We start from the raw sequence: 137,176 nt of genomic DNA on the forward strand, positions 1-137,176 counted from the left end.
ACGTATCAGGTCTAGGGCCTTGATTCACAAAACCTAACATAGCCGGATTAAGAATAAAATATTAGTGTTAAGGTTTACTTAATTTGCCTTTCATTACATTAATTTTGTACTTATCTTTACGCTACAATTTCTTTAAAAAAATAAAAATAAAAATAAAAAACTCTGCCAAACAAACCCTAACCTCATGAACGTGGTGTGCTCGAACCAATTAAGTAAGTAGAAGGAGCCTTCCAACCAATTCTACAAAAGGATCAACTTTAACGTTAGGTTGTTTAATATGGTATGAAGCTTATATATATTGAATGCGGAAATAAAAATTGAAATCTTGCCAAGCACTTTGTACTCACAGCCTTACACCTTTGTGACTTTTCTTAAGAGACGGTCACAGAATCAAACTTTGTTGGTAAGTATTAACTTTATGATCCAATTAAAATATCTTCTTGTTCCATATATTGGATATATGTGCTACAATATTCACATTTATGTTTAAGGGTTTTGTATGTCATGAGATCGATATATTACAAATTTAACAATTAGATATTTGACATTAGTTTGTATAATTGGGAATATTAAATATATTGTTGACTATAGTGGCATTGGTTAAATTAATTTGTCTAATGACAAAAAAAAAATGTCTTATTTGAAAAAAAAAAAAAAAACATTTTGACAATAGAAGTCACATTGGTCAAATTAATAATTAATAGTGTAATCACTATTAATGTTATCGTGATACTATATTTAAACACTAGCAACCGCGAAAAATTTACATATAATTATATATATTAGGCATGTTTTTATTAGTTAAATTTGTAAAAAATATTATAAAATAATTTTTAGAGGTGACGTGTAACTACCGGGTATAACTTGGACATGTGACGGATGGAGGACAAGAATTGAAAATTGGATTTTTTTTTTCTTTTGGTGACGTGTTACTACCGTTCACAAATTGGATGTAGTTGACGGAGAACAAAAATTTGATCAATTTAACCTCGTCAAATTAATTGAGATTTTTTTTTTGTGATGTGAGATGCGGTCAATTGCGGATGATTTAGCTCTCGCACAAAGCCCGGTTCATGAGGAGGACCTGGTGGTGCATATATTCACTCAGCTCGGTGATGAGTTTAATTCCATTGTAGCTGCTCTTCGTGTGCGAACAGGTAGTATCTCGTTTGGGGAACTGCATGATGTTCTCACAGATTATGAAAGGCTGTTGCACGACAATGACACTTCCACTCAGGTGCATGTCCCTACGGCAAACTGGACACATCGGCGATCAAACAATTCGGGTGAGTCAAATTTTCAACCCAGTAATCGCCGCGGTAGAGGCGGTATGAATGGAAGGCAAGGTCAAGGGCGTTTTAATGGTAATCGCCCAACTCGGCACTGCAACTTTTGTGATTATCCCGGACATGAAGCGAAGTACTGTCGCAAACTCGCGAAATTTCTGAAAGAGAACAATATTGCTGTTCTCGACTCTCATAGTCAAGGCCAGCAGTTTCCCGTGGCAAATTCCACCGCGACCAGTCCGGCACAGTCCAAGTCTTGGCTCGTGGACTCAGGAGCATCACATCACACGGTCACTGATCCTATGTCCCTACAGTCGTTTTCAGATTACGCAGGTCCGGATGAGATTGTTCTGGGTGATGGTAAGAGTCTCCACATTTCACACACAGGGTCTGTTTCACTCCCTCTTAATAATCGCTCCCTTTCCCTAACTGAAGTGTTGTGTGTTCCAACTCTTCAGAAAAATTTGATTTCTGTTTCCAAGCTATGCAAAACTAACTCCGTGTCTGTTGAATTTTTTGACACTTATTTCCTTGTTAAGGATCGACTGTCGGGAACAACCCTGGTGCGCGGTCCGGTCGTGAATGATGTTTACACCCTTCCCGCTCGTCATCATCAAATCAATGTTGGTGTCAAGTCTTCAGTTCCCGGGTTGCACCATAGATATGGGCATTCAAACCACAAAGTCCTTTCGAGTATCTTGCGCAGTAATAATGTTTCATATAATCGCCACGCTCTTGAGATGTTTTCATGTACTTCATGCAGTATAAATAAAAGCTACAAACTACCCTTTTCTTTTAATAATATGTCGAGCACCAAGCCTTTAGAACTCATTTACACTGATGTGTGGTGTTCGCCAGTTGTCTCAGTTGATGGGTTTAAGTATTATGTTAGTTTCGTAGATCATTACACAAAATATATTTGGTTATTTCCGATCATTCTCAAATCAGATGTCTATAGGGTGTTTTTTCAGTTTAAAATCATGGTTGAGAATTATTTTGGGCATAAAATAGTTTCTGTGTTTTCAGATAACGGTGGGGAGTATACGAAGCTGATTCCAATGTTCAATAAGCTTGGGATTTCACATTTTACGTCCCCACCTCACACCCCGGAACACAACGGTTCTGTCGAGCGGCGTCACCGACATATTGTGGAGAGTGGCATGACATTGCTACATTTTGCATACATGCCATCTTCATACTGGTCATACGCTTTTCAAACGGCAGTGTATTTAATCAACCGCATGCCTACCCCTATACTCCAACACTACTCACCTTTTGAAATGTTGTTTCATAAGAAGCCCAACTTCTATAAAATCCATCCCTTTGGTTGTCTATGTTTCCCTTGGTTGAAGCCATACTTCCCTGGTAAGCTAAACCCCAAGTCTCGGGCATGTGTCTTTTTGGGTTATTCTCTGAATCAGTCCGCGTATAAGTGTCTGGACCCGTCAACTGGTGGTGTATATTTGTCTCGTCATGTCTCATTTGTGTCTGAGGAGTTTCCGTTTCTTAAACTACGGAATGTGTCACAAACTGCCTCTACGTGTGTTGAACTAACTCCTCCAGCACTACTAGTTTCTGCTATGGATCCTTTGCCTGTTTTGTCTCTTCCTAGTGCAGGTCAGAGTCTCTCGTCATCCAGATCAACCAATTCCGGACAGCCAGTGTATGAACCGACTGGTGGCTCAGTATCGGCAGCGCAGCCCAGCACAGCGACTCCGGTCAGTGGGTCTGAATCGTCGGCGTCGACACCTGTGACGTCGGCGTCAGCTCCTGAGGGCTCGGACCCAGACTCAATGCCTGCAGCTCCCGTTCCTTTAGCCGTGAGTCCGACACTGGAGGTTAGTGGCTCACAAGTTGCAGGGTCTGTCTCGGCCGCATCTCAGCAAGCAGTGCTCGCCCATCCCCATGAGAATCGTCGACCACCACGCCAACGCCGTCCGAATCCGAAATACTTCAACGACAAAATGGTGAACATTTGATGGACAAATTAATTAAGTCCTCGCAAGTGCACGAGTCAGTGTAGTAATAGGGTGCAAAAGCAAGGGTCGAACCCACAACGAATTGATACACTGCAATTTAATTACAACTTAAGAAATAATTGACTGGATATTGTAAAGTACGAGAATCAAATGCCAAAGATAACGATCAATTAAACTCATAAATTTAAACAATAAAATTAAACCAAGAAGCAGAATAATAAATAGATTAAACTAAACGATAATTAACATGGATTAAACTAAATGAAAACACAGACAAAAATAAAGGCAGGAAAAACAAGTGAATAACCTCAAAATGAAATAGTAAGAGATCGAATAAATACTAAGAACATAAACCAATTGATGGACAATTTAATAACTTGAAATTAAAATAACTAAACAATTTAAAAACTCCAAGCTAATTAAGAATCAAATGCAAAATAAAACATAAATCAATATAGAATTTTCATAGTAACTTCATTAAATTCTTAGAACAAGAGGATTAGCAAATCATTGCAGTGAAGAAATTGTAATTAGCATGTCATTAACTCTAAGTACAATAATTAGCACAATAACCATGCTTAAGTAGCAACACAGTTCTCAATTTAGCCGAATTGATCAAATGAAAGAGGGACAGGGATTACAAACACACACTAACTTTCTTGCTGCTAACAATTACGAAACCAAAATGCCCAAATTAAGGAAAATAAAATAAAGTAAGAACCAGAAATTGTTGGAATTTGTTGCGCAGCTACCACCGGATGGAATCGCCGCCGCCGAACACACTGCACCTCCGCCGAACCGAAATTGGTCTGGGAGTAAACTGATCTTTGCTTTTATCGCCTCCGGAATTGATCCGGGGTGAATTGATTCTTCTTTCCTTGAATTCACCATCTATTTATATTGCTTTCTTAACCAAATTCTTCTGTAATTTCTCTCTAAAATTGCTTGATCATCGGAAACTCTACTGTTCACCGCATCACTCGGATCGTAGCCATTGACGGAGAAGAAGTCTGCGATTCTTAATATAATAATAATAATAATAATAATAATAATAATAACCTTATTAAAGACCCTATATAACAAATCTACATTTATTAAACTCCTACTGAACATGTACTACTAAAGTTAATAATATTATTAATAAATTAAGACCAAAGAATTATTAGACGGACAAAATTCAAATACTAAACAAATTTAATAAAACTATTCTAAAATTGAACAAAATTAATAAAGCTATTAAAAATAATAATAAATAAAAATATATATTATTTAATTAATTAATTATTAATTATTGCAAATAAACTATAAAAAGATTATATAAATAACACTAAAAATAATGTTTATCAAATTTTCCCACACTTATTTATTTGCTTGTCCTCAAGCAAAAGCATTATTCAAAAGAAACAAAAGAAATTAAAAATAAAACCAAACATTAAACTGAGCTTTACCCAAATCACCTTTCAAATTTATTTGTCTCATCAATGCAAAGTTAGTGCCAACTCAAAGAATGTGTAAAACATTTGACTAGAAATTAAAAACTTTAACAACTAAAATAAATATAAAACGTGTGCTCGTGTGCTGACACCCCTTATATGAACTATACAAAAACTCAATAGAAAAATATAAAAATTTCACCAAATTCAACCTAAACCAAATTCAGAAATATTCTATCACAGTGCAGGTGCAAAACATGAAGGAAATAAGGATCAAGGCATTTATTAAAATTGAAATGCAATTGCTTGTCTTTTCCAAAGTTCACTCATTATTTTTCTATTTTGACTTTTTCCAAAGAGAATTTCCCCAAAAACCTCGCCATTTTACGCTAGACTTGTTTGGGTTTTCAATTTTGTGTGTACTCATAAACCAGACCACAATACTTATTGATTTATTTATTATACATGTGTATAAGTGGCTGATTCAGCGGAGTAGAATCTCTGAAATTATTGCAAATGAAATAAATAAATAAAACACTCATTTTTATTTAATATATATATTTTTATCTTTTATTTTTTTTATTTCACCTCACTTATGCCAAAAAAATGATCCTTGAACCAACACCACAATTTATAGCACTCAAGAATTGTTAAAGAGTTTGAAAAAGGTAATATAAAGTGAGACCAACATATAAACTATTTAAGCAATTGCATAAAACATATAAGGGTATTTGTGATTTTCAAATTCTATTTATGTATTTTTTTGGTTTTTGATTTTTTTTTGGCAAACTTATTCAAAATATTAAAATAAAGAAATTAATAACTAGCCGCATGCAATATACACACTAAGCGTTGACAAAAGCATGCATTATTTTCATTACCGAATATTTAAAAGACTTATGGATAGAGCTCAACTAATGCTAGAATTTTAAAATAAAAAGGTTTAAGAAAATGAACATAAGAAAATTAAAAAGTTTAAAATTTTTCAATTTTTTGTGATTTGTGGGTAAAATCCCTTCCCCACACTTATTTTCAACATTGTCCCCAATGTTGTGAGAGGAAAGAAAAGAAAACAAAGAGAGTCCTCCTTTATTAGGTTTTTTATTTGTGGAATTATCCTTTAGCCCTGCAGTTTGAAAATAACAAAAAGAAACTAATTTATCAATGTCATTCAAAAGATTTTCTTTTTGGAGTTTATCGAAACCCAACTTACCATCCTCTGCAAAATTCAACCCCTTAACTGCAAAACACTGGTTAGCTCTATCAAACAAATTCATAAACATAAAAATTTGAAACTGAATAGTTTCATCAAGCACATTTTTGGTCAATTTATCGTTTTGAACATCAAAAGAGATTGTGGGCAATTTTTGTCGTAGCACTGCACTTACAGGCACACAACTTTTGAGCCTATTTGGAAATAGAGTCGGGGGCATATAAGGCTTGGGTGGTACATAAGGCTCTTCTCCCTCAAAATCTTCATTTTGTATAGGGGTGGTTTCAAAGCTTTCATCAACAAGGATTGGGGGCACATAAAGCTTGGGGGGGCACATAAGGATTATCAGATTTATGCAATTGAGGCTCATCATTTTCTACAATAATATCATCAACAACATTATGCAATTTTTCAATTATTTTAGTTTGTTTAGAAATGATATTATCTTCTGACTTGTTTTCATTGATATCACCAGCCTTAGTCTCTTCAGGTTGACTAGGTAACTTACCTGGCACATGCTCTTGCAAAGCTTCGACGATTTGCCCCACTTGTATTTCTAGTTTTCTCAAAGAAGCTTCAAGTTGTTGGAATCGTTGCTCATCTGCTTCGTGCTGCCCATTGCAAACCTGTATGAAATTTTGTAAAGTATCCTCCAAAGATGGTTTTTCAGGTTGGGATGGGTCAACTGGTTGAAAATCATTTTGATTATTATTATCCCAATAAAAATTAGGAGGACTTGATTGAAAATCATTTTGATTATCAACCCAAGAGGGTGGAGGAAATGCATTTATGGTTGTAGTTGTTTCTTGCGGTTCAAAAATTGGGTTTTCAAAAAGTAATATGTCTTGCGGTTCAAAAATTGGGTTTTCAAAAAAATAATATATCAATATGATCGTCTAAAGGGAACAGTTTAGGATATAAACAACGACGACCCTCCATCAAATAAATAAACAGATAAATAAACAAGATAATCACTAAAGAGTAAAAGGGAAATGGGGAATATTAAACAATTATTAAGTACTTCTTTACTTAGTAAATAAAGTGGGAAAAAAAATCTTAAATGCAAATTTAAAGTGCTAAAAAAATGAAAAAAAAAAAGTTGTAGCAACAATAGTAAAGAGAACAAAAACAAGGAATTGATAATAAAGGGAAAAAATAAATAAAGGGAATAGGGAAAGCAAAGACAAATATAGAGAAAATTTTAAATGGATGAATGACTTAAATAAAATGCAAGATTACAAATGAAAAAAGATGACAATAATAAAAGGATAGTGAAAAAAAAAATCAAGCAATTAACAAAAGAAAAAAAAAACTGAAAATTAAATTGCAAAATAAACAACTCCCCGGCAACGGCGCCAAAAATTGATGGACAATTTTTGATAAGTCCTCGCAAGTGCACGAGTCAGTGTAGTAATAGGGTGCAAAAGCAAGGGTCGAACCCACAACGAATTGATACACTGCAATTTAATTACAACTTAAGAAATAATTGACTGGATATTGTAAAGTACGAGAATCAAATGCCAAAGATAACGATCAATTAAACTCATAAATTTAAACAATAAAATTAAACCAAGAAGCAGAATAATAAATAGATTAAACTAAACGATAATTAACATGGATTAAACTAAATGAAAACACAGACAAAAATAAAGGCAGGAAAAACAAGTGAATAACCTCAAAATGAAATAGTAAGAGATCGAATAAATACTAAGAACATAAACCAATTGATGGACAATTTAATAACTTGAAATTAAAATAACTAAACAATTTAAAAACTCCAAGCTAATTAAGAATCAAATGCAAAATAAAACATAAATCAATATAGAATTTTCATAGTAACTTCATTAAATTCTTAGAACAAGAGGATTAGCAAATCATTGCAGTGAAGAAATTGTAATTAGCATGTCATTAACTCTAAGTACAGTAATTAGCACAATAACCATGCTTAAGTAGCAACACAGTTCTCAATTTAGCCGAATTGATCAATTGAAAGAGGGACAGGGATTACAAACACACACTAACTTTCTTGCTGCTAACAATTACGAAACCAAAATGCCCAAATTAAGGAAAATAAAATAAAGTAAGAACCAGAAATTGTTGGAATTTGTTGCGCAGCTACCACCGGATGGAATCGCCGCCGCCGAACACACTGCACCTCCGCCGAACCGAAATTGGTCTGGGAGTAAACTGATCTTTGCTTTTATCGCCTCCGGAATTGATCCGGGGTGAATTGATTCTTCTTTCCTTGAATTCACCATCTATTTATATTGCTTTCTTAACCAAATTCTTCCGTAATTTCTCTCTAAAATTGCTTGATCATCGGAAACTCTACTGCTCACCGCATCACTCGGATCGTAGCCATTGACGGAGAAGAAGTCTGCGATTCTTAATATAATAATAATAATAATAATAATAATAATAATAATAATAATAATAATAATAATAATAATAATAATAATAATAATAATAACCTTATTAAAGACCCTATATAACAAATCTACATTTATTAAACTCCTACTGAACATGTACTACTAAAGTTAATATTATTATTAATAAATTAAGACCAAAGAATTATTAGACTGACAAAATTCAAATACTAAACAAATTTAATAAAACTATTCTAAAATTGAACAAAATTAATAAAGCTATTAAAAATAATAATAAATAAAAATATATATTAATTAATTAATTAATTATTAATTATTGCAAATAAACTATAAAAAGATTATATAAATAACACTAAAAATAATGTTTATCAACATTGCTACCGTTCATCCCGTGGCATTGTCGGTTGAACCTCGTTCAGTGGCGCAGGCGTTGAAAAGTGCAGACTGGGTGGCTGCCATGACTGCTGAGTTTGATGCCTTGGTACGGAATGAGACTTGGGACTTAGTGCCGCGACCTGGTCATGCTGTGGTCGGTTGTAAGTGGATTTTCCGGGTGAAGCGTAAAGCGGATGGCTCGATTGATAGGTTTAAGGCCCGTTTGGTGGCAAAAGGGTTTTCGCAGGAGGCAGGTCGTGATTATTTTGAGACGTTTAGTCCAGTTGTAAAACCGGTGACTATCCGGGTCATCCTCACAATTTCTTTGTCCAAAGGGTGGTCGTTACGTCAGTTGGACGTAAACAATGCTTTCTTAAATGGCACATTGTTTGAAGAAGTGTATATGGAGCAGCCGACTGGTTTTGTCGATCCACACCTCCCGGGTTATGTCTGCAAACTGCGAAAGGCGATCTATGGCCTGAAACAAGCTCCGCGGGCTTGGTATTTGGAGTTGTCGAAGTTTCTTGTGTCTTTTGGTTTTAAGAAATCTATAGCAGATTCATCTTTGTTTGTTTATTGTACGCGGGATGTAATTGTGTATTTTTTAGTTTACATTGACGATATCATTCTAACAGGGAATAATGATGGGTTCATTGACGCGTTTGTGCGTAGTCTTGGCCATCGCTTTGCGCTGAAAGAATTGGGTTCGCTTCATCACTTCCTGGGTGTTGAGGTGGTTCCTTCTGCTGGTGGCTTGTTTCTTTCGCAATCCCAGTATGTAGCTGATACTCTAGATCAATTTGGTATGGCGGGGACGAAAGAAGTAGCAACACCAATGAACATGACTTTGGCCTTGCATGCTGCAACCTCTCCTGCGTTTGATGCTACTATTTATCGGCAGGCGATTGGTCGGTTACAGTACTTGGCTATCACCAGGCCAGAAATTTCGTTCGCTGTTAATCGTTTGGCTCAGTATATGGCTGCACCTACTGAGCTACATTGGCAGTCTGTGAAGCGCGTTCTCCGCTACTTAAAGGGGACCCTACATTATGGTTTGCACTTTCATGGGGGTCATTCGTTGTCCCTTGTGGCCTACTCTGATTCAGATTGGGGAGGCGCTCGAGATGGGGGTCACTCAACCACGGCCTATGTTGTTTATTTTGGGCCGAATGTTGTATCCTGGAGGTCTGCGAAGCAACGTTGCGTGTCTCGGTCTTCCACGGAGGCCGAGTTTCGTGCTCTTGCTAATGCTGCTGCTGAGGTTATGTGGATTCAGAATTTATTGCGTGAACTTGGGATCCGGTTGCCATCTTCCCCGGCCTTGGTCACTGATAATATGAGTGCTACTTATGTCTGCAAAAATCCCGTCTTTCACTCACGGATGAAGCATTTGGCGCTGGATTATTTTTTTGTTCGTGAGCAGGTTGTGTCTGGCTCGCTGCGAGTGCGTTATGTGCGGTCGTCAGAACAAGTGGCTGATCTATTAACGAAGCCGCTTGGTCGACACTTATTTTCTATTTTCAGGTCCAAGATTGGTCTCACCGATGGTGCGCCTATCTTGCGGGGGCGTGTTGAGGCTTAGACTGAGTATGAGTTTGTTAGTCTGTTACCTAGTCATTTGGTCTTAGGTGTTGGTTCCTTCTTCTGTGGGTTCACTCCCTATTTATTCTTTCTGTTCTTTCTCAATAACATTCATTCAATTCACTCTCCCACATAACAACCATGCACAATTTGGACATGCGAGGAAAGAAGAACAAGAATTGGGTTCATTTGACCTCATCAACTATTTAATCAAGGCCGAATAATCGATTCTATCCAACGTATCAAGCCCTACAAGAGCAAGACAAACCCTAACCCTAACCCTAACGCCCACCATAACGAGTTTGGACCACCTTCATTACATTTCTTTTGTACCCGGCCATATAGGAAATCCAATATATTAAATAATGTCCCCCCAAATCCCATATAAATATGCTGTCATACGTATCCTACCCGAAGAACATCAACCTCCTAGATCAGATCCCTAAAAATTCCGGCCACCATGCATTTTCTGTAGTGTGTCGCTTTTTTCATAGCGGTTGCATCGCTAATTGGCTCAGGTTGAGGAATTTAATGTTTGTCCTCTCATCTGTGTCGTGTCAACTGAAGATGATGACATGATGATTAAGTCAACCTAGTACTAGGTATAGGTTGGTTCAATTCGGTTCAGTGTTACGTTGTAACCGTTACTAGTGTTGCCTTTATCTTAATATGTTTATCCCTGGAGTTGGCAAATGTTGTTTATTTGTATTATTTTTTTAAAACAAATTTATATTGATAATCTTTAAATATAATTAATATTGAAAATGTGTCTTTTCGTACAATAAAGTTTTTACTAATGCACCTTAAGAATATAATACTTTGGACTATATATTAGCCCGAAAATTGTGCATTACATCGATCGTGCTGCCCACAACTCGTCAACACTAATTCTTATAGCAGTGAAGGCAAGCAATTATTGGTCCACACAAGTTATGTGAATTATATTTTATGTACTGTAAAATAATGTACATTCAGTATAAAAATAATATATATTCAGTACAAAAATAATGTATATTTAGTATATTAAAAATATACTTTTTATTATGGTGCACATAATAGTGTAGAAGATGGTCCACACAATGCCGAAGTCAAGTACGTTGGACTACTACATGGGCCCGAGCCTTATTTGTATGGATCATATCAGCCCACAACACTAATTCTTAGTGTTGAAGTCAAGTAATGAGTTTTTACCCAAAATGGTCCCTTGACTATTGCTCATTCTCAATTTTGTATTTCTACTTTCAATTGCACCCAATGTGGTCACTTGACTTTAAAAAATTACCTCAAATTGGTCCTCCGTTACCTTTTCCGTCAACTAGGCGTTAAGTGGGGGATATTTTAGTCAATTCACAGTAAATGAGGTGGTCCTTCGTTACGACTCTCTTAACGCCACCATCGAAATCAGCGCTGCATTCTTTCCACATCACATTAGCTCTAGCTGCTGTTCACCATCCTCCGGCTCACCCTTTCGGGGAAGGCTTCTCATATATGCTAGGGTTCCACTAGAACCCTCACTTCTTAACGCCGAACCAGATCGCAGACACAATTTCCAGCGGCGGAGATGACGGCGGAGGTAAAGGACAAGACACGACTGAGAATTACTTGGGAAAAAGATATAGAGAAGATTTGTTCAAGGACGAACGCTCAAGTAATCCCCAAGGAGAACCTTCCGATGCTAGAGGATCCGATTTGTCGTCGAATAAGAAATTCAAAGTCGCCAGTATGCAACTGCCGGTGAGCGCCATCCCCAGCACATCCGGATTCGAATCAGGTCAGATGTGGGCTTTCCAAGCTAGCGGCGAAAACACCCTTCAAGCTGCCGAGTCCGACCAATCAAACGGAGAAACCACCTGGAGGTGTCTGGTTTTCTTAACCTGCGAAAATTTTGATGGAATACACCATCCTAGGGCTGCAATTAGCTCACCGAGGCTGTGACGATGTTCAGAAGTTCAAATCCAATCCTCACAACGACAGTAGCTATGCTGATGATTGCATGCACTTTGCTGAGACGTAGAGGGATTTGGTGGTGGTGATGGCCGGCCGAAATATCCGTCTGATCTCTGTCACTCTAAGATTTTACATCTCTGAAGGTGGCATGGCTTCCGATAATTTCAACGACAAAAACGCTGTATTTCGGAGGCTGCGTGCCAAATCCGAAACCAAGGTTCATCTCTTGAACTTCAAAGTTTAATCTAGGAACAATCGTTTTTTTTTTTTTTTGGTGAATTTTCAGTGCGAAACCTCGAGATTAGAGTTGATGTTTCAAAACAAAAAGTTTCTTAGGGTATTCTGACTTTAAAAACAGGGATTTTAGAGTGAATCATAAATCATAAATATGAGGAATCAACAGGTTTTGGGTCAGAAAATAGTGATCTTGCGAGATATTTTGCTCGTATTGAGCTTTCTCTGGAGGTTGATGCTGCTAGAATGAGGAAAAAAAGTGGAGGGGAGGTGACCCGTTCTGTCGCCGGACAAAATGGGTGCATTGCCGGTGGGAGCTAGAAAGGGAAGTGACAAATTTATTGTGAATTGACGGAAATACCCCCAATCTTAACGCCCTGTTGACGAAAAAGGTAACGGAAGATTAATTTGGGGTAATTTTTTAAAGTCAAGAGACCACATTGGGTTCAATTGAAAGTCGAAATGCAAAATTGAGAATGAGCAATAGTCAAGGGACCATTTTGGGTAAAAACTCTCAAGTAATTAAGTTGGACTATTACAAGGGCCCGGGAGTTATGTGCATGGGCCTTACTAAACCACAACGCTATGTTTTTCTTAAGCCCTCAATAATACTTCAGATCAGCCCATATTTTAAGCTCAATATTCTAGATTTATCGGTCCAATTAAAAATGAAGCCCAATATATAGAAAAGGGCAATTTATATCCTACACCACGGCGCGCGTTGCACTATGCGCCCAGATGCAAAACGACGTCATTTTAATTTTTTTTTTTTTTTTTGAAATTTCCCGCCCCAGTGAATGGCAGTAGTTTTTTCTTTAAAAAAAACCCGCTGTTCAAGAATATACATAATGTTATACTAGAATACACATAATTGTATACATGAATGTACATAATTATATAACAAAATATACATACTCTTTTTAAAAGATAATACACATAATCTAACATAATACATAATAAACATAAACTTTTAACATAATACACATCAACTATTAACATAATACACACAAATTTTCTGATTCGGATGTACATAATTGTATAAAAAGAATGTACATAATTGTATAAAAAATGTACATAACTGTATGAACCAATACACATAACTGTATGAACAAATACACATAACTGTGTGAACAAATACACATAATCCCAGCAACTTCCTACCGCGCCTCCCAAAATGACCCCAAAACGACGTCGTTTTGGGAGGCGCGCGGCGCACAATGCTATGTGCGCCGTGGTATAGGGTATAACGATTGATAAAAAAGGGACCCCTCTAGCTCAATTGATCAAATTAAACAATTAGTTTGGTAGGGTTGATAATAATAAGATTTGAAGTTTGACTCGACCATGCCAAGTATCTTGTGGTCTAATGGCACCAAATTGGATTGTGAAAAAAATGTTGTGCATATACTTTCTTATAGATTAAAGTTAAAGAGTTAATTTTATGTTTGGTCATAGATTTATAGGTGTCGATATATAGTTGTGACTTTTCCACTACTCTTGTCCTCTTCATGGCTCTTCAGCTCAAATTATCAGCAAAGCTAAACTGGATGATCAGATCGAGAGATAGCTGCTGGCCGGAAAGCTTGCAAAGGCTACCTAGCTAACACATATTTAGACTAGTTCTCGTTGTTAAAACCGGCGAGTTTCCGTGAAGCTTTCCGGGATAACTGTAACGTTTAAAGTATGATAATGGCGTGAAAAAACGAGGTAAGCAATACACAGTGTCTATCTTGCATGCATCATATGATCTTCATATTGAATACGTCATCATGAAAAAAGTAAGGGATTTGCTAACGATGTTTGTCTAATTGCCTCACTCCTATGTTGTTGTCTCTTGCTATGGGTTGAATCGCATGCATGGTGTAATAAAAGTAAACAAAGCAAAGACACGGGAAATGCACGGTAAGTACACGCAACATGCACGGAAGGATTACAAAGGCGGAGAATGAAGTTAAAGCAGGTTGATGAAAATGGGGTTTTTGGTATAAGTTGCAGCCATGAATATAATATTGATTGCAATATTCTCAGAATCAAAGGTAGCATATATTCACAATTCAACCAACCACAACAAATGTACACAAAACTCACACGCAAATTAAAGAAAGAAAGGATTACAAATTTATTGATTAGAAAAGATATTAAATAAAAAATTTAAAAAAAAAAAAAAACAACAACAACATGCGATTCACATACAATGTTTAAATAGATCGGGCCTCGGAAACGACCGCTAACCGGTGGAATGGCAACCGCAGGCAGCGCACGTGAGAGCGGCGGGGTGCCTTCTTCTCCGCTGGCCATGAACTCACGGCAGCCGTCCAGAACATGCACGCCGGTGGTTGCCGCCGGTTTCTTTGACATTCGGCGGCGGCGTATCATCTAACGATGGTTGTCAGCTCAAAAGTTTCGCCGACAGTGTTCCTCACTAGTTCTCGTTGCTAAAACTAGCGAGTTCCCATGATGTTTTTTCGGGATAACTATAAATTTTAACGTATGATAATGCTGTGAAGAAATAAGGTAAGCAAGACCCAATGTCTAGTAAAAATCTTATTAATATTTAATACAGTGATTCTAGTTAAAGAAAACGATTTTCAATATAAAATACATTCAAGACTATTATGGAAATTAATCGGGACCTATTATGCGGCATTTCATAACATACCAAATCGGCGGCGACAAATATAGCATGTATTTTTACCCCATTTCACACAAATCCATTATAAATTCGCCCATTTCACCACTCTCAGATCACTCACAACTTGAATTATTATATTGTTTTCATTTCATCTATCATATCAGGTCTCTATGGTTTCACTTTCAGTTTTTCTGAAGCACGAATGCGACGTTTCTGTCCGGCAAGGCATCATGGGGGGCTTCCCAAACGTCTCCTTGAGAGGCTTCTATTTTCAATTCGTTGTGAGTCAAAGAAGAATGCTCTACTATTTCTCCGGCGCCACCTACGACTGGGTGCACCACTGCGACGTGGACGGCGAGCAACTTGCGTGCTGGAGGTTTGTGGTTAATGTGGAGGACATGACCCAGGGCGAGCACAGAGCGGTTCATGTGATAATGGCAATGCTGAGAACCATCAACATTCCCCAGACGGAGCAGCCGGAGATGGTATGGAAAATCTATTCCACGGTGCGTTCCTTGGGCCGACAGGCGGAGGATATTTCGGACGTGAGGATCCCGGTTATGGTGGATATTGTTCGGGTGTTCCAGGAGGCTGTTCCGAATCTCGTTATGGTGCGGGCGACCCCGCTTCCCGATCCTATGTTGAACCAGCTGACCTTCCAGTTCCAGGAATGGCGGCTGCACGCGCCCGAGGAAGAGGAAGATGCGGAGGACATGGACGAGGACGAGGAAGATGCGGAGGACATGGACGAGGACAAGCCAGTCCCGGCGGCCAGGTCGTCAGTGGCAGCGTTAGAGAAGTTGAAGCTTAAACCAAAAGAGACGTGCTCGATATGCTTGGGAGGATTGATAAAGGCGACTCGCATGCTGTGTAGCCATGTGTTCCATGAACGGTGCATTGTTAGATGGTTGAAGAGGAGGAATGATTGCCCTCTCTGCCGTTTCGAGTTGCCCACTGATATCTAATCTAGGCCGGTCGTCCATTATTATTAGGTTAATTTAAGGTACTTCACTTTCTTTGCATTTTCAAGTCTGCATGCATATATGATTCATTTCTTTCTTCAATTCTGAAGGGAACGAGGTGCCCTGACCTTTTGGCTTTTGTAATACCTTTCATTTTCTTCAATACAAATTTACATTTGTTATTCATCTATTCCTCTCTCAATATCCATTAATCCCACAAACATTCTTGTTGGTTTTTATTGGAATGCACGTACGTGCAGCCCTTGTGCGATACAATAATTTTAACCACTACAATAACTTTTATCATTTTATGCAAAATCAAGTTCTCCTCACAAACGCTTTAATTTGTTTCAAATCTTTGTGTTGAATAAAATATATTAGACTCTACAATATAAAATTTGGTACTTCCGAGTTTAATTTTGTTAATTATTGACATGTTTTTATATTTTATTTGACAAAATAATAATGTTTAAACTTAAAATGTATAAAATAAATTAATATTAAAAATAGAAAAAAAATCGATTTTTAGATTAGAAAAATCTAAAGACAATGAATTTATAAAATATGTTTAAAGGTGACCTATGTAATCCCTCCACAAAAGGATAACTTTAACGTTGGTCATTTAATATGGTATGGAGCTTATATATTAAATGCGCAAATAAAAGTAACAATCATTAATTCCAGTTTAGTTTAATTTAAAACCAAATTTGGAAAATTTTGTTACAATGTCTTAATATTAAGATCCAATTCACGTTCATGACGTTTATAATGTTAGGGTTTGTCTGGCAAAGTTTTTAAATTTTTATTTTTATTAAAGAAATTACCGCGTAAAGATAAGTACAAAATTAATGTAATGAAAGGCGAATTAAGTAAACCTTGACACTAATATTTTATTCTTAATTTTCAAACCGGCTATGTTGGGTTTTGTGAATCGAGGCCCTAGACCTGATACGTTTCATAGAACCATTGCATTTTTTTTTTTGGTAATTACACTATTATTTATTAATTTAACCAATGTCACTATAGTCAACTATTTAATATTCCCAATTATACAAACTAATCTCAATAACCTAATTTTAATTAATGAGGATTTGTTTTTTGAGACAAAATTTAGGACAAAAAGTTATATATATATATATATATATATATATATATATATATATATATATATATACACACACACACACACTACATTTTTCATATTTATATTTAAGGGTTCCATACGTCATGAGATTGATATTTTTATTATAACAATTACATTTTATTTTTACTATATTCATCAGTAGAAATAATTGCAATCTTTGTCCTAAGTTTTGTCTTTAAAAAAAATCCTCATTAAAATTAGGTTATTGAGATTAATTTGTATAATTGGGAATATTAATAGTTGACTATAGTGACATTAGTTAAATTAATAAATAATAATGTAATTACCAAAAAAAAAAATTAAAAGTGGTTCTATGGAATGCATACAATGTAGTCGGTGGCCCTACACGAAACCCAAAGAACCAATAATGCCTCCACAGAGGCTCGAACTCACAACCTTCCAAATAAAAATCCTATCCGGGTACCATTAGACCACATAGTCTTAGTAGTGTTAAGGTTTACTTAATTCGCCTTTCATTATATTAATTTTGTACTTATCTTTACGCTGCAATTTCTTTAACAAAAATAAAAATAAAAATAAAAAACTCTGACAGACAAACCCTAACATCATAAACATCATGAACGTGCTGTGCTCGAACCAATTAAGTAGAAGGAGCCTTCATGCCAATTCTACAATAGGATCAACTTTAACGTTAGGTCGTTTAATATGGTATGAAGCTTATATATACTGAATGCGGAAATAAAAATGGGAATCTTGCCATGCACCTTGTGCTCACAGCCTTACACCTCTGTGACTTTTCTTAAGAGAAGGTCACATAATCAAACTTTGTTGGTGAATATTAACTTTATGATCCAATTAAAATATCTTCTTGTTCCATATATTGGATATATATGCTACAATTAATATTCACATTTATGTTTAAGGGTTTCGTATTTCATGAAATCGATATATTACAAATTTAACAATTAGATATTTGACATTAGGTTGTATAATTGGGAATATTAAATATATAATATAGTGGCATTGGTTAAATTAATTAGTAAATATATTTAACCTAATTTCACATAATAATTAGTTACATATAAAAATAAATCCAACTATATGTATGCTATATATATATATATATATATATATATATGAATTATTGACATGAATAACTATAAATTTCAAAATCTATGCTTAAATATATGGCATGTCTTCCAATCCATAATATTTAACCTACAAGAGTCGACTCTCCAATCTTTGCATAAGGGAAAAAATAAATTGGATATTTGAATTCTTCTATTTCGATAACAAATTTTGAATTATGAATTAAAAACGAGGATTGAGGGTGTAATTCTTTTGAAATTAAAACTAGCTTAATTTTCACTTATCAATTTGAGACCGTTAGTAAGCCGATTGTAAGTGTAAGACCAAAGTCAATTTGATGTACCCGATGAAAATCAAAACTAATCTTACTGTAGTAGGAATAGAGATATATAACTAAAATGATGTCGGTATGAGTCAACGTACCATCCTTTATAAAAATTAATATAGACTTTTTAATATTTGTTATTAATATTTAATACAGTGATTCTAGTTAAAGAAAACGATTTTCAATATAAAATACATTCAAGACTATTATGGAAATTAATCTGGACCTATTATGCGGCATTTCATAACATACCAAATAGGCGGCGACAAATATAGCATGTATTTTTACCCCATTTCACACAAATCCATTATAAATTCGCCTATTTCACCACTCTCAGATCACTCACAACTTGAATTATTATATTGTTTTCATTTCATCTATCATATCAGGTCTCTATGGTTTCACTTCCAGTCTTTCTGAAGCACGAATGCGACGTTTCTGTCCAGCAAGGCATCATGGGGGGCTTCCCAAACGTCTCCTTGAGAGGCTTCTATTTTCAATTCCTTGTGAGTCAAAGAAGAATGCTCTACTATTTCTCCGGCGCTACCTACGACTGGGTGCATCACTACGACGTGGTCGGCGAGCAACTTGCGTGCGGGAGGTTTGTGGTTAAGGTGGAGGACATGACCCAGTGCGAGCACAGAGCGGTTCATGTGATAATGGCAATGCTGAGAACCATCAACATTCCCCAGACAGCGCAGCCAGAGATGGTCTGGAAAATCTATTCCACGGTGCGTTCATTGGGCCGACAGGCGGAGGATATTTCGGACGTGAGGATCCCGGTTATGGTGGATATCGTTCGGGTGTTCCAGGAGGCTGTTCCGAATCCCGTTATCGTGCGGGCGACCCCGCCTCCCAATCCTATGCTGAACCAGCTGACCTTCCAGTTCCAGGAATGGCGGCTGCACTCGCCCGAGGACGAGGACGAGTACGAGGAAGATGCGGAGGACGTGGACGAGGACGAGGAAGATGCGGAGGACATGGACGAGGACAAGGAAGATGCGGAGGACATGGACGAGGACGAGGAATATGTGGTAGACGAGGATAAGCCAGTCCCGGCGGCTAGGTCGTCGGTGGCATCACTAGAGAAGGTGAAGCTTAAACCAAAAGAGACGTGCTTGATATGTTTGGGAGGATTGATAAAGGCGACTCGCATGCCGTGCAGCCATGTGTTCCATGAACGATGCATTGTTAGATGGTTGAAGAGGAGCAATGATTGTCCTCTTTGCCGTTTCCAGTTGCCCACTGATATCTAACCTAGGCCGATCATCTATTATTATTAAGTTAATTTAAGGTCGGTTCTTCACTTTCTCTGCATTTTCAATCATGTTTGTATATATATATATATATATATATATATATATATATATATATATATATATATATATATATATATATATATGATTCATTTCTTTCTTCAATTCTCAAGGGAACGAACGAGTTGCCCTGACCTTTTGTAATACCATTCATTAATTTTCTTCAACACAAATTTACATTATTTGTTATTAATCTATTCCTCTCTCAATATCCATTAATCCCACAAACATTCTTGTTGGTTTTTATTTGAATGCACGTAAGTGCAGCCCTTGTGCGACTCTGGATCTACAATATAAAATTTGGTCTTTTGAAGAATTTTTTAGTGCGGGCCTGTCTTAGGGACTCAAAGATCTCAAGATTAGTACTCTTCTCGTGACTAGGCCTCTAGCATCCTTCTTCAAAAGGATCCCATCCATTCTAGGGTTGCTCATTAGAAGTTTAATTTTATTAATTATTGACATTTTTTTAATATTTTAATTATTTGACAAATTAATAGAAAAAAATCGATTGTTAGATTAGAAAAATCTAAAGACAATTAAACTTTAAGATTGGCAATTTAATATGGTATGGAGCTTATATATTAAATGCGCAAATATAAAAAAAATAACAATCATTAAAATCCAATTTAGTTTAATTTAAAACCAAATTTGGAAAGTTTTGTTACTATTTCTTAATATTATGATCCAATTTAAATATCTCAATTGTTCTGTATATAGTATGGATATATAGGTATACTACATTATTCATATTTATATTTAAGGGTTTCACGTCATGAGATCGATATTTTTATTGTAATTAAAATTTTAACAATTATGTTTTATTTTTTACTATATTCATCAGTAGAAATAATTACAATTTTTATCGTAATCTTTATCTCAAAAAAATCCTCATTAAAATTAAGTTATTGAGATTAATTTGTATAATTAGGAATATTAAATAGTTGACTATAGTGAAAATTAATAATTAATAGTGTAACTACAAAAAAAAAAAAAAAAAAAAAAAAAGTTATTCTATCCAACGGATCAGGTCCATAGGGCCTCGATTCACGAAGCCCAACAAAGTCGGTTTGGAGATTACGAATAAAATATTAGTGTTAAGGGTCCAGCCATGGCATAACAATTGGAAAGTATGTTAGTCTACTACATTGGCCCATATTTTAAGCTCAATATTCTAGAATTCGGGGTCCAATAATTAAAAAAAAAAAATACAATTTCGATGATCGTACCAAACATTTTAAATGATTGTTCTAAGTGATATTACGTCATTTTCCTGGTGGCAACCGCAGGTGGGAGCGGCGGGACTCGGGAGTGCCTTCTTCTCCGCTGGCCATGAACGCACGGCAGCCGTCCAGAACGTGCACTGCACGTCGATGGTGGCCGCGTATATCTAACGATGGTTGTCACTCCAGAAGTTCCATCCTCTTCGCATATCCGACCTTTCCACCACTCTTGTCCTCTTCTGCTCTTCATGGCTCTTCAGCTCAAGTTATCAGCAAAGCTAAACTTTAACTTCTCCGCTGGCCTGGAAGATCTGATCGACACATATTTATACTACTTCTCGTTGCTAAAACCGGCGAGTTTCTGTGAAACTTTCGGGGATAACTGTAACGATGCCTTGAAAAAACCAGCTAAGCAAGACACAATATAATGTCTATCTTGCATAGTTGCATGCATGATATAATCTTCATATTGAATACGTCATCATGAGAAAAGTAAGGGTTTTGCTGATGATGTTTGTCTAATTGTCTCACTCCTACGTTGTTGTATTTTAGTTTTAGGGGTTGGGGGCATTTTTAACGTACAAATACGGTGTGAAACTTAGGAGGTAATTTAACATTCAAAATCCAAGTACAAAGCAAAGACACGGGAAATGCACGGTAAGTACACGCAACATGCACGGAAGGATTACAAGGGCACCGGTGAATGAAGTTGAAGCGGCAGGGTGCCATCTTCTCTACTGGCCATGAACTCGTGCACGCTAGTGGTGGCGGCGTAGTTTCTTTGACATTCGGCGTATCTGACGATGGCTGTCAGCCCAGAAGTTCCGCCGGCGGTGTTTCTCACTAGTTCTCGTTGCTAAAACCAGCGAGTTTCCGTGATGCTTTTCCGTATGATAATGGCGTGAAGAAATGAGGTAAGCAATTAAGACACAAATGTCTATCTTGAATTGCATGCATATTGCATGATGTGATCTTCATGTTGAATACGTTGTCATGAAAAGGGTAATTGTAAGTTTTGCATGCTAAATGATAGATGTTTGTCTAAGCCAATTGTCTTCCTTCCTACGTTGTTGTCTCTCGCTATAGGCTGAATCAAATGAATTGTCTAATAAAAGTAAATTGCTTGGCTTCCATTCTTGCTTATTTCCAGCGGTTACAAAGGTTGCTTATTTAATTAATTTCCAATGGATAGGGATAGACAAGAGTCAATATACCATTACTTATAAAATTATTACATACTTTTTAATATCGTTACATCCTCACATCCATACAGTGATTTTAGTCTAGAAAATAATTTTCAATATAAAATACATAGGAAAGGCTATTATGGAAATTTGAACCCAATATGTAGCATTTCATACTATATATACCAAATATGGGAACGACAAATATAGAAATTATTTACTCCATGTCGCACAAATCCATTATAAATTCATCTTCATCATCATCCATTCCACCACTCATACCCTCACTCATAACTTGTTTTCGATCATTTCATCGATCAATTCGCCATGGATTCACTTTCCAATTCAGTCCTTTTCAAGCACGAATGCAATGTGTCTGTCCGGCACAACATCTGCACAGCAGTTGCCCAGAATATGCACGCCAGTGGTGGCCGCGTAGTTTCTTTGACACTCGGAGTACTTGACGATGGTTGTCACCCCAAAAGTTCACCGGCAGTGTTCATCCTTGTTCTATCCGTCATTTCCACCACTCTTGTCCTATTCATGGCTCTTCAGCTCAAATTATCAGCAAAGCTAAACTGTAACTTCTTCGGTGGCCTTGAAGATCAGATTGAAAGATAGCTAGCTTGCAAATTAAAGACTACCTAGCTAACACATATTTATACTAGGTCTCGTTGCTAAAACCGACGAGTTTCCGTGAAGCGTTTCAGGATAACCGTAACTTTTAACGTATGATAATGGAGTGAAAAAAAGAGGTAAGCAAGACAGAAATGGGTCATAAGACATTTATTTTGCTAGGTTAATAAAGTTCTTATTTTGCTAAAAAGAAAATATAATAAAATTTTTATATTAGTAATAGGCACGGATATTGCACATGTTTTGCACATGAAAATAGCCAACCCATCAAAGATCATTTTATGTGTATAAAGTTCAAGCAATTCATATACAATATTTAAGTAGATCGAGACTCGGAAACAATGACTTGTCGATAGAAATTTCGGTGGCAACCGCAAGCAGCGCAAGTGAGGGCGACGAGAGTCCCTTCTTCCCTGCTCGCCATGAACTCACGGCAGCCGCGCCGTCGAGGACTCGCGGCAACTATAGTTATCTTATATAACTTGAACTAAACACCCCCTTGGTATATTAAAAATGTATCTTTCCACGGAATAATGATTGAAGTGTAAAGGGGTTGGCCAGGGCATAAATGTATAATTTATGCAGGCTTCTTTAATTTGTTTGGTTTGGGCTAAATTCATGGTACCCTTTTGGTTTCAAAAGCCCAAATCTAAATCAAGACAAGGCCAGCCCAATAGGCTCAAAATTACAACTAGCCCATCAATACTTTAACTTCAAGTGAACATTAAGTTCGTTCGCATCACAAATAAACAAGATATTAGTGTCGTTCAATTTGATTTTGTATAATAATCTTATAACTAAAAACACCCAAGCCAATGCAACTTTCAATCTTGTCAATAATAAGTAAAATTTTCTCTCTAAAGGTCGAATCCCAATCCAATGGTCCACACATCTTGCCCCGATAAAATATTTGGAAGGATATAAATCACGATGACTCACTGGTCGTCGATGCGCACAATTAATCTGCCCAGTTTAGGCGTAATCCCTCTAGTGTTGTTGCCGAGGTTCGCACCTTGATCTATTCTCTAAATAAATAAAATCTTCTCCCAAAATAAATATTCTATAATAAATAAAATCTTATTTATGTAACAAGATATCAGTATCATTCAATAATAAATAATAAATAAAATTTTATTTATGTAACAAGATATCAATATCGTTCAATAATAAATAATAAATAAAATCTTATTTATATAACAAGATATCAGTATCGTTCAATAATAAATATAAATAAATAAATCTTATCTAGCTCCACATACAATCGTTGGCAATTGGAAAAATTATTAATGACAACGTGGATTAGCACAAGGCACTGAGTGTCAGCGGAGCCGCCAGGTTTGATTCATATCCAGCTGTTCTTGTCTAATCCTGCAAACATATTTGGTCAACAAACAACGTTAGCCATTTCAAAATGTTCGCATCATTTTTCTATCCGCATGGACCAAATCGGTTTTGTCCATTGTGACTTCCCAATTTGTTTGCAATATTAAACATCTCCAATCTAAAATACCAAATTCTGCACCAAATTTTACATCAAAACAAACATTTCTAACATATTTTTACACTAATTTTTTTCAACTCCAACTCATTTACACCAAATTTTATTTATACACTAAAATAATTTATATTTTTATAATTTAAAAATTTATTTTTATACTGTTACTATTTTAATATAACATATAGTCGTAATTTAATGTAATTTAATAAATTAAACTTTAATTATGTTTTATGTAATTTAATTTTTAATTAAATTAAATTCAATATTAGTTGCTAATGACCTTGTAGTCTAGCGGCACGAAATGACTTTTCCATATGAAAGGTTATGGATTTGAGCTTCGGTGGAAGATGAATAGTGCAGTGCCAAATATAACCTGCTACGCGATCTTTCCCTCCAAATTAGTGCTTATACAAAAAGGAAAAAAGAAAAATTCTACCCTATATGTAAAAATCTTTTCCTCCAAATTAGTGCTTATACAAGAAGCAAAAAAAGGAGAAAAAATATTCTACCCGATATGTAAAAATATAAAAATTTACAAATATTACTATACTCGAAAGTCATTATATTCTTATCCATAAATGACAAAACTTTATCTGTTTTTCGCTATTTCCAAGATTAAGTGTTATTTTCTTCCAAGTCCATGTGAATACATTATATACAGTCATACAGACATTGAATGTGATATATAGAGATCGAAGGGAGTGCATTGTATTTGCTGATCTGAATTGATGGCTGCATTATATCGATTGTTGTCTTTCTTGGTTTTGGGTGTTTTCTTAACAGGGAGCTTCTGTGATGCAAGTGAACAAGTGGGTATATATGAGATCAAGAGAGGCAGCTTCTCTGTGAAGATCACAAACTATGGAGCAACTGTTATCTCTGTCATCCTCCCTGATAAAAATGGTTTTTCTCCTTAAAATCTTGAGTTTTCCCTGGTAGATCTTATCTTCTTGATTGCTTTAACTGATTTTAGTTTTCTTTAATATAATGTTTGGATAGGAAAATTGGGAGATGTAGTTCTTGGATTCGATTCTGTTGATGACTACAAGGTTAGTTTATGGCTATGGTTGTTAGTTGAATTGTCTCTTAGTGAGGTGTTGGGGACATCATTAAATGAGTGTTTTTTTTTTTGTTTTTTGTTTTTTTGACATGTTTACAGAATGACACAGCCTATTTTGGTGCTATAGTTGGGCGTGTTGCTAACAGGATTGGGGGAGCAAGCTTCAAGCTTAATGGTGTGGAGTACAAATTGCCTGCAAATGATCATGGAAACACTCTCCATGGTTAGTTTTTCAATCTTTTTGAGTGACGAGGGAAACCTGCAGCCACTACTCGAGGGTGTGCACTGGGTAACCCGAGTTTTTCAATCTTATGGCTAAAAGCCTAAGCTGATAGTCCCATCTTATTGCTAAAAACCTAAACTGATAGTCCCTCAAGTGTGTGGGCTTACTATTTATTTATGGGTTTTAAGCAACACGTGGACCATAGCCTCTTGGTTTTGATTCCAAATTGAAGCACGTGCTAATCTCAACTAAAAGTTTAAGCTGATAGTTGAACTGTACATTTATGTTTATATATTATATATGCTCAACAATATTAACATTTGATTTGAATAATGATAACAATGTGATGTTGTCATCTAAATCCAGGGGGTATCAAAGGATTCAGTGATGTGATATGGACTGTGGAAGATTACAAGAAAGACAGCCATCTGACTCTCTCATACAACAGCTATGATGGAGAACAAGGTACGGTATAAGATGCAAACGTGTAGTCTCACTATCAGTTTAAACTTTTAATTTAGACGGAGCAATACTAGGAGGTTCCCGAGTAGTTTATGATTCAGGAATTGATGTTTGAATGTGTGTAGGATTTCCTGGGAATCTGTCTGTTACTGTGACTTACCTGTTCATTGGCAAAAACAAGCTGGGAATAAGAATGAAAGCCAAAGCTCTGAACAAGGCTACACCAGTGAATCTAGCCTCACATACCTACTGGAATCTTGGTGGCCATGACAGTGGTGATATCTTGTCGCATACTATCCAGCTCTTCTGTTCCAAGATCACTCCTGTGGATGAAAAGCTCATCCCCACTGGTGCCATTTCACCGGTGAAAGGGACAGCGTTTGATTTCCTGCAGGCACGGGCTATAGGGAGCGAGTTGAATGAGCTTCCGGGTGGATATGATATAAACTATGTTTTGGACAGCCATGGTTTGAAGCATCTGGGCAAGGCTGCTGTGGTGGTAGACAGCAAGTCGGGTAGAAAAATGGAGCTGTGGACTAACAAGCCTGGTGTTCAGTTTTACACGAGTAATATGTTGACAGATACAAAGGGGAAAGGCGGATATGTTTACAAAAAACACGCTGCATTGTGCTTGGAGACGCAAGGCTTTCCAGATTCTGTGAACTTCCCGAATTTCCCTTCCCAGATTGTGAATCCGGGTGAGACTTATGACCATGTTATGGTTTACCGGTTCACTACTCATGATGCCTCCCACACCGGCTACTGATAGGGATCCAACGCAATATAAAACCTACGCAAGTTAGTTTTTGTCGGGTAATTATGATCTAGGGACAGAGGCAATAGTACTTCATCTAAATTCAGCTTTCTTGGGTCCTTTTGTTAGTGGGAAAGGGTGAAGCAAATTGCTTTGTTGTGTGTATCCAATAAAAGTGTAGGGTCAAGCAATTTGCCATAATAAAAGTCTGTTTCATTACATATGAATATTACTACATAATACATATGAGTTAATGGACATTGGCAAAGTAACACAGAAGAGAAGAGATAACAGTCGAGCTCCCGATGACCCTGGAAGGAAGTAGAAATGTAGGTTTTATTGCTTATGAGTGGCGAGCTCTAGTGGTGCTGTCTTCTTAAAATCGATTTTGTCAACCTTTACCTCACCATCAATCAGTTCGTAAACATACACCACAACTCGTAGGCTATCGATGTCCATGAGAACAAAACTGGGGTTAACATCATAGGTAACACTGCTGTGAGCGCCAGTAGCAGATCCTGGGTTTATAACAACGCCTGCTTCGTGCTTATATGCAGTGAACTGGTGGGTGTGACCAGTGACTAATATGTCTACCTCCAACTGTCTCTGAAGCATGGCCAATGAGTCCAAGTCTCCCCATGGAATAACCTTCAGTTTCATAACAACCAGGAAGAACCGACAATTAAAACTGGGTATAAGGTGATTGATTTTACTCTGGCAGCAAAAGTTTTAAACAGTTTTGGGATTTTCAAGTAAAAATTGGTATTAGGGTAGAAAAGAGTCATGAATCTGACCTGATGACCATGGCACACTCCAACCTTAAACTGGCCAATGGTTAATGTTTTTGTCTCTGGGTAACGTATCTCTTCATCGTATTCTCCCCGTGTAATATGCAGGTCTGCACAAAGAGTTCTCAAGTAGTCCTGAACTTCCTAGATATGATGAATGAAACTTTGTTGATGAGTAATTATCAAAGACTAACAATCAGGAACCTTGAAGGTAAAATAATTTATACGACCAATAGGAATATGCACTGATTCTTAAGAACAAATAAAGAACCAGACTGAGACATCATGTAACTCATTCATCAGGTATGCATTAAATGAATTATACTCTAGAAAGTGAATATCAAACAGAGAAAACATAGTATTCTAAAGAGTCGCAATCCTCTATCTCTATCTTCTCCAATAATCTTAAGTGAATCATCTGATCTTCTCTTCAATAATATCCCTCCATCAATGGCATACTAAGAAAAGGAAAGGCTCCCAATTTGTTATAAAGCTCTGAGTTTATCATGCTTCCATGCATTCTTTTCCTAACCACCAAAATCAGGAAAAATACAATCTTTCCATTATAGCTTAATCTATCATTCATCTTGAAACAGAAACAAGATCAACCATTAAGATTTCAAGCTTCATCAGCGTCTATTATCTTTTCCTCTGCTCTACCAAACAGATATTGCTATTTTACCACACTCTGAGATATGATATTCTTACATAAAGGTTCAGGCTTTTCAGCAATTATATAAAATTGATCCATAAATATCAGTGGTCAACAATGGTAGAATGATATGTTGTACAACAAACCTTCACTTCATTTCCTTTCAACAGAATCATAAAGCCTAATATGGCTCCTACTAATTGGGATTTAAACCTCATTAGCATACTAGGACAATCACTTATCAAAAAATTCCCAATCTTTACATACAAATAAAGTATTAAACAAAACCCAAAGCACAAAAAGATAGAATTAAAAAGGAGCTAACTTTGATACAGAGATTTCCAGTGCAGATGATATGTTGGATCTTGCCAGGAACAAGCATAGACTTGAACTTTGCAGGCAGATCAGGCGCCCTGTGAGGTATATGAAGATCGCCCAATGCCAGTACCAGCACCATCCTCACCTCCTCCTTTCAACGGGTCGGATTCTTATCGATTTTTCTTTCTTTTCGGATTTCAAACAGGACCCAGATTCTGAAATGCCCAAAAGATCAAGTAATCACTCTGTCAGCAATAATCTCAAGAAGCAATTAGATCAAGCTAAACATCTCCATATGCATACATCTTATAGAGTTATATGAATGTTGTTCGAACCTGAGAATCTGTAGAAATCATAGACCCGCCATAACCCCTTCTCTGAATGAGCTATGAATTCCGATTGTCCTCCGCGCTGGAGTGGTTAGTTTACTTGTGAGCTGGTTTTGCTTTGGCGGCGTCGTTTACTTCTTAAAAAGAGCATGCGATTAAAATACTCCAAAATAAAAATATGCCAATGCTCTTACTAAATTTAACCTTTTTAAATAGGAAAATGATATTTTCTACTCCCAAATTATATACTCTCAACTTTTATTCCTATCAAATGTTTAATTTTTATTGAAGGAAGAAAAAGAAATGATAGAAAAATAATGGTCATTCCTTTTTTTTTTTATTAGGCAATCAAAACATGACACGTGGTATGTAATAAAAAAATAAAGTATGAAATGAAAGTCTATATAATATAACTCTTTTAAATAATGTAACCTTACAAGACTTTATTATTACGAGATTAATTGAAATTTATAGCAACCTCACTGGTGTAAGATTTCTGGTGATTTTTTTTTCTGTGCCAAGTAAGAAAGAGGGAAAAGAGAGAAGAAAAATGAGGGGGAAAAACATGGAAAAAAAAATTATGACAATTTTTTTTTAAAGAAAGGTACATTTACGCGCCCCTGCATATCTTGTTCAAATCTTTTCCATTCAATAAGACACAAAATTGTTGATTTTGCAGGAGAAAATTTTGACAAAAAACCCCACCACCCATCAATCCAAAAACCCACCTCCAAAATTTTCTTATGAAAAAAACCTCCAAAAACCCATACTGCGGATGCTTGAACACTCGCGTTCACATTTAGTCCAAAGGCTGCATCAGTTGAAACTTTAGTATTATGAAACTAATCTGAATTTAGAGTAAACCTGTAAAGACTTTAGTATTATAGAACTAATTCGAAGATAATTTAATAAGCACCTGCAAAGACTTTGAGGCACCTTATAATTTTTGAACAAATATATTCCGCAAAATTAAAATTGATATTTTTGAACCACATTCTAACTTTTCATATTATTATATACTCATAATAATAAAACACTTCTACCTCATGTCTTAACCAGCTAACCCAAAACACTATACAACTACATGATTGTCACAACAAAGGTATTATCATTAATGATATCCATTCCAAAAAATGGCATTCTTTTCTTCCTGAGATTTCTCTAGCTCTGGGGGGAAATGGAGGGAATAGTGGTTCTTTCTCTATCCTTACAGCTTGAAAAGGAATGATATACAATATTAATCTTGGGAATGCACAACCAATACCCACACGGGCAGTTCAGTTGGTTTTTAGGCGGTAGATTGTCGGCACGGAATGCACAAACCGTTAGCATTCGTTCACTTATCCCGCTCTGCATCTGCATCTGGACAATCCACAACACGAGAGGTGTGGGAGACCCTCACATGGCCAGGCTTGGCAGACTTCTGAGACGAGCCATTCAGCTGCTGCGATAGGTCGCTTTGTCTGGAGGGATGGCGGTGATGATGATGATGTGCAGACGAATGGTGGGCTATTTGCTTTGGTGCCGATTGGAGCTGTTCCAAGATTCCCAGCACGTAAGCCATGTCGGGTCGCCTTTTGGTCTCAGGACGCGTGCATTGGAATGCAAGATTGGCTGCAAAATAAGCTGCATTTCTGTGGTACTGTCCCTCTAACCGGGTGTCGATGATTCTAGCCACACTGCGCTTCTCGTGCAAATGAGGCTTCACCCAGTCCATCAGCGTTTGGCCTTGGCCGAGAGATTTGTCCATCACCCTTCGACCTGTAAGCAGCTCAAGCAACACGACCCCAAAGCTATATACATCAGATTTGGCAGACAGCCTACCTGTTAAGAAACAAACCACATAACATTAGACGCACCATAACAAACATGACAATATGTAAATAATACCAGCAGACATTTTAGTCATAAGAAGGCAGTAAAGTTGTATAAGAGAAAATCCAGGAAGAAGTGATAGTTTTTCAAAGAGAAAACAAAGAAATCAAGCAGTGACTTTACACATCAAACTCAAATCTTTCGATGTAACCCATAAGCAATGAAGTTTGAACCTGTAGTCATATATTCAGGGCAAGTATATCCTTGCGTTCCCATAACCTGAGTGGATACATGTGAATTATCACCGGTTGGACCAAGCTTGGCCAGGCCAAAGTCTGAAAGCTTTACATTAAATTCCTGCATCAAGAGAATCAGAACGATTAATGGCAAAGCATTAGAAAATTGATGATCATACGGTTGCTAGATCAAAACAATGAATTCATCTATAGTCCAAGAAGAGTTATGTCACAAATTAGAAGAAGAAGAAGAAGAAGATAAATTGTCAAGCATACCGCATCTAGGAGGATGTTTGAAGCTTTAAAGTCACGATATATAACTTGAGGATTAGAATCATGTAAAAAGGAGAGTCCACGAGCAGCACCCACAGCAACCTTCATCCTCGTCTCCCACGTAAAAGGTGATGTTCCTGCATGCCCTGCAAAATAACATAGCTTGGGATCAACAAACCTAACAGGAACTGCATTAAAGGCTACAAAGATCTCCATTGTTCTAGATGTTCATGATATAATCCATTTTCTTTCTATAACATCAATGAATTTCAAACGACAATTGAAGTATGACTACAAAGCTGTAAACTTACTTCTGAACAAATGGTTTTCTAAGGTGCCGCTGGGCATGAACTCATACACTAGTAGCCGATGTTCACCTTCCAAGCAGAATCCAGTAAGTTTGACCAAATTTGGGTGACGAAGCTGGCCAAGGAATTTCACTTCTGACTATAATATGACACTCATCAATATACACGCAAAAAGAAAAAGAGAGAAATATTCGATCTCAACTATAAGGCTAAGCTGATAGTTGGACTACAAATTTATTATTTATGTATAGAATGCTAGACAAAGAGCTCACCAACCACTCTTTATGACCTTGAAAACCTCTAAGTCTTAGTCTCTTTACTGCAACTGGCATTCCTTCTCCAGATTTTGAAGCATTTAAGGTATCCTTATCTAACCATCCCTTGTAAACCTCACCAAAGCCTCCTTCACCAAGAAGATTATAGAAGTTGCTGGTTGCCTCCACAAGTACACTGAGCAGAAAGGACTTTAGGTCTGGAGATGATAATATTTCAATTTCAGACTTTGGAGATTGAACACTCCCCCCTCTGCTCTGTATAGAAGAACACTTTTCTGAGCTGGTTGGAACAGGCAAAGGATGGCATTCATGTTCTCTGTTTTCTGAATTGCAAAAATGTGAGATTGACAACAAATTAAATTAGCCCCAGAGACAGTAAATCATTATATCTGATCGATGATATATACCAGCAATATAATACATCATGCTTGACAAATGAATAAGACAATAGAGACAGACAATGTTGAATGTGAAACAAGAAAAGATGAAAACTTTGAAATGAATATCAAACTTATGATCCATATATACAAGGATTTCATCATTCTAAGGATCACCCAGATTGCATAATCCATGAAATCATAATCAAACAAAAAAAAACACAGAATTTACCACTAGATGTAGTGCGAGTGGGTGTTGAGGTTTCCCTAGAGGTAGAAGCGGGGTAGGGAATGCTTCCAGCTTTTGGGATTTCCTTAATACGCTGTGGCCTTCGGAAGCAATTCCCCATTCCGGGAAATTGCGTCGGAAATCAAAATTGCCCTCAAAATTGCCGGAAGAATTCACGAAAATTGGTTCTTCATGCTCAGCTCCTCCTCCTCCATCTACTGCGTTCATAGAGAAGAAGGAAGGGGGAAACTAAACACAGCATAGAGACGGAGAATTCAGTTTTTGCAGAAAATAAAAACAACAAAAAAGTTTTCATATGAATCAGAGGAGACGAGGGATTACGTGAACGAGACAATTATGGAGGTGCTACGGTGGAGGGAAGTTCTGTCAACTCAGTCATTCTAAATTACTTCCCTACCCTCACTTCCAGGACCCAACATGGGTACACAATTGGGTTTTGTTGTAAATTCCTTCTTTGTTTTCAGTAGTTTGCTGTTAAAATGTTAATCAGTGTTGTTGTCTTTTTGTATTAAATTAAATATAATTATTAGGTAGTATGAAAACATTATTCACATAATACTTGTTTGATGTAAAAGATAACCCATTACCAATGTTCATTTGCAAAATTGTATAAATAATCTACTTACAAATCGTCCAGATTATAATAATATAATGTTCTTTTTTTTAATATATAGAGCAATGAATATGAACTTTTTTACCTTCCCAATAGAGTTATTTAAGTAATTTGAAAATCTTGACATTTGAATATTGAAAATTAGAATTGAATTATTACTATATTCAGAAAAGGAAAATTATTATGTTAACGTAGCCATTAATTTTTCATTTGCAAAACTCAATGTTAATGAAGTAATTTTTGATAGAAACTCCTCCTCTAAATTATTAAAGATTTTAGAACAAAGCATTATATCATAATTTACTTAAGTATGTACAGCTTTTGAGTCGGGTAAAACTCTTGAAATAACATATTCAAGTTCAAGGTAGAAGACAACAATAGATTGAACTAAACTAGTAAGTAATAACAATAATGGTCATTAATCCTGCATATAAGTAATTAATAATTTGTTGGGAAAGAAAATTTTCTTAGGTAAATGGAATATATATTTTAAAGGTAAAAATGTTCATTTAATATATTATGGAGAAATCGTCACTTTTAAAATAATTGATGGGATTAACGTGAATACATGAATAATTCAAAAAAAAAAAAAAAAGATACTATAAACATATAAGTCATAGGAAATTAAAGTGTCATTTCCCTACCATTTTAAAACTAAATCCCGAACTGTCACAATGCCCTTATTTATTACTGATTTAAATATTATAGTCGAGATCGAAGTTAAAGATGCTACAATACCTACTAGTGGTTAAATATATTGTTTTATTAAATACAATACTTAACTAAGCAAAGACTTGAGTAGAGGATATGATATGATTGAACTTTGTAGGCAACAAATTAAAGACGGGGATGGAAACTCTATGAAAATGCTAATAAATTAAAACAAAAATTATACAAATTCATTCATTGCATAAGTAAGCTTCTAATGAGGGCAGCTTGGTTGGTATCAGTAGTAGCCAATAGCTCAGATAAGCGTTCACTCAAATCATCAACTTCTCTATGCAAACTTCTTATGTAGTTACATGTGTCTTGCAACACCCTCGCTGCTGAAACCTGCATTTATAAACAATAATCGTTAGTCAAGTTTTCGGGTGCTATTATTGAGTACGTTCTCTCTTCAATTTATGAAAAAGTCCTTAGTTGTTATTAAAAGTCCTTAATTTGTTTTCATATGGAAGATTGATACATATTGCGTTGACTCGTATGAGAATAACCAACTTAAGTAGTTGTAAAAAAAAAAAACCCTAGTTGCTTCAAAAGGTGGCCAAGTAATTGGAGTATGAGTTTCGTGCTAAAAGGTCATGGGTTCAGTTCTTGCTAACACTCTCTTGATTGAGTCTATCGCACAAGATCTTCTTAGATTATTACACAAAAAACTAAGTTTACATAACAAACTATTATACAAAAATATAGGATTTGCCTAATACACGTGTGAAATATTGAAGAAACCCTAATTAACCCATTAATTAAGGTAGGTAGCTTAATTAGTCCACATACAGGCCAACCTACAGAAACTGAGGAACAAAGAAGCAACATCTATCATAGAATACTATGTATACATACATACCTTGTCTGAGGATGTATTGCGAAGTTCAGGAAGAAGCTGCTGCAACTTGGAAACCAGATCGTTGATTTGGTCGTCGGATATTCTTGAAGCTCCTCCTGTGTTTCTGGATCTTGATCTTCGACTAGACATGATGGATAATGGTTTTTATAATTGAAGAAAGTGAAATGAAATCTAATGGAGATCGATCAGATGAAGCTGCAATATGCATGCAATGAAGGAGAAAGCTTCCTCTTTAAATAGTAGGGAAACCATATACTATCTTCCTTCCTTCCTTCTGGGTTTTAATTAAATAATCTGCAGATTTCATCTCTCTCTGGCTGTGTGTGAGTGTGAGCTTGTCAGGACCTTATCTTATTTTATTGCACCTATATATGTGTTTATAGTAGAAGCCACTAATATACTAATCAAATTAACTTCTTTTTTTTTTTTTTTTTAACGATGAAGAAAAACAAATAGAAACTATATATATGAACTGCAGTCTCAAAACTTGCAAGTTGCAAAGCCCTAAATCAAACAAAAGTAGTATAGTCGGTATAAAAGAGGAATGAATAGGGTTTTGACCAGTCAAATGCATGATGACGATGATGTTCTTTCCCAAAAAGGAAACCCCAACAAGTTGACACGTAAACTCCGCGATAACAAACCAACAAGTAGCCTTGCACCGACCCATTCGCTCCTGCATGCTTCAATCCACGACTGATCATCGTTTAGCTGATTACGAGATTTTTTTTTGCTTCCTTTTTATCACTGTTTTTATATGCTGTCTGTCTGATCTGTGTTTTTTTTTCCTTTTTCTTTTTAAATGTTGCAGTGAGGTCAGTGATGAGCGATTATGGTGGACTGAATCCCATGTTGATGATCTTATCTTTCTCTTCATAATTTACTTATCCAGTGGTTCCGATCTGATTTCAAGTGTTGAATTGGACGAAGACTTAAAGGATTAAGTAGATCAGAACGCTGACTACTACGTAAATATAAAAAATAAAATTATTGTTATAAATTATAAATTTTTTTATAAAATAATAAGTGTTTGATCTTAACCATGAATATTAAAACAAGTAATGCTTTGATATGATAGATTGTTTTGCCTGTTATCATTGGATTCCTACACAAAACAGATTATTATATTCATGGGCGGGTAGAGAATATATATGATCTCGAAAATTGAAATCTTGGTTCCAGTCTGAAGTGGTCATAGAGTTGATCTGAACATTACTAAAACCAATTCTAGTTAGGTTATGCAGTGTAATCTTTCTTCGTAGGTATGTAGTTATATATCTCTTTAAACATATATATACTATCTAGGATGCTATAATTTGTTGTAGTAGTGGACATATTCATTAAATACAATAGATGTATTCATTAGTGATTCTGATTGTGTAGTATAATATATTTTAGGCGGACAAAAATTTGTATACAATGATTTCTCATTAATTCAAGATAAAAATATAATACTTATACTGAAAAAATATATATAAATATGTGGGTGGGTAGCACAGACCTATAGTACAATCCTAAGTTGGCATATTAACGTGGTCTGTCTGTTTTGTTAGTAAATTCAATCTCTGATGATTTCTGATACTTAGTACACCAAAAAAATTAGTAATTTCTAGACATGATTTTGCATTTACACATGCAATGCTTGCAAAGCATCCAATATAATGGTTTGGGTTTTATTAGATTCTACCGTAATTCCAAATGACTTAGGCAGATAATTAGTTTAATAATCATAAAATTCTAAGTTCAACTTTATGTGAGTTATCTATTGATTCTCTCTATTTAAGTCGATTAGTTATGAACAAACTAAATTTTTTGTGATATTTTACCTGTTAAAGTCACATGCCGTTACCATTAAATAACAACTATGAATTTTCTCGTAAATTAAAAATAAAGTGTTTTTATTAGATTCCCTCGACACCAAAATTATTCTCTCTCTCTTTTTTTTTTTTTTTTAAATAAAATTCTGAAAGGTGTTAATAGTATGCGGCTTGCAGTGCTTCGAGCAAGATTGATACATTATCTGATACCTAACCTTCCCCACTCCCTTGGGACGCCAAACAGTAATTTTAAAAATATTTGAATTTATCAAAACAAAATTTCAAGATTTTATATATTAGTCTTGACATTTAAAGTATACACACACATAAATATATATATATATATATATATATATATATATATATATATATACACACACACACACTAGAGAAAATATAAATAATACAATTTTTAATAAGCGTTACTGTTGTTTATATTTGTTATTTATTTATAAACGCGTTGTTTATTACAAATTAATCAAATAAAATTAAGTCAAGTCGTATAATCACTACTGGAAATTATGGAATTTCCGACCACCTGAAAGTGATCTTAAATCAAATTGAAAGCCTTGTTTCGATCACTTTTGGTATTCGGAAAAAACCTTTGTTGCTATTTTCGACCACTTTTTACTTTCGATATGATTTAAGATTACTTTCAGGTGGTCAGAAATTTTATAATTTTCAGTAGTGAATGCACCTTATATAAAAATATTAATGTTTGTTGATTTTTACAGTATAATTTAATTATTTGTTAGTTAATTTAAAGAGAGTTAATAGTTTTATTTCAAATTAGTAAATGAAACATGCAAGATTTAATTTAGAATAGGGATAGACGAAAGTGTCGGAATTAAGATTTAATTTTGTTTTATTATTATTAAAGGAGTGGGATGGATGATAGTATATATTGAATTAATAAAATGCTTCAAAAAAATGAATTAATATAAATGAAGTGCTCGGCGTGCTTCTCGGGGCACGTGACTTTGATCCAATAGACAGCGAGGACTCCAATCAAAGTCACGAGGGAAGACAATTTTGCTTCAATTAAATTATCCTTAAATATTAAAAACCTATGGGCTGTTTGGTTTTTTGAGACTCCAAGAAAGATAAACTAACTTCTAACCATATCCTCACTGCACCATCGTATCCCCAACTTCTTCATCATTCCACCGTCCATTGTGATTATACTGTAAATATAATCACATAGCTAATTAAATCAGTGAATCGAAGCATGATTTTTATATTTAAAGAGTTAATTTAATTATTATTAACACTTTCTTAGGCTTTGCTGGTGTGATTTATCTCTCATTTATGATCTGTAAACTATTACATAAGAATGAGTTTAGTCAGTATATAAATCCTCACATAATAACTGCAAGTTTTCATCATCACCCAATTTATTCGCATAATTATAATTTAATTTCACATTATGTAGGTATACAGTAGTTAATTTCCTGGCGTCATAAGTGTATTAACAGCTAATTTATCCACTATTATCCTAGGCCATTAGATTCATTTTTGAAGTAGTCCTTAACTGTCATTATAAACCACCAACACCGACAAAACAGTAGTTAATTAGTTTTAATCAAATGGTTGTGTGTTTAACAAAAGAAATTAAAGCCAAAAACATTATGGTCAAAGGAAATAAATTATAAAAAGAAATTAAGAAAAGCAGTGCACGTGCAATGGGGCTACAATTAGCATCTATCTTCTCTTATATCCATGCATGGAGGGAATTGATTAATTGAAGACAAAAGAGGTGCAGTAATTTTTGGATGGGAGTGAAAGTAAAATAATAAGCCATGATTAAATGGACAAATCCTTCTTTTGCGGACTGAAAAGATACATAAAAAATATATACCCCATACTTTGAAGTGGTTAATACAAACATCGGAAGAATTGAATCAACTTTTGTTAGCAAAATGCATGTCAAACCGTCCTTTTAATAAGAGTTAAATTATGCTGCATAATTCGATTTGAGTCAATTCAATTTTTTCTTGAGTAAAAATACTTCTGTAGAGATGTATCATGTAGATCGAGTTCAGGGTCAAACACTCCATCAAATTTTGAATAAATTCTTTTTTTTTTTTTGAGTAAGAGTTAAACTATGTGTGCTACATGCATGAATTAAATCAGGATTAGTCTCATATATCATATACTACATGAAAAATAGAGGTAAAATAATATATGCTTGCAAATAGTGAATAATTCAATAGCCTATTAGGTATGTTTATGGTGGCGGGGGTTAAATTGATTTAATGGCAATGGTAATTATATATACATAGAAACATTTGAGATTCTATTATTCTATGTACATAGACATGCAGACCAAGTCAAAGGAGCCTAGCTAGTAGTAATTAATCCATCCTTGTGTGGGTATTAGTGTCTTCCTGTTCATTTTAGGCGTGGTACAAATAATTTAATGAAATTTGGGTTGGAGAATTGTTAGGTGTATGTTAGTGTTTTCAGGATCAAATAGATTACTATGTTAAAAGTTATAATTAGCGGTATTATTAATCTTGGATTAATTTAACATTTCAAATATCAATCCAACAATCTCAACCCCTTTCAGTACCTACCGGTCTTAATTACACAGTATGTTCATGCTTTACTAATTGTTAGGATCAAGTACTTATCACTATGTCAAAAGTTATAGCTAGTATATAGGAAAGACACAATGTTATTTCCTTATATTTGCATAGTTGTGAGACAATCAACAACGACCCTGTTTGGTAAATAGCTGTTAGCTGTTAGCTGATAGTTGTTAGCTATTAGCTGATTGAGCTAATTAGAGGGTATAACTAATTGATAACATTAGTTGATTGTAGAAAGATGTTTAGTAAATTAACTGTTAGCTGATAGCTGTTTGGTATAATTTTTTTTTCTCAAAAGGTTAATTAAAAAAACTGTTTTGAGTAGCTTTTTAAATTTTAGCATTTTGAAGTACACAAAGCTAATGAACCAAATACTTGTATTGATTTTTAAACCAAATCAAACAACTAATAGTGGTCAAATAAACTAAAATTGACCTATAGGCTAACTATTTTACGAAATAGGGCCAACATATTTTAATGGCAAAATGTTATTCTCTACTCTTCAAACCTCTAGCCAACATGTTTGTAATTAATAAGGGACCAAATTAATTTAAATGTAGAGATACCTTCAATTCGGATTTGCTCGCACAATGGCTGCTCAACTAAATATGAACCAGGTTCACTGCTCACTGTGCCACAAGGAACCCCCCTCACTTTGAGAGGTTGCTTCCACACTGTCGCCGGTGAAACTCGATCCCTAGTCATTTTTTCAAAGTTTTACCTCTGTGACCAGTTGAGATGCCCATGCGAGTGCTTCGCACAATTTCATTAAATGATGAGATGAGTTTCCTTATTTGAGAAATATTTTTAATTACGAGTAGCTATTTTCTAGTGATCCCCTCCCATCAATCAAAATAAATAAATAAAAATAAAGGGAGAAGAATTTGTACTAAAATAAAGGGAGAAGAATTTTTAATTACGAGTAGCTTAAAAATTTTAATAGCTACTCGTAATTAAAAATATAGGGAGAAGAAATAAATAAATAAATAATAAGGGATCTTTTTTTTTTTTGAATGAAATAATAAGGGATCTAATTTTTATAAATATATACTGAATTAGCTACAGTAGGGACGTCGAGGATCATATGAGCAAAAGGAATTAAACTTTCAAAATATAAAATAAAACTGTTAATTTAATCAAGCTAATAACAACATGACATCATTGTCTGGAATATAGGATTAACAAAGCTACCACTAAAACAAAATTAGCAACTTGCATTTTGGATCGTTAATAATTTTATGCCTGACACAACAATCATATTGGTTCTTTTAAATCTGGCACAGTCAAATCCTTAATTATCTTATAAACTAAACAAATTATGGATGAATCAAACTTATATGTAGAATAGTTAACTAAATTAGTAACCAAAACAATTAAAGGATGACTTTTTTTGCAAACACATTCTTCGTCGAGTCTGTTTATATAGATTTTCTAATGCTATTTATCTCTCATGTATGACTTGCAGGCTATTACACAAAAATAAAGTTTACTCAATTATACACTCTCAAGTAGTGATTATATATAGTATGTAAATTTCACTGTTATTATATATATATATATATATATATATATATATATATATATATATATATATATATATATATATATATATAGAGAGAGAGAGAGAGGGGGAAGGGATCAGGTGCATTTGTGGCTTCCTGTGCGGTTGTGTGGTGGATTAATGTGCGTGAGGTTTATACTTAATGCGCGTGAGTGTTGTGCTTAATGTGCCTGAGATTTGTACTTAATGTGCGTAATGTTAATATGCGTGAGTTTTGTACTTAATGTGCCTGAGTATTGTGCTTAATATGCGTGATATTTGTGCTTAATGTGCGTGAGTAGTTCAGAATTATATAGATGATGCACGCACGCACCTCAGACGAAGGAAGCAGAACAGAAAACTCACGCACATTAACGCCCAAGCTTCTTGTTACTTCTTCCTTCAATTTGGCCATGGATTCTGGATTATCAGCTACCTTCAGTGCAGTTGAATGTTTATATAGATGACGCACGCACAGCAAAATTTGCATAGCAGCTAAGTGTGGATTTCTGTTGTATTATTCCCATAATTCTTAACCACCATAGCCCGCATCCGCATCCGCATCCGCATCATCATCATCAGGGAGGGGGCAATGGCTACTGGGGATGGGGAAGAAGCTGACATCCATATTTTCTGTTGCATTTTACACATTCACGCACATTAAGTAAAAATCTCAGGCACATTAAGCAAAACACTCATGCGTACAAATCTCACGCACATTAATCAACCGCACGGAAGCATTCAATCGCACAGGAACCTTTCACTATATATATATATATATATATATATATATATATATATATATATATATATATAGACTTGCGTTCAAATGAGGACAAGTATATTATAGAGGACTGTGAGGATTGATGTAGTGTGTGCCATTAGTCTGTATGTCGTGTGCATGGCCGAATATAGTCGTGTGCCACGGTTTATATGTCGCGTGCATACATTTGTTAATTAATAGAGCCTAGGTTCGAAACCTGATGTTTACATTTGTTTACATTATTCTTGTGTGCCATTATGTATTAAATTGTGTGCCTGATAATAATTTGTTGTGTGCCCATTATTTGTCCTCACAGTCCTCTATATATTGTTGTCATCATTTGAACTCAACCCTATATATATATATATATATATATATATATATATATATATATATATATATATATATATAGAAGAGCGCTCATATGCGGCAGGGTCTTACCGTGCGGCAGTGCGGTCAAATTCCAGAATACACCAACAGTGTTAACAATATGCACCAACAGTGTAATAAAAACACACCACAATGAAATGCAATAAAACATCACAAAATACACAACAGACTCAAAAAAATACATCATATAACTCACCACCCCCAATGGTGTATTTCCGAACAGTGTATGTTGTTTTTACTCACACCTAATGGTGTGTGTTTGGTGATGCAGGGCTCTGTTTACTATATATATATATATATATATATATATATATATATATATATAGCATGCAAATGGATGCAGAAGTTTCATGAAGAAATCTCATGTCAGAAAATTGGAAACATTATTAATGACTATATTCTTTCATAGTCCCAATTCGATATTAATCTTAATTAATTAAGCTCAACTTGTCTATTTATTTAAGTTCATAATTTCAGGCGCCTTTTCAAGTTCAAGATGGACATCAAGATCTTGTGCAATTATCTATCTATTTTATGTATATGTTCAAAAAAGTAATATTTGCATGTTAAGACAATTATTATTTATCAACCTTTTCAAATTTGATAATCGTACCAAGATTTGTTTACTTTGATGCAAAGAACACCTTTCCCATTTGAAATGTAAATAGTTCAACATTGATTCTACTATCAAAATGTAACGATGTTGGTCTTTATATAAATATATAAAGAAATAAATTGAAATTAGGCATTCGCTATTAATTAATTTAGTTAAAATTTTAATTTTACAAGAAAGTCCACAGTCGATACCTGAATCTATAATCGGGGCCGTCGGTAAAACCTGTCTTGTGATCTTAGTCGATTAAAGGTCTCAAGAAAGTAAACTAGTATAGATTACTCAGCTCAAACATGACCGGTTCAAATCAAGAACATCAATAAATAGTTCTTATAGGAAGTTAAATTCGTAACATTATTTTACTAAGCTAATCGTTGAACCAACCTTGTATATATTAGAACAAATCATGATTGTTTGATCTGGCCTAACAGGTAACATAGAATAGAATCCTTAATTTTAATCAAGATCATGGAAGCATGACATCATTGTCTGGAATCTAGGATTAACAAACGGTTAGTACTAAAAGCAAAGTAGCAACTTGCATTTTCGTTATTCTTTATGAAAGTGTATTATTAATTAACAAGCGGTTAGCGATCTAATAAGGAACTTGCAAATTGCTTCGAGTAAAGATATTAGCTAGATCTGTAATGATTGAATTTCACCCTAGTGGATCAAAGCCTACTTCCGGATGCACCTATATGGCTGTATGTATATATATATATATATATATATATAGTAGTGTAATATTTATTTACATTAAATTTGCCAAAAACCTTGTAGTCTAGTGACACCAAGTAGTTTTGAGCCTCAGTGCATGCAATATTGACTCTTTGTGCTTTAGTAGGTTAAGAAAATAGTTATGAACAGATACTACATTTATTATAACAATAGTACTCAAAAAATGTATATTAAATTTTATTTTTATAAATGTATATTATATTGAATGAACATTATGATGTATAATACATGTATTTTAGTGTTTATATGTACATTAAAATTTAAACCTAAATTCTCTTACGTTGGTAGTGGGCATAGACATTTGGTGGACTCCATGGTGATGTTTCATGGTAGGAGCCATGTTTTGTACAACGTTAGAATATACAAATAGAACTTGTCAAAGTCAAAGTCTTTGCAGAAAATTAAAGTGTGTAGAGAGAAAAAAGAAGCCAAATTGTGATAGTTTGGCAGAAGAATTATTATCTACCCACTCACTCATTTCTTTCTGGGTAATTGAAGTTTCTTTTTATTGACTTATTGAGTGAGTTATTTGAGTTCCTAGCTCAATAAGTACACAACAGTACAGTTAACATAAGATATAAGCATTAATGTTAATATAATTAGCTATACCTAGCTAATATAAACTGGATGGATAATCAACATACACACCATAATATAACTAAGCATTAATGTTATCATTAGTTATGTATGTATATACGGAGTACTATATAGGCAATATAGGTATGGTGACAAACATAATATATACTAGTGGAGTGGAGTACGTCACCACAAACGCAGCAGAATGCAAAACAGCACCACCAAAAACAAATATTGCGAGCCAAATACAAACACAGTTAAGGCGCTATTCCACCCCGCCAGAAAAGATGCCAACGTTGATTTAATCGTCGGATTCAACGTCTCCGATATCATATTCGCGCGCCTCAGGATCCTTAAGCTGCTGCTCGCGTACCTCGTAGACTTCCGCGAGTACTTCTTCGCGGACCGAAAGCTTTCGATTCCAGTTTCGGTTAGCCAATATTCTAACCAATTCAAGCACGTCAAACTCTCCGTCGTCAGATTCCCCACGCCCGCACCGGGGTCAACGCCCAAGGTCGTCGAGGCGGCGGTGAGTTGACTCAGTGTCTCGTTGAACGCAGTCTCGCAGCTTCTCAGAGTTGAGTTGGTCTCCGGATCGGTGGAGTCGGGGAGAGGGGTGAGTTCAGTGATGGCGTCTATGGCGGAACGGACAGCGAGGGTGAAAATCTGGGTGGGATTGATTTGGGAGGAGGTGCGAAGCGGAGATAAGATGCTATAGCAGTTGGCGTCCGGGTAATAGCTGGAGAGAGAGCAGACGGATCGGATAGCGAGGGCGGGGTTTTTGGCGGGTGATTCGGAGTCGATGTGGTGCTTGAGAACCGCTAGAACGGAGATGATAGCCGCGAGGATGAGGGTGAAACAGAGAACCAAAACGGCGATGAATTGTCGCTTTTTACGGCGAGTTGATGAGGAGGAGGAGGAATTATGGTCGTCGTTGTCGTTGGGAGTGGGCATAGAGATTTTCGTCAACTCCATGATACCTTGGTTTCTGGGTAATAAAGAAATGTTTTTCTTCTGGCTAGAAATGAAAATTTAATACCACTAAAACGAGAGTAGACAAGTATAACTTTGTCAACAAAGACGTCTTAAATCTTAACGGTCAGGGAAAAGAACGTAAAGATTGGAGATGCGGGGTATCGATCCCCGTACCTCTCGCATGCTAAGCGAGCGCTCTACCATTTGAGCTACATCCCCATACGACAATGTTCTCATCGGATAATCTTTTCACAGTGAAACATTACCAGTTACCATTATTTGTATAGAGCCAAAATGATACACCTACTTTAAATACAACAAAGTATACTTGATCCAAAAATACCATTCTTTCCGTGAGATATTCAACAAGAAAAAAAGAAGTGGAAAAAGCTAAGGAGCACAATAGGCAAACTCATTACATTGGTTAAGGTTACAAAAAAACAAAAAAAAACAAAAAACAAAAAACAAAAAAACAAAAAAACAAAAAAACTGTACCTCGCTCGTATCATGATTTACACTTGCATCTTCTCTTCCTAGTGCTACACATTATATACGAAGTTGAATGCATGCTGTCTGCTCAGAACTACAGACTAAGTACTGTCTTAACATAGTCAAATAGAGTTGAACATGGCTCTTGCGTCCCCGGGAGATCGAAAAGGATGGAGAAGCCAAACATTCCCCAACCTTAAAATGCACTGCAAACCTAGGAATACATATAAATATCACCACAATGTAATTGGAAACATGTCTAGATCCAATAAAGTACGTCAATTTCTTTCTGTTTTGTGTAATTGAATGTCAAGTTTCTGTTTTCTTTTAGAATGCACTCAAACTAGTAGTATAAATGCAGTTCTTAAAATGTCCATGTATCTCTGGTCCAGGTGAAATGAATTCAAGATTACTGCCCTCTAAGAATAACAAATTTGTTTCTGTAAAATATTTCAAGCATTTTTTTTTTATTATCAATTTTCTTCTCCTGAATCACAATATTACCAAATATATGCAGAAGCATGAAAAGTGAAAAATACCTGAATTGTGTACCCATTCATATGAAACAAAAGCCAAATATGCCTACTTTGACAATTTACTCCACCAAGGAGAGATGCACGGTGTGTTTAAGGTGTCATCAATGGATGGATCCAAATTTCTGCAGGAGGAAGTATCACGAGGCAATCTTGCAGCCAAGTCCTTCAACTATAGAATAAAAAACAATACATCAATCACAAAAATTTTACTGTTAGTTCTATGGAACACCAGGCACAGTGTGAATACAAGTTAAAGATTAACTTTTCCACTGAGATCTTTTTTGTTGAACCTAACTTGTGATCGAATATACACTCTACACGTGGACTATCGAATGGAATGTTAACATTTTGTGTGTGTCCAAATGATCAATCAAATACCAAAATGAATCCAGAGTGGATACCAGATACAGGCATGAGACTCATATATAGTCTCACATGGGTATGATCAGCATGCTAGGAACCAAAAGCAGATTATGCCAATTTTCGGAAGGTTTTTGATACGCACCCAAAGGAATGGGTAGTTTACTCATGCAATAAAAGGAATGAATGCAAGAATGGAAATTAGGCAAAAAAAAGAAGGAATGAATGCAAGAATGGAAATTAGGCAAAAAAAAGAAGGAATGAATGCAAGAATGGAAATTAGGCAAAAAAGAAAAGAAGGAATGAATGCAAGAATTGTACTCCGTATTTCATAAAGGAGAAAAAATGAGTTTTAAGGCATTCTAGAACCAAAACTTCTAGCACAAGCTCCTTCCCAAGGAAAACTTCAGTCTACAAGTTATAGGTTAATGGTAAATGGCATGAACTAGTGAACACAGAGTACAACCAAATTTTCATTTAAAATCAAATTTACCTAAACTTTTATTTACTTTGACATTATTTAAGAGTATGATAAATCCTGCGAGGATAACTAAGGACCAGAAGACAAATTGAACAGAAAAATCCCACCTGTGTCACCAGACATCTTATTACTTCCTTCGCAGCAATGTTTTTCCTGGTTTCAACTCTGGCTACTTCATGTGACTCCAACAACTGCTTTAGTGTTGTTTTAAGTTCTACTTCTAAGAAATGTGATCTACTGGTGAGAGTTTCCACCTGCAAGGCATACTGCTGTCTCAGGTATGATAAGAATGTTTTGCAATGAACATGCTTCTATTGCTGCAGCTTTTGGAATTAAAAAAATTATGAATTTGAAAGGGGAAGCATGTACTGGAAGGAATATGATGCGAATCCAGTATATCTGGAACCAAATATCTCATTTTTCCTAACTTAGTAACTCTCTATTAGTGTTTCTGCTATTAAAACACAGACAGGTCTATTTAGTCTCTGCAAAAATCTTTTAGCGAACTGCTTTAATACCCTTCATTCTATTTATTCTCTTGATTTAATTGCTTTATAAATGCTTTTAGTTCAATCTTCTTTGAGATCCCGGAGATCATGTTTACCCCTTTTCCATGTAATAAGCAAGCTGCCCTTTTTTTGTTTTTAATCTCATCTTTGCTAAAACTTTCTTGAAAGGTGTAGAGTAGCATTCTCTTTGACAAAGAACTTCTACAGTGACATACGACTTGGTGCCTTAGTCCAAAAATAGTATCTGTCCAGTCTACTAGTTCAACTTGAGCAAAGAACCAATATTTACCATCTTACCCCCTAATCTAATTTGATGTTATTTACCCACTTTACTCCCTTATTTCCATTTTTCGCAGTAGTGTTATAGATTCTATTATGAATAACCTCAATAAGAATATGCCTCCTTTCTACTTCCTGCAACTATGAATAATAGTATGTAATTATAATACAAGCCTACAAGGATATCAGGAAAAAGAAAAAGAAAAAGAAAGCTTTGTCACTTTTTCCAAATCAAGATGTATTACCTGCTCTCTTAAAATTGATAGTTCTTTTGTGAGATCTTCGCTTGTATCCCTTGCATTAGAAAGAACTTGAGGGCTTTCCATCAGAGAAAAATTACATGGAACTGAAAATGAATGAGAATGATTTGGCTTTCTAGATACAGGAGAACCTGATAGAGAACCTGATTGAGAACCTGATAGAGAATGATTTGGTGTTCCAGGAATGAGAAATGGTGTTTTGTCAGAATAATCACGCATAGATGGACATGACTGAGGACTTCCATTAGGGGTATGGCTGAAGCTTGAATCGTGTTTCTGGTTCTTTTTGGAATGCCAAGTTTCAGGCCATTTGAATGAATCAAGTGATAAGAGACGAGACAGAATGCCTTTTGGCTTAGTGTGGACAGACTCTTTCTCCTTTTGCTCACTAAAACTCTTATGTGAAACTAAGGCCTTTGGCGGTAAAGTACTCAATGCAACATCCAAACCCTTGTTCAGTTTAGTAAAGCAATCTTCACACACACGATAAGGTTTATGCAGACTCGGAGCCAAGGAAGCTTTTAGAGATTTCTTGCTTGTGCAAGTACCGCAAAAAACTAGCCCACAATTGTAGCAGTTGTGACACTTACGTCTGAAGTTAAATGGGCGGCGGCAACCAGAACAAATAATAGAATGATCAGCTATTGACACTTCTTTGTGAAGACAAATGGCAGCAGTAAAATTCTTCCCACAAACCACACTCTTTATGCATCTGTCTTTCAGAGCTTCAACACGAGTAGGTGTGCTTCTGTCATAATTTTCTCCATGTCCTAGTTGACCATTTCCACCCTTTCCCCATGTGTAAACCTCAGATTGTGAACTCAATACTGCAACATGAAAAGAACCACATGCTATTTCTTCAATAAAACTGTTTTTAATTTTTCCATGAACACAAGAAGGGAGTTTCCCTGTACTCTCAGGAATCCCAAGTTGTCCATAATCAGAACTTCCCATAGTATATACTTGTCCTGAGGTTGTAAGAGCAACTGTGATGCTATGACCGCATGCAACTTGACAGAAGTTTGTGCCATGTAACATGGTAATACAACATGGTACAAGTCTAGAGGCTTCATCCCCATGTCCAAGCTGACCTTCATTCCCATTTCCCCAAGTAAACAGCCTGCCAGTTGAAGACTGATCAGAATCAGAGTTTTCTAAAGAAGACTCCACAATAGCAGCGGTGTGCCAATATCCACATGAAACTTTCAGTGCTCTTAGTCCTTTAAGAGTTTCAACTTCCCTTGGAATGCTAGTGTTACAATGATCTCCATGCCCTAGTGCACCAAAAGTTCCATCCCCAAACGTAAACAATTGGCCCATGGATGTTACAACAGCTGAATGCCAAGGTCCACAAGAGACCATTAATACCTGTTTATCCTCCAATGGACCTCTTACCTTTTTGGGGGTCCAGTGACTGATTCCAGTGCCATGCCCAAGGAGACAAAAGTTGTAAGTACCCTCACCCCAGGTGTAGAGTTCTCCATCAACAGTTATAGCACAAGTATGGTATTCTCCACAAGCTGCAGATGTAATTTTCAACCCACTAAGAGTGTTAATAAGCTTTGGGTTATAGATATCTGACTCTACTCCATGCCCTAGTTGTCCAAAAGAGCCCTCTCCCCAGCTAAAAGTCTCTCCATGTTTTGTGATTAGAACAGCATGTCTGCTCCCACAGGCAATAATTTGAGCATCAAGTACCAATGCTGATTCCAGAGTCTTTGGCAATAAAGCATCCCTTGTTGCAGACGAAGGAAACTTTCCACCACCCAACAGATCATCACCAGTTCTTTCTCCCCAAATTAGGATGTCTGTATCAAAATTTTCAAGAGATCTTTGACTAGGTGAACTTGCGGCACTGGAGAGACTAACTCGGAATGTATCCACAGAGCTATGCCCATTTTCATAATTTAAGTTCTTAAGCGATCTTGAACCAATGGAATTGGACTTTAAATCTTTCTGGGGAGAACATGGTGCTGCATCATTATACACTAGCATATCAGAGAGGGCTCTTACCAATCTTTTATGAGGGGGACTCTCATATGGATGCAGAACTGATTGCTTTTTCCTTTGATCCTGTTGTGAGGAAAAAAAAATTGTTAGGCAAAGAAATGATGGATTGTTCAAGTTATATGAATAGCACAGCTGGAAACCTCATTGACAACATTGCTGCTGCTGCTGCTTGACAAAATGGAATGAGAACTTTGCTGGGTCAGGGCACTTGAACTGTCAGATAAAGCACTATGGCTACTTTTTTCACAGTTATCCCGAGAAATCAATGTCCTGAGGGCTATAAACCATATTTCTGCCTCATTCTTGTCTTTGCAAATCTATCAAAGGATTCAATCATTAGAAGCATTCATAATTTATGGATGCCAGTTTCAAGTATAGATTTTTCTTTCTTCTCCTTTCATACATGAAGGCATGAAGAGGGAGTCTCATCAGAGAGTTCTTAATATTACCTAGGTAATGTGAGTATGGTAATGCTACATAACCTTATTTGGTACAAGTTATGTGATTACCTTGGTAATCTTATATTATGGAGTACAAAAGCAACTAAGGCTCTCAATTAAAAGTCAGAGCTAGTGGTATAACAATATTATGAGCTGATCACATAGATAGAATACTTGGAAAGGCACAATCATTTGTCCAGATCTACAAAATTCTAACAACTAGTTGGTGCTAGTCAATTTGCTCACCCCCCCCCCCCCCCCCCCCCCCCCCCGCCCGCCCCTGCCCTTCCCAAAAAGAAAATATGGAGTAAAAAAATGTATTATGTTCTTACTCCTTGATGCTTAATGGATGCCAGCCTTTAAGTTTTTGCACATAGTCACTTATTTCAGCCTCAAATCTCTCAGGAACATTTCTCTGATTAGATAAATTCCAATAACTAGTGAATTTTTTGGTTGGCTTCCTCAGTTCACCAAATATGATACATCTCTATTGTCAGTGGAGCATATTAATGAATTCTGTCTTTCTTTCTGGCCAACACTTCTAATATAATTTTCTTTTTGAATAGTTTCTTTGATTTGGGCATTTGAAAACTTTAGCGGCGTTCTTCTACAGTTCTACTTTAGGTTTTCTTAAATACCTAATTCTTCTGTCTTTGCCTTCTTTTTAAGCATCCAAACATCAACTCCGGTACTATTACTTCAACCTAATATGAATCTATACCTCACCTTTGCTCCCTGTGCTTGTAACAACCATTTAAATGTTCATTTTCAACTTGAAAGCCAATAATTAGTAAAAGCACTAGTTGGGAAGTCTTCTCCTCTTATCTGAAAAACCCAAATTCAATAGTATGCTTGTATAAATTTGAAGGGAATTCAACAACACTTCTTCCAGGTTTAAATGAAAATTTTAAAAATAAAAATAAAAAGTGATTGGAAAAGGCATTCTTACCAAATCCAAAGAACGTTTGCCATATATAAGAGAGAATGATTGATATTCTTTATCAGGTCGAGGATAACGCTGAAATGTTGCCTGCAAAGTACATTAAAATTACCATGATATAACTTATGCAACAAGTATACATGATCACTATGCATGAAACTAAAAGATGAAAATCTTACAGTATGCTGCCCGGGAATAATTGTTGAAACATGACTAAGCTGGAGATTTTTCTCCTCTCCATGATACCATATTAGTCTTGTCTCATCCTGGAATTTAGATACATAAACCTGGGGTCTAAGAAGACTTCTGTGATGAAAAAATCAACCCTCAGCCCCCTCCCCCTCTCCCCAAAGTTTAGGAAATGCACAGTTGCATTTAATTCTTATTTAATTTCTGAAGTTGTACAGATCTGATCATAGCTTAGTCCGCAAACAACATAATTTATAAATGAAAAGAAACCATAAAAGAGAGAAAAGCCCCATTTAAGGGTTGGGGGGAGAACAAGAGACAGTAGCAACCACAATCTAAGGAATCAATGATTTATCATAAAGTGCGTACAGTTGAAAGCCGGAAAGGGCAAAACTTCGGTTTTCCTGTACACCCATACTTGAGAAGATATGATCCCCTCTTTATGGCTATTATTGCCTGCAAGTAGCAACAGCAGTTAAGTCATTCAAAACCATCTATAGCCTGAAGATAGCACACAAGTCACTTGAATCAAGATCATGTTTTTTCTGATCCAAAGATGAGAAAAGCAAAAGAGTAAAGTAGTGGGCTTCAAATTAATGAGCTTACACTATTGACTGAGTTGAACTTCCATACCCTCGAGAAATATACATATGAGAAACATATAGTTCTTTCTCATTATGGTACACATAACAACTTTCAGTTTAACTTACTAGGAAAAATGGAAATCATGCAAGTAGCTGGTAGCATTTTAAAAAGACTCCTTACTGATAACTAAAGCATGTCTATTTTTTCTACTTTCATTCCAGAAAGTAGAAACCTCATATAAATGTAGGATATAGATCACATCTCAGAAATTATATTTCCTATAAATGTAGATTGATTAACTAAAAATTGGAGAGCATGAATGGTCAATGATACTTTCATGAAATGAGGCCGTATAGGCAGAAATGCTACTATTGGTAGTGAATCATCTAAAAATACTTTCCTCTTTTATCAAAGTTATTACATTACCTGCTCCACATTCCTGTCTCCAAGACTGTTTCTCTGAGGATTAATCATTCAAGCTGACATATGTGGGTATTGTACAATGCCAACTTTGGATACCGGCAAACCTCTAAATGATAGTGCAAGTGCTACCAAATTTGGTTCATCAGAAACTCTACAAAACCTTATGGATGACAAATAAAGTGAGCTAATAAATCAAATGAGTCCAGATTTTCTTGAATAATAGGAAAAATCACTACATGAGATTACCTTATCAGCCACAGAGAATCTCCGTTTTTGCCTCTTCTTTTTCTTTTCCTGCTTGTTTGAGTAACCAACCATGGACTATCTACTAACACCGCCTTTGTAGAAGCTAAAAACCTTACATTTACAAAAGAGAACAAATCAAATTCACTTCTTCCATCATCCTGGTACAACTAATGCAATAGTTCTTCTGAAAGCTGCTTATCAAAATAAGAACTGCCAAAAGCGTGCAGAAGCCTTGTTTCAATTTTGTAATGAAAGTCTCCACTATGAAAACACATAGGGCATGTTTTCCTTCAAAACCAGCAAGCAATTAATTGCTGCAAATAAACAATTAATTTTGCAGAACTCTCGCATTGGTATAATCAATATTTAACTAGATACAAATCACGTAGATAAAATAAGAGCATTTTCAGCTACTCTCCTACCTCCTTGTTCAAATTTCAACGCATTATAACCACAGACAAGTTAGGACGTCATACGATGCAAGTAAGTTTATATATAATTTCTTAAGAACGAAAACAACTAAGCGATGTTCAACAAATGCATCTCACGAAAAGAAAAACGTAAAATTCCTTGCATTTACCCAAAACGAGCTTAATATGAATAGTAAACATTTACCTCCAAGCTGCAGACAAATTCAATGTTAATCGGCTCCAGAATTGAAGAAAAATTCGAAAAAAATAAAAACAAAAACGCGTTCGGATTACAGAGCTAAAGCAAAGCTTCTTCCGTTTCTACCGATCGTAGAGCTTTTGACGAATGCTCGACGTGTGTCCACCCCCTTCTCTCTCTCTCTCTCTCTCTCCAACTACGTCCACGTATATATATATATATATATATATATATATATATATGGTATGTATGTATGTATATATTTGGATCGACGACACCTGAATCTGTTGCTACGGAGATGGATGTTTTAGTCATTTCGCAACCAACCGATTGTGTTCCCGCCACTTTCTTCCATGTAACTATCTAAGCCAAGGTCCAGCCGGACCCGTTAGTTGTTTTTTTTTTTTTTTTCAGTTTTTCCTTTCGCGGATTTTTTTTTCCTTATTTCTTTTTTCTCTGTTTTCCCCTCTCCAATCTCATTATTTTCTTTTAGTTGTTTTTTTTAAGTAACGAGGGAAACTCACCCCAATTACTCAAGTTATATATTAGGTAAATGTTACTTTTGTGTTATAATTTGTAAGTACGGACTCAACTAAGAAGAAATTAACAAATTGCTTTTAATCAATAGATGCATGATGTTTTTCCTAAAAAAATTTGCATTGTTTCACAGTTAACCAAAATAAATAAACACGTTTTTGTTTTCAAAAGCGTATTATCAGTCCAAATTTAAACAAAACAAATCTTTGAATCAAAATATGAATCAGCCCCGGAAATGGTGACTGAGCATGATTCTCGTATCAATGGAAAGCGGCACAACAAACATGTGACTCTATAAGACTACTTTTTCGGGTCCCGGATGTATTTAGTTTAATTAGTATACAATACCCCTAGGTTGAAATATTAATCTCAGGTTCAGTAGTATCATTTTCTAGTTCAATGTGATGAACATTTAAGAGTTGATCTAAGCCTTTGAAACATGAATCCAAGTAGTTCTTGTGCATACAACTATCAGTAGCATTTCATAATGTGCATACACACATGTTCTTGAGATCGATCCGAGGGAAATATCCTAGTTTGCGACACTTTAAACTGTCGGGGTTACATAGAAACCTTTTTACAACACTAGACTACTATCCCCCACCGAGGAGCAGCAAGGGCATCTGCAGAAGCACTCGTGTATCAATGGCTCAATCTCTGTGATCGTTGTCATAAAACACGTACCTGCTATTCCTGGACTCCGGTTCTCTTTGAGCCTGCAGGGAGACAACATATGTGTGAGCCATTTTAATTTTCAGGTGGCTACTTGGTTTCAAGAGATTCCTTGTTCTTGGTTACGAGATTCATGTCTGAAAAGGAGAAGAATGTTTAAGATACCTTGCGAATCATCTCCTCGAATGCTTGGGATCCATTCTCCGCAATGTACTTCTCTGCTGCAGTTAGAATGTCATCACGTTTACTGAAGACATCCTTCTTCCGTGGCACATACCAGATGTTAATAGCTTCTCGTTTAACTATGTATGGCCTAACAAAATGCTCGTACACATATGCAGCCCCGCTAAAGTAAGGTATGACCAACCAGCATGTTACGATTAGTTTTGCATATGACCAGATCGGGATCCTGGAATACACAGAGAAATCAATTTATTTCTCAATTATTTTCCCATAAAGAGTCGATATATGTAGCATCTAAAGAACAATCCATTTAATGTAACCGCCTCATTGAAAGTTGCATTTACATAACCGCAACATCAATTATGTAACGTAATTTAACTCGTATTTAGACGTTCCCATCAAGTCTTAACAAGTTCCTCACATTCCAATTGTGGCAACACACATTACATATCAAGCTAGATGGCATTCTCGAGAAGATAGAAAGATCTCTCTTCATATTATGCAACACAAATCACAAACTTTCTACAAAGTCTATTTTCGATACTTTGCTAGTTCTTTATCATACCTAATGTGCTACTTATCCATTTGTAAAACTGTTGGGAAGCCATTGAAGTTAACTTACCACTCAATAAGTTTGGCAAATGTGAGCTCGAAAAGTGTAATCATGGAGTACAGAATCCAGTAGGTAAGCCATTGCTGATCATCGACGGGGTTCTTGGTCTCTATAGCCCTGATTGACTCATACCTGCAAACAAATGTAAGGAGAAATAAAGCTACCATATTTACAATTCTTCATATTAAAAATAAGATGTTTTCTTCCATAACCCCATTAAAAATCACATATTAAGCAATAAGATCACAGCAACAATAAACTAGCAGCAAAAAGATTTGACTTTTGAGAATTCACACTTACAGAGGGTAGAGCAGACTAACCACAGGCCTGCATATTCAAAGGAAAATTAAGGTAATTAGTGAAATAAAGAGGAAAACAAACAAGAATCTTTATGGGTCAACTTCCATAACAAAATCTAATTGAAACCAATAAATTACCAAGGAGAGAAAGGAAATTAAAGGGGTAAAAGAGAAGGAGAAAGAAAGATACCCAGCGAGCACATCAAAGTTCTGGAAGATCACTTTGACAAGGTTTCCAATACCTCTAGATCCCATTTCCAAGCTAAGATTTTTCTCTTTCCTTTCTTTATTTGTTTCTCAGCTGCTATTTTCTGTAATGTTGATGGGCTCTCTATTAGGTCTAATATTGATGGGGTTTCCAGGCGTTTCGGACTTCGCAGAATCTCAAGCTCAAAGAAGAGGAAAGTGGTGACAGGTGTGAAAGAAAGAAAGAAAGCGGCTGTGGGGTAGACAGGAGTTGTCTGCTAGCACGAAAATGCTGTCACTCTGGTCAAGGGTTTTGAAGACAAGAATAGAAAACATTTGACTTTGGTCGGATAACATTAAACAGAGGTAAATTATACTTACTCAAATATTTATATGTATTTTTATTTGTAAAAGATAAATTTTTTTGTCCTCAAATCTAAAATCTCCCCACCCTAACCAAACAGAATGATGAAAAGGTAAATTATAATGGCTCAATGACCTTTTAGGTGAGAGATATAAGACGTTTACATATATCTTTTTCAAGTGATTTGACCTAACATATAAATACAACAACAAAAAATGTAAAAGAAACATTACATTAAATACAGAAAAATTATTTTTTTTCAAAAAACAAAAAATCTTGATTTAATATTAAACAGTAACATAATGTAAAAAAATATAATTTTTTTTTTTTAACAAAGAGCAATGCTATTTCAAGATTTTACATTTTCTGGTATACTGATGTCAAGGCCTATAACTCCTACAAAGCCACTGCTGCTGTTGCTAGTTGCTACCACCACCCTGAGTTTCCTTCTCTAGCCGAGGGCGTTTTCCAAGAATCTGAGACGACCATGCATCGGTTGGAGTTGGGTATCGGGCCAAGGGTTTACTCACAGTAGAAGCAGGCAAAGCGGGGGCTGGATATGCCCGAGGTTCAGGACGAAAGGGGTAAACGTACACTGGGTTCATCATGGTTTCTGCAGTCTGAGATGCAGGTTGATTGGCAGGCAAAGAGAAATAATCAGGGGCGATGACCTCTTGCTCGCATCCAGGAGGAGCAAGATTCAGATCGAGATTTGATCCAGTTGTCCTCTCCTTGATCTCCTTGATCTGGCTCACGAGCTTGCTCTGGAGCTCGCTAATTTCTGCCTCGAGAACAGAATTCTCGTCCTCCAGTTCCTTTGTCTCCATGCTCATCTGTACAGAAAGGAAAGTTTAGGACTTGGGACTTGGCAAAGAAGGTCAATCACTACTACATTTGAAGAAGAAGGTATCGTAGAAAGATACATACATATTCAGATTCAGACAACAAAGCTGCATTCTCTTTTTTGAGATGCACGATTTCAGCTAACAAGTCCTTCACACGTCGAACTGTTTCATTCAATATTGTCGCCTTTCCATTTGCTTGTTCAGAAAGCTCTGCAAGTTACAAAGTTGTACTATAGCATTTCGAAAGAGAGTTTCCCAAAATAATTACAGAAGAGAATTTAGAAATTACCTAGAGCATTAGCCAAAGAAAGAAAGAGATCATTCAAATGCTCACGCTTCAGTTTCTCTCTCTCCGCCTTATGAACTCTTTTCGGAACTTTCTCTTGACTCTTCTTGGTAGCATTAGACCTGCACGGCCAGGGTTTTTAATTAGACGATCGACCAGATTAAGTAACTTTACTCCCAACTATAGTAATATGTACATAATAAATATACGCTGGGACCAAGAAGTGATGCTTAGAACATGAAGATACAACAGAAAGGAAGATTTTTGGCAGGCCATTTCCAGGTATTCAAAGAGATGCAAAAGCAATATGTATACTTATATCAGAAATGAAATGCTCTACCTACGACATTTCCAGGACAAGAAGTATTCACAGTACATAAACACGAAACATCTCAATTCCATAAGAGTAAATCATTAAAACTTCAAAAGAACTTCCTTTGCATAAGAAACAAATAGAAGCTACAGGTACAGTGATACAAGTAAAAATTTACGGCTCAAGATCATCCCTAAATAAAGATTCAAATGTAAACTCTACAAAGAAGAAGAATCCTCAATCACTTACCCATTTTGTGGTGTCTCTGAAGGAGTGCTGCCCTTTCCACCCACTGGAGTAGCCTGACCTTCTGAATCCATGTTTGGCGACGTCATCCTCACAAGCTTTACTAATCAGATCCAACTTCTCTGAAATTCTTTTCTCAGAAAGGTCTCTGTAAAGAATTGGATATAAGCAGATTAATCATTTGATCATAGACTTTAAAACATTAACTTACATTTTCAAAAGAAGATTAAAAAACACTAATCATTGGATTATCAAAGAGCAACCCAAGTCAGCAAAACCAAAACTGATAAAATTTTAACAAAAGACTCAATTTTTACAAAAGCGAAATAATTAACGAATGAAAATCAAGAATCAAGGCATTTCATCAAATCTCTCCAACTACCATAGAAAATGAGCCTATCCTCCCTGTACAGAAGTTGCCCTAAACAATCAAGAAAGCAGTATAAAAATCAAAGCTTTAGCTTATCTCACATATGCCTGAAAGCGAATCGAATTGAAAGGTACAGAGAAATGAAACCCCACAAATTTTACGCACCCAAATCCACATGAATTCAGAAAACAACAAAGCTTAATCAGAATTATAATGGAAAAGGGGAGGGGGGGATTATCTTGGGAAACGATTGGAAGAAAAGTATGAATGTATACCTGTAAAGGTTACTCTTTTTCTCTGAAATTGGGTGTTCTGTAACGGTTGTTTGAGTAAGAGCACGAGATTGAGCCCTTTGAGAGTTTGAGGGAGGCGCAAGGCTGAGAGGGGGGTTTAGGAGGTGGGGCGTGTGGCGAGCATCAGCTGGTATGAAGCAACAAAGGGTGACAGCTTGAGCAGTGTGACACGCAAGCGGTGGCGTCTCATCTCGACGCTCCCGCACGCTGTTACCTCGTGCTGTCGACCCGACTCCTAAGGCTACACTGTGGGCGGGTTAGGTTCGGGCCCTATTCGATCATTTTTCACTTTATTTCTTTCAAGTTGATTATGTTTAGGAGTATATTTGATATTTTTTTACTTTATTTCTTCCACGTCAGTAACAAAATTAAAAATAAAAGATAAAATTTGATGAGTCACGAGAAAATAAAGAACGTTAACAACAAAATTAAAAATAAAAGATAAAATTTGATGAGTCACGAGAAAATAAAGGACGTCAACAATAAAATTAAAAATAAAAGATAAAATTTGATGAGTCACGAGGAAATAAAGGACATTAGCAACAAAATTAAAAATACAAAATAAAATTTGATGAGTCACGAGAAAGTAAAGGACAACTTCCTTGTGCTCATTGCATTTTCGAAATATCTTTTTATGATGTGTGAAAAATTTATGATTATGTGGGCTCCGCACATTATCTCTTCCGTTTTCATATCAGATTGTTGCTTACCTAAATGAATTTTCTCCTTTCAAAATTTATAAACTGCATCATAATTTATGATATTTTTTTCAATATATACCTAATACATATATACAACCATATTTTCATGTATTGACATCGTATTTTTTTTAAAAAAAATTACAAATTAAAGTGGAATAAGAGGAAATATTTCCCTTTCAAAAAAAGAGGAAATATTCTCATTAAGAATGCCTTACTTTTGTTTTCAAAAAAAAAAAAAAAAGAAAGAAAAAAAAAGAAAGCCTTACTTTTAATTAATAAGAAATTAATAAATACAATTTAAAGATTATTAAAAGATTTTTAAAGTGATAAATTTACTCATGAATAACTAAGGAACATGAAGATGGTGGGATTTTCATTTCTTTTGGTGGATTCTTGCAAGTTAATGAAACAAAGCCCAGATTTAAAAATTTTCCATATAAAAAAAAAACCAATAAATGTATTAACAATCATTTGATGAGATGGTTAGAATTTGTTAAAGTAATAAAATCATGTTAAAAGTATAATGAGATTAATATCAAATTCTCAAATTAAAGCGAAGATAATAGTCCATTATTTATTGATAATTATTTTTTAATAAAAAATCCAACCATATAACAAAATGAATATCTAAAACATATTATTTCATTTTTATTTATTTATTTATTGTGTAAATCAAATATAATATTATCAACTTTAATTTTTAATTGTTAAGTGGCATAAGGGAAAATATCATGTTGAGGATGTCGGACTTGAGATTAATAAAATATTAATAAATAAAATATTAACAAATATTCATGATTGTACTTCAAATAAAGCCGGAATTTAAGGTTTTTTTTTTTTTAATTACATAAAGAAGACAATAAATGTATTAATCATTTAGTGGGATAGTTAGAATTTATTAGAGTAATTACACTACAAGACAATCTCCATCCATGTAATTTTCTCTCACTTTCAAAATGTCATATAACTAAATTTATAATTATTTACTATTTAGTCTACATTCATGCAATTCTCTATATTCTTTAAAAATGACACACTATCCCATTAACTTATAAAAAATTATTTCTTTTATTAAAATAATAATAATAATAATAATAATAATAATAATAATAATAATAATAATAATAATAAAAATGCCCTCTCTCTCCTCTTTTACTCATAATGACATGGACACTTATTTCCCTCTTCTCATTACCTCCATTTGGAAATTCCTTCATATAAATTTGATAAGTATCATTTAAAAAAAATTACTATTCTTTAGCATGGGTAACATTTAAAATAAATACAAATTTGTTAATTATATTGTATACAATTATTTTAAATAGTCATGATTCTTTACAAGATAGTATTTGCTCTATCTAAGCCCCCACCACTGGAATTTGAACCTATGACCACCAATTTAAAATAGTATTCGAGATGTCATCACACTATATGGTAGTTGATGTTGTTATTATTCTTCTAAAACTTCATTGTCTCATTATATTTGCTATGTATACTATATATTAGTTGGTCAAATTATTTTTTATATTTTGATTTTCTTTAACAATAATTAAATAAATTTACGTATTTGAAGGTCACAAGTGGGTGTATGGAACATGATTTTTGTATTTGAAGATTATGAGTTCAATTATTGCCAATACTCTCTTGGTGAAACTCGTTGCACTTGATTTTTCTAGTGAGATTTACCTCTTCTATGTAGTTTGTAAGCTATTACATTGAAAATAGAATTTATCTAATGCACACTCTCAAATAGTGACTCCAATTTTTTTGTCACTCAAATAATAATAATAATAATAATAATAATAATAATAATAATAATAATAATAATAACAACAACAACAATAACAACAATAATAAATTAATAATAATAAGTTGTATGGTGGCCCAAAATGGTTTAGTCCGATCTATGTAAGGAGTAAAGCCCAAAATTTTCTTCACTCTATTTTATTTTATGTTGATATAGTGACAAGATGCAGTATTTGTTTATATCTAACCCCCACCCCTTCTCAAGAATCTTTTCTTAGAGATTTTATTTATTATGGAATATATCTTACTTAGAACATATATATATATATATATATATATATATATATATATATATATATATATATATATATATATATATATATAATGAGATAATAGAAAAAAAAAAATTGCAAGTGATGAATTTTAATTTATAGCAACTAAACACCTGTTTTAAACAGCTCATCTAATATCTTTATCTAAGCGCAAGCCTCGATCAAGAAAAATCAAGTTAAAAAAAAAAAAATCATTGATTTAATTTTATTATGCTTTCTAAATACATGTGAATTATTGCCTTCCTCAACAAAGTCGGCGTTGGCCATTTGAAAAGGAAATAGACATTCCAATATTCCATCCATTATTGGCCATTGCTTTCCATTACTAAGCTAATTAATGCTAACTTAATTCACACCAAGAGAATTTAATTTCCACCTCAAATAGCAATATATGCTCTCTCAAAGACATTGTTTTGATCAATCTTTAGATTTTTTTTGTTGTTGCATTTAATAAATTATTATAAGATGTGTGATTGAATTGAAGTATGTGATCTTTATTTTGTTTTCAATACATCTTAACAATAAAATATCATATCTTTTGAGAATGAAATAATCGAGCATATTGTAAAGAACTAAAGATATTAACAATAACAAGACGAACGAAAGAACTAATTTTTTTTTTTTTTTGTATATTACAAAAATCACTCTAATTGTTCACTTTCATATTGTCATTATCTATCTATAAACATTAAACATATGAAAACTCTTTATTTTCATTGGTTACACAGTACGTGAATTAGTCGAACATTCATGATTCTCTAACTTTCTCAATCATTTTTAGTCCAAAGAATCAATGTCCTCCCCCATGATCAAAGTTCGATCTTGTGACCATTATATTATTTGGAATAGTAATATAATAGAGATATCATCACACTACATAGTAGTTGACATTTTTTTTAGTCGTAAGCTAGATTATTGAAGTGGAGTTAAACTTAGAATAAGTTATTACCCTAAAAACTAAGGGTGACTGAGTGAGTGAAACATAATTTTCTTATATGAAAGTAAGAGTGGCTTAGTGAACTCTAATATAATTTATTTCTCATGCGTGATTTGCAAGTTATGACTTAGTGTACACACATCCTTCAGGTACACTTAAGAAAGACTTAGAGGGCATCACCAGCCCAAAGAGAATTTCTTGTTCTTTTTAGTGTTGATTTCTTTTTTGAAATTTGTCTCAATTTGAATTGGAAAAACAGAAACCTTATAAACAAAAATTCTGCCGCGCCATTAAGACTATTATTAATTGCACAAAATTCCCTACATTTTTATTTCTCCTGTACTGGAGTTTGTTCTAGTAGGTGTGTAGGTTATATTTATTAATGAATCGAGAGACAGACATGCATATACATTATAATTCATAAATACATCCTTAAAATGTGTGACCTAAAAAATTCTAAGACAATATATATATATATATATATATATATATATATATATATATATATATATATATATATAACATCTCACATCTTTAGAGTTTGACTTTTATCCCATTTGATTGTGCCCTACCCAGCTACCCTTGTACACATCAACCACATGGCTCCTTTTGCCACCTTCAAAATTCTTCATATATCTATGGCCTGCATGTCCTGCCTTCTATTTCAACTTTGCAAATGTGAATGGTGTGGTGACTTTTTTGGAGTCTTCACTCTCACCTCATTGCATTGCAATATTATTATTACTATTATTATTATTATTATTACTCAGTTTTCGGGCATGTCTAGTTCCGAACTTGCAATGAGTCCAATCACAACCCAAATTAGTAGAACTCATCTCCAAATTATCTGTGGTGAGGTCCGAACGCTCACCCAGCTGTTAGAAGAGAGTTTTAAGTGTTGACATTGCAATATTTCATAAATGCATGTATCTCATTCACAATATTTTTATATTAATTATAATATACTTTGTTTTTTAGTTTAGTAAATTCAAAATCTTATAGTACAATTTGTGAGCAGTTAGTAAACGGACTATTAATATACAATTGGAAATATATATAATGAATGGCGTTAAAAGTGTGTACTATGTTTTGGGCATATATGTTGGGTTAGACAATCCAAGCTAGCTAGCTAGCTAGGCAAGAGATGGATATATGGAGCAAATTAAAGTGTTTAAAAGTGGGGGGCAATATAATGAATGGTGTTAGTTTGTTTGGTTAATGCTCACCAGATTTCCAGCCTTAAGGACTGTCCTAAGAAAGTGAAAGATAAATAAATAAATAAATAAATAAAAAGAGACCTATATGTATGTATCCATTATTATTTTGATTAAAGTCACCCATCACTATCTAAATATATATATTTTGGACAGAATACGTCTTGTAATTCTAGCTGTCAAGAACCACAAAGAGGTAAACTAAGAAGGTCAATTGATAGCTTATACAAAAAGTTAAACTTAAAATTCTGTGATTACTATACAAATTATCTGATTAATTTGGTTTAAGTTGTCCCATCTCATTATATATACATCCATTAATAATAATAATAATAATATTATTATTATTATTATTATTATTATTATTATTATTATTATTATTAATATTATGTTATTAGTTGTATATATAGATGGTTACAAATAAAAATGAATATAATGCATGCAGGATGTTGGGTGAGAAAATAGAAGCAAGAAAAATGGGGTTGTGCATGACAGACATGTGGTCTTGTCATGCTAACTGACACGTACTTTCTTTGATTATATATGTATGTATGTTCCAACCAATAATTTTAACGACCTCCTTGGACTACTCTAACTTATATCCTCTAGCTTCCACAGATTCTTCATTCTTATTTCTCCAACACATGCTTCTTCATCACCCTGTCGTCCATCCATCAATGCCTCTATTGCATCCCATTATTATTATTTTATTTATATCATCTCATAATATATGCCATAAGGTAATCCTATTTAATTTGTTGAATCGGTTTTTTTAGTTTAATTTTTTTTTTGAATTTAGTTATTTATTTATTGTGTATGTCTCATAAGCTACTGCGAGAGATAAGTGTGTTGAAGATTTAGTGCATTGAATTGAATCTGGTTTAAATTCTAATTAGGTTCGTGGAGTGGGTGGGGGTGCGGGGGCCTCTGCGGTACAATATATGTATAATAATTTTGTAAATGTACTATTAGTACAATGTTGTATAAAAATTATATGATGCTTAGCTTGTTGTAACATTAAATATTTTATTATCACGTACAATTAATAAAAAATGTCATTCACTCCCATAGACTTAAAGTCTCGGCCGAATTACATAAACTCTTCTTTGTTTTTGTTTTATGTTCTTGACATATTAGTGCTTCGTGGGAGCCGATGCATGCATAACAAGAAATTTGGGCTATTTATTGTCAAAAAAGGATTTAGAATAAGAGCGGTCTATTAAGTGTTCAATATTACCATAGTAAAGGTCTAACCTAAAAAAGGACTACCTTAATACTTGATAATTAAGGTTAAATGGACATATTTATATAGACAAATTTAATCCAAGTGCAAGAGAAATATAATTAATAATGAATAAGAATGAGATCGATTATGAGACAGGCAAGTGACAAGAATAGTTGCAGGCAGGCAAAAGTTAAGGTTCCAGAATGTTGTACACCATCATATCCTGAATTGAAGCAAGTTTGAGTGTGAGTAGGGCCTCCATGGCAGACATGGATGCCTGCAGACAACTTAATAAAAGGGAATTGCATTTTGATGATGGAGTCGATCTCAAGTAAGGCAAAGTGGCAAACCAAAAGTAGCTTTAATTTGTTAATTCCCATTCTATGTACATGTTGGAACATCAACAATCCGCTATGGCCCAACATACACAATCTCAACATATATTAACAAACCGAATATATCTGAATTATGAACCAATCTGTTTTTGGACAAGGTTGGTCACCTTACATCACTTACATGCATGTCTCAAAATTAAACCAATATTGTTTTTTTTTTTATTTAAAAAAATATATTATTGGTTTGAGAAATATAATAATGCTAATGTTCTTTTATGTGTGGAGGTTGTTGTTCCTTTTAGTGACAAAGATATATAATACAAATGCATAATTTTGTTCATACCAAAGAGGCCACCCACTCCTTTGCCATGAAATTTTGTTCACTCAATTTACGCACACTTTAAGAGGTTGCTTCTACTACTGCTGGTGAGACTCACTCATAGTCATTCTTCCTAAATTTCATCCCTATGACCAACTGAGCTGCCCATATCGACAGACTTGTTAACAACATAACAGAACATTAATATTGACATAATTTGTTGATGTGGCTTTACCACATCAACATTTATATAATTTTTAATATTCTTGTACAATAATGATATGAATAAGAAATGGTATTAAATGTGGGGGGATGTAGTCCTTTTCAGTGACAAAGATAATAAAAATGTATAGTTTTGTTTATTGATAAGTCAATAAGTGGTAGTAGTTGAGTGGAAAGCAAACGCAAATTAATTAGACTATGTACATAATTAGTGTTTGCTCCTTTAAGAGGTAAAAAAAATGCTATTTTTACCCTTTATAATTACCCCTTCATGTCATTTTCTTGTCTATTGTAATGACGTGATATCAAAAATTTAGGGATGAGCAATTCGGTTCAATAATTGGAATAAAGAGAAATTTAAAAAATTGGAGTATAATATTACTCAATAAAGATATCATCCCGGATAATTAAATAACTCTAAAAACAGAAATATATAATACAAACTAAATGTTTTTGGTTCAATAATTTTGCAATTGTGACTAATTAACTACTAATAATCTATTTGTGAAGTCCGACAACATTAGGAGTATGGGACTCCGAACGTAGGTTTCTGCTCATCAGGTCATGCATGGAGATGATGATGTGATGAGAAATCGTCCGGCGAATGACAATTATGTATAGACTTTCCTAGCTTTCTCCGGTCGCCGGTGTTGTGCGCAGTTTCGGATATATTCAGGTTGCCGTGGCTGTTGCATCCCAAAAGCCCGGTGAAACGGGGTTTTGTCGGCGGTTTTCCGGTTACATCCTTAAATTTGCCTGTTTTACCGACAATGCTGACAGTGTTTTCGTCGTAGTCCGAGATTACGGAGGAGTGGTCGGCCACGCCCGCCGTGACGACGCTCCACGTGATGCTGGCCTCGCTGGGGGCGTAATGAGTGACCGGGGAGGCGCAGTAGTCGCCGGCCGTCGTCTGGGAAGCTAACATTAAACTGTGTCGGGTGCTGTCGGAGATGTTCTCGATTTCGAACAAATCGGAGCTTGCGTCGCTAGTCATGTCGTCGCAGATTGTGTTGCTGGTTGTTGCAGCCGCCGTCGTGGGAGCATGTAATTGTGGTGAATTGGGAATGGCGTCCCAGGTTAACACCGACAGTTTTCTCTCCAAGTTGACGGCGACATCGCCCTTTCTCGTTTTATGAGCTCCAAACACTTCTAGAGATTTTCTTTGCTCATCTACTGGTTCTTCTTCCATCGGCGGCTTTGTCGTCGCAGGATGTTCTTCTCTTTTTGAGGTATTCCCTGCAGAATGTTTCTGGGAATCTTCCGCCGCCGTCTGTTTTGATCCATGATGATCATCAATCACAACAGCTTTCTTGTCTAGACAGCGGCCCTGACAGCCGAAACGACCAAAAAAGCTCCTCCGAATAACCGCCGCCTTTCTTGGTTTCGGATTATGCAACAAAACGGCCTTGCTACCAAAGCTGCTTGGCTCCGAGGAGACGCCGCTAACGGTGCTGGATTTTGATTCGACGGCTGGGATTTCGTTCTTGTTCTTATTAACCAGCTTCCCCGATCGAATCGGGGCTGTGTAGGCTAAATCCAATTTCTGATCCAGTTTCATGTTGAAGTACTTATCAGCGTCGAAGATGCTGATTTCCCCGTCTTCTTTTCTTGATTTTCCGGCGATCCTTCTTTCAAGATGTTTCGCCGCCGCGGGGTTCATGTGCTGTGGAAATACGAACGAAACTGTAGGATCTTCAACCGGACCGGAGGCAGTAGTCTTGAACGCAAAACCGCTGTTATTATTGTTGTTTTCCGGTGTCCTAAGATAAGAAGAAGAAAATGACTCGCCGGCGCCATGATCGGAAGCAGTACTAACCTTGTGATCTTTACTACGATCCATGGCTGCGGCTTTCGGGATCTTAACGTTCGACGATGGCGGCTTCACTCCTTGGACGACGTTAGCCGACGACGCTCTAGCTCTAACCGGAAACGGAGGAGCGTCCGGCCGCTGGAGATCTTCCGACGATCCTCCGGCAATCCTCTGCACCAAGCTCTCTTCTGGGTTGTTGAGGTAGCAAGAAAATGAAGCCACCCGAAGACTCATATCATCGGCTTCCATGGAGATTATAAATTATAATAACTGGAAATTAAAATGTATACTCTCAAAATCAGTGTTGTTGACGATGAAGAAGCTAGCTAAGCAAGCAAGAATTGGATAGCTATGGGACGAATTGAAGCTCAGCTCTGATTTGATATGTTGTTTGGCTTGTGTAAAACCACACTAGCTATAAGTAGACTTTTCGTGCAAGATTACAAGTAAAGATAGATTTGACACAAAGTTCAACAAGACATTTGGATCTATATATGCAATTGTGGTAAAATATGGGTCAAAAACGCATACATAAATTGACTAGATGAACTACCTAAATGTTTACAATGTTCCAACACCATGTTATATTTTTTGGGTTCCAGCCAGAGATAATTCACTGCTGGAAATCAACTATTTTTCAACCATCAAAAAGTGATCAGAAATCGTCAAAATTTAATCAGAAACTACTGTTCCGACCGCATTATGTATTGGATAAACTATGTTCCTGTATAATAGCAAACAAATTATGTTATATTACTTGATGCAAGGTGAGTTACGTTACATGTGGATTTAGAACATATATAATCACCAAGTAAATTAGATAATTTTTATGGGGTCGGCAGGTTGGAGGCTCAAGCAGGGAGTTGAGGTCTAGTACGTATTCCAATGGTAATAAAGTTAGACAACTATAGACGACGTACGAAGTTCACTATTTATGATATATTAAAATGTATAATTGTTTCAATATGAATAATTTGTAATGTTAACCAGGCCAAGTGATAGCTAGGGATTATTATAACATGAAGAAAGTAAGTGGATCCTACATGTGTTAAGATGGAGAATGAGGATGTTCCAGTGTTGTCATTTCGTTCATAGTTCAAACACGACATTTTGCAGAGGTGAGATCAAAATTCTTTCTTTCGGATTTATTAAGAAACAAAATGTGTACCCCAGAACAAAACTAGCTAGCTAATTATTAGATAATATAAGTCTTAGACAAATCAGCCAAATATATCAAACAAATAACTTGGTAACCCAATGCTCCAAATTTAACTCCATATGAAAATTACCTATTAACTTTCTTAATTTGAATTGTTCAATTATAAACAGGGTAGGCTGATTTAGCTTCGATCTTTTGCCAGTTAAAATTATAAGACGAATTTGAGGGTTTTAATTGAACGCAGACAAACAAATGGCCCTAAAGAGACTAAAGAAACAAACTTTAAGGTGTGCCACTCGTTTGAGTGAGCCCCAAAAACTAGTAGGGACACCTATCCACATCATAATAAATTCATTCTTCAAAGCCCCATTTTTCCAGGCAGGGCTGTGCTGTGAGTAGTTCAATGATTTGGATGGCTTTTACACGGCCTATTCAACCAATAAATTCATAATAAACTATTAAAGGTAAATATTAAAAAAAAAAAGTATTATATTTTAACTTTTACTGGATCATATATCTAAGTCACTTCTGGTAATTTAATCTCAAAATATAAAATACATTCATGCGGTTTGTAGGCTCCAGAAGCTTTATAGGGACATTGTGAGGGAATAAATGTTTATCATTATTAGCTTGAATGATGAATGCATTAATTGCTTTTGTGATACAAAGATTCCCAAAACCCAAAAAATGATTAGATTTAATTTATCCAAAAATAAGATTTTTAATTTCACGTTACAAAAGGTTGAGAATTATAAAGAAATTTTTTTTTTGCTGCAAAACAGTGTATATGCTGCAGATTCTAAAAACTAACCGGTTATATAGAAATATTTTGGTTTTGCTGTAAAAAACAAATGTCAAGATGGCCGAGTTGGTCTAAGGCGCCAGTTTCAGGTACTGGTCCGAAAGGGCATGGGTTCGAATCCCATTCTTGACAATTTTTTTTTTTAATTTTTGTCAACTTCTGGATTACATCTGGGTTTTTTCATTCACTACAAGAAGCAAATGTCAAGATGGCCGAGTTGGTTTAAGGCGCCAGTTTCAGGTATTGGTCCGAAAGGGCATGGGTTCGAATCCCATTCTTGACAAAGATTTTAATGTTTTGGCAACTTCTGGATTACATCTGCCTTCCTTTCCTTCACTGTTCTTCGCCGCCACCTTGCAGCTGTTGAGTGTTGTCCTTAGGCTGAGATCCACTTCCCTTTCAAAGACTATTCTTCATTTCTGCTGCTGTCTAGCTGGGAGCTGTTCTATTCCTTGGTAAGTTACTTTTTCCCCAGATTTTTTCTGCTCATAGATTGGTTCATAGACTGTTTGAGGGAATTCTGACTTTTCATTACTTGTCACTAAGCATTATTCTTGAGCCACCAGATTTGGTGTTATGCCACTTTTGACTTGACTGAAGAAATCCCCTCATGACCATATATACCTTGTTAAACAAGACCCTTGAATTGAATTTTCTTGCTGGATTGAATGGATTGGAGTGCAAGGAAATCTAATAGCTTAGGCTGTTCTGCAGGGTGTATATATATATAAAGTGTAATCATCATTTTCAAGAATCCCAGAATAGTATGGAGCAAACAGTGGGAGGAGGAGAGGAAAAGACAGTAATTTTGTATGGAACATGGACCAGCCCTTATGCCAAGAGAGTTGAATTGGGTCTCAGAATCAAAGGCATTCCTTTTGAGTATGTGGAAGAAGATTTGAGCAATAAGAGCCCCTTTCTCCTTGACAACAATCCTGTTTACAAGAAGGTTCCGGTGCTCGTGCATAATGGAAAGTGTCTATCAGAGTCACTCATCATTCTTGAATATATAGATGAAGTGTGGAGCCAGGAGCCTCACTTTTTGCCAGCAGATCCTTATGAAAGATCCAAAATCAAGTTCTGGGCAGGTTACATCCAGCAGGTAAAGATTAAATTACTCTTTTATGTTTCAATCCATTTTACATCTGATATTGTGCTTGTTTGCGTTAATGCTAACCGGTTTAAGTCCAGGTTTATGAATCCGTATTGAAGGTCCTGACATCTGGAGCTCGGGATCAAGAAAACGCCTGCCAAGAGCTTTATGATAAACTGAGAGTGCTGGAAGATGGAATCGGGGAAGTTTTGGCAGTGGGAAGGACTAATCCCCAATGCAGCAATCTAGGAATCCTCGATATTATGATCGTGCCAACACTTGGGGCATACAAGGTACAAGAAGAAGTGTTTGGTGTGAAGATTCTTGATCCCGACAGAAATCCCATGATACACTCATGGGTGAACAGCCTGATTGAGCTGCGTGTGATCAAAGAGGCGGCTGCTCCTCGCAAAAAGGTGGTTCCTTTTCTTCAAGGATTTAAGCAACGACTCGCTCTCAAACAGCCGAGCAAGAGGGATGAAACAGATCTCTAACCTTGGTATATCCTTTTCCTGCTACTGTCTTTCAAACAACTTGTTTTCTTAGTTCTGTGAGTTAATTTCTGCTTGTAATAAGGCTGAATTGTCTGTAATCTGGTCCTATGTGAGGAAAATAATAATGCTAATGCCAAACATTGATTGTGGAAAATAATGTTTTTGGAGATGCTGGAATTAAGATTCCTATTGATGGAAGACAGTAAAAGACAAAAAGTCTTGTAATGTTTCATGAAACTGATGGCTAGAACTTGACAAACTATCATGTATTGTATAGGTAAACTCCTCTCTAATCTTTTTGGCTTTTCTAAACAATTAAGAATTCAAGAAACTTCAAGAATCTCTTTGGAGGTCCTGGCAGCTAGCATAAATCATGAAATTCATTTAAAATAAATTTCCTGATAAACTAGTTGCAGTTTGATGCAGTCCATGCTTTTCAATGGGGGAGTTCCAAAAATCTGAGTCAAAATCTGGGGTTTATGGGCATTGAAGTTTGAGCACCAAGAAACTATTGAATTATGTGCAGTGACATCAGTGCACTGGTCAACCACTCAACCAAGCAGTTAGAACATCAAGAAACAAAATATACAATACCAGGTTGTCTGCAATATTACTATAATCAACAGTCAAACATTATCCAAGGACTATAATGGCTGTCTGGCACTTTGGTGTTCACAAGGCTCGATCCTGTGCCCTTGCCCATAATCTGTCACCCAGGAACCGACTGAGCTACCTGTGCGGGTTTTCTACTTTCCTGCAACAACTATATCCACTCCTCCTCTCTACAACTATTCAGCAATCTTGAGAGCCAAGAAACAGGGTGCAGATAAGGTCAATGATATTATTGCTGACACCAGACAGATTTTAAAAGTAGGAAACTTTGAAAAAAGAATCAGATATCAGTTTCCCATATATTTTATTTGAAGCCAATTGTTGACTACTGACTAGATATTGGCTCAATGTGAATCAGTGAATTAAATACTTGAAGAGTACAGAAGAAGGAAAAAAAAAAAAAAAACACATTGCCTCATCAGAAAAGCTCAAAGGTCAAGGAACATCAAGATTTCTGTATTTAATACCCCCCCCCCCCCCCCCCCCCCCCCCAGCAGCATAAAACCATGCCCATCACAGAGCAATATCAGAAACAAGAGAGAGAGAGAGAGCAGAAACAATGGGGGATGAGAGCAAAGTAATCCTGCATGGGATGTGGGCAAGCCCATATATGAAGAGAGTGGAAATTGCTCTTAAACTCAAAGCCATACCTTTTGAGTATGTTGAAGAAGATCTGAGCAACAAGAGCCCCTTGCTCCTGAAATACAATCCTGTTTACAAGAAAGTCCCGGTGCTCGTCCACAATGGAAAACCAGTCTCAGAATCACTCCTCATTGTTGAATACATTGATGAAGTATGGAACGATGGTCCTCGGATACTGCCAGAGGAGCCCTACGAAAGAGCCAGGGTTAGATTCTGGGCTGATTACATCCAAAAGGCAAGTAATGAACTAAACCTTATGCTCATCTTCCATTTGGACCATCTCTTATGCTAATGAACTGTTCTTTTGCACTAATGCTGCAGGTTTTCTACAGCATGTCCAAGATCTTTAACAATGAAGGGGAAGAGTTAACGAAAGCCTGTGATGAGTTTTACGAGAAACTGAAAGTGCTGGAAGATGGAATCAAGGATTTATTTCCAGGTGGTGATCCAAGGGCTCAAGGCAGGAACTTGGGACTTCTGGATGTTGTGATAGTTCCCACTCTTGGAGCCTACAAGGCACAAGAACAAGTCCTGGGTGTGAAGATTCTTGACCCAGAGAGGAATCCATTGATGTACTCATGGGTGAATAGTTTGCTTGAGCTGCCTCTCGTCCAAGAAATCGCTCCGCCCCATGAAAAGGTGGTTGCACTTCTTCAAATGCTCAAAGAAAATGGTGTCAAGTTTGAAGCCAATTGAGAGCATATGCTACTGAAACAGTCACTCTTTGTGATTGGAGTTGGCTGCTATCCATCGGTTTGCTTGTAATAAGGCCATGAATTCCATTTCAATACAAATTTGTCACAAATTTCTGTCATGTAGCCTACATTTTGAGATTAAGTTTGGCATTAGTTTGATTATGCATTGCTTAATTTAGCTATTACCCATCTTGGTGGGGGAAGCACTTCTTTGAAGAGACTGGATATTGCACTTATATATTTAATAAAAATGCATCCTTTTTTCCACCAAAATAAAGAAAACATGACAAAGTTTTGGGGATATCAAAATCAATATGATGTATAATTGTGGGATCAAATTAACAAAAGCGACACAGCATCAAACCATTTAACTTAGAATGACAGGTTCTATATAGTTCTTCCTAACAGAAAAGCAAATTGGAAAGTATTGCAACAACCACTTGGCTGTGCACAATTTGTAACAATCTCAATTCCTAAATTTTTCTGAAACACGTAATCTGAATTCTAAGGATCGCAATTTCAGTTCTTGCCAGCTTGCTTTTCTTTTGCTTTTTGGATCTTCAAAACTTTCTTCACAATCTTCTGCTCTTCTACCAAGAAAGCTCGAATAATCCTGAAACCAACACCAAAATTTAGCAACTACTACAATGACAACATTGGATATCTCATATCTGGTCTAATTTAGATGTACAAACCTCTCTCTCACAGCCCCACCAGACAATACACCACCATAGGGTCGGTTAACAGTTCTCCTATTCCTAGGTAATCTGGACCTCTTGTACTCAGCAGGTCTCAAGTGCGGGATCTGCAGAATAGAACATACTATACAATTAGCTTGATTGACAACCACTCCACAACTCAATGATTGCATAATAAACTCCCAAAATATGTGTAATTAAATGCTCCGCGAATCATTACAACTGATTGCCCTAATCAACTGGATCCCCAAATGCCACATTTCTAAGACAAAAGCACTTGGAAACTTCAGAACAATCCTTCCAAGTTGAAGTTATAACTCTGTGACACTTAGAGCTATTAGTATAGTTACTTGTGGCATATCAAATTCCCAAATCCCAAGTAAGACAATGGCTTAAAGAGCAGTTGCTATAAAATGAGTGTTGATGAACCTTTATTCAAACATAATGAATATGCAGTTCAAACTTGAGGAACATTATAGTCATGTATAAAAATACCAGAATAAAAATAAAGCTCCATTTGATTCACACAACAAGAAGACAACAATAATTGAATTCAACAACACAAAAATTACCCCTTGAATCCTCTTCCCAGTAACAGGACACTTTGGTCCACTAGCCCTCTTCTTCGTGGTCTGATACACCAGCTTCCCACCTGCAAATTCAAATAAACTCCATAAAGAACAGATCTTTATAACAAATCAGAAGAACCCGATAAAGATAAAAGGAAATATGAAGTCACAGATCCAACATATTTATGTATTTACGCGTGTACAGGTGTATATAAAGGGAATACCAGGGGTTTTCACGACGCGGTGCTGGTTGGACTTGGTGGCATAGCTATGGCGTTTCCGGTAAGTGAGACGCTGCACCATCTTCGGAACTCCTTCCGGCCTCCGCAATACAGATAGAAGCTGAAGAGAGGAGGCTAGGAAGCAGGTTAACTGTAAAGTGTAAAGGAAAGAGATTAAACCCTAGGGCTAGGGAGTTTGAGCTTTGAAAACGCCCAACCCGTTTCAGTCTTTCAGAGTTGGGTTTCGGGTATCAAATCCTCTACTTGGGCTTGGGCCGTAATGCTTTAAGGCCCGTGCTAAATGGTCTTATTCATTTTAAACATAATTATTAAACACGTTCGATGAATTATAAATATCATGCTCTCTCTCTTGGCAAATTATTGTATGGACCATGGTCCACACAATGTTATGTGCACCATACTAAAAAGTACATTTTTATTATATTAAATGTGTATTATTTTTGTAGTGAATGTACATTATATAATATAATGTACACTCAGAACAAAAATAATGTACATTATTTTTGTATTGAATGTACATTATTTTTATATTAAATGTACATTATTTACAGTAGATAAAATATGGTCCACACAATAATGGTTGCTCTCTCTTGGTTTAGGAAAAAGGTTCAAATTAGTCACTAAATTATACGCAAATATACAATTAAATCATTCAATTTAAAAAATATGCAATTAGGTCCTTCAGTTGTCTAAAATTATGTAATTCGATCAAATTTGACATGTTCCTCAGGTCATCGTTGACGTGTCAGTCATTATATTAAAAAAATTATTATTTTAAATTTATTTTAATAATTCTTAAAAAAAAAAAAAAAAAAAAAAACTCACCCGCTCAGGTCGGAGACGAAGTCGAGAGGGGATTTCCTTTTTTTTTTTTTTTTTTTTAATTATTGTATTTAAAATTATTAAAATAAATAGGATGACTGACATGTCAGCGATGACGTGAGGAATATATCAAATTTGGTCGAATTGCATAATTTTAGACAATTGAAGGGATTAAATTACACTTTTTTTTTTTAATTAGATAGCCTAATTGTACTTTTGCGTGTAATTCGATGGTTAATTTGATTTTTTTTCCCTTATTTTTATTAACATGCACCGTATTAACATACATTTATGATTTACCTTATCAGTTTTTATCTATATGATTGTTTCACAATCTACTGATTGAGAAGGTCATTGAATGATACATAATCTTAATCCAATGGATAATGACTGCACGACAAAAGAACATCTTAACTATGTTGAACAAGAAACCTACGATGTTTCAGCAAACTCATTATTAAAACCCAATCAAAGGAGGAAGGATTGCTAAAACATCTCTAGACCAAGCACATGAATAACACATTAGTAAAAAAGTTAGCAAAGATTAAAATTAACTAGAAAAAGGGGACCAAGACTATGTGGTCTAATGGTACCCGAGTTGGATTTCCATTTGAAAGATTGTGAGTTCAAGCCTCAGTGAAGGCGTTATTGGCTCTTTGTGTGTAGCAGAACAATCCTATTATGTTATCAATTTATATTATGCCGAACTCTGAACACAACAAATCCTTAATCAATCAATGAGAAGCTAGATCAAAAGTGGGATTAGATTCCTCAACAAGCTGCACACATTGTGGCTTTAATTTGCAACTCAAAAAAATCTCCCTAAAGGTAATAAGATTACATACTCCTCTTTTCTCGGTGGGTTTAGGTTAATGATCCTAAATAATTAATGAAGTGGGTGTAGTCAAGGATGTTTGCCAGCTACATGTGATATCCTACGAGGAAACCTAACCCCACTACTTGTGTTGGGAGTATTAATTATAGTACAACTTGATCAAAGCTATAATTATATTACCATGCATGCATTTTCTTAATATTAAAATATCATATTTTATGTCAGGATTAAACACCTACCACTAAACTAAAAACTATATAACTGTATTAAAAAAAAAAAACAACAAAAAAACAAAATTATACGACTAGTCATAAATGGTCAATTTTATTTCATTATACTTACATAGCGATTATTAGTATCTGTTAGATCTAAATAATCTGAGGATATTGAAGAATAGTATACGAGAAACCTGATCTCATATAAGCGGAAGCCGAAGCAGCATTTATCTCCCGCCACAATTGGTGTTCCTGTTGTGTTGCTAACCGTTAGCCATATTTTGCCTCATACTAGACTCAGAACCACAGATGATGTATAGGTGTATGTTGAGCAATATAAGTGCCGTAACTGAATGTGCTATATAATGAATATCTTGTATTACATCAATCCAGTTTTATATATATTAGTTACAGAGTCTGGTTGAATAACAACCCCAGGGAAAATCTTATAGCATCATGTTTTGATGATATATAGAATGCTGAACTTCATAGTCTATATACAATTATATATATATATATATATATATATATATATATATATATATATATATATATATATATATATATGTATGTATGTATGTATGTATGTATATTAATGCATGCAGATACACATGTACATATGTGTCCAAAACAAAGAAGAAAAGCAAACCAAATAATTGTGAGTCGACGCATATTGCCATATTGTATATCGATCAATTAGAGCAGGTAGGGTGTGATGTATTTCACATGCAAGAATACGTAATTACATATTATAATAATAGTATTGATGATCGACCACAACAAATTAAATAACATGCATTTGGCTATATTATATATATGTATATATACCAAATAATGAAATCTTGAATATATATAGTGACCTAATAATTATGATTGAGGTGTAATCATTATTAAGAAAAAGAAATAACATTCATGCAATCTAGCTAGTGATCTGTTACGCTTTGTGCCATCTTAATTACATTTGTGATTGAGTTGGTCTTGAAGCAGTTCATAAGATTTGAGTCAAATCATTTTGTTACTAACTAACTTTTATGAAATAACGAGTTAGAATTTCTGTCAATGAATTGGTTTACCTTAAAGAATATTTCTTTGAGGTTTGACTGTTTGAGTTCGTGTTATGTAATAATATAATGCTAGTTTAACAATTGTTTGATAATGTTAAAGAGATCTTTGGTCTAGCAATTAATCAAATCTAATGAAACCCTTCACATTATATTTTAATATCTATATATTAAAGAAACCTGATTAGAAAGCCTAACAACAACACTACATATTATATTATGTATGATGTATGATAAGAAATTTGAATATGAAAATTCTATGTTAATATATAGACTCTTATTCATTCGAGTGTTGACTTTTGCTAGATTATATATTATTTAGATCATACAATTATCACTTTCTCCATGAATAGTGCTACATTTTACTCCTGATGATTTAATCTTTTTACGGGATAATATTTGATTAGTTCATTTAATATTAATTAATAAATTGGTAGAGAATATCTACTATTGAACTTCCATATATACAATCTATGATGCATGCATGAAACCTTGATCCAGGCACAGCTCAATTGGTATAAGGTTAATTAATCCAAAATAACTTTTGCTTTGCAGTTTGGTAAAATAGTTAGCTTATCAGTTAATTTTAGTTTATTTGACCACTATTAATTACTTGACTTGGTTAAAAAATCATATAAGTGTCTGATTAATTAGCTTTTAATGACTCTAAAATGCTAAAATTTAAAAAGCTATTCAAAGCAATTTTTTCAATTAACTTTTTGAAAGAAAAAAAAATCATATCAAACAGCTTTAATTTTAGCTAACAACTAATTTACAAATCACATTTCTACAATCAGTTTTTTTTTTTTTGAATGTTACTGGCCCTATTACAATGTAGTATCTGTTCATATACTTTCTCAACCTACTGAAACACAAAGAACACAAAGAACCAATAATGAGGCTCAAACTTATAACCTTCCAAATGGAAGTCCAACCCGGGTACCATTAGACCACATAGTCTTGGTATCAAGTAGCAGTTATACCATCTAATTAACCAAATCAACTAACAACTATCAGCTAACATCCATTTACTAAACAGGGCCTTTATAAGTTTTGTTTTGCTAGCAATCACATAGTAAGTATGGTTCGAATATGCATGCTTAAGTCATTTTCTGGTTATGTACTATCTTATATATAATTATTAGGGGTGTTTAAGTTAGTGGGGTATGATAAATTAAACTGAAATTAGCTAGAAGTGGTGTTGACAGAGTTTTGACTTTAGATGCTAATAATTAATTAACATATATATAATATTAGTAATGCGATGGCAATATGGCATGGATGGAGGGTGGAGGAGGCTCACATGGGCGGGGGCAAAATCAATCACTTTTCTTCTTCTGCCATTAAAGCAAAGCTTTCCCATCAGGCATCAGTTTAAGCTAGACCTGTCTAATTCATCACACACTAATCACCTACCATTCTTTTCTGTTCTCAATATCCTACAAGATATATTCATCCTATCACACCTCTATGCTCTCAGGTAGTTGAGCAATCACTTCTAATCACTATTATTAATAATTATATCTCTGATTACTCATTTCGATCTTGTGTATGTTTTAATTGATTATCTTTGTGACTTAATTTATCAACCTAGTGCATACTCTCGAATAGTAATTACAAATTTTTTCTCGTCATTCAACAAAAAAAATCAGAATCAAATGGCCACTTGTAAATTAAAACAGTGATCATCATAAATCAAATTCAGCATAGTGCACACTCTCGTATTATGGTTGCAGTTTCTCTCGTCACTCAATAAAAAAAATAGAATAAGTTGGTCATGTGTAAGACTGTGTCTCGCGTGATGGGTGTAATAGTTTTTAACGATAATGTAATATTTTGAAATAGACATGTGTATAAGCTAGCAAGCTAGGGTTGGGTATAAGTTTGTGGAAGCCACTACCATTTACAATTTGAGCTTCCATTGAACTCAGTTTCTTGGGGAATAGATCAGAATTGAAGGTGATAAGGATGAAGAAGACGAAGGTGGTTGTGAGGAGAGACATGACGAGAAGGAACACCGGAGCTCCGGGAGCGACCAACAACAACGTTCGGTACGTGGAATGCCAAAGGAACCATGCGGCCAACATCGGCGGCTACGCGGTGGACGGGTGCCGGGAATTCATGGCCAGTAGCGGCGAAGAGGGGACCACCGCCGCCCTCACCTGCGCCGCCTGCGGCTGCCACCGGAATTTCCACAGAAGGGAAGAGCAAGGCTAGCACTACGTATAGTACCCTCCCCGGCCGGTTACGTTGTTTGCCATTTTTTTGTTGTTGGAATATTTAATTTGTTTCATCAATTCTGAATTGGTTAATCATGGGAAGATCAGATGTTAAGCGATCTGAATTGAATTGAAGGTACGTTACTATACGTTAATGGATAATGGAATCCTTAGATTCATTGTATGTGATCGAGTTTATATATTATCGTACATTTGTAGTTGGTGCTTAGCTTGGTGCTTAATTGGATTGTGCATGAATGTTATTTTGCTTGTACAAAATTATTCCCCCTTCTAAAAAAACAAACTTTATCACAATGTTTTTCCTGTTCTTCTAGGGTTTTGCAAATTGTTCCCAACAAATATGAAAATATTACTATCTCTTTTAATTTTTATATTTTTATAACTGTAGTAATATATATGCATGGTTGAAAAATTTGTTAGGCCCTCCGTATTTTTTATTTTTTAAAAATTTGTTTAAAATATTTTAATTTTTTAAGACTGGATAGTTATAAATTATTTAATATATACTAATATATTAAGTATTAACTTAAAAAACATTTAGAGTTTGAACAATTTAAAATTATTTCACTTAAAATGATGTCGTTTAGAGTGACATAACACATTTAAAAAAAATGAACAATAGCTAATCGACCGACTAGACGACCTAATCAATGCCTAGGAGGTCTAGGCGGTCGGCGGCTTAACCGACCAACCGCCTAAAACACTGATTATGGTGATACGCTAGGCGGCTGGCCAACACCTAGACGCCGATTAATTGGTGTACCATGTACTTTCTCTATATATACACCGTACACACTGCACGAACATAACCTAAACAGCTTTAAGTCGTTATTACATTTTTGTTGGAACACCGTTTTTAATCATTGCATTTGTTAATCCGAATCCTTATTTAATTTTAATTTAGTATGAATTTATGTAGCATTACCTCGATCATATATGTTAGCTCAAGTGATAATTTTATTGACAAATACTCTTATTATTATACTCACAATTTCTAAAAGATGAGAACCAATTATGTATGTAATATCTATTTAATTTGTAAATTCAAGTAATGTATACGCCAGGCATGTTGGACTCTCTATGGAAGCTGCTTATTAACTTTTCCAATTATTTAAGTTGATAATTTATGGACAACATAAACTGATTTACCTTTTTTATGGTCGTTTTTCGGTTAGAATCGCAATGCACATTTTATTTGGAGTACATATTCAGGTAGTAGTACGTTATGAACTTTCTTGTTAATAATCAAAGCATTTATATATGCTTAGTGCCCATTCTCTGATATCGTACTAATATAGTATATATACATACATGATACATAGTTATACTTGGTACTACATAGCCTTAATTAAAGGGAGAAAAAATTCAATCTCCTATCTGAATTAATTGTTAAGCAAATATAATACTAGAATATTATTTATAACTTTGGATATATAGTAAGCACTTAATTCTACCATAATTATTCTCTCTAAAATTATTCTCCATAACGTGATATAAACAGTATACCGTACACATTGCTTAATGACACAACAAATGCCTTGCAATGGACAGCATGCATGTGGTGGTCTGGCTCTTAAGTAAAGCTACAAGTTCACTGTATTAGTATTAAAAATTTACACTTGCAAAAATATGAAAGTTCATTGCACTTAGTTTTTGAATTTTAAAGTTTGTCTGATTTTTTTTTTTAAATTTTATTTGGTTTAAAGGTTAACTTTATAGTGTTTAGAGTTTAGCATTACGATTTAAATTTTTTGTTGATTTTTTAAAAGTTACCTAGGAATGCACATTGGATTCATAAACTTAATCCAGTGTGAATTGAGTTCATCATTAGTGGGAATGTGAAGAACCAAAATTTTACATTATTACCCTTAAATTTAATGTTTACTAAATTGATATTTAATTGGAGAACCAAATTTCAAACAAAATCAATAGTCAGAGATCATTATTTATGATCAAATTGAAAGTTAATGATGAACATTATTGAAAAATGTCAATAGTCAAAGGACCATTTCATGGTCCAATTGAAAGTCAAGAATAAAAATTGATAAATATTATTCCGTAATATATAATCAATGGACCATTTATGGAATTAACTCTATAATAGTATCATATAAGAACTAGTACGTACGTAGTCATGTACTCATGTGAAAACGTGAGACTAATCTCATCTATCAATGATATAAAAAAGAAAAGTTGCGACATTTCTATAATTACGACAATGCATTTGCAAACTTTTACTAATGCATTTGTGAATAATTGAAAGTACATTCATGTCCTGTAGTAGTGCACTCACGTGTATTAGTAATCCACGAATACATTATCAAACATTTCTAAATGCATCGCTATAATTACAAAAATGTCAATGCATTTTTCACATCTTTTCCTTAATTCTCAGCCCTTTGATCATCCTCAATAGATGAATGAGATTAGTCCACACGTTCTTACAATGCTACTAATTATCATGTGAGCCCGACATCCTATATATATATATATATATATATAGACACACACAAGTGGTTGCATGAATATATACATATATGGTTGAATACATGCATGTTTCATTGTACGTAACGTAATTAACGTAACGTAACGTGATGGAATAGAAAGTATATTGTGATTAATAAGAATGGTATCATCATTATCAAATTAAAGGTTATCCATAGTGTATGTCAATCCAGATAATGTGCTGTCCCCTTTGTCCCAAAGCCCTACACTCCATTTCGATCTTGATCTGATGTGATGACCAAATGTTAGTTACGCAGTTTAATTTCATCAATAAATCAATCTTGAGTTCAGGTGGACAACTTTTTAAGCTTCACATCTTTGCAATTGGGTCCAGTTCAACTGTGCCATTGCATGCTAAACAATTATAAAACTCAGTGGGTAGATCACTATTCGTCATATAAAATTTTACTGTACTAATGGATTAAAAGTGTAACAACTTAACTGTTTATAGTATCACTGGTCATATAAAATCTTAATTCATAAAACAGATTTTGAATGTCAACTCGATCACATGAATGTTAGCTTCACGCATATATAAGCTAAGTGTTAATTGGGTTATTGGAGATTTTGACATGAGAGGAATTGGAGCACGCAATAAAAGACAGGGAATGTATAATTGCAACAACACATACAAAAGAAGAGACAACTGTAGGAGCACAAAATTGCTAATCAACTTTAGTAGAAACATTCGTTTTTTATCAACCCCCAATAGACCCACTTATGTAGTCATGTCTTTCTCTGCCTTCCCATTATTAATGCATGCCGAGGAGAAGTCACTCAACCTAAGCAATCCTACAGGATTGTGAGTGGGTAAATTACGATAACTCAGTGATCTTTCAGATGGGGTATAACAAGAATAATGAACTATCATCCTATAGATCCGAGTACGGTTGGAGTGTTGGACAAAGGTCTGATCTTAGGGTCAAGTTCAGCATTCTACAGTCAAAACATATGACATTTACTAGTTATAACTTTTGGTATAATGATAAACATTTAATTTAATATCGAATTTTAAATGGAATTGAATTGTAGGGTGGTGGGGTAAAGTAGGTGAGGATTAAAGAATGTCAAAGTGGTTAGGTAAAAGTATGGCAGATTGGATTGAAGAGGGCAAGTGATGATGGGCGCCCTTTTGATATATTCCAATACTGTAATCTGAATTAGTGTGGAGTGACAAATCATTATTATTAAATAAATCAAACGTGCTTGTCACTATCAATTTACTTTGTATGCATGATTCCATTATTATTGTTGTTTGTTTTTGTAATTTGAGAATCACCTATTATTTATAATTGAATAAAATAAATCACTAAAAAAGTAAAAAGTGAGTGCTTCCTACAAAAATAAATAAATAAATAAACTTAGAATTTTATATATAGCTATCAAGCAAGTTAGCTCCCCGATCAACTCAACTAAGGTTATTCCTTATTATAAGCAATCTTAATAAGCTCTCATACTGTCCCTCTCGTATAGAAAAACTATAATTTGGTCAGCACTTTGTCTCTTAATTGCAGCGGCCCGATGTAAATGAGAATTAGTCTGAATATAGTACAGGTTTAAAGGTGCCTCCTACAGTTAGGATCTGCTCAGGACGCCTCATGACCTTACAAAATAATAATAATAATAATAATCAATAACGCCTCCTGATACGCAACAAAGGAAAGAAATAATTGGTGGTTTAATTAGGGAATGGTCTACAAGGAATGAATATATGTAATTAGAGGATAATTGACTAAATATTAGTATAAGGAAATTATGTATATTAGAATATATTATTACCTTGTATAGTTAGAATAATTGTAGTAACTTAATTATTATATGTGTTAGTAATTTAGTATAAATATATGAATATTATATATGAATACGGGGAACCATTCAGAGGAAATATATTGTTATTCTACTATTCTAGTCTATTATTCTTGGAGCCCACACACGCTCGAAGTGTGAAATTGGAGTTTGCCGTGACTCGAATACGGTTAGGAGCCAGAAGCCTGCTCGAAAGGTTTCTTCAGTTGCGTACTAAATTTGAGTACGTAACACCTCCACTGAAACTAAAACTCACAACCTCCCATATAAGAGTCCAACCCGAGTGCCATTAGAGTATTAGACCACAAAGTCTTGGCTTCCCCTCTCTATCCATAATTCGCTTACATTCCTCAAAGAATTTCCAAAGCACGGACCCTGATATAACTTCGATATTAATTAAAATATAATCATACAAATTAAATACTATGGAAGAGTTTCTTAGCCCAGGATATCCTGACAGCAAACTTTGATGTGAACTCTTGGGCCCAGCCCACTTTGTTTCAATGGATTTCTATATGGGCCTTAAACACGTTATGAGTAATGTTTGGGTCTTGCGGGGCCTTTTTTTTTTTATTTTTATTTTTTTTTTAATGAACTCCATTAACGAAAAACCAACAAACTGCTAACCCAATCATTAGCGTATGGACCAGGGTCCACACAAGTTGTATAAAATATATAAATCATATTTTGTATATTATAAAATAATGTACATTTTATATAAAAATAATGTACTTTTAATATATTTAAAAATATACATTGTATTCAAAGGATATACATTATTTTGTGTACGGAATGTACATTATATTATATAATGTACATTTAATACACAAATAATGTACATTTGATATATTAAAAATATACTTTTTATTATAGTCCACACAACACTATGTGAATCATAATCCACACAATAATTTGCCGATGAGACATGAGACCATAATCTTAGGACAGATTGAGAGTCTGCAATTTTAACAATTGAGTATGAGCCACAAGATTCACTAATCTATGGACATGACAAACAACAACAATATTTAAACTACAATGTAAAGAAGTGCACAAATGATTGAAACAAATGAAAGGACAAATCAATAAAACAAGTGGAACAGCTACTACTAGACTCAGGCTCCTACATTCAATTTTAACAACCAACTAACCCTCAAGCGACCATGTCAAATTAGTCTGATGATCTGCACATTTATTTCGTTCATATAGAGTAGAAAATACTCTTATCTAGTCTTATTTAAAAAATTCTTTACAATCACATAAGAAAGTAGCTTCTTCAATTCCCAAATAGCCCTTTTAAAGATGAGTTATAACTACAAACTCTGAATTCATCTCCACTCAATACATTCATCCAAGCTCTCCGTAATTTAGTAGAAAACTATCCAATATATATGGTCAACTTTTATAATGAACTCCATCAACTAATTCACAAAAAAAAAAAAAAAAAAAAAAAACAAGAAATAATCTTTTACTTAATGATTAACTATGAGAAATGCAATAATGCATAAAGGTATGTGAATGTATATACTATACACATGCATATGCACATGTTTTCTTTATATATATATATATATATATATATATATATATATATATATATATATATAATCCTAATCATATGAGAACATATGCGGACCCAAAATGGAGGCAGTGGGGGCAGTGCTGCCCCCACTGCCCTACTCCATATAAATGGTATATATATTAAACATATAAACATTTAAACAAAGTTAGGTTTGGCTGAGATGGTAAGGTCATTATTTGACTTCAAATATGAGTGAAAAAGGTCAGCAGTTCTATGCATTCCATTTGTACTGATGTAGTTGTTTAATAGTTATGTCAATTACTAAGGACGAATACATTTGCTAGAAATTCGTTAATGTTAGCTGGCATAGTTGTTTAACAATTTTATTCGTATTTGAACATTGTATTTGATCATTTTTTAATTCATTTTACCTTTGCTTTTTCGTCCCCACTCAACGTAAATCCTGAGTCCGTTACTGTATGAGAACCACTCCCAGGTGAGAACTTGTGGACAAATCCAAACCTTGACGAGTCTCGAAACCACATATTATTACTATTGTTGTTGTTGTTGTTGTTGTGACGAGTCTTACAGCCATGTACTATTTGAGAATGTGCACACGGGAGATGTACATCACTAATAAGAACCCGTGTGATGAGATTCACAGAACTGATGTTGACAAGAAGCAAACTCATGATCTTTTAGTACGAAAATTATCCCACACACACTTAGTCATCTCTTTTGGTACACTATTTCCCCTTATTTTATAGCAGCCATTGGATGAGATCTATGCTATATGGCTTTATGTTTCACATTATCTTGTTCTGGGCTGGCAAAGATCACTTTGAATATAATCCATGTGCTCTTCACTGAGTTTTCAGTGCCTCTGTCCAATTGCTGATATGATTACAGAAGCATGTGATATGCTGGTGGGAAGAATGACAAAACTTATTGCACCAGTTCAATGCAACTACTATCCAATCTACCCAACTCAAACTTTAAAACATGTATTATTTACACATTAAATATATTTGATAAAGTTAGCCCCATAAATGTGTACATTCTAAAACAAATTTATATGTAAACTAAATGATAACTAACCCAACTTGAACAACATTAATTAACATGACTTGGTGGTTAATTAAATTCCTACCGGGAGCTCGACTATGTTTCTTTTTTATTGCATTGAAACGATTTTGCCATGTTTTATTTTATGTGTTTAATATCTCGGTGTGAAAATTATGTTGTACCAATTTATCACTTTTTTGGAGAGACATTATTTTATTTAATGTTTCAGACGTTTTTGTTAGCTGGGCTCTTAACTATCATGGACCAAAAATCATTTCATAAATGCACCGGCATTCATCTTTTTATTTTTATTTTATTTATAAATACATTTGAACCAAATATAGGTTTTAATTAATAATGACTTGCTACTAAATAAAGGATCCAAGAAAATAAAGTAAATATATAGAAGCTGTACTGTTTTTTTTTTTTTTTTTGGTGTTGAGGAAATTTGCATCCACTATTTGAAGATAAATGTTCCGCTCTTGTGTAATAGTTTACAAATCGCACAGAATAGGTAAAATTTACTAGGAAAATTTTGTATGTACAACATACTCAACTGAGAAGGTGCTAACAAAAATTAAACTCATGACCTTTTTAATACAATAATTATGTACCACTCATTCATTCTCTCATTTTTTTTCAAGTTGATTGATTTTCTTTGAAAAAGCTAAGGGAATGAGAGATTAAAAAAGAAAAAAAAAAAAAAAAAAAGCAGTATAGCATGGGCACATGCACTTGTGTTCCTATGGGGTAATATATAATAGTATGGGAAAAGAGAGGTCCAAATTAAACTACAACCAGATCAAATCTAGCAAGCTTATAAGACAAATAAACAAATGGGTATGGTGCAAGCAGAGTATTTAGGAGGTTACAAGATTTTGTTGAATTTTGAACAACATTGTTACTATTTTACATTCAAAATTAAAAATATTAGTAATCTTGTCCGGAATAGTCGTTATAAATGTTAATTTGTGGTTATTAGATGGCCAAGCTCTGAGTCTAGGTCAAGTTCGTGTCGGTTAGGAGCCCAAGATTAAATAATCAATTATGGGCTAGAGCCCTTGTCTCTACACAATATAACGTGATTGTGTGTAACTCTCTATAGGGCGCACAATCTTGAGTGTAATCCTAAGATGATTTAGAACTAGTTCGCCCTTAAACTGACTCATGATAACCTCCGGCAACGTCAGTGATATAGAGCTAACATGCAATGCCAAAATATGCTAACAAGTAACAATATTTTTATAATAAAGTTTATAATTTTTTTTATAGGAAAATTGACGATTTTAGTCCATTAGTTATATCTAAATTGTAGATTCAATCCATGAATTATTATCATATACAAATATTTCCATTTTAATAATTATATTTAAAGTGATAGTTTGAATCCATTATTTATAAATTTTGTTAATATTAATAATTTATTTTAAATTTCTAAAACACATATTGGCCTTTTCGTAAAATTTTCACAAATTCTTCCATAAATTTTCATAAATATATGCTACTCAATCTTCCTACAAAATAACATCTTAAGTTTTACAAAATAACAATCTAAGTTGCACTTGTTAGTTTAACATACACCAAACACAACCAAAAACATCCATAGGTTGCACAAAATACATCTTAATCTGTAAATGATTTAATAGGCACCAAAATAGCAAAAAAAAAACAAGCCTTATCTAAATGTATAACGCATGGTTTCAATTATTTTACTTATTAAATTTAGAATGATTCGATGTTGTTGCTTTTTTGTTAGTCTCTTTTTTTAGGCAATTGACTAATGACCAATGTCGAAGGTTGCACTGAATCTTCTTATGTGTAATGGCAACGTAATTAATTGGTGGAGGCTAAATAATTATATATATATATATATATATATATATATATATATATATATATATTTGTCCATTATTTGCTTCATCTAATGACGAATAAACATAATTATCTTATCTATCCAACTTCCACCAAATCTAAAATCAATGTTATGATATGGTGAGGAAAAAAAAATTGTATCATCAACGAAATATAATAGTACATAAAAAATTCTGTTTAGTTTAAAATAGTAATCAACTGCACATGAGCCACAAAAGTAGCTCATCACATTGCCGCTGGTGAGACTAGATCCCTAGTCATTCTTCCAACTTTTTACCTCTATGACCAGTTGAGCTGCCCATCCGAGTTGTATTTTACATATTAAACTTACAATTGGCCAATTGGGTGTATATTTAATCAAGAGTAATCTTCTGCTTGTCATTTTTTCTTCTTAGATTCATCCTCAACCAAGACAAACAAGTAGTTACCAAGAGTACAGTTTTGCGGTAAGAGTAGCATATATATCAAGATTTATGGAGGGAATTTTGAAAATTTTTATAAGTGACCAATATCTCCTTTAATAATTTGGATATTCAAAATAAATTGTTAATGTTAACAAAATTTATAAGTAATGGATTGAAAATATAATGTCACTTCCAACATAATTAAAATTTGTATAGGGTAATAATTTATGGACCGAGTCTACGATTTAGGTATAACTAATGGACTAAAATCGTAATTTTTCATTTTTATATGTTTTTAAAACTAAATCAAATAATATTTTTTTTACCTCATATTATTTAAATCATTTTGAGTCCCAAAGAGCAAGTGGGTAGGTGTATATATAGTACGTCCAACTCCATAGAAGTCATCTCAAACAATCCATCCTCTCAGTGTGTAGTAAACAACTCATGATCTGATCTGCTGAGAAGAAGATAGAGAGCCATATTTGCTTTAAATTTCACCTGCACAATAAATATATCCAAATCTTAGGCTTAACTGTGCACTGTACTGTATTACATAGCAATGGCTAAGCTTGTTTCAGTCCTACTATTAGCCCTCATTGCCTTCTCCATGCTTTCTGCCATTGTTATGGCTTCCAATGCTCAGTACCACCTTGATGCAGTAAGTTTCTTGTTTTCTCCTCCTGTTGTTTAAGGTTGTTTCTTTGTCTTTTGTGATCCTAAAAACTGTTTTTTTGTTGTTGTTGTTGTTGTTCCAGTCACGCTATGGTCCTGGAAGCCTAAGGCCCTCTCGTAAGTTTTCTGCCTCTTACATAGACTCATCTTTCACTCCTGCTAGTCGCCAAAAGACGTAAACCAGCTTAAATTGCTCATAGCTAACTAGCTCAAACCAAGACAGTCTGACTAACTTTGCTGGGTTGTCCCAGGTTTAGTTACTCTGATCTGGTTTTGACAGTACCGGGTACAACCTAATATGTGATTGTATTCGGTTTAAAAGGGCACTTTAGGATTTTTCTTTGGATAAAGAATTTATTGGGAATTTTTCTTGGCAGAGTGCCTGCCACAATGTACAAGGAGATGCAGCAAGACACAGTACCACAAACCATGCATGTTTTTCTGCCAGAAATGCTGCAACAAGTGCCTGTGTGTTCCCCCTGGTTTCTATGGCAACAAGGGGGTTTGCCCTTGCTACAACAACTGGAAGACCAAGGAAGGGGGACCAAAATGCCCTTGAACTATACCTAATTACACAACCATTATATCTAATTACTACATTAATCACATTAATTTCCAATTGTTCCACTTATGCTTTAATAGGCCATTAATTACTTCTATGGCCTCCATTTGTTTACTCAAAGTGTACTCTACTGTTGGCTCCTCTGGGCAAGAAAATTTGTAATGCCCAAGATAGAGCTGCTTTGTTGTGCCTTTGTTATGTTTGTAGACTATATTCTGAAATGAAATGAGTTCACTATATTCATTGGCATAAATCTTGAAACAAATGTATGCAAAAAGATTGGATTTTGAACTTGTCCTGCAATCTGGGTTTAAAATTCTGTCCTTATCACCAGAAATGAATGGAAGCTAAGGGTGGGTAACTTTGGTTTCTTGAGCTCACCATGAATGATTGATTCCAAACAGTGAGTGAAAAGTAGAACATCATTGTCTGTAGCTGATTAGTGATTACTGGATATTTACTATGGTAAAAGAGCATATAATTTTATCATAAGTAGCTGCTTCTTCACTGAATTTAAGAGCACAAGTGGTTGGGGGGGGGGGGGGGGGGGAAGTTACAGTGCCAACTTTACCAATTTTGGTTCTTGACAAAACTTATAACAGTGTGCACTGGGTAAACCCTGCCTTATAACCCTAGTCGGCAAAGGACCACAATGAGGTAAACCAGCCTAAATTGCATATAGCTGACCTGCTTAGACCAGAAAGCCAATAGACTGCTCTCACTGGAAGTCGAACTTGACTGGGGTTGCCTTTGGCCGTATGATTGTTATCTTTTGGTTTTAGCTGAAGAGGTGAGGATGTTGATGTGCAAAGAATCCATACATTATAGTTTGTGCAAGAAAGGGATTACATCTACTGAGGGATGGGGATATGGAATCCAAACAAAACTTGCAAAATGTTCTTTCCTACTTGACAAAATGACAGACAATCTTAGTACATTAGCATGTACCAAGCTTGGAATTACATTGAACTAAGTTGGGAATGAAAGAACATGAAATCCTTCTAGGATTTGTGTGAATCTTTGTTTCAGGTAACACAGAAAGGTTAGAGACAGGTGAATCTTTGTTTCATAATGCATGAATGTGCTGCTGCTAAAGTATATTTAATCAACTTTACACAATAAATAAGAAGGTGTTGTTGTTGCTAGCTTGTGCAAAACTTTCAGCTCAAGAAAGAGCAGAAAACAAACTCTTGAACCAAGAAACAAATTCTTATAATTAAATTCTCATCAAACCTATAACAAGAACCTTATAATTAAGCCCCCCCCAAAAAAAAAGTCAGCATCTGTTATGGATTGGATCAGAGCCTTTTCTCACTGTTCTCTTGTCTGATTGGTTAGGATCAAGTGTCCTTGAAGGTGCTGCTGCAGGAGCATTCATCTCTGCATTATTATGCAGATCCTGCATGGAAACCGCCTGCAAAACCCGAGACCCTCTGAGAGCAAGATCCATACTCGAGAGAGCAGAAGCCTTGTCGAGTTGAAAAGAAACGAAAAACGTGATTGACAGAACCAGAATGATCACCCTACAAGAAAGGCACCCCATTTTTAGCTTCTTCAATGCAGAGAAGAAGAAACAGGAGAGAGTGGAGATGAAGAAGAAACAAGTGAAGTGGAATGTGGTTTATATGTGGAGACAATGTCTGTTTGATCTGTAGCAATTGCCTGTGCATTTAAGCTTGTGTTCCATCTTTTTATGGGATTTGAGAAACACTGATAAAGGCAGATAAAGCAGAAGAAGAAGAGAGAATGGGGTCCCAAAACACCATCCAGACAAGTTTTGAGATTCACCCCAATCATAAGCCTGCCATAGAAGCAATTTTAAGGCTGTTTTACAAGACTCAGACAGACATACAGGTTTGAATAAAAGGCAAGTTGGAACATCATTCCCGGGAAGCCAAGAATCTTTAGTTTGGTTCCCCCATGTCCCTATTATATGCCTTCCTCTTTTGGACCAATCCATTATGTTAGATCCCCTTTCCTCACTACTCTGCCATGTCATCACATTATCCGAAAATTCCATCTACAAATACATACCATCAAACAAAGATAGCCCATAACAGATCTCTTACTTAAGAGTCACAAATTTATGTTGTTCTGAATTCGAAAATCACATATATAGTGGTTTCATTCTTTCAAATATAATTTGGTTTATAAAAGAAATGAAAATGTGAGAAGGGCAAAGATTAGATTGATACAGTTGCAAGAAAGCCAGATAAAGCAGAGATATTGGGCAATGTGAGGAATAGAGACCCTCTTAAAAAGAAACTCCATTATAGCCTGCTTTAAGATTCTAACTCCACTTTAGACTCTTCCAAGCTCTTCTCTCCATGCACCCAAAATCACTCTCTTGCTTTCTTCTGCTTATGCCGTTCTTCTTTATCCCTTTCTTTGGCTTCTGCTCTCCCCAACCTCCTCCTTCAAATTTTTAACTTTATTTTTAAATATCAAGAGAATATTCCATATTATGTTTCTTATACAATAATGTATAATATCAACACTAGTACATAGTGTGACCATATGTTATATACAATTATTTGGTACTATTGACACAATATAACTCATAGCTACTACTTGAATGTGCATTCTTGGTGAAATCCGCTTTGTAAAGAACCAGCAAGAGATAAACCAGCCTCTGTGGTTACCAAGCCAACTGTTCGACCAGCTTGACTGGAGAGATCCATAACAATCTAGTTTTTGAAAACATGGTATGTGGGGGTCTTTAGTATATACATATAAGAATAGTCCAAAGAGAAATTCAATTACAAAAAAACCACCAAGGGTCACATACCATTTTGCTTATACATAGACAGTTAGTAGAAATGGAGTTGAACATAAAAGTTCTCATGATAGTTGAATGCCAAGTATTGGCCTTCTGAAATTAAAAGAAGAAAAAAATGAATTTTTTTTTTCAGATACAACGCCCAACTAGCCAATCCTCTGCAGTAAGGAGTCACCTGAGCATCAAAGTTGACGAAGAAATGGTCGGCTTTCTGGTCACAATACGATCCCGGTGCATAAAAGGCGGCAACGAGGCAGCAAAGGAACATTTATACTTGCTCGGTATGAATAGTTGGCACCTCTGCTGTGGTCACTGATGCCCCCGGGGCTGGTGCGGGCCGTGGTGCTATTGCGACGTGTAAGCCTCTGTGCTGCCCAGCCTGCAGCATGAAAGCAACTTCCGCTGCTGCGAGAGCTGCAGATTCCTGCTTTGATCAAATTTAAACGACAAATATTAAAAGCAAGAAAGACGAGCATATCTATGTGAGAGATTTCAATTAGAATGAAGATAAAGCATGTAAATAGAGGCTCTCGGTATAAGTTTTGGAAATGGATCGGAAGAAACAAATATAGAGGTTGCAGTGATTGCCTATAAAGTCTTACCTGTCTTTGCCTTCGTCGCTGTAATATACTAATGAACCAAGCCATAATGTAGCACGGAATAAGAAAAGCAGCTGCTCGAAGCAAGAAAAGCTGCCAAACACCAACCGTAAAATTAATTTCTTGACAAGGCAAAACAAAATATATATATACTAAGGCACATCATGTAATGATCGGACTTACGGAGAAAATAGCAGAAACATCATCATCATCTCCATCACCATTTCCAATGCTCAGAGCGTGCTTCAGAAGTAGAAGAGCCATTAACTGCCACAAACCAACGAGCACAATTAGAGCTCATAAAATGGTATAAAAGGAAAAAACTTTATGAGACCCACAACCATAATGTGTGTGATGATATATATGGCTTGTTATGAAAAAGGTTGCAATTGCTTACAAGGAAAGTAACTGAGCGACAAAATGCAGCTCCGCTAGCACTTGAATCAGCATAGTCATCATAGTCGGCCTCAAGAAGATGGCGCTCTGCTGCAACCATCGCCAAAAGTCTCGGGTCATGTATGTTGAGCTGATTTCCAGCAATAGTCCAGGCCGAACTGCAAACAGAAGCACATAACAATGGAGTTTTAAGGAAAAATATATTGAAGGACAAAATAATATTAGCATATCAAGTGTATTGGAAATTCAAGATCCTAAATGTATGTTGCGAGGAGAAAAAAAGAAACTTACCCAATATCAATAGAAGTATCGTCAGATTGACGTGGAGGAGCAGTATAGCCGGGTTGGTAAGGCTGCAAAACACGAAGAAATTCTTTGATGTCAGAATGACACTCATATAAACAAATATTGGTTAGCATTCATAAGGCATATGGGCTATGGCAACATAACGTGAAGTTCCTTCATTTGAACTTCATATACCAGCGTTAAAACCATACATACTACATGACAGGAAAATATCAGTTGAAAACTTGAAATCAAGGTTTTCTAAATATTTACTATAAAAACTTCAATTCATACACTTGATATTATGTTCTAATTTTTTAGGTGAAGATGGAGTAATATAATCTTCGTCCACTCCATGAAAAATCTTAATGTTAATAATGTTAAATGTTCCTAGGGATGAAAAGGTGATGCCTATCACCAACAAAAATCAATTCGGAAGTCTGCAAAGGCTCAATCTTCTTTACGATAAGAGCAGTATAATTATTGGATTACTTCAGGTAATCGTTACAGCTTATATTGCAGGAATTAATTAGATACTCATCACCAGAAACAGCAAATATGGGAAGTATTCCAAAGAAAGAATATGCATTGGAAGAGTTTTAGGCAAAAAGAAATGGGAAAAGAGTAGTTGAATAAGTTAGCTCAGGTCTACTTAATTTAGCTGATAAGTGCCATCATCTCCCTTAAGAAAATGATGGAAGAGAAAAGTAGCAGGTGGATTCAAAATTTCCACCAAGTTAAATCCTTATAAATTTTATGTTATGATGCTTTCGAGACTATTTAGTGCTGTAACTCAAAAGCATAATCCATTGTGACATGCAATTAAAGGAGAAGCAGCAATTAACCTGATGACAAATCTCGCAAATTATATCCCCTTTCTCATCGCACCATCTTTGGACACACTTCCTGTGAGCAAACTGGATTTAAGAAATGAAGAACAAAAAAAGGTTAGCTACAGGTTACAGTCTTACAGTTATTTTCAACTTAGGTTCTCAGTACCCGAAGCACCTATAATCACAAGATATAACAACTGTGCTATCATGTCAAGTGAACATACAAACTCAACACAACGCCATTCATAGGCAAACACAGGTCTCAAACAGTAGCATTTCTATGGAAGTATCACAGACAGAAAAAAGTATCAGAACCAAACAATATACCTTCAAGCTGCCACTGCAAGCACAAGGAACCTCCAAATTGTTGGCAATGTCTTCGTCCTGGCAAATGCGGCATTCCACAGTCTGAAGTAATGGCTCTTCTTCACCTGCACCCTCTACTTCATCATCCTTAATATCAATAGCCAATGCAGATGGATCATCCTTGTGAGAGCAAGAACTGCTGCCTGAAGGTCCTGGAGCCTCAGAGCTTTGCAGTATTTTAACTGATTCAGAGGTAATGAGCCGGTCATTGGACAGCATCACGTGATCTCCCATTACTTCGTTATCAAAGTTCACTAAATTCACCATAAACCTGATGTTATTACAAACAATATAGATAGATTTTTATTTAAAAATAAAAAATAAAAATTGTTCCTTTGCTATATGTTTCAGTGTTCAAAGGACAAATCACAAGGAATTCTTAATTTGGTAACAACAATACCAAACTGCTACTATAAACCCTAAACAACAAAAGCTTCATGTTTTCTTCAATTTTACTTATCTTCTTCCTCGCTTCCTAATCACATCAGCACCAAACATCATCGGACAACCCCAATACTATCAATTTACAGTAAAGCTAAAAAAACAATCAATTTTCAAGGATCAAATAAGCAAAATATGAAATTTTGAAGCATAAATTACAAGGAATCATATCAAAAGATCTCAAAATCAAAGAATTTTCACCAAAACCTTGGAAGAAAACAAAGCCCATAGACCTAAAAAAGAGCTCTCGATACATGGATTAAAGCAAACGCAATGGGTAGCTGAATTTACCAGAAAAACGCGATTTTTTATCAGCAGCTGATTAGAAGATGAGCAATTGAATATGAACGAGTTGAGGTCTTAGCCCCCTTTATGTCTTTTTTTCCTGAGAAGAAAAGTCGTAACAACTCCCTTGCTTTTGCCCCTGCTTTGAAATTGATTGCAATATAGTACGCAGCTTCCTGGATTTTATCGATGTTTATTATTTATAGAATAGAAAAACAATATCCATATGAGGAAAAAAAGAAAAGAAAAATATTAATAAATGCGTTCTCTCTGAATTTCTCTTAACGCCGTTTATAGTCGCTGGCCTGTGCTACGGCGTTAGCCACCGTCTCACCGACCTGAGTTAACACCTACGTCACCCCAACCCTTGTCATTTCTCCATTTTTGTCTTCTAGTTCTTGTCACACAAAATTGGGGGTTTTGCAGATTATCCCATTAAGCCATTGTATAAATATTAGTTTAAAAAAAATTACAATCATTTAATTGATTTTTTTCTATTTTCGGTAAATCTATGAATTTTCTGAATTTTAATCATTTAACAACATATAATGTTACACGATATTACGCCACTAAAAAATAATTGATAGTTTTGTATTCATCATGTTATCTCTATAATTAGATATATGCGATTACACCCTTAAACATATTAAAGTTGTCAATTGTAATTAATTGCTTTGTAGTTTGTAATTATTAGTCTCGTTTAATTTGTACAATGTAATTTTAGTCAAAAAACATTAAAAATCAATTTTATATGAGGTATAATCTATAACAAACGTTCCTCATTTTAGAAGAATAAAATAACTTGCACGAGCTTAGCTCAATAGTTTATTGGACACTATTTGGGAGAAGAGACTAAGGTTCGAACCTCGGCAGCAGTAGTGTGAGAATTATGTCGTCCAAAGTGTGGATAGATTCACCGACATTTGGCTCTGCTGAACCATTGAGTCACCGTTTATAACCTCTCACATGCTCTGTGGGGTCCCTTAGGGTTGGGGAGAAGAAGAAGAATAAAATGATCTATAACAAACGTCGTTCATCTAGATATGAGACTGAAATAGCAAGCAACGTGGTACCATTAGACTACACGATAATTAATATGTTTAACGTGGTACCATTAGACTACAAAGTCAAAATTTAATTGTAGAAATAAAAACTCAAACAATGATAGAAACCCATTATTTTCCTCTTCCAATTTATCCTTCATGACATAACAACATCTGATTACATGCTAAATTTTATTTTGAATGAGCGATAAGATTAACCAATTCATGACACTTAATGAAAGAATGTCACATCATGAAAAAATATTCAAAGTGAAATTTATGTGAGAAAAGAACATTTTTATAAAGACTTGATAAAGAATTTTTCGAAGACAAAGTCAAAATATATGACTAAGCCCATGTAATGTACAGTCCACGCCCCCGTCAAATAAACATCACCAAATTAAACGGCGTTAGGGTTGCCGAATACATAAGACTCCTTCAAAGAAATTACACCCTACTACCATGTCAACAAGGAAGGTTATATCATGCATGATTATATTCCTTTGACCACTTCTAGACGTTGACCTTCAGTTTTTTTAATCCACACGGATTTTGCTTCTATTTTGGTGTAATTAATGTATTCTTATTACGATGGCATATTATTATATATGACTATATGAGTATAGTTTATATTCTATACACTTTCGAATAATAAAGACAATTTTCTTTTTATAAAAAATAAAATAAAAAATAATTTAGTTTATATTATATACACGGATAATAACAAAAAGAAAATTTATAAAAATAAAAAGGAAGACAAATATTTTTTAATGCTCCGTTCTTATTAGAGCAACCCCATTAGGGGATTGTGGACCAAATTTTGAGGAGAAAAGTGTGAGGTGGAGGCCGGAGAGAGATGAAAGAGAGAGACAGTGTATAAGGGTGTTGCAGGATGTTGGGTTCTTTGTTCCCTTGTGTGGACCCCATAAAGGAAAGAATACAGCAAAAAAATGTGCGTGCCGCACATTTGCGCCTAGTCGGGCGCCTGCAGTTAAGAGGCTATAATTTTAAAAAAGAAAATTGGGATTTTACTGACATTTTGTTATTTTTTTTTAAATCTTTCACCCATTTTCTCTTTTCTAATTACACCTAAAAAACTCTTCAAAAATCACATCAAAACCTCCACTATAGAGGATGCCCTTACAAATAAAGGAATACTATTTGCTTTGATTTCATAAATTTTATATTTAATTATAGTAATTTTGCCCCTAGCCCCCTAGATTATTATTATTGTTGTTATTATGTTATTTTGGGGTTTCTAGACTATGATGACAAGGTGGTTGAATGGGTTGGGAATGAATGCGGTGGGGCGTCTATTGAAAGGGGTAGTGCCTTTTTGGGGACATTATCAAATCATGATGTTCTAAGAGATGGGCATGGTGTAATGGACTTGGGATTAAGCATAAATAAGAAACAAATTGGGTAAGGGAAGAAGAGTTTGGGGAGAACATCAAGGAAGAAGAATAACAAGGTATAAGCAAAATTAAGTTTTATTCATTCAAAATCTAGATGCCTTCAACAAAGACTCTAGTTCTTATTGATAAGAAGGAAATACAAAAAAAAAAAAAAAAAATAAAATAAATAAATAATAGTTGTAATAAGTAATTATAACAACTGAATTACATTTTCAGCTCCTTTATTTTTATAATTGGTTGCGGTCCATTACACATGTCGTATGCTATACAAGTAATCAAATATTAAATAATGCACACTTATCAATTGATTTGAGAATTGGCTTGATAATTATAGAATTTTAAGTTAAATTGGTTTAGTAATTGATTTTGTATCACAAGATTTTAAGTTATTTAATTAGCTATGAATAACATAGGTTGATTTACGTCATAAATGTTGTTTACCATTGTAGTTATAATATGAGTTTTGTTTGGACATTTTTAAATCCAAGAAGAGATTGAGAATGTAAAAGAAACATTCGACAGTACCATCAGACAATAATCACTAAAAATGAATTGAAAGAACGTCAATCTATCCAAAGCTCCGATCGAGAAGCAAGAAAATTTACAACCTTATTCTTGAACTTGATGAATCACTATGATTTAACTCATTCAGAATTCATATCATATCGAACTGGAGTGTGGGAGCTCGAGGCGAGAGATTTTACTTTTTGCACTCAAAGAATGTTTAGGAAATTGAACGGCCCAATTGAATGCAAGGGGCGGCCCATTACGTAGCCGAATAGGCCCACATCAAAATTTTAATATTAAAATGTACAAACGAAACCCGAAATTAGGGTTTTTGGGTTCTACTTACCAGCAAGCGTTGTAACTGATTTTTGCTCTGTACAGAACGAACATCTATGGCGGAGCAGACACCCGAAGTCCCCGATACAGTTGCAGAGAAAGCCTCATCCGAGAACATGGATGTCGAAACGAACTCTCCAGAGGACTTGGCGGCTGAGAACGGCGGCGCCGCGAAGCGGCCTAGGGAGGAGGGCGATGAGCCGGATAATGATGACAACGGTGATGCGTCGAAGAAGACGAAGGTCCAGAATCCCGAGGAAGAGCAAAAAGTTGAAACTTTGGAAGGAAAAGAAAGTGCTGCGGAAGGAGAGAAGAAAGAGGATAAATCGGGTCCAGTCACCTTGGGTCCGAAGACATTCGTGTCATCGGTTGAGATGTTTGATTATTTCTATAAGCTTCTTCATTCCTGGTCTACCAATCTCAATGTTAACAAGGTAGGAAAATTTTCAATTTTTTTAAAAGTTAATTAGTATACTGATTTCTCCTTGCTGTTTATCAAAGGAACATGATTAATCGGATTATTTGCAGAGAATGTGATAAATGCCGGTGTATCTTTTTAGTGTTCATCTAGTTCATGTAAAGGCTACTAATAATCAGACTATTGTCTGTATATAAAATATGTCAATGCTGGAGACTGATTTGTCCTGTAGCTGATCAAAGTGATTTAAAGTAATCTGATTGTTTATAGATATTGTCTTTCAAGATGCTAACAGATTTGTTCTTTAGGCTGTTTGCTAGCACATGTGATTTGATAAGCCTCCTCCAGTCTCCTGTGAGGAATGTGTTCTAATACTCCTAATTAAAAGGAAAGGAATCAAATTGCAACATAGTTTGGTCTGTATGGAATTATGGTCTCTCTTGTATGTTTATGAGAATGTCTTTCACTCATCTTTTGAAGTCATTTAGTAGGAAGTGAACTGATGATCCTTAAAATTGTTACCTTATGTGTAAAGAACTAAGAAGAACCTTTCTGTGAATTTGCTACCCTGTGGTGAGGAGGAAGATTGAACCATTTGAAGTGTTAGTGCTTGTTTTGGAGTGAAGATGATTGGAAAAGGCTACAAGATTGCTTTTGTTTTAATACTTTGATGTTAGTCTCAGTGTTTATACTTCTCGACTTATGTATGTGTATGAAATATTGGTTGCAGTATGAACACCTGGTGTTGCTGGAGTTGCTAAACAAGGGCCATCCAGAGCCGGAGAAGAAGATAGGCAAAGGAGTCGGTGGATTTCAAGTTCGGTTCCACCCAAAGTACAAAAGTCGCTGCTTCTTCATCACAGGGGAAGACGGTTCTTCAGATGATTTTAGCTTCAGGAAGTGCGTGGACAACATTCTTCCCCTCCCGGAGAACATGCCAATAAAACACGATACGTATAGGGGCGAGCGTGGTGGCAGAGGAGGAGGAAGATGGGGTGGCCGTGGTCGTGGGCATGGCAGAGGAAGGTTCAGAAACTGAATGGTCTGCTCTTTCCCTGGACATGAAGGGCATATCATTTGCAGAAGAAAACTTTATACTTCCTAGTATCTATAAGTTCACGTAGCATGAGTTATTATTACCATTGTGCACTTTTTTTGTCTAGTCGAATCTCGATCGAATTTATCATTGAATGCAACTTTGTTTTTGCTAGAAAGCCTATAAATCAGCTTTTATTGTTTATGTCTCCACTAAATGATACACAATTCTCAAGTTCACACACCCATGATTTTATTTAATGTTTAATGTCAATTGCAAAAGTAAAAACGCTTATAAAAAATTACAAATATAATTGGGTAACATATTTTATGGAGTTAATACCCAAAATGTTCTTTGATTATAATAATTTTTTTCAATTTTGTCCGAAATGGTCCCGACTTTGGTGACCTAATGTACTCTCAACTTTTGTATTTGTGCTCAATTTAATCTTTCATTTGTTATTCCATCAATTTAGTGTTAATTAAATAGAGGAATAATTCAGTAATTTTAATATTGGTATCTTAACCCTATTTCTTTTATGAATTACTCCCAGACCTACGAATAAAAGGGATTTCACACTCATATTGAGATTACCGAATTGTTGCTCTATTTAACACCATTTTGACGGAACAACACAGAACAAAACAAAAGTCTAAGACTACATTAGGTCATCAAAATTATTTAGGATGAAATTGAAAAATTGAACTCTATTAATTAAGTCTATTTTATGAGTACAATTTCAGCACATTTCTATATATATATATATATATATATATATATATATATATATATATATATACACACGCATGCACGGGGAACGTAACCCAATGCAGAAGATCGATTGAGACGGCGGCTCACGATTTTTAAAACGTAATAAGTTTCCATATCCATAATTACATTCACATTAATCATTTCCACTTTCAGTCCTCAAGTGGTTTATCTTCTCCAATATATACATAGTCCCATGCATTACCTGCAGACACAAACCCATTGCTACACTCCATCAAGAAGACTATTATCCCTTCCATCTTCAAGTTCATTCTATGATATATAATGTCTTCTTCAAATATGGGAACCCATCCTTTCAGTCTTGAGAAACATTGGTCAGGTTTTGGACCTGCTGAAAACAATGTCATCTCTCATTCTCTCTTCCCATTCCACCTCCTCCTCCTTCTCAATCTAATGGTGGCCATTTCAGGTTATGTGAATGCATGCGTTCATAATAGTGGATGTGCATTTTTTTTTTTCTTTGATTTATTGATTGATAAAATGATTTTATTTCTAAATTCAGGTTATACTTGGAAGACTATGGCTGGGATCCTCAGTTCAGTGATTTCTGCATAGAAGATAACTCTTGTGACTCTTCATCTCTGATGGAAATGTTTTTGAATGATCCGTTGCTGTCAACGTTTGATATGGAACCTGAAATGCTAACCTTAACAACTCAAGGTAGTATTTTTTTTTTTTTTACCAGAAATTTGAGTTTCTTGAAAAGATATTTTGAATTTGAGACCTGTAAATGAAGAAGTATATGCATTGTATGTATTTGGAAGAGCTCCTTGATATGAGGTTTGATTGAGTAGCAAAAAGAATGTAAGTCTAAAAATGTTGTGTTTCAATGCAGGAGATGATAATGGTGGGGCTGGGAATGAATGGGTGAGTTCTGGTTTTAGTATTGGTGATGGTCAGATTCAAACATATCAGAATCCCTTTCTGGGGAGTGTGGAGAATGCAACTTCAAGCCATGATAATGGGATATTCACAGGTGCTGAGAATGAATGGGCCGGGAGTTATGATTTTAGTATTGGTGATGGGCAGATTCAAACATATCAGAATCATCACTTTGTGGGGAGTGTGGAAACTGCAGTTTCAAGCCATGATGATGATAATGGAGGGGAAAGCTTGGGAAGAATGAAGTCTAAAAATGACAATGGTGGTGGGTGCAAAAGTGCATTAATGTTGTCCAAAAAAACCATCTCCAACTACTTCTACATGCCCATAAACCAAGCAGCAAAGGAGCTCAACGTAGGCTTAACCCAGTTGAAGAAGAGATGCCGGATGTTGGGAATCCGGCGGTGGCCTCACCGGAAGTTGAACAGTCTTCAAACCTTAATCAACAACGTCCAGGTACTTTTACCCATATATCATTAAAAGCATAATTTTCTTTTTTTTTTCTGTGGTGTTAAATTATAAGTTTTGGTGTTATAGAAAATTGGAAACAGTGAAGGTGTGGTGATGGCTAGAGAGGCTATAGAATTGCTGGAGAGGGAGAACAAGCAGGTGGAAGAAATTCCAGATGTGGAGCTTGAAGACACAACCAAAAGGTTAAGGCAAGCTTGTTTCAAGGCTAATTACAAAAAACGAAGGCTCTTGGAAATCCAACAATCCTTCTTAGTTCAACAACGTTAGAAGATTAGATGTGATGCAATATAATCCATGATTTGTAGTGAAGATTAACATTTCTTTTGGTGTAATGACTGGATTTCTGTGTTGGACTATCTAAGAAGCTTCACACTTCTGGCAATACTAATTTAGTCTAAAAATATGAGTAGAAAAGAAGCAAGATCAAAAGAAGCATATATGATAGTTCAGAAAAAAGAAACATATATAAGAGTGCCAAAACAGGTTATATGAGGAGGATGTATTATTGTACAACATTAGTATTATCTGTTTCTCCACAATCTGCATTTCCAGCACAAGAAATGCGTTCATCTTCTTCTCCTACAAAACTGAAAGTGCTGATGCAATCCCGCAAATTTCTTATTCCAATTGATACTCGAGGGCTATAGTGAATTCTAAGCAGCCACTGGCTGTTTCTGGACAAAACCAATTCCCTTCTCAATGCTGGACTTCAGCTCTGGCTTTAGGGCTTCCAAGGCTGCTTGTTCATACTCGGTCAGTCCTTGAAGATCAGATGAGATCAATGCCTCGACGCCATTCCTTCCTAGTTTGACTCTTGATGCGAAGAATGGAAGCTCTGTGAGATCGGACTGGACGAAAGCACACTCGTACACATCACTGTCTCCGTCTAGAGCCCGGAGGGAGGACTCAACAAATCTTGCTGCTGCATAGGCCATGGAGAGTGTAGCAGAGCCTGCACCGGCCTTTGCCTCGACAACTTCTGTCCCTGCATTTTGGATCCTCACAGTCAGCTCCTGAATTTCTTCATCGGTGAAAGAGGTTGATGGCTTTGTTTTTGACAACAATGGCAAAATGGTAATTCCAGCATGGCCTCCAACAACAGGAACATCTACATCAATGAGCCTGAGGTTTTTCTTCTGAGCGACAAATGTGTTTGCTCTGACGACATCAAGGGTGGTAACACCAAAGAGTTTCTTGGGATCATACACTCCCTTTTGCTTCAGAACTTCTGCAGCAATTGGGACAGTAGAGTTGACAGGATTACTGATAATGTGGATGAAGGCATCGGGGCAGTTATCAGCAACAGCCTCAACCAAGTTCTTTACAATGTTGGCGTTTATATTGAACAGGTCATCACGTGTCATGCCTGGCTTCCTTGGAACACCAGCAGGTATGACAACCACATTGACATCTTTCAAACAGTTGGCTAATTCAGAAGCTCCAGTGAAATCTAACACCTGGGAGGGAGTGTTGCAGTGGCTAAGATCTGCTGCAACTCCCTTAACATTCGCTATATCATAAAGATGCAAATCTGAAACAAGCGGTGACATCTTGATCAGAAGAGCTAGTGGCTGCCCTATGCCTCCACCAGCCCCAAGAACAGCAACTTTGTATGATGCCTGAGGTTGAACACAGTTCAGTGATCTATGGCTTTCCTTTTGGGCCCTTAGAGTGAAGGATTGGCGAAGAGCTAAAGTGCTTTCCCTCCCGAAAAATGATGATGCTGATTCACACCTCACAGATGCCTCTGCCTTAAGGCCATTGAAGTTCCCAAGGCAAACCCTAGAGTTGAACTTCAAATTTAAAGCCTTAGATTGTGAGATTGAACTACCCTTGGGCCTAGCAGATGAGGTTGACCCAAAAGATAGAGCAGTAGTTGATGTTGCTGCCATTTCTCACCCTGCAAGGAGAGAATCAATTTCAACTTCTTTTGTTCATTCTTCCTTCTAAAATTATTACAAGCTACTTCTAAATTCACAGCAAAAAGTAGGCATGACACTAAATTTCCAACTAATCTTAACATTCATACCAAACTCAGGACCACAGATCGCATGGTTGAAGTGTGGACCAACACGGCAACACTATCATACAAGTTCAAATCGTATACCAAAACAAGCGGCAACTATATTTTTTATAGCAGAAATTGCCATTACGAAGGAACTAAAGAGATACGACTCAGCTAAGAGCATAATGAGTTAAAATTAAATCCAAAACTTAACGGAGATGGAAAACACGCGTATCCGCATCAAATCAAATTCCAAAAATGAAGAACAAACCATACAGTTTCACGATAAAACCTCCAGATCTAAAACTAATCAAAAGAACAAAACAATGAACAGAGCTGATATTCTGTAACATTTACCGGGAGTCGAAGCACGGAATTAAACGTGTGCAAAGAAGCAGAAAAGCGAAATTGAAGCAGTTTACCTTCTTAATGGAGCTGAGCGGGAAGGAGTTGATGAGTAAAATGAGGTGAATTGGTTGGAGAGCTCAGACACAGCGCTTTAGTTTCTCCGTCGAATGGCCTCCCTCGCTCAAATCCCCTGGCGGGCGATCGGCTGTTAGGTCAAAGCGTACGGTTGGCGAATCTACTCTCAAGATTCTTCGACAACGAGGCGAAAGACGTGGGCCGTCAGTTTCGGTGATTAGTTTGACGGCTAGGATTACGCTATATATGATGTTGACATCCTTTCCCCCGTGATTTAATACGCATGCGTTACGACAGTTACGTGAAAACAATGGGTTGTGCTCTTGGGCCCAATAGGCCCAATGGAAGCCCACCTAATAGTGTGACACAAATTATGCCGTGCAATCGTGTGCATTGCAAAAAGACGTCGTTTTGATTAAAAAATGAGGGATTGATGAACTTTGTATAACTACTATAATTTCTTAACAAAAATGAAGAGTCGAGGACGCACACCAAAAAACATTAGTTCAAATAGAAAAAATTTGGACTGCTTAAATACGAAATCAGAAGTTCAGAATTGTGTATATATATGCAATAATACTCAATTAAGACTCAATTGAATTCCAACTTTAGGTTCATCCATTAATGATTTATAAACAAGGCAATTCTTAGCCCTCAAATGTGCTTAAGGGGACACCAAAGTGAAGCACTCATAGGAAAATGCATACCACCTCACAATCCACTTCTACACTCCATTCAACATCCAAATTGCCCATAGATATTTACACTATTTTGGGGTTGGCAAATGGCAATTCCCCACCAACACAAACCACTAGTGAAAAGCAATTTTATGATATATTTCACAATTGACTAAAATTTTAATAAAAGATTCAAAATTTTTATTACTAAAAAAGTCAAAAATAAGAACAATTAAGAAAGAAAAAAAAAGCCATTATAATGTATGAAACAAACTTGGAATTTGCTTCCATAAAGCTAAGGCATAAACCATGCTTTCATTTACAACATTATATTGCAAATTAGCTTCTACTTGGCTTACTCGCATCTAATACTGAATTACTTTCTAAACCAACGAAAGCAACATACATTTCAGAAACCGAACAACGCTATTTGCTCACAGTTCTTTGTCTTAGAGCACATAACTCATCATTACGAAGAGTTTACAAAATAGCTGAAGTGCTGAACTAACTAGTAATGATTTGCGATATTTTAATATACCAATTTTCCCCTTTACATTCATAATGTATGATATTATACAACAAAGAAAATATGTTGTATAGAATACAAAACCCACATAAGAATAAGAAACTAACTAGTGGATGGATGATTATCATATAATCCACATTATAATTGTGCATGCATCATAAGATCAGACAGCCACAAATTAGCAGTCAAGGCAGGCTCTTGCTGGTGGTACCCATGGCGTGTGGCGATGATTAGCCCCAGAACCAGGATAATCATTCACCTCAACATCCATCCTTCTCATCACCATCATCATCTTTCCCTATTCATTTTCATATCAAAATACAAGAGATCAATTACAAGAAAGATTTAAGGATTGAAGAAACAAACATTAGAGTGATGAGAGGTACCTTGTGGGTAAAACTAGGTTCTTCATATTCTTGAGTCTGCAGATTTCTGGTTCCTATACAAATCAGAATCCATGATTATCAGTCATCTGAGAATTCATTAAGAACAATAATCAAAGGACTAATAATAGATTGAGGATTACTTGTAAGTGGGATGGCTGCAGCCATGGAAATCAGAAGGTGAGAAAAGCACAAGAAGATGAGTAGCAGATGAAGAGATGATGACGATGAAGTGGTAGCCATAGCTACAGAACAGTGTTCTTCTTCCTCTCCTCTCCCAGTTTGATCAATTGCTGGGTATTGGCTGATGAGACTTCTAGCTTGCTTAAAAAGAATGTTTGATAGTGGCATTCACTTTATACACATTTATAATGGGCACTGCACCATTACTATTAATCTATTATCACTACAGGAAAAGAAAATTTTGATTTTTGACAAACTTTTGTAAAGTTCGATCTGTTTTCTCTTTTTGGTGAAGGCAATCATGTCACTCTAAGTCAATATGGAAACCAAAAAAAAAATTTACTTTTTTTATACACACGCAATCCCCTTGACACTTTAATTAGCCCATTAAATTGATATATTTTCTTACATATTTTTCCAACTATTGGAAGTCAATCACCAATAGTTCGCTTACATTTTCTTTTCAAATTAATACAATTGGTTATATTTGCATAAATAAATAAATAAATAAAAGGGCTCATCACGGTCATCACCTTTGAGACTCCTAGCTTATTACTCATTAGAGTATCTCTAATGTTGAAAGAGTTGTTCGCCACTTTCCTACACTCCAACAAGGTGCACAACAAGCAATTTGTGGGGATATTGCCATACTTTTTTTTTTTTTGGAATAAGGTGGAACCTTGTCTCTCTCCCCTTCACATCATCGGCAAATTATGCTCTGGACCCGTGTCCACATTGAATTGTGGACACGGGCCCAAAACGACGTCGTTTTAAAAAAAAAACGCGTCATTTAGTTAAAAAAAAAAAAATTCGCGCGTGTTTTGCCGCGTTATTTTTTTTTTTGATTATGAATGTACAGTTATGCCGTTATGAATGTACAGTTATGCAATTATGAAATTATGAACACAGAGCTCTAACATTATGAACTTACAATTATGAACATATATAGTGATAAAATTATGACCATGGAGCTTTAAAATTGTGAATATAGAGCTTCGAAGATTATGAATGTACAGTTATAGAGTTATGAATCTACAGTTATGGAGTTATGAATCTACAGTTATGAGATTATGAATCTACAGTTATGGAATTATGAATGTACAGTTATTGATCGAATTATGAACAAAGAGCTCTAACATTATGAACTTACAATTATGAACATATAGTGATAAAATTATGAACATAGAGCTCTAAAATTGTGAACATAGAGCTTCGAAAATTATGAATGTACAATTATGGAGTTATGAATGTACAGTTATGACGTTATGAATGTACAGTTATAGAGTTATGAATGTACAGTTATAGAGTTATGAACGTACAGTTATGGAGTTATGAATGTATAGTTATTAACATATAGTAATAAAATTATGAACATATACTTCTATAACAAAGTGATCTGAAATTTAAAAAAAAAAAAAAAAAAAAAAAAAAAAAAAAAAAAAAAAAAAAGGAGATAACAGTGCCTAACGGCACTGTTACCCGTGTCCAGCAAGCATGCTGGACACGGGTCCAAGGCATAATGATTGCACATCATCTTTCTACCCACCTAAAGGACTCCCATATTAGAAATGTCCTTAAACAAAAATTGTTGCTTTTTGCAGAATGGAATTCAAGGTATCCTGTGAACTCACCCCTTAAGTTCATGAGGAGGTAAATCGAGCTTGACCAACTCACACCTGACTGGACACAGGAAGTCCAAGCCCAACCACGGTCCAACTTGGGCCCTGGGGAGCCCAACTATAGGTAGTTTGTGGTGGGGGTTCAAACCCCTAATCTACTATCAAAAGTGAGTCTTAAGTGTAACATCCTATCCACTAGACAATTGTCTGGGGACTACAAATCAGTGTTGTAAAAATTGTCCTAGGCGCTAAGCGCCCCTAGGCCAAAGTATTTCAACTCTATGCGACTTTTAGTTGGTTGGCCGACTAGGCGCCGAGTTAGGCACCTAACTCCGTCTAGTTGGCGCCTAACTAGACTGAGTCGGCACCCAACTCGGTCGAGTGGTAGTTTTTGTCCGCTCGGTTGCTCCTCTTCAATATTCCTCCAACCATGTATTCAACTAACCATCTAACATATGTAATTGACTAGTTTGTGGGCTTATGATAGTCTAACAACTCATAATCCTAAATGGGAAAAGTGAAGACGATATACTCGAATTACTCGACCGCCTGGGAGGCGCTAGGCACCCCCGGACACCCAGTTAGTGCCTAGCGCCTTCATAGGAATGTAGCAAAAAGTTGGCACTTGGCATGGACTTTTTGTAACTCTAAGTGGAAGAAATGATGGAAAGTATTAAAAGTCAAAATGGGTACAAAAAGATGGATACACACTTTGCAAGTTGAGTGTGATGAACCAAACAATGTTGCCTGCTACTTGTCACATTCTGATTTCATGGATATATTCAATACCATAGTGCTGCTCTCCCCACTAAACATGCTATCCTTCAAGTGCTGAAAATGGACACAAATATGCAGCAAATGCTCATATTTGATATGATTACATGAAAAGATTGGCATCTTTTGTAAATAAATAAAAAGAATTAACATCACATCAATCATTCTAATAGTTATATACTTATATATGTCACCCATAAATCAGCACCAAAATATGGAAGTCAATTCCCATAAGTTACTCTCAGCAGATTAAGGAGTTAAATCAGCATGAAAATGTGGAAGCCAATTCCCATAATAAGGTGAATTCGACAAATTGAGGAAGATAACAGACACTCAAATCCTCTCTCAATCACACCATCATGACAACAATGAGTACAAGATAGAATTTGCATTATAAATTTGTTGGTTAAATAGTGAATCATTGAATGTTACATCCCCCGGAATCTTGCCCGCGTTTGACATTGCCATATGATGTCAATTCGAGAAGGTCCATGTCCCGACCTGAGTCAATGAAAACGTCAACCTAGCGATACAAATAGTAATGGCAAAATGTCGGGCACAAAGCTGGGACTACCTGAAACTCGGCAGTAAGAGCTTTTTTGAATTAGTTCGGCTTTAGATACTTCTGTTCGGTTTCCCTTAGACCGATTCACTCTAGCCTGAAGCAAGAGAGCAGCATAGAACGAACAATTGACGTTTAACTTAGAATGGATATTCAGAAACAAAATTTGAATATGTACATAATGTCGCTTATAGATATACCTGTAAAACCTGACAATTTTCCAATGTGCTTTTTCCTCCCTGCAACATTTACAAAACACTGAACCCAATTTAAACCGTTCTAGAGCAGAACTTCTGGATGTTTTTTAGTCATCAGGACACAAACACAACCCATAACTAAGTTGTGACTTTGTTTGTTTCCCTCAATTAAAAGAGGACAGGAGTACAAGAAACACAAACTTTAAGAATAAGCAAGAACTATTAGGTCATGTATTTTATGAAATCTTAAGTCATCAGTTATGTCATAAACCTGTTACAGTTGCTTACAATGTTCTCATTTATCATCTCACAACCAAAATATGTTCATTTAAACATAATTATACTAATCTCACAAAGTTTCTCTATCCTAATTCGGATAGAAACCTCAAAGTCTTGCCATGGATAATCCTATATCAAATTATCAGTCATAACTCATAATACCCTCGGGCTAGCATATCTATCTTATTCTTGAACCCGAAAAAAATCATAATCCTCTAGTTTACTGTCTTTATAGTGCTAAAGGCATCTGTGAAGCCTTTTCCCTATAGCCCAAAATCCCAATAAAAGCCTCAGAAAGACATACCCTGTTTGGTAAAATAGTTAGCATATCAGCCAATTATGGCTTATTTGATCCCACTATTAATTGTTTGACTTAGTTAAAAAATCAATATAAGTGTTTGTTTAATTAGCTTTTTGTAACTCCAAAATGCTAAAATTCAAAAAGCTGCTCAAAGCAATTTTTTCAATTAGCATTTTGAGAAAAGAATTATACCAAACAACTATCAGCTAATTTACCAAACACCTTTCTACAATCATATAATGTTATCAACTAGTTATATCCTCTAATTAACCCAATCAGCTAACAGTTAGCTAATATGATCACATGAACTGTTTTTGTTGATAGGGAAAGTGCACATCAGATTCCTTTCTTCATCTCTTTGCTAAAGGCACCAAGCTAAGTATTTTCAGTTTGGAGTTTGGCAAATGACAATACTATGAACCTAAAAGTTAGAGATGCCATTTGATTATATGAATCTACAAAGCTCAACTGATGAACAAATTCAAACCACTCTCCCCAATTGAAGAACATGATACTCAAGCTGTATCCAGAATGCAAAATAAGAACTCACTTCTTTACAACCTTAAATTGCACAGATCACAAAGATTATAATACAATAACATAAAAATGAATACAAAACCACATAAAAAAATCAAAACTTTAAAACATTATCTCATAGACAAAAGAATAAATGATATCTGTATTGCAGTTGATGGTACCTTAGAGTAAGGAATGATATGGTCATAGTCATGGCAGAGACAGCCGGGGCAGCCTACCAGCTTCCTGAAAACGATGTTGCCCAAGGCGTCTCGACGCCAGCGGTCCGGGTCACGGCCCTTGACCTTATCGGCTTTATCCCAGCACTGTTGCTTCACACTGTATGGGAAGCTCCTCGGGTTCGGAGCTTCAAATTCGGATGAAATTTGGAGGTTCTCGAACAAAGACAGCTCTTCTGTAACCAACTCGCGGTCGATAACAGAGCCTGCCGCCGGCGTAGGAGAGAGCCGGCGACGATGGGTTGATCCGGATGGGCTATCGGGTCGGGTTCTCGTTGGTGAGGTAGCGTTTCTGTTCCTCCTCTTAGCTTCTTTGCCGGGCCTCATCTTGTCGAATGTTTTTGGGTCAAATTTCTTAGTTTGACTCTTAAGAGGTAGCAATGTAGTAGCATATTAACATTGTCTTGGGTCACAACTTAACTGATTAATTAATATTATAATTCATAATTTTTGTTTTGTTACTTATTAATTTAAAGTATATTTAAAAAGTAAATTCAAACTCTTAACTTTATCATTAATACAACCTCACACAGTCACACTAATTAACTTTATAATTTCTTTTTTGTTCTTTTCTCAAAAGATTGAATACACAATCTCAATGATCCCCACACTTCGATCCGATAAAGCATTTGAAATGATATAAATTACAGTAACTCAATGACTTATTAGACATTATCATATGCCGATGCACACAAGTGATCTGTCCATTTTAATATAATTTTTGTTTTGTTAATCTATGAAAGTCACGTCTAGAACTAAACATTTCTAAACAATGCAAGTCTTAAAATACCTAGACCCAAGCACATAAGTTCAGGTGTGATCATCGTATGATATGAACCTTTTTAACAAGATTAGTCTTTAAAAATCACGAAACAACACAATTTGACACGAGCTAACTAGCTTAAACTAGTGAAGTGTAGTAAAGCATATCTTATTTCCCTCCATGCAAGCTTTACAAATAATTATCTTCAATGTTAACAATTACTCCATAAAATATATAAAACGGAATTTATCTATTAAAAGTCAGTCTAAGGTATAAAAATAAAATAATGTCACAACACTTGTTCAATGTATACAAACTTGTAGCGAGCTAACAAATATATGATAAGGTTCGTAGAATCTTCTTATATAATTGAATGGCTTTTGGGTTACGTTGAAAGTTGGTATTATGGTTGTGTAAACTCAATAGCTATTGCCTATTGCCAACCAGACTATGTCACTATGTTCCAACTATTTGGGAAACAAGAAGCACGAGGAAAGACCCTGAGGGGTACGCTCTATTATTTATTAATGCGGATATATGTCCATCTTTTGATTTATAAAAAAAAAAGTCTACAATTGTTACATAAAAATACACTGTGCTTAACAAGTAAAGGATCACAATGAAATAAATCACTATAATAAGTTATCCATAGTTGATCAGTTCAAACTAAGAAAGTCAATAAATTAAACACTCCACACATGAAATCAAATTTAAAATTATTGTGTTTACCCATCTCTCGATGCGAGCCTTTAATACTCCTAACAAAATCAAACTTACTTTTGACAGACGAATAATTACATTGTAGTGATCTGACCATATTTTATTTAGTTTGTTTCTTCAGATCAATTACTTGTTTTTTCCTTATTAAAAAAACTTATAAATTTTTAAAATTTTTTATATTTCACTACATGCTATCTGAGCGCAAAATACTTGGCAAAAACTCGTGAATTTGAAAATCAAATCAAATAACTTACAAATTAAGTGACAGAAGGTTTCCAACTAACAAGTCCCAAACTTCAAACCCAATCACAAGCAATTCTTTGTAGTTTGTAGCACGTCAACACTTTTGATGAGCTAATAATTATATTATTTTTAATTTTTATTAATTATATATATAATATACCATGTAACCCATCCACCTCAAAATATTTTGATCAATACAAAAACTTCACAACGGACATATAATTTGATGAATATATCTCCGGCCTAATATATGAATTTCCAAGATTATTATAAATTACATTAATATAATTTTAATAACTTTATTATATATTAATTTTGTTTTTTCGCATAATAATTATATTATTAAGTAATAGAGTACAAACATGTCTATGTTGCGGTGCCGCCCCAGAAGGGAGATTGGCGAGGAGGCGGTAGGTCAAGAATTACCAAGAAGCTAGCTTTCATGTCGATATTCTCTGCACAAATCAATAAAGAAGAAAGTACACATTCATATCACTTTCAAAAAAACTTTGCAGATCTTTCAATGAATTTTCACTGCAATTTCCATGAAGACGGACTAATATATTGACTTCATCCAAATCCCACTATATATATATATATATATGCATCCCGGCTTTCTTCCAACACATATTATTCATTCATTAATATAATCTGATCTCTTCGTTAGTTTACGTAGGACCAACAAAGTTATAAAACACAAACACTACGTACGATTGAATTCATGGACGAGATTATTTTCTTCACGGTTGCAGCAGCTGGAAACTGGGCAGCGATTGATCTTTACAAGGTTATCGTACCCAGTGTGATTCTCATCTGGTTTCTCATATTTCAAGATTCTAGCTCGAGTTTTTGGAATTTATTTTTCCGGGCTGCTCTTTTCTTGCTTCAAGCCATCTTTTCTGCGAGTAAGAAAGCTAATTGTGCTGTTTGCAGTGATGATGAAGAAGGGGATGATGATGGGAAGTTGTGTGATGAGGAGGAATGTGTTGAGGTAATGATGGAAAGATTGATGATTTTCGGGGAGGTTAAGGAGAAAGTGGTGGCGAGGATGTCGGACGATGAGGTTTTGCATTTGTTTGAGGAGAGTGAGCCGAGTGTGGCGGAGATTAAGGAAGCTTTCGATGTGTTTGACGAGAATGGCGATGGGTTCATAGACGAAAAGGAGGTGGAGAGGATCCTCTGCAGAATGGGTTTCTCGGAGCTTTTGCAGGAGGATTGCAAGAAGATGATCATGGCGTATGATGACAACAAAGATGGGAAGATTGATTTTCGTGAGTTCTTAAAGTTAATGGAGCACAGTTTTGGATAGTGCGTGCGTGTCTGTGTGCGTGTCTGTGCAAGCGTGCGTGCGTGTCTGTGCAAGCGTGTCCGTGTGTGTGTGCGTGTGTGCGTGCGTGTGCGAGCGTGTGTGTGACAATGAAACTTGAGTGGTCTTATTCGATTGTGTGTGTGAGAGAGAGAGACAATGAAACTCAGCTCATCTTCACTATTCGATTGTGTGTGTGTGTGTGTGTGAGGCAATGAAACCCGACTCGTCTCCACTATTCGATTGGATGAATTAGATAATCTCCACTCCGACTTATATAATATTTTGACGTCTGGCATTAGTACGTATTCGCATCACACGAATACAACTAATCCAGTTGAGTTTGAATAGATGTTTATTAAGATCTTTAGCTTGTTTAATAGGGAGTGACTAATGGTAACAATAATTATATTATCCCGTTTAATAATATATTATATTCTTGTATGTTTATTTTGTTTATGGTGTGTATATAAAAGTTGAATAATTTGTGACTTATTTGAATTTCGTTCAAATGTGTCAACTCAATTCCAGGGTTATTTAATCAAATTTGACTATATATCCAATTTGAACAAGATGCAAATATGGATTAATAAATTTAATTCATTTTAAACAAATGTTATACATGTCCTACTTAACTTCAATACAAAAACCCAACCTCATCAAATTCAAATTTTAAAGTTTGAATAATTGCAATCATTATTTTATAGACGATGGACCACGCAGCTCTGTTGATCATAAATAAAAAAGTAAATTATTTGAATACTGAAAGTATATTATTTTGTATATTATTAAACAATATATATTCATTACACAAATAATGTAATTATAATATATTAAAAATGTACATTGTATTCATGGAAAGTATATTATTTGAATACTGAAAATATATTATTTTATATAATGTACATTTAATACATAAATAATTTACTTTTAATATATTAAAAATATTTTTTTATGGTTCACACAATATTGTGTGGACCATAGTCCACTAATGCTAGTGCCTAGTTGTTTGTGATTGTATATTACATGTCATAATCTCGATCCCAAGAGAATGATAAAATTACCTGTGCTTCCATATACCACATCAAATGTTTCCTTTTAAAAAATAAAATTTATAATTGTAAAAAAAAAATTGTACATGTAAACTTTAGGAACTAATTACACAAAAATAGCCACATCATAGAGTATGGATGATCACGATTTGGTTCGAGCCGAATCAGAACCCAAACGTTTCCGATTTGATTCTTATTGAAAATTTAATAAAATACGTGAATAATTTAATCTTGTTAAAAATTAAGTGTAAGCCTTTTCTCCGTAATATGATGATGGCATTGGGTTTCCATGATAGATGGGTTGATTTGATTATGAAATGTGTGACCACAGTCTCCTATAGTATTCTGATAAATGGCTCAAGGAGTGACCCAATAATACCCACGCGTGGTTTGAGACAGGGAGACCCGCTATCCCCATATTTGTTTATTATCTGTGCAGAGGGACTCTCGTTGTTACTACAACAGGCTAACAGAGCGGGATTAATTCATGGATGTAGGGTAGCAAGAGGTGCCCCTCAGATTTCTCATTTGTTTTTTGCGGACGATAGCCTTTTATTCTTTAAGGCTAATGTGGAAGAGGCTAATGAGATAAAGAAATGTCTGACTGTATATGAGGATCTATCGGGACAGGTGGTTAACTACCACAAGTCGAGTATTTGTTATAGCAGGAATACGAGTAATGTGGATAGGGAAAGTGTGGCCCAAGTTTTGGGGGTGGAGCAGGCACCAAACTTTGGCAAGTATTTGGGTCTACCTTCGTTTGTGGGTAGGAATAAAAAGGCAGCTTTTGCATATATTGAGGATAAAATACGCCAAAGAATTGGGTCGTGGAATAAAAGGCTATTGTCTCAGGCAGGGAAAGAAATACTGTTGAAAAGTGTGGCACAATCTATGCCTACCTTCTCAATGAGTGTTTTTTTGCTACCTATATCAGTATGCACGGCTATAGAAAGAACGATGAATAGATATTGGTGGGGTTCTGGGACGGACAACCGAGTTCACTGGAAGGCTTGGGACAAGCTATGTGTTCCTAAGAAGTATGGTGGATTGGGTTTTAAGGACCTACGTGCATTTAATCTAGCTATGTTGGGGAAACAGGCATGGCGAATGCTCACTAAGCCTGATTCCTTAGTAGCTCGTGTTTACAAAAGCCGATATTTTCCCAGGGATACTTTCTTTGATGCGCAGGTAGGAAATAATCCCAGTTTTTGTTGGCGGAGTATAATGGCATCAAAGAGCATAATTTGTAGTGGGGTCAGACGAAGAATTGAGAATGGGGAAACTACATCTATATGGACCCATCCATGGTTACTGGATGACCAGGACCCTATGATACAAACAGAGATGCCTATACAGTTACGAGAGGCCAGAGTAGTGGGGCTAATAGATCAACAAACTGGTACATGGGATAATGAAATTTTATCAGATTTATTTCAACCTACGGATGTCGAGAGAATTATGAGAGTACCTGTATCCCGGGATTATAATGATGCATGGTATTGGTACGGGGACCCGAGAGGATTATATTCTGTGAAAAGCGGGTACAGACGATTGGTGGGAGATTATGAGAATAATCAAGGCCCCTTTACTAATTGGTTAGCTTTATGGAGACTAAAAATTCCACCAAAGTGGAAAATGTTCCTCTGGAGAGCTATTTGTGATATTTTGCCTACAACTACGAACTTGCTTTTAAAGAGGGTGGAGGTGAACCCATATTGTGCTATGTGTGGGATATCACATGAGAATACAATGCATGCATTAGTCTTGTGTGATTTTGCAAGAAACATTTGGGATCAATCCAACCTTACAATCCCCAATATTGTCACGGATATTTTTCATGTTTGGTTTGGGGAACTTCTAAATATTTTAGATTCTGATGGAATGTTATATGCAGCATCAATTCTATACAATATTTGGAAAGCTCGAAATGGTGCAGTTTGGGAGGCGTTTTTACCACGCCCGGGGTCCCTACTCAGAGCCGCAGCGGCAGCCAAGACCGCATGGACTCAGTCCCGCCCAGCCGTGGCTGCCACTGCCACTGCTACGCTGCCGACAGAAAACCGCCACGCTGCCCAGGCGAGTCCCACCGCCGGCCGCGGTGCTGCCGACACCGCCGGATCCTCTGTGCCGCCAGTGAGAAGATGCAGGGTCGATGCGGGATATCTACACGAGACAGGGAATGCAACTGTAGGGGCCGTTTTATTAGATGGAGATGGAGCCTATATCTCGGCACTAACCGCGCCGCTACCGGCCTGTACGTCACCACTTATGGCTGAAGCTTTGGCGTGTAAGGAAGTTTTATCATGGCTAAAGGATCGAGGTGAACAGAATATTGAGATCTACACGGATTGTTTGACACTACAACGCTACCTTACATCATCAACCACTGCGTTTCGCTCTTACGTTGGCTATGCCATTGATAGCTGCAGGCAAATTGCCGTTTATTTTCACTCATGTTCTTTTAATTATATTTCTAGATCGGACAATTATTTAACTCATGCTTTAGCCACTACGGCTTATCAGCAACCTGATACTATGTACTGGGATAGTCACCCACCAGACATTATTTCAGCATTTTTCTAATGAAGCACCGCAGAAAATTTTCAAAAAAAAAAAAAGTGTAAGCCTTTTTTAGATTCTAGTTTAACTTTAATATTTAAATATTTGATATCATTATTTTTTAAGAATTAAAAAAAAAATTGTTTGAACTATTTTAAAAATAGAAAATATAATTTACAAAAAGAAAAAAAAAAAGTTCAATATGAAACCATAGTCCGATTTCAACTTGTTATTTTTTGAAACCGTGAATCGTGATCACGTCTATCATAGAGTCACTATAATGGCGTGTTTGGTTCATGGAATAGGTAGGGATTGGAATACCGTTCTCGGGAATAGACCTATTCCATTGTTTGTTTTGTCATTTTATTCAAGGTAATAACGTTCCCGGGAATGAGTTATTCCCTTTGCAGGGGGAATAGCCATTTTTAGGGGACCCCTGGTATTAGCTATTCCTAAGTATTTGGGAATAGCTTTAGTACTATAATACCGAAAATACCCTACCACCGTCACCACTGCCGTTATCTCCAACACCACCCCACCACCACCACCACAACCACCGTCGGCATTGCTACCATCTCCGCCACCACCACCTCCACTGCCACCACCGCCGCCACTGCCACCGCCACCGCCGCCACCACCACATATTTTTATAAAGGTATTTATGTCTTTTGAAACATATTTCATTATATATACATTAAACCAACCAAACACTGTAATATAATTCTTAAAGTCTATTCCTCCGGCGAACTAAACAATAGAATAAAACTTATATCCCTATTTCATTCCTTATGGAATAATATTCCTATTACCTCAAAATTCATTCTGTGAATCAAACGTGCTGTAAATTGTGTGAATTTTGGAGGAATAGGAACCATTCCCTTTTATTGAATATGCAATATTAGGATCTAATTAGATTATTTTGTTTGTTTAGATAACTTTATCCATTGAACCCATAACGTAGAGCAATGGTTCGATAATGAATAAATGAGATCATTAGTCAAAGGTTATTTGTGGTCAACTAGTCATTCAAGATTCCAATCTCTATACCTCTAGGCGGCTCCATTTCCACCAAATTATTTACTTTCTTGAACGCAACTCCAATCTTCCGCGCCAGATGAATTTTCTTCGCTATAGGCAGACATAGAGCTGCGACTGAGAATTGTAGTAGAGCTCAAGAATTTCTTTGCCCAATTGGGGAAACCAAGAACAGCCCCGATTCAACCTTCTTCCGATCCGTTCGAATTCATTTTTATGCCGATTTACCGACCACGCGATTCCGATGAGTTTGGGTCAATCTAGGAATGCTGCTCTTCCGCTGCTGAATCTTGTGAAGCTAAAAGGAGTGCCCATTTTGCAGCAACTGCATCTGGAGGAACGCCTGCTACGAACTTCATCCCATAATTGGTGCATCATTAATGACGGAACCAACACACCCACCATTGTTATGGGTCTCTCTGGGTAAGCTGATTAGTTAATTCTAACAATTGATTGTGTGTATGGATGATTTGAGCTGCAAAATCTTAGAGGAAGTTATTGAATGATTGATTGCCAAAAGAACATTTTTTTTAAGTGGATTCAATCTTGGGTTTGCTAAATATATGAGGATGAAATGTAGGTTGAATGGTTGCTGTCATGGATATCATCTTGCTGAAATATTTGATAATTGTCATGTCAATATGTCATGGATTTGTCTCTAGATATGAAGGATGATAGAGTTCCAAAGCTTTTACCTTTAGCTAATTACTATTGGCATTGCAAATTTGACTGCTTTTTTGTTTTCTGTATGTTTTCATCAAAGATTTCTTCTTCTTTTTTTTTGGTAAGTTTTTTCTATGCTTTTTTACAGCAAACCCACTGAACTTCTTGAAATCAATTCTGTTTTACGAGACAAGATACCGGTTATCAAAAGGTTTACTGGTGGAGGTACTGTAATAGTTGATCATGGGACAATATTTGCAACTTTTATATGCAATAAGGATGATGTTCCCAGTGTACAACCGTATCCCCGACCTATCATGTCATGGAGCAGCTTATTATACAGTAAGGTGTTCCAAGGAGTTGGGGATTTCTACCTTCGTGAAAATGGTAGGTTCATTCTAAGCTCCTTTCGTTTTAAGATCATAATTCCTTATCGCATATTTCACTTGTTTCTCAAATGTTTGGTCTAAAACCTCCTAGCTAGCTTTTGTTCATCAGCTACATGTTAGTCTATTTGTGTGAGCAAGCATGACAGTGATTCATTTTATTGAAACTATATTCTACTCTAATGCAACCTAAGTAGTTGTGTTGTACAAGGTGGCCACAATCATGTCATGTATTTATGTAAATGTGTTTCAGATTATGTATTTGGCGACCACAAGTTTGGTGGAAATGCTCAGTCTATAACAAAGAACCGGTGGATCCATCATACATCTTTTCTATGGGACTTTGAGGTCTCTAACATGGCATATTTGAGTCTTCCAAAGAGGGCCCCTGATTACAGACAGGTTTGCTATTATAGATCCTTATTTTATACTACCAAAAACTTCGGATTCACTTATTTTTATTACATGCTTTATAACTCGGCCTAATGATGGTAGCAAATAGCAATTGCAATTGCAATTATCTTTCTCTGATCTAAATGAACCAGTCTACCATTTCAGTTTGTGTGCCTAAATCTGCAATTTAAGCCTCAAGTTAGTCGAGATCTCTCATTCTCTCTCTCGCCCTTTTCTATATTCAGGCAAGAGACCATTTGGACTTCATATGCCGCATGAAGGACTACTTATCGAGGTCACAATTCATCAACCGGACCATCGATGCAGTCAACTGCCATTTTTCTGTGAGATCAATGGAGGTGGAAGAAGCTGAGCTTTTGTGTGACATGAAATTTTCACCCTCTTCTAGGCTACTTGAGATGCAAGAATTGAAGTCATTGTGATTTTTCATCTTTCATATTTTTACACATCCACTCCAGTTTAATCTGTAGCAAATAAATGTTGTAAATTTAGAACCTTTTGAGGTTATGTATCTGGGTAGCCGGCCTAATGGCCCTGGGTCCAAGATCCAACACAATTTATATTGAAATTTTCAAAATATAACAGAAAATAAACACACACAAAAATGGTACTTGAGGATGAATTAGAAGGAAGATGTGGATAAAAATGTCGTATGTAGTACTCCTGTACATTAAACATTAAGGTCCCTTTTACAGCAACACAAAAGCTCAAATTCTTGATCTGAAGAACCAGTGCCCTATTCATGGTTACAACAACATAAACAACATCTTCCCTCTGGTTTCCATCAACCTTAAGCCCCTCACTGACCCAGTGTTTGCACAATGGTGTTGTGCCATGGGTCTGACAGATGCTGCAGCAGGTTGTCGAATGGACCCTTGCCGGTCACGTTGTGCTGCACTATGAATCCAAGAAACGCCAACATCGCCAATCTCCCTGCAAAACAGACACCCCACAAGTTACACAATTTTCATAGATAGGCTGCATTGGGGTAACCCATCAAATTAATCATACTGTTACTTGGTAATCAAGGCTTGACTTCCAGCTGGAGCTAACGACCTATTGACCTTCTTAGTTTTTGCTATAGGTAATCTAGACTGGTTTAAGACGGTTAGGGACAACCTAGGCTAGTTCAAGTCCTTGACTTCCAGTTGGAGCAGCCTATTAACCTAGTTTCTTGGTTTTTGATAGTCATCTATAGACAAATTAGCCTGATTTAAGCCGGTCAGGGACAACCTAGGCTAGCCTGATTTAAGCCGGTTAGGCACAACTTAGGCTGGTTTAAGCCGGTTAGGGACAACCTAGGCTGGTTTAAGCCGGTTTGGGACAACCTAGGCTGGTTTAAGCCGGTCCGGGACAACACAAACTAGGCTGGTTTAAGGTGGTCAGGGACAACCTAGGCTGGTTTAAGCCGGTCAGGAACAACCTAGACTGGTTTAAGTCCTTGACTTCTAATTGGAACAACCTATTAACCTAGTTTCTTGGTTTTTGCTAGTCATTTATAGACAAACTAGGCTGATTTAAGTCAGCCTGGGACAACCTAGACTGATTTAGGTCTTTAACTCAGCGCACACACTCGAGTAGTGATTACGGGTTTTCCTGAGTTACTCAAAAATAAAGATAGGGTGCATTATATTGAGTTTGAAGGAGAAGATTTACAGACCATTTGCGAGCTCTTTCTCCTTGGCTTCAAGGGTGGGAGCAAAGTTGAGTGGGTTGAAGACGCTGCCGGGGTAGCCGCACTCGTGGGGCGGCAGGCTGTAGTTCTTGAAGATGGGGTCCTGGTTGACGCAGCCAGGGTTCTTGATGTCTTGCCACCGTCTGATCTCGACGTAGTGGAACAGGATGAACTCGATGACGAACAGCGTGGACGAGGAAGCAAAGTACTCAGACTTCCCGGCGTCGTACCACTTCGGAGCGTTGATGATTCCGATCTGAGTGAATACCTCCGGCAACAGCATCCCCGCCACGCCCAACATCGCCCACCGCCCGTTCACCAGCTCCGCCTGCACGTACCACCTCAAGTTCTCCGGGTCCTCCGCCAGTCCCAACGGGTCAAACCCATTGTCCCCGGGAAGACTAAACCATTCAAAACATCCATTATATTTTCAGTCAACTCAAATAAAGAATGGTGTATTGTATTAGTGTATAGAGTATATATGTAATTATACCTGCCGTCGAGATACGCCGGCGATGGCAAGCCGGGGAGCCATTCACCTTTCTTGGCTTCAATCTTGAATGAAACGTTGGATGAAGATGTAGACGCCCTGAAAGAGACTTCCCTGTTCAGCTTACCGGAAGATCCGGTGAGGAATCTGGTTTTGGAGGCGCATGGCCGGAAAACGGCGGCGGAGGGTTGTGTAACGGTGGCCATATTCTCCGATGAGAAATTCTGATGGGTTTTCTTTTTTCACTTACAAATGTCTGTTTTGTGTATGCATTTGTAGCATTTCAATTAAGTTGAGTGAAAAGGTTGTGGCCATGGTTGAGTGTTGAGTTGCATGGCCAGATTTTTGGGAATCAACGGCTGTGATTGGATGGTGAGTTCTTGATTGGCCAATGGGAATGGATGGATCTTATCCTTATCTCAGATTGCCATATCCATATATCTATTTCTTTGCTGCTGTTGGCTTTGGAAGATCATGAGGGACCCACTGATTGCCACCTGGAAATTAATTTTTAATTAAGAAATATAAAAAAGCAGCAATTCAAGTGAAGGGTGACAATGGGTATATCTTGTTTGAAAGATCTTTGCCATGTAGAATCTTTGGTGCCCAATTAGTGGAGGACAATTGGATGATTAAAATTCCATGCTGGCAAAAGATATCTTGTTTGAGATTATATTTTGGAAAAGAAATATATGCACAATGATAAGAGATATGTAGAAATGTATATTGTTCATCTTGACATTTCTTTTTGAGGGGCAAAATTTATAGTCACTATTTAAAAATGACACTTATTAAACTTTATTTTTGTGTAATAGTGGGCAGATTAGATATCAAAGATAATAATTATTGTTATGTTAACTTCGTACCTAGATCGCAGAATATTTTAGCACATAGTTTAGCTACTACAGCTTTCCAGTATGACACAGCTATGTATTGGGATACTATCCCACCTGACGCTATTTCAGCTTATCTATGAATACAACCCATTGGTTGACCTTCAAAAAAAAAAAAAGATATCAAAGATAATGTAAGAATATGCAAATTGTTTGTCCCTAAAGTTCAAATCATAAAGTACTCCAATAAGGTAAATCAATTTAGGCAAGTCTTGATTAAGTGGTTCAACTGAAAAATTAATAGACAATTCCCAACTAATTCACTTTCTAACCAATTTAACTGGATCAAACGTCAATGTATAGTGTCCCTCTTACTCTAATTCAAACTCAGAGCAATTATACTGTAGTTGTGTTGAAATGAAACTGCAGTGTATACAAAATGAAACTGAATAATAATTTAACATATTTGAGTGTATATTATTCAGCGAAATTGTAATTATATCAAAATGATACTATAGTTGTATTGGAATGAAATTGCAGTGCATATTTGATGCCTAAACCACAATGCATTGTGGACCGCGATCTACAGTATGTCAGTATAATTTGCCTTCAAACTCACGCAAATTATGTTGTGCAACCGTGTGCACGTGCAAAAATGAAAAAACGCGTGTCCCACTTAAAAAAAAAATTAGGTTCGATTCCCAGCAATAGCATTTTTGTGTGCATAATTTGAATTATATATCCACAAATTCATAACTATATATCCACAGTAAATGAATAACACAAAATCCTGAATGAATGAACTAAATGTCCACAATGAATAAACTAAATATCCACAATGAATGAACTAAATATCCGCAAATTCATAACTATATATCCACAATAATTCATAACTATATATCCACAATAATGCTGTTGATGGGAATCGAAATTGAATTTTCTTTTAAATGAAACGCGCGTTTTTAATCAAAACGACATCATTTTGCAACCGTGTGCACCATGCACAGCATAACTATCCTCAAACTCACTAGTGGGCAAACAAATGGACTTTGTGAACTATGATTGTGGGCCTTTGTAAAATATTTCTCACTAAGAATATGCAGCCCATATGGAAAAGTCTTTTTAGGCTGGGCTGTTTTAGGAGAGCTAGAGGGAGTGTGTACATGTGGGCTTAGTGAAAAGAGAGCCCACCAGTGGATGACAAATTATGGTACACAGTGTTATGTGAACCATAATAAAATGTACATTTTTAATATACTAAATATACATTATTTTTGTACTGAATGTACATTATACAATATAATGTACCACTTAGTACAAAAATAATATATATTCCCTGAATATAATGTATATTATTTTTGTACTGAATGCACATCATTTTACAGTATACAAAATATAGTCCATACAATAATAATTGTATTATAGATATCATCATACCAATGTAGGGCAAATTATTCTGTAAAGTCGATTTAAAATACATAATTTATCTACTGAATGTTCACAAATCACAATATACATACTCTTTGAAATGCTCTTATATAGAAGTTACCATTACCTAGAATTGAGCTCCAAGCCTACTAGTCCTCTTGAATGTGGTTATAGTATGCGCTTAGAAAATCACATAAGCTCATGCCTTGTATGTGGACTAATTCAAAATTGGTTCGATCTTAATCAATTCGTGACCATATCAAATCAAATATTTTTAAAATTATACGGAGTATATAACCATTCAAAATCTTAAAAGTAAATTTTGGTTAACACTAATGAATTTATTAAATTTGCGTGATGCCGTGATTACGTATGTTTGATATATCTTGTCGTCTTTGTTATTTCTTGTTGTCATCAATTAAAATTCAATAGTCCAATCCAATGGGATTGAAACAGAATGCCAACGAGAAACCATATGACCAACGTAGATGGTGTGAAAGAAAACAGCGGATTTCTTGTTAGATGGTTTTTTCAGTCTGTTGTCCCCTTCCTTCTTCATAATCCCCAGAGCCCCCAGCCCCCCAGTTCCATAGTCAAAAGAGAAAAACACAAAAATTCGATCTTTCACCCATCAACAATCATTTAATCTCTCTTTTAGACGAACCCGAAAGCGAAGAAGAGAATGGGAATGTTCGATTTGGAGAAGCATTTTGCTTTCTATGGATCATACCACAACAACCCAGTGAATATCTTCATTCACATGCTGTTTGTTTGGCCGATTTTCTTCACTGCTCTGGTTCTCTTCTACTTCACGCCCCCAATTTTCAGCGATTCCAAAGTTCATCTCTGTTGCCACACTGTCCTTGTGTTCAATTTTGGGTTCTTGTTGGCTGTGGTTTATGGCATCTACTATATTGGTATGGACAGGAAAGCTGGGTGTTTGGGAGCCTTGCTTTGCTTCCTCTGTTGGGTCTCTAGCAGCCACCTTGCTCATCGCCTTGGTTTCTCCTGTGCTTGGAAGGTAGACAACCTTTTCCCTTTCCTATGATTTTGTTCTGTTCATTTTCTTATAAACATGTTTTGTCCATAATCTAATTGATTGGTTAATGAAGATGAGATTAGATGAAATGTTGGTAGGGTTAGGTGGTGTTGGTTGTGTAGAGTTAAAGATATTTGTATAACACTCCAGAAACAGAAAAAAAGATAAACCTTTGATTGCTGCTAGGAATGATTATATGAGAATTAGCATTCTTATCAAAGCTATTACCATGATGTTTTCCATGATGAAAAGCTGTTTTCTTTCTTCTTGTGATGATTAAGTCTTTGCAAATTTGTGTTTAGTTGTGCTATGTTGACATTTTGGGGTGTTTGGTAAATAGCCGTTAGCTGATTGGGTTAGCAGGATTGACTAGTTGATAGCATTAGCTAATGACGGAAAAGTGTTTAGTAAATTAGCTGTTAACTGATTACATACAAAATGACTTTCTCAAAAAACTGATCGAAAAAGCTGTAATTTTTATTTATGGCCTTGAATTCTTGAAAAGAAATTTATAGTTCAGAGTTTGGGAAACGATATGCTAACTGTGGGATGTGCATGATCAGCTCGTTCTTGCAGCTCAGGTGATATGCTGGGCAGGACAGTTTATAGGTCATGGTGTGTTTGAGGTATTGATTTGAAGTAAATTAGTCTTTACTTCTGTCACCTCTATTCTGATTTCTGTCTAAGTTTTCTCACTCCCAATCTTGGTTTTCGATGTTGTAGAAACGAGCTCCTGCTTTGCTGGACAATCTCGCACAGGCGTTCCTTATGGCTCCTTTCTTCGTCCTGTTGGAGGTAAATATTTTGTCTCGAGCACACGAGAAATGGTTTGATTCCCACTAGCTCCTGACTGTGAGTTGTCAATTTGATACAGGCTCTTCAATCTTTCTTTGGGTATGAACCCTACCCGGGCTTCCATGACAGTGTCCAAGCTAAGATAGATGCTGAAATTAAAGAATGGAAAGAAAAGCAAAAGAAGAAGAACTCTTAAATCAGAGAATGCTTTTTTCTTTCTGGAATTGACTTGTATGCAATAGTTTCTGTAACTCCATTGTTCATCTCCAATAAAATGAACCAGTTTCTGAAATTTCAGACATGAATCTCTTGTTACAGTATCAAGCCTGAATCTTTTTGATCTTCTATGAATGTGCTTCTTCTCCTTGTTAGGATCAAGTGAAGGCCTCTGCCTAACGATCCCCTAACAACCTGGTGCTGGACTTGACCCTTCACTAGCCTTCGCCCAACAATTCCCCTTCCCAGCACTTGCTGGCCTTAACTGCAAAGTTTTGGCTCTGATACCACTTGTTAGATTAAACACTTACCACTACGCCAAAAGTTATAGCTTGTAGCGAATACTCACTTTATTTCCTTATACTGCCACATTTTTTGGCTCTGTTACATTTTTTAGAGGTAGGGTGTTGGATTTGGCCCTTTAGGACTCCGCCAAACCGTGCAGAATGGCAGCCTCATTCTTGTGTGAATTTGATCAAACTATTACCAGGAACTGGCTTCTGGACTCCTTTGTCCCTCATTGATTTCCTTGCTTCTATAAAATTGTTCCACAGGCCTGCACTTGCATACACATTAGAAAGAAGAACATAGTCACTGCTGTGATCTTGTAGAAGATGACTTCTGATTTGCTCTGCCAATTCCACTTTGCCATGAACCCTGCAAGCACCCAACAGTGTTCTCCAGATCACAGCGTTGCATCTCCCCGGCATACTGGTAATCAGATCGTACGCTTCCTGAACGAACCCAGCTCGGGCAAGAACATCCACCATGCAACCGTAGTGCTTTAGTGTTGGCTGAATGTGAAAGTCATGAATCATAATGTGGAAATACCTCTTCCCTTCTTCTACCATTCCTCCATGGCTACAGGCACACAGAGCTCCCAAGAAAGTAACATCATTGGGGAAACAGTGCTTCTCATTCAGCATTCTGGAGAAGAGCTTCAATGCTTCATCTGCATTGCCATGGATTGCAAACCCCAAGATCATTGTATTCCATGTGACTAAATTTCTCACTTTCATCTTGTTGAATACCCTGTATGCTTCTTCAACTTCACCACACTTTGCATACATATCGATAAGCGAATTGCAGACCTGAAGAGTTCTACTAAGGCTACTATTATCCACAAGAAAATGCAGCCATCTCCCATAATCCAAAGCACCCATTTCTGAACAAGCTGATAGGGTCACAACCAGTGTTGCCTCATCAAAGCCCACACCACATTTCTGCATTCTTTCAAACAAATGTAGGGCCTTAGCATACTCCCCACAGCTCATATGACAGTCAATTATGGTATTCCAAGCCACCAATCCTGGCTTGGGAATTTCCTCAAACAGCTGGTCAGCAACCTCAACATCCTTCAACATACCATACATATGAATCAGAGTATTCAACACAAAAACTTGGCTTTGCTGCCCAGATTTCACCACACTGCTATGCAGCTGCCTTCCCAACACGTCGGATCCCGACTGCCCACATAGCTTCAACAAGAAAGAAAATGTAAAATTATCTGCCACCACCCCATTTTCCTGCATTCTCTTGTAGTATTCAATTGCTCTTTCAACCTCACCAGTCCTCACAAACCCTCTGATCATTGTATTCCACAGAAACCCATCTGAACTTTCGGCATGCTCAAAAACGGAGACAGCATATTCCATTGATCCCTGCTCAGAGATAGCGCAGAAAGCAATGATCTTGCCTAGGAGATAAAGGCTGTGAGTTAATCCAGCTTGAATGATTTGGGCATGCACTTGTTCTATCCCTCTTGCAGTGGAACATTTCTTGAAAAGAAACAGATACTTTTGTTCTCTAGAGCTATGGTAACTTTTACATTCTGAATTCTCAGTTTTAGTGGGAGTTTGAGCTGAAGAATAAGCAGAAGTGAGTTCCCAGAATGGCCATTTTATGAAAAGTGACAAATTCTTCTTGATTTGGGAGATAAGTGAAATGCATGGCTTGCAGAGCTTATAATTATGCATACTCAATTGCCCAACCATCCCTCTATCTCACATTGTTTATATATATATATATATATATATATATATATATATATATATATATATGCCAGTGTTCCCATGAGTCTACCCTTATATGAATCAGAACAGATCTGGACCATTGAATATTTAAGATCAATGACTAAGATTTGACCAATTGTACAAATTCGTTGTGCACTTCACTTGCATAGTTGGCGAAATCTAAGCCATTAATTGCATTCAATGGCATAGATCTGTCCACACGAACTCATATAACAGGATGAACTCATTTGATCAATAGTCGCGTGTGTGGGGTCTTCAACCCACAAGGAATTTGGGCCCAATAAGCTCCTTAGATTGGGCTATACAGCAAGCCCAATGCCCCAACAAGTAACATTCTATCAATATTTAATTTAAATGTGTGGGGCAAGTGCTTTGTACTCATATGACACCTCTGTTGGAGTATTGACTCTTTGGACTGCATTAGTTAGAGAAAGTATAGAACAGATATTACCTTGTAATAATGTGTAGAGGTGGCTAGTAACAAGAATAATTCTTATCAGTTATTAATATCATCTTAATCAAGTTCGTCGCACATGATCTTTCTACAATTGACCTCTGCTCTTTTGTATGATATATGGTATACTAGTTACTAAATAGTTTTCAATCTCACAATTTACTAATTAATCATCAAAAGGGAGTGCAGACCAGCTGAGCAAACCTAATTATTGGTTAGCTGAATTAGCTCAATTGGAACATATATTATGCAGTGCATGCAAATTAGCTTAGCCAAGCTAACATCTCTAATAGAGGCTAGTTTGGAGTTTTGCATTGCTAGAAAACATAAAGCTTAATGATCGAAAAACATGACCATCAGTAAAGTAAAGGCACTGGACTATGATGTTCTTGTCTTGTTTTGTTTCATCATTTTTCTAGTGGACCTCTTCTCATCTCAATCTGCACCTCTTTTCCTTCGGATATATCACACCAAATTCAAGTGTTAGCTCACCAGCTCAACATAAATGAATATTTCATTCATTTGGGATAGTGAGAGAAACGCACAACCATTACGTGAAGCCGTGCATGGGTAAATAACTCTATCTTGTGATTCCATTGTCTTGTGATCCAGTTTTTTACGGGAAAAATTCTCGAATTAGTAAACTGATCCTATCTTAATCTTCATGTTGAGGTGACAAAAAGAGTGCTTGGGATAGTATAGTGCAAATAACTGGGCTCGTTGCGTCTAGTGGAAGACTCGGGATAACTGATAAGTTGCCCAAGTGACATGGATGGAAAAAAGTTGTATTTGTGACTTGTATAAATTGCTAATCACATGTTATCCACTTGTACTGATCTTGATCACTCAATACATATTTGCTCTATACATATTCATTTTTGTCTAATTACATTCATTATTCACTCTATTATTTTAGATAGGAAGATATTAAGTCATTATTAATACTGTCAATATTAATTACTTCAACAAGAAGGAAGAGAAACACTAAAATGATAACAAAAATCAGTTAAAACACGCGCAAACTCTCCTTGACCAACAAACATTCATACAATCGTCAAACAAAAAATCCTAGCTAGTTGCTCTTCCATTACCTAAATTAACCCTCGATCATGTTGAACAAATACCTTTACAAAATAATCAATTCTTTTATTTTATTCTTGAAATTAAAATATGCATCCTCCATATCTCTCATCGTCTTCTCGACATCATTTAAAAAATCCTGAAAAAAGCATATCAACCTAGTTTTATCCAACATATTCTTAAAATCAGGGGATAGTGTTGGCATGTTGGCAGTCAATGAAACACTAATTTATCGTTAATTAAGTAAATATGAAACTTACTATACGCAAGTATACTCGTCAATATATCCTCCAATCACCTCTTCCCATTTGCCCTTTCGATCTAGTCCTTTATACCAAATCGTTTTCTATACAATAATTGTTACTGCACTTTCAATCATAATCAAGAATTCGTACTGACCATTTGAATTATATTCAAGATAAAATTAAATATGATATGATTTTTATTTATTTTTTTGGATCAGAACATGAGGGATGACTCAGAAGAAAAGGCAGATAGTCACCTTAATTTTCCTCACATTTTTTGCCCTTAGAGCCCGAATACAATCATAATGGACTGGCCCCTCGATTGTAGGGGGCACATATATATCAAGAGCTCTCCAACCACTCTTTAGATTAGCTCCCAAAATAGCAAGCGCATCTGCTACTTCGTTTTGTTCCCGGTAGATCCACTCTATAGAAACCATCTACCTCTTCTTAAGTCATCTACTCACTTCCTCAATAAGCTCTCTCACTAGTCTGCTAAGATCAATTTTCTCATTAATCCAATTAACTACGTTTTTGATGTCAAATACTCAGATTAAATCTCGATATATTAAATTCCTTTATTCTAAGCTCATTCTAGTCCGATTTTTACATATAAAAGTTCTCATACAATAATAATAAATATTCTTTGTTTGGGGGGGGGGGGGGGGGGGTGATACAATGCATCTAAAAAATATTATAAACGGTTTTTTTTTTTTTTTTTTTTTTTTTTTTTTTTTTTTTTTTTTTTTGGGTAGGATTATAAACGGGTTATATACGTTATAGAATTTTTAGAAATAGAAATTGCTATTTCTGAAAATAAGTAAAGGTTTTAGATTGGTTATGGGTGCATTAACATGTTTCCTTTGGTGGTTAACAAAAGGTTGACTAAGTAATCAAATAACCAATGTGATTACCTGAGAATTAGCGATTCATCGGAATCAAACAAACGAAGTTGGCACGCGTTCTATGTATGATTGGCTAACTATATCCACAAAAGGAAATCCCTCTTAATTTGTCTAACTTTTCTTTTATTATTATTATTATTATTATTAGGAAAAAGGGCCAAATAGGTCCTCAAACTTTAACTTAAAAGTCAATTAGGCCCCTAAACTCTTTAAAGGTGCAATTACACCCATCAACAATTCATTTAGATGCAATGAAGCCCAAAAACAAGTTAATGACTTGCTATCACAGGTCATTAGGGTTCAGGCCACCTTTCGGCGAAATTTCCGGCAAAAAAAAAAAGTGACCGGTGAAATTTCAGGCAAAAAATGACCGGCAGCGACCGTTCATCTATCGCCAGTCACTTTTTTTTTTTTTTTGCTGGAAATTTCGCCAGTTGGTCGCCGATCACATTTTTTTTGCCGGAAATTTCGCTGAAAGGTGGCCTGAACCCTAATGACCTGTGATAGCAGGTCATTAACTTGTTTTTGGGTTTCATTGCACCTAAATGAATTGTTGATGGATGTAATTGCACATTTAAAAAGTTTAGGGGTCTAATTGACTTTTAAGCTAAAGTTCAAGGGTCTATTTGACCATTTTCCCTTATTATTATTATTATTATTATTATTATTATTATTATTATTATTATTATTATTATTATTATTATTATTATTAAAAATTTTAAAATCTCGATTGACCCTAATACTGATCGTATCTATTACATCACGTATGTCATACATGATATATACAAAAGACACCAATATTGAACTACCAATTAATATTGTAGAGTTTATATTATATATATAAAGAAAATATTACATGGATGATGGATCTTGATGTTAAGTCATGGACCAAGATCCACCTTGTAAGGTGGATCCGGGTCTAAAATACACAATTTACATACTAAATGTTCACAATTTACTTTTTACAAAATTGTAAATATTTAGTATGTAAATTGTGTATTTTGGACCCGGATCTACAGAATAAATTGCCCTTTTCTATACCATACTTAAAAGAAAAGAAAAAAATTATTAATAACTAACACTTCGAAATTGTATGGGGTAAATCAAAATTTTAGTACATCATACTTTGGTGCAAAACAAATTAGAGATTATCATAATCTTTGCCTTATTGATTGCCGAGAGGAATGGCTTGTGCTTCAATCTTTGTTATTTTTAGTAATTTTGTTTTGCATTTTCAACAAATCATTAATTACACCAAAAAGAAAGAATGAATTGAAAGAAAAACAAGTGTTGCAACTTGACTTTGCGCCTCGTTTCTTTATTCCTAACAATCCAACCCTAAAAATGTAACATTTTTATAAAATTTAATGTGTCATTTAATTTTTAATTTCTAAAAGTAGGAGATCAAAACGGCCCATGATGTATGATTGAGTGATCAAGTTTTAATTTTTTCTTTATTTAACTAATAAACATTTTTATATAACTATTTTTTTTTTAAATACGAGACGAAAAATTCTAGATTTTCAACCATTATAAGGTGATCTAATAAAAATATAAGGTTTTCGGTAATTAATGACCTTTCCGGCCACTTTGAAAAATTTAAAAAGTCTTTCATAGCTATTATGGTTTACTCATTGAAAGGGAAAAAAAAGATTAAAACTAAATTATAAAATTACTTTTTTAAGCACACATTATTGGAAAACTCAAGATTGTCAACCACTAGAAAATGGTTAGAAACCTAGGGTTTTGTGTCAAATGTGACATATTCGATAATATTTACTAAACTTTAATTTATGAGAAAGTTCGCAACCGCTAGCCGAATGAGCGCTTTAGATGAGACTCGCATTGTGATTCTAAACGTTAATTTATGAGAAAGTTCGATCGTAACAGCTACCCAGTTCGGATGTGCGTTTTAAGTGAAACCCGTCTTGTGACCCTAGCTGGCAAATGATCAGACCCCAAAGAGATAAGTTAGTTTAGATTGTCCATAACTAACCAGATCAAACTAAGAAGGCCATTAGACAACTCTCACCAGAATAAAAAAAAAAACTTGTAAATATTAATATTTATTTACTAAACTTGATATTATGTGTCGGGTGTAACCAACAACTAACTATTGCAAACATCCCATGAACATATACATACAAACAATCTAGATGACAGCAAAAGCTATCCTTTTGGTGCACTCTAGGACAGTTTAGCATCTGTAAGTGAAGATGTCTTTAGTGAAGTTGCTAGATATCCATGCTGCCATAGCCATAGCCACAAATTCAAGCTTCCATAATCATACCTTTATGGCTTTATTATGCATCCTGTCATGGGCCCTCTATAATGCTACTTGTTTGCAATATTGCATATATAGGCTTGAATCACCATAGCTTTTTGTGTCAAGCAAAGTGGGGTAGCATAATAGAATCTTATTTTCTTCTTTTTGACAAAAAACACAAAAGGATTTCAAGGGTGGTGATAATTTTATTTATTTATTTATTTATTTATATGGTGGCCTGGTACATTTTACAAATTTACAATTTTTTGTTTGAGTCAAGATTTTAAATTAAATTTTTTTTTTTCCATTCATGGTATGAACATATGTGTCTATCTGTGCTGATTTTCGTGAATGTTTTACTTTATACATGATAACAATGTGAGTGGTTTTATTAAATTTAACGTACACAACATATTAAATATCGGATTTAAAAAGTAATAAATACACAATTAGTTATAACCATAAATTATTTGTTATAAATTTATTCTTTTTTTTATTAAAAAGACAAAAGATGAAGAAGGTTATATTTGGAAAATACACACAGCCTACCTGATTGCATCAGCAGAATGTACACCATCTATTTTTTTTTGAAAACCAATGTACACCATCTATTAAAAACAAACTTCATAATTTTTAAAGGTCATGGTTGGATACTTGGATAGCTTTGTGGTATATACACTTGAAACTAACATTCCACTTTTGAATTTTCCAAATTTTCATTACTTTATTGTCCACAAAAAGCAAAATTTTCTCGTCACAAGACCCTACACTTTGACCCAATAGAATAGTAAATAAATAAGTAACCAGAAGCCCATTAGAGCACCACCCAATAGAGATTCTTGGAGAGGTTTCTTCAAAACAAAAATTTAGGATGGGGTTTTTAATTGATTGGAGATGGGGGGCGGGGGTTCGAATTTTTTCCTTTGCAAAATCAAAATTGTTATGCGACCAATTGATTAGGGAAATGGGAGAAAGTTGCTGCGCAACTTATGCGTGTGTGGAACTGGCGTGCCCACCATGGTGCGTGCACTACATGTGACATGATTGGCGCGTAAATTTATTTATTTTTTAACTTTTTCTTGTCAAAATTTTTTTTCTTCATTTTCTCTTCTCTCTTCCCATCTCTCCTATATGACACTGAAAGAACCACCAAAAATTTTTCATTGTTGAGGTTGCTATTAGGTGAGTGGACACTTTTCAGTAATTCACTATGCTTATTGCTCGAATTGAAATTTCTATGACTAAAATAATAAAGCGCTTCAATTACAATTCATTCAAATGACCATTTAGATAGCTGTTAAGGTGATTTCTAATTACTCTTTCGAACACAGTTTCACTGTCAGTGTCTATAAACGTTTCATTTTTAGTGTTCAAACAATCATTGAGTCATTGGACTTAGGTTATCTCCACGTAACTCTAGTGATGTGAATATTCTAATATCACATTCCCTTATTTGATTCAAGGAAATGTGAAGTCACCTTAAGAAATGTAAAATTGTTAATTTTTTTTGTAACATTCACATAAATCACATTCTTCCATATTCTGAAGTTATATTAGATTTTCGAAAATATTATAATATGTCATAATATTCTTTATACCAAACACCCTCTTAGTATCTGTTTGAGTACATGGGTCTTTATTTTGAATTACTACATAAAAACATTCTACGAACCAAACACAGTACCTGTTTGTCAAATGTGTAAAACAGAAAAACAAAACAACCTTAAATAGAAAAACAAATAAAACAGGGGGTGGGGGGATATTTGGTGATATATAAAAGGGGGATAAACTGCAGAGATCTGGAGCAGGGTAGGCTAATTGAGATGAGAATAGAAAAGCCAAAAACAACCACCTTAACTGTTAGCCATTGTTGCTTACAAATCACGTTTCCATATCTTCCCAAATCCAGTATTTATTGCGTTCTCTTCTTCCTCCCACTGCTTTTTCTCTTCAATCATTCAATCACTTCCCATGGCTTCTCTCCCTCTTTTTCTCCCCAACTTTTCCCATTTCTCCCCATCTTTTCATTAGCTTTCTCCCCAGCCAAAAGCCTCTATCATCTCTTTGCTCATATCCTTCCTAGCTAGCTCCTTTCAAATTAAATCTATCCCCATTTTAATTAGCCTTTCACTTTCACTGGTTTTATTTTAGCCATGGAAAACTTGCCCGGACCTGATCACCAGATGGAGTTGCCGCCGGGATTCCGTTTCCACCCCACCGATGAAGAGCTCATCACTCATTACTTGTCGAACAAGGTTCTTGACACTTCTTTCTGTGCTGTCGCCATTGGAGAGGTGGATATGAACAAGGTTGAACCTTGGGAATTACCTTGTAAGCTTTCGGATTTTCATGTTGTTTTTTTTTTTTTTATTTGTGGTTTGGTTTTGACGCTTCCTAGGTTTATGAGTTTTGGGTTTGATTATTGGTTTAGGGAAATCAAGAATTGGGGAAAAGGAATGGTATTTTTTCTGTGTGAGGGACAAGAAGTACCCAACTGGAATGAGAACCAACCGAGCCACCGCTTCCGGCTACTGGAAGGCCACCGGAAAAGACAAGGAGATTTTCCGGGGGAAATGCCTCGTCGGAATGAAGAAGACCCTGGTTTTCTACCAGGGCAGAGCTCCTAAAGGCGAGAAGACCAACTGGGTCTGCCATGAATTCCGACTTGAAGGAAAATTGTCTCTCCCCAACTTCCCCAATGCAACTCAGGTTAAAACCCATAAATGAATAATCTTTCCCTGTTTTACTCTGTTTTTACGTCAATCAATTGAGGTTTAATTTACCATTTCTTGTGTTGTTGCAGAGTGATTGGGTGATTTGCAGGGTGTTCCACAAGAATTCCTGCGGAAAAAATGTCCATTTTTCAGGGTTAACGGACACCAAGTCCTCCGTTCTGCCGCCGCTAACAGATTCCTCCACCCCGCCGGAATCCGGCCACGTGACCTGCTTCTCCAGTCTCATCCCACCTGAGAACAAGAGCCTGCAGCAAGAATCTGTGAGCATGATGAACTATCTCAGTCCATTACCGTCTTCTTCAACTGCAGATAAAGCCATCGATATTTCCCCACACCCACAGAATGTATTCCCGTGGAGCCAAGCTGCAGGCAGCAGCTTTCTGAATCAAGATTCATTCCCCATTCAAGACCCTGCAATTCTGAGGAGTCTTCTTGCCGGCTGTGGCCACCGGAGCTTCAAAACGGAGAAGGAGATCGTGTGTGGGTCTCAAGAAACCACTGAAATCTCCTCTGTTGTCTCAAATCTTGAAATGGGAGGAAGAAGGTCGTCGTCTTTTGATGATCAACAAAACCCACA

General features: G+C 35.5%; 24 protein-coding genes, 1 long non-coding RNA gene and 3 other non-coding genes across 40 annotated transcripts in view; 13 read left to right on the top strand and 15 right to left on the bottom strand.

Annotated features, from left to right (window-relative positions):
• Nucleotides 1-24,676: 24,676 nt before the first annotated feature.
• Nucleotides 24,677-43,312, top strand: LOC109149560. Its single transcript, XR_002048968.1, has 3 exons — nucleotides 24,677-24,723; nucleotides 34,434-34,440; nucleotides 43,215-43,312. It is a non-coding gene; the product is annotated as an uncharacterized LOC109149560 (long non-coding RNA).
• Nucleotides 25,091-27,102, top strand: LOC109149554 (aldose 1-epimerase-like). Of its 2 annotated transcripts, XM_019297374.1 has the most exons (6): nucleotides 25,091-25,305; nucleotides 25,402-25,451; nucleotides 25,562-25,685; nucleotides 26,052-26,150; nucleotides 26,273-26,919; nucleotides 26,951-27,102. In XM_019297374.1, exons 1-5 carry the CDS (start codon nucleotides 25,131-25,133, stop codon nucleotides 26,911-26,913), a joined length of 1,089 nt encoding a protein of 362 aa, XP_019152919.1. In that variant the 5' UTR covers nucleotides 25,091-25,130; the 3' UTR covers nucleotides 26,914-26,919; nucleotides 26,951-27,102. The 2 variants fall into 2 exon arrangements, with proteins under 2 accessions (XP_019152919.1, XP_019152917.1); XM_019297372.1 differs by having other exon boundaries at nucleotides 26,273-27,102.
• On the bottom strand, nucleotides 27,080-29,165 carry LOC109149556 (vacuolar protein sorting-associated protein 29-like). 2 transcript variants are annotated; one of them, XM_019297376.1, is made up of 4 exons: nucleotides 28,995-29,165; nucleotides 28,667-28,874; nucleotides 27,696-27,833; nucleotides 27,080-27,549 (listed from the first exon to the last, which is right to left on the bottom strand). In XM_019297376.1, exons 2-4 carry the CDS (start codon nucleotides 28,796-28,798, stop codon nucleotides 27,238-27,240), a joined length of 582 nt encoding a protein of 193 aa, XP_019152921.1. In that variant the 5' UTR covers nucleotides 28,799-28,874; nucleotides 28,995-29,165; the 3' UTR covers nucleotides 27,080-27,237. The 2 variants fall into 2 exon arrangements, with proteins under 2 accessions (XP_019152921.1, XP_019152922.1); XM_019297377.1 differs by having other exon boundaries at nucleotides 28,667-28,841; nucleotides 28,995-29,123.
• Nucleotides 30,002-32,865, bottom strand: LOC109149553 (protein kinase 2B, chloroplastic-like). Its single transcript, XM_019297371.1, has 6 exons — nucleotides 32,505-32,865; nucleotides 31,893-32,218; nucleotides 31,624-31,759; nucleotides 31,316-31,458; nucleotides 31,037-31,160; nucleotides 30,002-30,812 (listed from the first exon to the last, which is right to left on the bottom strand). The coding sequence occupies exons 1-6, from the start codon at nucleotides 32,620-32,622 to the stop codon at nucleotides 30,325-30,327; spliced, it is 1,335 nt and encodes a 444-aa protein (XP_019152916.1). The 5' UTR covers nucleotides 32,623-32,865; the 3' UTR covers nucleotides 30,002-30,324.
• On the bottom strand, nucleotides 33,925-34,918 carry LOC109149559 (transcription factor PRE3-like). Its single transcript, XM_019297379.1, has 2 exons — nucleotides 34,703-34,918; nucleotides 33,925-34,188 (listed from the first exon to the last, which is right to left on the bottom strand). Exons 1-2 carry the CDS (start codon nucleotides 34,829-34,831, stop codon nucleotides 34,039-34,041), a joined length of 279 nt encoding a protein of 92 aa, XP_019152924.1. The 5' UTR covers nucleotides 34,832-34,918; the 3' UTR covers nucleotides 33,925-34,038.
• Nucleotides 43,313-44,851: 1,539 nt separating the features above from the next.
• TRNAA-AGC lies at nucleotides 44,852-44,924 on the bottom strand. Its single transcript has one exon. It is a non-coding gene; the product is annotated as a tRNA-Ala (tRNA).
• Nucleotides 44,925-45,165: 241 nt separating this feature from the next.
• LOC109149552 lies at nucleotides 45,166-53,284 on the bottom strand. Of its 4 annotated transcripts, none has more exons than XM_019297366.1 (11): nucleotides 53,068-53,284; nucleotides 52,453-52,740; nucleotides 52,210-52,366; nucleotides 51,568-51,654; nucleotides 51,189-51,275; nucleotides 51,019-51,099; nucleotides 49,770-49,946; nucleotides 47,605-49,692; nucleotides 46,679-46,825; nucleotides 45,734-45,899; nucleotides 45,167-45,408 (listed from the first exon to the last, which is right to left on the bottom strand). In XM_019297366.1, the coding sequence occupies exons 3-10, from the start codon at nucleotides 52,255-52,257 to the stop codon at nucleotides 45,777-45,779; spliced, it is 2,838 nt and encodes a 945-aa protein (XP_019152911.1). In that variant the 5' UTR covers nucleotides 52,258-52,366; nucleotides 52,453-52,740; nucleotides 53,068-53,284; the 3' UTR covers nucleotides 45,167-45,408; nucleotides 45,734-45,776. The 4 variants fall into 4 exon arrangements, with proteins under 4 accessions (XP_019152914.1, XP_019152915.1, XP_019152911.1 ...); XM_019297367.1 differs by lacking the exon at nucleotides 53,068-53,284 and having other exon boundaries at nucleotides 52,453-52,500; nucleotides 52,569-53,061; XM_019297369.1 differs by lacking the exon at nucleotides 53,068-53,284 and having other exon boundaries at nucleotides 45,166-45,400; nucleotides 52,453-53,061.
• A 701-nt stretch (nucleotides 53,285-53,985) lies between these two features.
• Nucleotides 53,986-55,822, bottom strand: LOC109149558 (HVA22-like protein a). Of its 2 annotated transcripts, XR_002048967.1 has the most exons (6): nucleotides 55,556-55,822; nucleotides 55,367-55,393; nucleotides 55,076-55,198; nucleotides 54,436-54,679; nucleotides 54,098-54,314; nucleotides 53,986-54,066 (listed from the first exon to the last, which is right to left on the bottom strand). XR_002048967.1 is itself a non-coding variant. In XM_019297378.1 (5 exons), the coding sequence occupies exons 1-5, from the start codon at nucleotides 55,618-55,620 to the stop codon at nucleotides 54,249-54,251; spliced, it is 525 nt and encodes a 174-aa protein (XP_019152923.1). In that variant the 5' UTR covers nucleotides 55,621-55,822; the 3' UTR covers nucleotides 53,986-54,248. The 2 variants fall into 2 exon arrangements, 1 of the variants encoding a protein (XP_019152923.1); XM_019297378.1 differs by having other exon boundaries at nucleotides 53,986-54,314.
• A 399-nt stretch (nucleotides 55,823-56,221) lies between these two features.
• On the bottom strand, nucleotides 56,222-58,447 carry LOC109149555 (transcription factor bHLH47-like). The gene is made up of 5 exons (XM_019297375.1): nucleotides 58,251-58,447; nucleotides 57,609-57,753; nucleotides 57,050-57,168; nucleotides 56,843-56,970; nucleotides 56,222-56,748 (listed from the first exon to the last, which is right to left on the bottom strand). Exons 2-5 carry the CDS (start codon nucleotides 57,692-57,694, stop codon nucleotides 56,335-56,337), a joined length of 747 nt encoding a protein of 248 aa, XP_019152920.1. The 5' UTR covers nucleotides 57,695-57,753; nucleotides 58,251-58,447; the 3' UTR covers nucleotides 56,222-56,334.
• A 7,243-nt stretch (nucleotides 58,448-65,690) lies between these two features.
• LOC109149728 (protein PHYTOCHROME KINASE SUBSTRATE 3-like) lies at nucleotides 65,691-67,537 on the bottom strand. Its single transcript, XM_019297674.1, has one exon. The coding sequence runs from the start codon at nucleotides 67,356-67,358 to the stop codon at nucleotides 65,862-65,864; it is 1,497 nt and encodes a 498-aa protein (XP_019153219.1). The 5' UTR covers nucleotides 67,359-67,537; the 3' UTR covers nucleotides 65,691-65,861.
• Nucleotides 67,538-69,121: 1,584 nt separating this feature from the next.
• Nucleotides 69,122-69,202, top strand: TRNAL-CAG. The gene has a single exon. It is a non-coding gene; the product is annotated as a tRNA-Leu (tRNA).
• A 70-nt stretch (nucleotides 69,203-69,272) lies between these two features.
• On the top strand, nucleotides 69,273-69,353 carry TRNAL-CAG. Its single transcript has one exon. It is a non-coding gene; the product is annotated as a tRNA-Leu (tRNA).
• LOC109149729 (glutathione S-transferase U9-like) lies at nucleotides 69,273-71,261 on the top strand. 4 transcript variants are annotated; one of them, XM_019297678.1, is made up of 4 exons: nucleotides 69,273-69,310; nucleotides 69,431-69,525; nucleotides 69,785-70,172; nucleotides 70,262-70,894. In XM_019297678.1, exons 3-4 carry the CDS (start codon nucleotides 69,837-69,839, stop codon nucleotides 70,655-70,657), a joined length of 732 nt encoding a protein of 243 aa, XP_019153223.1. In that variant the 5' UTR covers nucleotides 69,273-69,310; nucleotides 69,431-69,525; nucleotides 69,785-69,836; the 3' UTR covers nucleotides 70,658-70,894. The 4 variants fall into 4 exon arrangements, with proteins under 4 accessions (XP_019153223.1, XP_019153222.1, XP_019153221.1 ...); XM_019297677.1 differs by lacking the exon at nucleotides 69,273-69,310 and adding an exon at nucleotides 71,074-71,261 and having other exon boundaries at nucleotides 69,389-69,525; nucleotides 69,637-70,172; nucleotides 70,262-70,662; XM_019297676.1 differs by lacking the exon at nucleotides 69,273-69,310 and having other exon boundaries at nucleotides 69,389-69,525; nucleotides 69,617-70,172.
• Nucleotides 71,262-71,609: 348 nt separating this feature from the next.
• On the top strand, nucleotides 71,610-72,768 carry LOC109149731 (glutathione S-transferase U9). Its single transcript, XM_019297679.1, has 2 exons — nucleotides 71,610-72,146; nucleotides 72,233-72,768. Exons 1-2 carry the CDS (start codon nucleotides 71,829-71,831, stop codon nucleotides 72,605-72,607), a joined length of 693 nt encoding a protein of 230 aa, XP_019153224.1. The 5' UTR covers nucleotides 71,610-71,828; the 3' UTR covers nucleotides 72,608-72,768.
• A 139-nt stretch (nucleotides 72,769-72,907) lies between these two features.
• LOC109149732 (60S ribosomal protein L34-like) lies at nucleotides 72,908-74,293 on the bottom strand. The gene is made up of 4 exons (XM_019297681.1): nucleotides 74,098-74,293; nucleotides 73,877-73,956; nucleotides 73,302-73,411; nucleotides 72,908-73,219 (listed from the first exon to the last, which is right to left on the bottom strand). The coding sequence occupies exons 1-4, from the start codon at nucleotides 74,174-74,176 to the stop codon at nucleotides 73,126-73,128; spliced, it is 363 nt and encodes a 120-aa protein (XP_019153226.1). The 5' UTR covers nucleotides 74,177-74,293; the 3' UTR covers nucleotides 72,908-73,125.
• A 14,563-nt stretch (nucleotides 74,294-88,856) lies between these two features.
• On the top strand, nucleotides 88,857-89,952 carry LOC109149306 (gibberellin-regulated protein 6-like). The gene is made up of 3 exons (XM_019297019.1): nucleotides 88,857-89,123; nucleotides 89,221-89,254; nucleotides 89,515-89,952. The coding sequence occupies exons 1-3, from the start codon at nucleotides 89,025-89,027 to the stop codon at nucleotides 89,694-89,696; spliced, it is 315 nt and encodes a 104-aa protein (XP_019152564.1). The 5' UTR covers nucleotides 88,857-89,024; the 3' UTR covers nucleotides 89,697-89,952.
• A 2,438-nt stretch (nucleotides 89,953-92,390) lies between these two features.
• LOC109149807 lies at nucleotides 92,391-95,892 on the bottom strand. Its single transcript, XM_019297810.1, has 8 exons — nucleotides 95,690-95,892; nucleotides 94,919-95,211; nucleotides 94,604-94,675; nucleotides 93,765-93,826; nucleotides 93,475-93,631; nucleotides 93,261-93,344; nucleotides 93,081-93,170; nucleotides 92,391-92,902 (listed from the first exon to the last, which is right to left on the bottom strand). The coding sequence occupies exons 2-8, from the start codon at nucleotides 95,189-95,191 to the stop codon at nucleotides 92,747-92,749; spliced, it is 894 nt and encodes a 297-aa protein (XP_019153355.1). The 5' UTR covers nucleotides 95,192-95,211; nucleotides 95,690-95,892; the 3' UTR covers nucleotides 92,391-92,746.
• A 3,085-nt stretch (nucleotides 95,893-98,977) lies between these two features.
• On the top strand, nucleotides 98,978-100,640 carry LOC109149101 (protein DCL, chloroplastic-like). Its single transcript, XM_019296745.1, has 2 exons — nucleotides 98,978-99,418; nucleotides 100,133-100,640. Exons 1-2 carry the CDS (start codon nucleotides 99,041-99,043, stop codon nucleotides 100,439-100,441), a joined length of 687 nt encoding a protein of 228 aa, XP_019152290.1. The 5' UTR covers nucleotides 98,978-99,040; the 3' UTR covers nucleotides 100,442-100,640.
• A 1,735-nt stretch (nucleotides 100,641-102,375) lies between these two features.
• Nucleotides 102,376-102,942, top strand: LOC109149768 (protein RKD1-like). The gene is made up of 2 exons (XM_019297739.1): nucleotides 102,376-102,565; nucleotides 102,647-102,942. Exons 1-2 carry the CDS (start codon nucleotides 102,395-102,397, stop codon nucleotides 102,845-102,847), a joined length of 372 nt encoding a protein of 123 aa, XP_019153284.1. The 5' UTR covers nucleotides 102,376-102,394; the 3' UTR covers nucleotides 102,848-102,942.
• Nucleotides 102,943-102,996: 54 nt separating this feature from the next.
• On the bottom strand, nucleotides 102,997-105,220 carry LOC109149767 (malate dehydrogenase, chloroplastic). Of its 2 annotated transcripts, none has more exons than XM_019297737.1 (2): nucleotides 105,008-105,220; nucleotides 102,997-104,480 (listed from the first exon to the last, which is right to left on the bottom strand). In XM_019297737.1, the coding sequence occupies exon 2, from the start codon at nucleotides 104,470-104,472 to the stop codon at nucleotides 103,234-103,236; it is 1,239 nt and encodes a 412-aa protein (XP_019153282.1). In that variant the 5' UTR covers nucleotides 104,473-104,480; nucleotides 105,008-105,220; the 3' UTR covers nucleotides 102,997-103,233. The 2 variants fall into 2 exon arrangements, with proteins under 2 accessions (XP_019153282.1, XP_019153283.1); XM_019297738.1 differs by having other exon boundaries at nucleotides 102,997-104,493; nucleotides 105,010-105,212.
• A 727-nt stretch (nucleotides 105,221-105,947) lies between these two features.
• Nucleotides 105,948-106,960, bottom strand: LOC109149145. Its single transcript, XM_019296801.1, has 3 exons — nucleotides 106,738-106,960; nucleotides 106,598-106,650; nucleotides 105,948-106,509 (listed from the first exon to the last, which is right to left on the bottom strand). The coding sequence occupies exons 1-3, from the start codon at nucleotides 106,943-106,945 to the stop codon at nucleotides 106,390-106,392; spliced, it is 381 nt and encodes a 126-aa protein (XP_019152346.1). The 5' UTR covers nucleotides 106,946-106,960; the 3' UTR covers nucleotides 105,948-106,389.
• A 2,426-nt stretch (nucleotides 106,961-109,386) lies between these two features.
• Nucleotides 109,387-111,631, bottom strand: LOC109149140. Of its 2 annotated transcripts, XM_019296793.1 has the most exons (4): nucleotides 111,208-111,629; nucleotides 109,933-109,971; nucleotides 109,745-109,829; nucleotides 109,387-109,671 (listed from the first exon to the last, which is right to left on the bottom strand). In XM_019296793.1, the coding sequence occupies exons 1-4, from the start codon at nucleotides 111,589-111,591 to the stop codon at nucleotides 109,589-109,591; spliced, it is 591 nt and encodes a 196-aa protein (XP_019152338.1). In that variant the 5' UTR covers nucleotides 111,592-111,629; the 3' UTR covers nucleotides 109,387-109,588. The 2 variants fall into 2 exon arrangements, with proteins under 2 accessions (XP_019152338.1, XP_019152339.1); XM_019296794.1 differs by lacking the exon at nucleotides 109,933-109,971 and having other exon boundaries at nucleotides 111,208-111,631.
• A 2,080-nt stretch (nucleotides 111,632-113,711) lies between these two features.
• On the top strand, nucleotides 113,712-114,299 carry LOC109149172 (probable calcium-binding protein CML47). Its single transcript, XM_019296833.1, has one exon. It carries the CDS (start codon nucleotides 113,712-113,714, stop codon nucleotides 114,297-114,299), a length of 588 nt encoding a protein of 195 aa, XP_019152378.1.
• A 4,642-nt stretch (nucleotides 114,300-118,941) lies between these two features.
• LOC109149733 (putative lipoate-protein ligase A) lies at nucleotides 118,942-120,934 on the top strand. Its single transcript, XM_019297682.1, has 4 exons — nucleotides 118,942-119,365; nucleotides 119,754-119,992; nucleotides 120,245-120,393; nucleotides 120,630-120,934. Exons 1-4 carry the CDS (start codon nucleotides 119,187-119,189, stop codon nucleotides 120,825-120,827), a joined length of 765 nt encoding a protein of 254 aa, XP_019153227.1. The 5' UTR covers nucleotides 118,942-119,186; the 3' UTR covers nucleotides 120,828-120,934.
• Nucleotides 120,935-120,994: 60 nt separating this feature from the next.
• LOC109149734 (chlorophyll a-b binding protein P4, chloroplastic) lies at nucleotides 120,995-122,842 on the bottom strand. The gene is made up of 3 exons (XM_019297683.1): nucleotides 122,574-122,842; nucleotides 122,066-122,481; nucleotides 120,995-121,338 (listed from the first exon to the last, which is right to left on the bottom strand). Exons 1-3 carry the CDS (start codon nucleotides 122,774-122,776, stop codon nucleotides 121,205-121,207), a joined length of 753 nt encoding a protein of 250 aa, XP_019153228.1. The 5' UTR covers nucleotides 122,777-122,842; the 3' UTR covers nucleotides 120,995-121,204.
• A 2,494-nt stretch (nucleotides 122,843-125,336) lies between these two features.
• LOC109149106 (uncharacterized endoplasmic reticulum membrane protein C16E8.02-like) lies at nucleotides 125,337-126,966 on the top strand. 2 transcript variants are annotated; one of them, XM_019296751.1, is made up of 4 exons: nucleotides 125,355-125,852; nucleotides 126,434-126,496; nucleotides 126,594-126,665; nucleotides 126,745-126,966. In XM_019296751.1, the coding sequence occupies exons 1-4, from the start codon at nucleotides 125,514-125,516 to the stop codon at nucleotides 126,859-126,861; spliced, it is 591 nt and encodes a 196-aa protein (XP_019152296.1). In that variant the 5' UTR covers nucleotides 125,355-125,513; the 3' UTR covers nucleotides 126,862-126,966. The 2 variants fall into 2 exon arrangements, with proteins under 2 accessions (XP_019152297.1, XP_019152296.1); XM_019296752.1 differs by lacking the exon at nucleotides 126,434-126,496 and having other exon boundaries at nucleotides 125,337-125,852.
• A 370-nt stretch (nucleotides 126,967-127,336) lies between these two features.
• On the bottom strand, nucleotides 127,337-128,875 carry LOC109149173 (pentatricopeptide repeat-containing protein At4g21065). Its single transcript, XM_019296834.1, has one exon. The coding sequence runs from the start codon at nucleotides 128,873-128,875 to the stop codon at nucleotides 127,337-127,339; it is 1,539 nt and encodes a 512-aa protein (XP_019152379.1).
• Nucleotides 128,876-135,682: 6,807 nt separating this feature from the next.
• LOC109149109 (NAC domain-containing protein 92-like) overlaps nucleotides 135,683-137,176 on the top strand; it is a 1,751-nt gene continuing 257 nt past the window's right edge. Inside the window, exons 1-3 of the mRNA XM_019296757.1 lie at nucleotides 135,683-136,195; nucleotides 136,296-136,573; nucleotides 136,668-137,176. The exon at nucleotides 136,668-137,176 is cut by the window's right edge and continues 257 nt beyond it. Coding sequence (XP_019152302.1) covers nucleotides 136,018-136,195; nucleotides 136,296-136,573; nucleotides 136,668-137,176 — 965 coding nt within the window. The 5' untranslated portion in view covers nucleotides 135,683-136,017. The remainder of the gene's footprint in view (nucleotides 136,196-136,295; nucleotides 136,574-136,667) is intronic.

Source organism: Ipomoea nil, unplaced genomic scaffold (genome assembly GCF_001879475.1).
Source record: "Ipomoea nil cultivar Tokyo-kokei standard unplaced genomic scaffold, Asagao_1.1 scaffold2159, whole genome shotgun sequence".
Classification (NCBI taxonomy): Eukaryota; Viridiplantae; Streptophyta; class Magnoliopsida; order Solanales; family Convolvulaceae; genus Ipomoea; species Ipomoea nil.

Coding starts and splice junctions, on each gene's coding strand:
- LOC109149554 (XM_019297372.1), top strand. CDS start 25,131: ATGGCTGCATTATATCGATTGTTGTCTTTCTTGGTTTTGGGTGTTTTC. Junction 25,452..25,561: donor ATTCTGTTGATGACTACAAG/GTTAGTTTATGG, acceptor ACATGTTTACAG/AATGACACAGCCTATTTTGG. Junction 26,151..26,272: donor CAGCTATGATGGAGAACAAG/GTACGGTATAAG, acceptor GAATGTGTGTAG/GATTTCCTGGGAATCTGTCT.
- LOC109149556 (XM_019297376.1), bottom strand. CDS start 28,798: ATGGTGCTGGTACTGGCATTGGGCGATCTTCATATACCTCACAGGGCG. Junction 27,834..28,666: donor CTGGAAATCTCTGTATCAAA/GTTAGCTCCTTT, acceptor CATCATATCTAG/GAAGTTCAGGACTACTTGAG. Junction 27,550..27,695: donor GAGTGTGCCATGGTCATCAG/GTCAGATTCATG, acceptor ATGAAACTGAAG/GTTATTCCATGGGGAGACTT.
- LOC109149553 (XM_019297371.1), bottom strand. CDS start 32,622: ATGGGGAATTGCTTCCGAAGGCCACAGCGTATTAAGGAAATCCCAAAA. Junction 32,219..32,504: donor CACTCGCACTACATCTAGTG/GTAAATTCTGTG, acceptor TTTGCAATTCAG/AAAACAGAGAACATGAATGC. Junction 31,459..31,623: donor AGAAAACCATTTGTTCAGAA/GTAAGTTTACAG, acceptor GTTATTTTGCAG/GGCATGCAGGAACATCACCT.
- LOC109149559 (XM_019297379.1), bottom strand. CDS start 34,831: ATGTCTAGTCGAAGATCAAGATCCAGAAACACAGGAGGAGCTTCAAGA. Junction 34,189..34,702: donor GCAATACATCCTCAGACAAG/GTATGTATGTAT, acceptor TTATAAATGCAG/GTTTCAGCAGCGAGGGTGTT.
- LOC109149552 (XM_019297369.1), bottom strand. CDS start 52,257: ATGATTAATCCTCAGAGAAACAGTCTTGGAGACAGGAATGTGGAGCAG. Junction 49,693..49,769: donor GCAGCAATGTTGTCAATGAG/GTTTCCAGCTGT, acceptor TCCTCACAACAG/GATCAAAGGAAAAAGCAATC. Junction 46,826..47,604: donor TATCAATTTTAAGAGAGCAG/GTAATACATCTT, acceptor TATGCCTTGCAG/GTGGAAACTCTCACCAGTAG.
- LOC109149558 (XM_019297378.1), bottom strand. CDS start 55,620: ATGGGATCTAGAGGTATTGGAAACCTTGTCAAAGTGATCTTCCAGAAC. Junction 54,680..55,075: donor TTTGCCAAACTTATTGAGTG/GTAAGTTAACTT, acceptor TGTGTATTCCAG/GATCCCGATCTGGTCATATG. Junction 54,315..54,435: donor TCGAGGAGATGATTCGCAAG/GTATCTTAAACA, acceptor GTCTCCCTGCAG/GCTCAAAGAGAACCGGAGTC.
- LOC109149555 (XM_019297375.1), bottom strand. CDS start 57,694: ATGACGTCGCCAAACATGGATTCAGAAGGTCAGGCTACTCCAGTGGGT. Junction 57,169..57,608: donor TCAGAGACACCACAAAATGG/GTAAGTGATTGA, acceptor CTGGCCGTGCAG/GTCTAATGCTACCAAGAAGA. Junction 56,749..56,842: donor TGTTGTCTGAATCTGAATAT/GTATGTATCTTT, acceptor CTTTCTGTACAG/ATGAGCATGGAGACAAAGGA.
- LOC109149728 (XM_019297674.1), bottom strand. CDS start 67,358: ATGGAAGCCGATGATATGAGTCTTCGGGTGGCTTCATTTTCTTGCTAC.
- LOC109149729 (XM_019297678.1), top strand. CDS start 69,837: ATGGAGCAAACAGTGGGAGGAGGAGAGGAAAAGACAGTAATTTTGTAT. Junction 70,173..70,261: donor GGGCAGGTTACATCCAGCAG/GTAAAGATTAAA, acceptor GTTTAAGTCCAG/GTTTATGAATCCGTATTGAA.
- LOC109149731 (XM_019297679.1), top strand. CDS start 71,829: ATGGGGGATGAGAGCAAAGTAATCCTGCATGGGATGTGGGCAAGCCCA. Junction 72,147..72,232: donor GGGCTGATTACATCCAAAAG/GCAAGTAATGAA, acceptor CTAATGCTGCAG/GTTTTCTACAGCATGTCCAA.
- LOC109149732 (XM_019297681.1), bottom strand. CDS start 74,176: ATGGTGCAGCGTCTCACTTACCGGAAACGCCATAGCTATGCCACCAAG. Junction 73,957..74,097: donor CCGCGTCGTGAAAACCCCTG/GTATTCCCTTTA, acceptor TTGAATTTGCAG/GTGGGAAGCTGGTGTATCAG. Junction 73,412..73,876: donor CTGGGAAGAGGATTCAAGGG/GTAATTTTTGTG, acceptor TCTATTCTGCAG/ATCCCGCACTTGAGACCTGC.
- LOC109149306 (XM_019297019.1), top strand. CDS start 89,025: ATGGCTAAGCTTGTTTCAGTCCTACTATTAGCCCTCATTGCCTTCTCC. Junction 89,124..89,220: donor CTCAGTACCACCTTGATGCA/GTAAGTTTCTTG, acceptor TTGTTGTTCCAG/TCACGCTATGGTCCTGGAAG. Junction 89,255..89,514: donor TGGAAGCCTAAGGCCCTCTC/GTAAGTTTTCTG, acceptor TTTTCTTGGCAG/AGTGCCTGCCACAATGTACA.
- LOC109149807 (XM_019297810.1), bottom strand. CDS start 95,191: ATGGGAGATCACGTGATGCTGTCCAATGACCGGCTCATTACCTCTGAA. Junction 94,676..94,918: donor CTTGCAGTGGCAGCTTGAAG/GTATATTGTTTG, acceptor TCTTAAATCCAG/TTTGCTCACAGGAAGTGTGT. Junction 93,171..93,260: donor ATGTTTCTGCTATTTTCTCC/GTAAGTCCGATC, acceptor GGTGTTTGGCAG/CTTTTCTTGCTTCGAGCAGC.
- LOC109149101 (XM_019296745.1), top strand. CDS start 99,041: ATGGCGGAGCAGACACCCGAAGTCCCCGATACAGTTGCAGAGAAAGCC. Junction 99,419..100,132: donor CCAATCTCAATGTTAACAAG/GTAGGAAAATTT, acceptor TATTGGTTGCAG/TATGAACACCTGGTGTTGCT.
- LOC109149768 (XM_019297739.1), top strand. CDS start 102,395: ATGTTGTCCAAAAAAACCATCTCCAACTACTTCTACATGCCCATAAAC. Junction 102,566..102,646: donor CCTTAATCAACAACGTCCAG/GTACTTTTACCC, acceptor TTGGTGTTATAG/AAAATTGGAAACAGTGAAGG.
- LOC109149767 (XM_019297737.1), bottom strand. CDS start 104,472: ATGGCAGCAACATCAACTACTGCTCTATCTTTTGGGTCAACCTCATCT.
- LOC109149145 (XM_019296801.1), bottom strand. CDS start 106,945: ATGCCACTATCAAACATTCTTTTTAAGCAAGCTAGAAGTCTCATCAGC. Junction 106,651..106,737: donor TGCAGCCATCCCACTTACAA/GTAATCCTCAAT, acceptor TGATTTGTATAG/GAACCAGAAATCTGCAGACT. Junction 106,510..106,597: donor AACCTAGTTTTACCCACAAG/GTACCTCTCATC, acceptor GAAAATGAATAG/GGAAAGATGATGATGGTGAT.
- LOC109149140 (XM_019296793.1), bottom strand. CDS start 111,591: ATGAGGCCCGGCAAAGAAGCTAAGAGGAGGAACAGAAACGCTACCTCA. Junction 109,830..109,932: donor AAAATTGTCAGGTTTTACAG/GTATATCTATAA, acceptor CTCTTGCTTCAG/GCTAGAGTGAATCGGTCTAA. Junction 109,672..109,744: donor CTCTTACTGCCGAGTTTCAG/GTAGTCCCAGCT, acceptor TCATTGACTCAG/GTCGGGACATGGACCTTCTC.
- LOC109149172 (XM_019296833.1), top strand. CDS start 113,712: ATGGACGAGATTATTTTCTTCACGGTTGCAGCAGCTGGAAACTGGGCA.
- LOC109149733 (XM_019297682.1), top strand. CDS start 119,187: ATGAGTTTGGGTCAATCTAGGAATGCTGCTCTTCCGCTGCTGAATCTT. Junction 119,366..119,753: donor ATTGTTATGGGTCTCTCTGG/GTAAGCTGATTA, acceptor GCTTTTTTACAG/CAAACCCACTGAACTTCTTG. Junction 120,394..120,629: donor GGGCCCCTGATTACAGACAG/GTTTGCTATTAT, acceptor TTCTATATTCAG/GCAAGAGACCATTTGGACTT.
- LOC109149734 (XM_019297683.1), bottom strand. CDS start 122,776: ATGGCCACCGTTACACAACCCTCCGCCGCCGTTTTCCGGCCATGCGCC. Junction 122,482..122,573: donor CCGGCGTATCTCGACGGCAG/GTATAATTACAT, acceptor TGAATGGTTTAG/TCTTCCCGGGGACAATGGGT. Junction 121,339..122,065: donor GGAGAAAGAGCTCGCAAATG/GTCTGTAAATCT, acceptor TCTGTTTTGCAG/GGAGATTGGCGATGTTGGCG.
- LOC109149106 (XM_019296751.1), top strand. CDS start 125,514: ATGGGAATGTTCGATTTGGAGAAGCATTTTGCTTTCTATGGATCATAC. Junction 126,497..126,593: donor TAGGTCATGGTGTGTTTGAG/GTATTGATTTGA, acceptor TCGATGTTGTAG/AAACGAGCTCCTGCTTTGCT. Junction 126,666..126,744: donor CTTTCTTCGTCCTGTTGGAG/GTAAATATTTTG, acceptor AATTTGATACAG/GCTCTTCAATCTTTCTTTGG.
- LOC109149173 (XM_019296834.1), bottom strand. CDS start 128,875: ATGGTTGGGCAATTGAGTATGCATAATTATAAGCTCTGCAAGCCATGC.